The following is a 144179-nucleotide window of genomic DNA, read 5'->3' as shown; positions in this document are numbered from 1 at the left end:
TTGCGGTGTAAACGACGGCAGCCCTCTTAAACGCTGCTGTGAATGAGCACCGTATGTTTAGTTGGCCTGGAGCACTCATGACGACTGAGGAAGCATGGAAGTAGCACGTAACTGACAGTCAAGTCGAACACGTCTAATGGCATCTTCGGCTGGTCGTCTCTGAGCGCGCTCTCGCGAGCGGCGTTGTCTTCGGCTGGTTGAAAGAGGGTGCGCGCCCTGCATTCGGCTGGTTCTTCTCTATTACACTCCTCCATCTTCGAGCGCTCTGAGGCGCTTCGAGCCCTGTTGTCGGAGCAGTCGTCGAGATTGAAACATCATCGCAGCGCCGCGTCGCTGCTGTTGGCGACGGCCCACTGTAACCTAGGCCACTGCATACTGGCGTCTCGATGAACTCTCGTCCCGCCAGCGAGTCTGCTGGTTTTCCCGGCAGCGCCGGGAGCTTTGGATAGACGAGACATCAGACATTGGTAGTAGTCACGTGGTTTCGCATCTGCCATTTCCTCTTCCGAGAGCGAGTTGCACGTTCTGCTTGTGCGCTTGTTCTCTACCTCTGAGCTCAGGGAACGCCGGATCCGCCTGACTCTGCTTCGGGGGATGGAGGTGACCAGTCAAAGACACCACAAGAGCTACAGGGAAAAAGAAACACGGGAGCGGTGTCTGCTTTTCCATGAATTATCAATACTCCCTGCAAGCGCCGCCGTTCCGGGAGTGGCGCCACGAGTGGAACAGCGGCACTTCCATAAACTATCGACCCCCCCCCATAAGTGTTGTCATTGGTTGTGTGCGCTGTAAAACTCTGAAAAATGTTGAAAAACAAATGCGCGGGATAGTGAAAACTACGGGTAGAGCCACAGAGCAAACATAAAATTGTAACTACGTTGTAGCTCCCCTGATATCTCATTGGTCTCGCTTTTTTGGCGGTGCCATGTGTTGGTTTCGATTGTAAGTCGACCCCCAAAACTTCAGATTTTCAAATTTAATAAATATGGTTCGACTTACATTCATGTAAATACGGTATGTTGCTTAGTTCCCAAACACATATATCATGCCTTAGTTGATGACAGTAAGTGACTGCAGAATAAAGCACCTTGTTTGTATCTTGACTCATTTGTTTTACTTTGCGAAAGTTTGTAAAGTATTGTATCAGTAGTAAAGGGTGTCGTTCTTTGTGCCTTCTAAAGAAATTTGGCAGACTCGCCCATAGTTGATGTCTGCGGAATGCGAAATGTTCACAATTCGTAGAGAATGGCTGCATGTGTAACGCAAATGTTATGTCGCGAATGCTTACTTTGAGGGCATATGCTGCAGCGTTTATAATAAGTCAGGAAAATCTAATGGCAACGTAGAAAGCAAAGTTCCTGAGGCACATACAAAACGACATATACCCAGTGCACATACCCAGTCGCCCCTGTGGCACATAACATTAGTCTGCACCATCACAAGGATCGGTGTACCAAAACTACTAGATATATCCCCCCCCCCCCGGCACTTAAAAGAAGTTGCACTTGGAGAACAACGCTTCGCATTAGAACAGTTATGTAAGACACTGCGAAGTAACAAAAACTAAGAGCAGCGTCAGTTGTGAGGAGACTCCTGAAGGTCGAGAAACGTTTGCAAATGTGATCTTCAGGTCATACTGTAGTCTTTGCAGAGACCTCCCAATGCTTGCTGCGGTTGCCTCATGGCCGATGGTCTGAGGTCGTGGGTTTGGTCCCGCCTATGGTGGTCGCATTCAGATCGGGGTTGCAATGTAAGAACGCTCGTGCATTTAAGTTCAGGTGCACGTTAAAAAACGCCGGCTGGACAAAATTTATCCGCAGTTACCCACTAGGGCCTGCCTCTTGATAAATGAGATCGTAGTTCTGGCATGTAAAAGCCCAAAGTATTCTATTTATCGATATAAAATCAAGTCAGCGGACTACGCGAAATATCATGGAAACAACCTTTCTGCCCCTCCAGCAGTTAAAAGTTGGGAGTCTCGAGCGGGAGGACATCGAAGGTTACATTCGCGCAAGCGTACCCACCCACGTCTCAAGGATAGCGTGCAATTAAGTTCATTAATTACGTGTTTTATAATTTTAGCAGAAACAGTCTAAAGGACCCTAGCAGCAGTGCATGCACATGCTTTATGCTCATTGTGTATATATATTCAATACAGTTGGACAGAACATAGGAAAAGGACACGGCAAAGCACGGAATGCGTTAGCAGCTGGCCATAGGAAAATACTTTTGCTTGATGTGGTTCCTTTTTTTTCAATTCTTCCAAGTTTGGTGTAACTGAAAACCTTCAATGCAAGGTGTTTGGCAGGAGGCTTATGTGTTCTTTTTACGTATCATTGGGGTCAAAAGAGCAGTGGGGTACCAACTTTTTCTCGAGTTGGGGGGGGGGGGCAACCGCAAGCGACCTGCCTCCTCTCTCCGTATATATATATATATATATATATATATATATATATATATATTATAAGGAACCGTTTAAACAAGCTGAGCTTGAGCTACGACGAACAAGCTTGTGCGGCTGATGATGACAGTTAAGATGAGGAATTTGTACAAGGAATGATGATGTGTAGAGATGAAGAAGAGTCATTCATGGGTCGCTCTAACACTAATTCACCCCCGCGGTGGAAGAGGCCACCTGGTCGTGCGGCATTATGACGAAACGTGGCAAGTGTGCAGTTTTGTACATGCACTATTTCTGTACCATGGCAACATTGGTCGCAAGAAATTCTATGGGGTGAGACGCGGTAATTAACCGTAGATGTCTGCTCAATGACCGTGTAGGGTCCAATAAAACGACTGGCGAATTTTTCGCGTAAACTGGGAACGCGCACAGGAGTTTATAGAAGAACTTCGTCACCAGTGGAAAAAGTCACAACACGGTGAGTTGAGTCATAGCGATGCTTCCGCACATCCCGAGCGATGTCGGTGTTAATGCGGCTCGATGACGGCGGTCTTCGAGGCGAGATGAAAATTGTTCTGAGAAGGCCGTTGCTAGGGACACGGGGGCCGTAAGGAACGAGACGTCCAGGACAAAACTAGGTGAGCAGCCATAGACGAGGAAAAATGTAGAAAAGCTGGTGTTGTGTTGTACAGCCGTATTGTAAGCGAATCTCACAAATGGCACGATTGTATGCCAGTTGGTGCGGTCGGGGCTGATCTACATTGCAATCATATCCGATAGAGTACGATGAAAACGCTCTGTAAATGTTGGTCTGCGGGTGGTAACTCGAAGTGGTCTTGTGAACGGTGTTTGAGGCGCGCAGAACTTCGGTAAGAAGAGACAAGAGGATGGCTTTGCCGCGGTCGCTAAGGAGAACGTGCGGAGCTCTGTGAATTAAGTAAGGATGTTGCGTAGAAAGAAATCGGCGACTTCAGTGGCACTCCCAGATTGTAGTATACAGGCGGTTTCGGCATATGATGTCAGATGGTCTACGGCCGTAACAATCCAGCGATTGCCATTGGAGGTCTTGGGAAGAGGACCGTACAGGTCTATTCCGACGACCTCGAAAGGCGAAGCGGGACAAAGAATAGGTTGCTAAAGGCCAGGAGGAGGAGTCGTAGGTCTGCGGCGTTGACTAAGAGCGCATGATGCGGCGTACCTGGCTACGGCAGAAGAGAGGCCAGGCAAAGAGCACCGACTTCGTATTCCGTCGTATGTCTTGTGGTATCCGAGGTGACCTGCCGTCGGATCATCATGGAAGGCTTCAAGCACCCCACGTTACAGAGAACGTTTTATGATGGGTACTCATTTGTTGCCATCAACGTGATAAATATAGCGATGCAAAGCGCCATCGTGAAGCTTGAATTGTTGAAGTTGGCGTCAGAGTCGGGCGTTCGGAGGTGAAGCAGAGCATTGCATACGGTTGAGAATAGTTCGGCAGAATGGGTCGACACGTTCGTGGGAAATAAGGACAGATTGGTGATAAGGATTCAGCCTGTCGAGCGTTGAGACGGACAGAGATGATGAAGTAGGCTCGGGCTGTACATCAGTCCGATTAGGTGATGCTGAGTCATTATTGCTCCGCAAAGGGCAACGAGATAGAGCATCTGCATCTTGGTGACTGTTGCGAGACCTGTAGGTAACATCGAAGTCATACGGCTATAAACTGATCACCCAGTGACCAAGGCGACCTGATAGGTTCTTTAACGACCATAGCCAGCACAGTGCGTTATGGTCGGCGACGGCTGTAATGTGGCGGCCGTGGAGTTATGGCTGAAACTTTCGCACTGCCCAAACAACAGCAAGGCACTCTTGTTTGGTAATGGTGTAATTTTTCTCAGCAGTAGTCAGCGTCCGAATGGCGTAAGTGACACTCCTTCACGCAAGGTGGTGTTACGTTGCAGGAGAACAAACAGCACCGAGACCATGACTGCAGGCATCAGTGTGAATGATTGTAGCTGCACTTTGGTCAAAGTGGCACAGTACCGGGTCGGACGTCGGGGCCTGCTTGAGCATCAAAAGCACTTTCACAATCGACGGACCAAACGAAGGGTGCATTATTTGTGAGGAGTTGATGGAGTGGAGACGCAAGCGCAGCGAAGTTGGGTATGAAGCACTGGAAGTACGAAGCCAGTCCGAGAAAACTGCGCAGGTCTTTTGGGCGCAGAAGACGAGGAAACTCAAGGACGGTGGAAAGTATCTCAAGGTCTGGTCGAATGCCATCTTTGCTAAGTGCCCCAGAACTTTGTCTTTCCTGCGGAAGTACATTTTTTCGTGTTGAGCTGTAGGCCAGCGTTCGCGAGGCAGGTTAGCACTTGTTCAAGACACTGCAGGTGTTCTGGGAACGTGGTTGAAAACACTACGATGTCATTGAGATAGCCAAGACAGGTCTTCCATTTTAAACCGCGCAGGACATTATCTATATCATGCGTTCGAAGGTGGCCGGCACATTGCGGAGCCCAAAGGGCATCACATTAAACTCGTATACCCAATTTAGGGTGGAAAAAGTGGTTTTCTCCTTGTCGGACTCTGACACCGGTATTTGCCAGTAGCCGGATCTAAGATCAAGACTAGAAAAAATAATCGGCACCCTGTAAAAAATCTAGTGCATCGTCGATCCGTGGCAAAGGGTAAACATCCTTGCACGTGATTTTGTTCAGGGCACGGTAATCGACACAAAAACGCACTGAACCGTCTTTCTACTGCACTAGAACAACTGGAGAGGACCAGGGGCTCGAGGAAGGTCGTATTATATTCCGTCGAAGCATGCCCGATACGTTTTCCTCTATGATTTCGCGCTCCTTATGAGACGCATGATATGGCCGCCTGTGAACAATGTGGGAGCCGTCAGTGTGTATGCGATTAGTTGCTGCTGCCGTCATACTTAGGGCTAGCGAATTGCTGTCGAACAAGGAACGGTGTTTTTCTAATAGTGCAAGCAGATCGCGACTCTGGGCAGGAGTCAGGTCAGGGCTTATGGTTGCCGACAGCGGTGTGGAAGAGGCAGTGAGTGGTGAAGACTTTGACTCTGGTAGCACAATCGAAAAGGCAACAACTGCATTGGGCTGTGTATGAACAGCGCAAGTAACATTTGATCCACGGGGTAGCAGTCGAGGTTCGGTAATTTGGCTTAACGCGGTGAGGAATGCAGAGCCATGAGAGAAGCGAACAAGGACAGGAGTAATAAGAGTTCCTGTAGATCGCGTATGACCGTAGGGAAGCATAGGAACGTCGCCATCCTGAATGTCAGTGGAATTTACACTTATAATTTCTTCTCTTGATGGCCAAAGAACATAAATCGGAGGAGGTGACGAGGCGCATGCGTTCTTCATAATAAGGAAGAGAGTAGCAGGTGGCATGCAGGTGTACGAGTCGTTCACGACAAAAGATAACCGGACACCGAAGACAAGAAATCCCATCCAAAAATAACTTCGTGGGAACACTCGGGAAACACAGCAAAAACAATGTGATGACGTATTCCGTCAATGAATACTCGAACTGTACATTGCGCGATGGGACAAAGAGCGACATTGTTCGCTGCACGAAGAGACTGGCCGCAATAAGGCGTAGTCACTTTCCGGAGGCGGGAACAAAAGTCTGCCCGAATAATCGAAATGGCGGCACCTGTGCCAATGAGAGCTTCGACAGGCACACCTTCCTCCACCACTGACAACAGGTTCGACCGTCGCTCTGGAGGAATTGTAGGCTGTCCGGTGGATGCAGTTTCCTCTCCTAAAACTGCATCGCAGAGTTTTCCGAGTGAGCGTTGGAGACGTGAGAAGCAAGTCGGAGAGGTGATACGGAATGACGACGTGGAGAAGGCGACCTGCGGCGAGATTCTCGAGAATTCAGAGGCGCGTTGGTAGGGGACGGAGGAGAGGGGGATCGGTGAAATGAAGAGTGGTAGGAGGTTCTCGGTAGCCCGTTGCTGGACGGACGCCTGTTCGCTCTTCAGATGTATAACCACGTTGCTCATCCTGCTGACGCCGTCGACAGAACCGGGAAATATGCCCGCGGTTGCCACAGTAATAGCAAATAGGTTGAGCAAGAAGCGGAGCGGAGCGGTAAGGCTGTGCACGCACAGGTGGCGACAATGAAGCCAAAGGGCCATTGTGGTCCATTTGTAGAGGGGCCGCGGTGACCGGAGGGAGCGCCGCGACGTCGGCGTATGTTGGCACCTGTCGAGCCCATGCAGGGGCCGTCGGAGCACGTTAGACGCGACGCAGAGGCGATCTCTTGCTTACTGAAGTACTAAAGCGCGAAAACAGACGTCACAACAAGAGACACGGACGAGCGCTTGTCTATGTCTCTTCTTGTGACGTCTGTTTTGGCGCTTTAGTACTTTAGTAACATGCACCAACTAGCCCAACGAAAAGTTCTGCTTGGATCTCTTGCTTATCTCGCGTGAGCCGGTCGGAGAAGGGGCGACGCCAGGTTCTGGCGCACAATAAGAGCACCGCCCGTGAAGTTCCTCGCGAACGATATCACGTATCATCGTGCGCAATTCTACTGCTGAAGGCAAACGAAGGTATGTGTTATCCGTGCATAGCCGATGAGACTCAAGTTCCTTGAGGCACTGGGCAAGTGGCTATTACATCTTGGACGGTGGCAGGATCATGTGTGGCGAGTGCGCTGAAGGCGACGTTGTTTGTGCCTTTAATAATCCGCCGTACGCATTCGGTCTGGGACATGGTAGCGTTGGCACGTTTGCACAAAGCTAGGACATCCTCAATTTAGGATGTGTACGATTCCCCGGGGAACTGGACGCGCTCACCGAGCTTCTTCTTCGCGGCCTTAGTGCGGAAAGCGGAAGCGCCGAAAATCTGACGAAGTTTCTGCGTGAACGCTTCGCAGTCGGGGAGATCAGGCTGATCGTTCCAAAACCAGGTTTTCGCGGCATCGGTGAGGTAGAAGGGGACATTGTGCAACTTCTGTGAGTTATCCCACTTATTGAAGTCGCTTGCCAGGTTGTAGTTTTGGAGCCATTCCTCGACGTCATCTCCTCGCAGACCAGCGAAGTCTGGTGGGTCACACTGGCAGCGGCGCAGCGAAGGCGGGCCGGGGGGGGGGGGGGGGGGGGGGGCTTCAGCCCCTCCCCGAAATTTTTTCGTGCTGTCATGCGCCGCCGACCAAAACAACCCCCGGCGCCGGAAATCATGCTGGATTTTGTCCAGAATGACCTTTCCACGCTCGAAAAGACATTTCAGCGCGAACATTGCGAAATCGGGCGGGATTTCGCGGCAACGCTCATGCACCGGGAGTCACATATCGTAATGCAAGGAGCCCCATCTGAGCACAAACTTTCAAGGGCGTTTTGATGGCGAGCGGGCTCGTTGCGGCATCTCGCGGAGGCCGCAGAATCTATGGAGCGCAAGGATTTCAATTCTGAAACTTTATGGGTATGAAGTTCTCATGAAATTTTGATCCGAAATGTGCATTCACATTTCCAAAGTCGCGCTTTAGATTTTCTATTCTAGAACATTGTGGGTTTAATGTTGTTATAAACATTTCACGCCAAAGGTGCATCGACTTTTCTAAAGTCGTGCATCGCACCATACAACGAACAAGCTAAATCAACACACTATCAGTCAAGTTGACAAAACAAGCAGCGAGGTCCGATGAGACGAAGCATTGTGGTGTTTCATTTGTGTTGTCATGCAAGAGAAAAGAATATAAACATTTTTTTTTCACCAGCGTCAAAGCATCCATGTCAAGACACTAAAGCCAGCAAAGGTAATTACGTTCTTATTTATTTTTGTAGTTTGACTTTTATTCGCGAGGACACATTGATCCCCTTCAATTTTTTTTTTTTTTCTCGCTACCCGCGGGCTGCCAGAGCCAGCCAGAGCGGATGCGTTTTCCGCGTGTTGTGCCGACCACCGTGCGGCGCACTTCGACGCGCGTTCGTTTTTCTCTGGCCGAGTGGATTTTCGTCTGGCAGAGTTTTGGACGTTTTCTGGGTATAGCAGACGAGAAAAAGAAACAATGCATTGTCGCTCGCCGCCATCACTGCGGGGACTCGACCGATTGCAACGCGTTCACTTGAGCACAACCTCTCCGAAAAATTTTGTCTCGCCGGTGTAGGATACCGAGCAGTATGCGTATTGTTCACTGTGGACCAAGCGTCTCACGTTTTCTTCGATATTCCTTTGGTAGCCACATTAGGTGCCCAAAGTAGGCATACGGTTGTGGTCAACATGCTTTCATTTGCGTTTTTTCATTTCCGTGTCTCCGTCTCACAAAAGAAAAGACATTATGGCGGCGCAGTAAATTGCCGCACGTTGAAAGTTCGATTTTGTTACTTGTTCTTTTCCGGGAAGTAATGGGCCACGGGACGCTTCAGTAGGCGGATACTGTTATTATGTTATTGAGGTAGCAATTATATGGACACTCCAGGCGCATAGCTGCCATCGCCGTCGCCCTCATGTTCCGTATAACGTCAGAGGGCGATACCATTGTGACCACGCGCCGCGTGTTGTATGTGCGAGTGAAATCGGGGGGCGGGGGGGGGGGGGGGAGTGGAACGCGTGAGCCGATGATGGTGGCTCAGTCCTGCGTGCTCAAGGGAGAAAAGTGGGGTGGAAGCACGCCGCCTCCTATATATCGCGCACGATACATCGGGGGAGTGTAGAATGGGGTGGGGGGGGGGGAGGTGGGGGGCTGGGATCTGTGAATCTGTGGTTGCGGAGCATTTTATTTGATTTGTTTGACGCATTATATACAGTGACTTTTTCTAAGATACGTAGATTTATTGGAGACATACGTATATATAAATATCTCGTTGCGAGGCTTTGCGTATACGTACAGTGAACTTTGCTTCCAGTGACATTTTTTTGTCCTTTATCAAGCTGTATCTTCGCATTTGTTTATTCCATTGTTTCTTCGCATTTCTAATGTACGAGGGCGAGTCAAATGAAAGTGAGCCAACTCACCCCGCGCAATGATGGTTCGGTTCATTATGTGCGAAGCATGCGCGTGGCACAGAGACATCTCTCATCTACAAAAGTGACATGCAGGTGTGAGGATAAAGATTCTTTAATGCTCTCATACACTGAGTTGAACATGGTTGCGTGACATAATGGACACTCCAACAGTTGAACAGCTTGTTGTTGTGAGATTTTTGACAGCTGAAGATGTTTCCCAAAAATAAATTAGTCGCCGTATGGCTGCCGTGTACGTTGAACATTGCATTTCATTGGCCACTGTGAAGCGTTTAAGGAAATGGTTCAAAGAAGAACGTGAAAGTCGCAAAGACGATCCAAGACCGGGCCAAAGCCACCATGCAATCACCGCCAACACAACTGCAAAGGCTGATTAGACAAGAACGGAGGATAAGCATAGATGATTTGGCAGGGCGTGTGAACATCAGTCATGGTTCGGGTCACACCATAATTCACGAACATCTCGGTTATCGGCTCTTGTGTGCACAATGGAAGCCACGATTTTGAACCACCAGCAGAATACGGAGAGGTTCGGCGCTGCCTTGACTCGTCTAATCCGGTATCACAATGAGGGTGACGACTTGTCTGCAATTGTGACCGGGGACGAATCATGGTGCCGCTACTACGAGAGTGAAATACGACGGCAAAGCTTACAGTGGAAACATTTGAATACACCACCCCAAGGAAAGCAAAGGCCGTCATTTGTGCCGGAAAGCTGTTGACTTTTCTATCATCAGGGGCCATTATTGATCGAATTTTCTAAACCCGGAGAGACTATCAATCGTTTCCGATATTGTGACACCTCGTATGAGCTGCTTGTCGCAATCAAGAACAAACGACGTGGAAATTTTAGGAATGTGGGCATCTCGCTCCATGACCATGCCCGTCTCCACGTCGCTGATGTGCTTAATACAAAAGTGGCAAAGTTCAAGTGGGAGACGCTGCGACATCCGTCATACAGCTCGAACTTGTTTCCTTGCGACTTCCACATTTTGGGGCAATTGAAGAAACAGCCCAAGGGAACCAGATTCGTGTCGGACGATGACGTGAAAGAGTCACTTGCAGACTTTTTGAAGCAGCAACCAAAGGAATTTTATGAAACGGGGATCACGCGACTGTTAGTCAGTGGGACAAATGTCTAAATGCTCATGGAGACTACTTTTAAGTAAAGTACTCCGTTTGTCATATATTCGCATTGGCTCACTTTCATTTGACTCGCCCTCGTATATCTTGCAGGACTCCTGCTTTTTATATGTGGTCTCTGTTGCGACTATAATTTCGGTGCAATTACTCACAGTACACGACCGGTGAAGCTGCTCCTGCGCAATACATTGTAACAAGGGACAGCGTCATTAAGATTTTTCTCTGGTCGTTGCATATGCAAAAAAATGTAAACAAGGCTATTGAATGACAGAGAGAGAGAAATAGATGCAAATGAGAGAAAGGCAGGGAGGTTAACAAAGATTCATTAAAATATTTGTCCTCAACTTGTTCATTTCATGGCGTTTACATTTTTCATATCAACGGCATTGACTGCTTTGCTGGTTTCAAACTAATATAGTTCTAAAGTTCGTGTGATATTTTATTTACTTTTTAAATAGACAGAAAACATGGAAGCATTGATATCAGTTATTTCGGGCTCAGTTTTTGAGACATACGAGTATATTCTTTTATGAAAAAATACATATTTTGTCTGTCTTGACAGTGCGTAGCGTTCAAGAATTCGTTTGCAGCATCTTTGGCAATGGCAATGCAGTTATTGTTAATGTATTTGCTCCCTCGACAAATTCCATAAGGAGGAGGCCGAGCTGCAACGTGAGCCCCCCCCTCCGGACGAAATTTATGGATACGCCACTCGGTCACAGTGGCAGTTGTGGATGGCCACGACGGATGGCGAAGGCTGTGCTGGGGTGGCAGTAACGAACGTGCTCAGATTGTCTTGAGTAATCCTGGCAATAGGTGGTATGCGGCGACCTGAGCGGAGCTCCCGTGAGAAGGACCAGAGGTCGCGGAAAACGAAAAGCATCTTCCGCGATTTATAAGCAACCGTTTAATCCAGGCGAGCTCGAGCTACGACGAAGAACAAGCTGTGCGGCTGATGCTGATAATTACAGATGAGGAACTTGGACAAGTGATGATGATGTGTAGAGATGAAGAAGAGTCAGTCATGGGTCGGGCTCACAATATTGTTACGGTGGAAAAAGAGAACAAGGTCATCGACGGTGAAGACGACGAAGTGGCAACAGTCTCTCGAGATTCTCGGCTGCTGTATACGCCTTGTAAATACAGCGTGTAAATAGTTTTATACCCGTGACATTTTGGTGGAGGTGCGGGGTACAAGTCTTCGCCACGGAGCTCCGCAGCGGACGTCTCACCCAGCCTGGGACCGTGCTTTCAGTGGAAGGCACCGCATCTGCAGCTGCAATGCCAACTACGCATATCCAGTACGTTGCTCTACGTCAGCCGCAAGACCCCGGCAAGTTCACCGGCCTCGATGGCGTTGACGTACAAATTCTGAATGGTTGAAGATGTATGAGCGCATCAGCAAGGTGAGCAGGTGGGATCCGACCATAATGCTGGCCAATGTCGTGTTCTACCTCGACGGAACACCGCGAACGTGGTTTTACACATACGAGGAAGAGCTAACCAGCTGGGACTTGTTCAAAGAAAAGCTGTCCGACGTTTTTGGCAGTCCGACCGGTCGACAACTAGCCGCCAAACAACAACTCTCCACGCGTGCCCAAACTGCTACCGAGTCGTATGTCTCCTACATTCAGGACGTCCTAGACCTCTGTCGTAAAATCTACACGTCCATGCCAGAGGCGGACAAGGTTGGACACATTATCAAAGGCATCGCTTACGACGCATTCAACCTTCTGGTCTTCAGATACTTATCGACTGTCGACCCCATCATTATGGAATGCCGCCGTTTCGAGCAGGCGAAGAGTCGCCGTATATACCATCAGTTTAGACGGCTTCAAAACACTGCAGCGACCTCTTCCTGTACCGACCCCACCGACCAATCTAGCTCGCCACCACCAAGCGAAAACGTGACCCGAATTGTACGCCGCGTACTCGAAGCAGCGTTTCCTGCCTCGTCTCAACAGACATCTTGGAACAACACTGCTGAGACGATATCACTGATCCGGTCCGTGGTTCGCCAGGAAATCGCTAATATGGATCTTCCCATCGCCTGCTCCTTGAGTTGCCCTGACACCCACCCTGCTCTTATGCCTCGGTCCTATCGCAGTCCACCTCACAGTGTCCGTTATCCCTACACTACCAGGAATCCCTCGGACAGGCCTACGCCTACGACAAGCCGATCTGTTTCTGCTGCGGCGGAATGGGTCACGTTTCCTGTCACTGCCGGAGCCGTTGGCCGTCTCCTCCTCGGAACACCTTCCGGAATTCAAGTTCGTCCCGAAGTTCCTCACCCCTTCACTTTTACGACGCTTACGACGCCACTACCTCGACTCGCCGCTATGCTCACTCGCCCTCGCCTCAATGTCGCCAGCCACCTCCGGCCCAGGTCCACCGCTCGCCGTCGCCGACCTACCCAGGACCGTCCCAGCAGGAAAACTAGGCAATGCGGCACCTCGAGATGCTGCTGCAATGTCGGATTCGCCGCAAAATCCTCCGCTGTTTACGAGACATAACCTTATTGACGTCCAAGTTAATGGCACACTCGTCACAGCCCTCATAGATACCGGAGCACACCTATCGATTATGACCAGCTGCCTGCGCCGCCATTTAATAAAAATTATTACGCCTGCAAAGTTCTTACGAATCGCCGATGGTAGCACGGTGACCGTGCTCGGAATGTGTCCTGCACGTGTGAGCATTTCCGGCCGCCATATTGGCGTCTTTTTCACTGTGATTGACCAATGCTTCATGACCTCACCCTAGGCCTATATTTCCTCTCCGCCCATTCAGCGCTCATCGATTGTTCCTCGAGTACTGTGTGTCTTGACCTGCCTCTACTGAACGTTCTTCCAACACCACACGAAATTCTCCTAAGACCGACTGATTTTGTTCACGTTCCACCACAGGTCTTGACATACATCGAAATATGGCCTTCTACACCAGTTCCCGATGGTGATCACATCTCCGCTTCCATAATTGCCATCGTTCTCACCCGCAGCGTTACCATCCCGCACACAATACTGAGGGTCACTGACAATCGCGCGTACCTCCCTGTGGCGAATTTCGGGCTCGCTAAGCAAATTCAGCCTAAAGACATCACCCTGGCTACGATTAGTGCTTTAGAAGTTAGTTGCGTTGAGACTTTTGCCGTCGACCCTGGCTGTGAGCCTTTTCGGTCTGCCAAATGTACTGACAACTACATTAGGAAAATGATCGCCCCGAATCTCACTCCTGCGGAGACTGAACAGCTCTGCAGTCTATTGATTTCCTACAAGGATATATTCGACCTGAACAACCGATCCTTAGGCCAGACGTCACGTGTCAAACATTGTAGACATACAGACGATAATCCACCCATCCATCGGCGACCCTATCGAGTTTCAGCTTCGGAGCGTCACGTCATCAAAACGGAAGTAGACAAGATGCTAGCGAAAGACATCATAAAGCCATTGTGAAGTCTCTGGGCGTTGTTACGGTGGGCGTGCAACACCCCGGGCAAAAAGGATGCTCTACCACCATGCCTCATCGAAACGAAGGATGGATTCCTAATTTTCCATGGTTTTCTCGAGTGGATGACCGGTCTGGCAGGGCCCCAGAGTGCTTACAGGCCTCTTCGTGTGTGTGCATGCCTAAGCCGAAACGAAGAATAGATTCCTAATTCGCTCTGATTGTCTCGAGTCGATACCGGTCTGGCGGACGCCCCGCAGTGTTCACAGGCCCCTTTGTGTGTGTGCGTGAAAACCCTCTCCGCGAACCAGACAGTAGCCCGTGCTGCCGCCAGCGGAGGCACGCTTGTGAAGACGTCAACTGGGACAATGGATCAGCCGCTTATCCACAACCAAACGCCCTTTCCACGAACTGTCAAGCTCTAAAGGAGAACTTCCGCGAACCAACGTCGCCTAGAAGAAAGGATAAGCGCCTACGATCCCGGACCTGCTGGTTGCCACCTGTGGAGGCGGGCTCATGAAAAGTCGCCCGGTGAGTGAGTGCCGCCGCCAAGCACCATGGAACTCAGTGAATATCACGTGGCGTTGACGTGAGCAAGAACCCGCGTACGACTTTAGTGGGCCTACTTAAAGGGCCCCGCAATGTACTTTTTCCAATTCATTCTCGTCTTCTTATCTTTCACCAACCATTGAATAAACCGTGCAAGTTTCTCACTAGAAGACGTTTCGTGCCTGCCTGATTGGCATGGTCTACCAGACGCCTGCAGCCTGCCGACAACGCCACGCTGCCCAATAGTAACGCCGGTCGGGCTTCGAGAAACAGGCGTCGCAACAATTGATCGGCAGCGGTGAGGCACGCTACCCTGCAGAACGCAACTGGTTGGCAGCGATTGGGATACGCTACCCTGGAGACCCCAACTTTGGACGACATCTACGAGATCGTAGCCTCTTCGTCCTGGTGAGAACGTTCGGAAGGAAGGTGTTAAGATTCATGACTGCAGATGGTGAGTGCACGGCTTTTCTTCGCTAAGATATCACTTGGCTTTACGTATTTTGGGGGAAGTACAGAGCAGTGATCTTTCTTTAACTGTTGATGGAAGTTTTGAGTACGTCGAGGTTGTTATAGAGCGAAGAGTTAGCAGCACTAAGGGCAGCCATGAACTTGAAGGCACTAATGAAGTCGGAATTGTTGAGCTTGGTCAGAGATTTGGGCCTCCAAATTGTTAAATCAAAGAGAAAGCCGTAGATCATTGAGGCGATCGAAGCAATCGGGGCAGCCGACGATGAACTGAATGAATGCCTAGAGAGCACTGCGGAGAAGGAAGAAGAGCGTAAGCGCCTAGAGGAAATAGGAGAGCGCGACCGTGTTGCACGCGACACACTCGAAATAAAGCGCCTAGAGAATGAGTTGCTGAAAGCTCAAAATACTGAAAGACATAGCACAGAGGCACGTGAAAGCGAGCGCAGAATCACAGACTTGATGGCACCCTACGCAGTAGGAGGGGACATAGGTCTTTTTCTAGTACACTTTGAGCGCACGTGTGGGAAGGCAAAATTTGCGAGAAACACGTGGCCGCAACGCTTGCTTACGTTACTGCCACGTGAGGTAGCTAATATCATCGCCCGCATCGGGAAAGAAGAAGCAGGGGACTTCGATGAAGTCAAAGCGAATCTGCTTAAAAAGTATAGATTATCAGCGGAAGCATTCAGGCGAAAATTCAGGGAAGTCGAGAAGACCAAAAGCGAGTCATACTCGGATTTTGCATACACCTTGGAGCTAAACCTGAAGGAATGGCTCAGAGAAGAAGGTGCACTCGGCGACGCCCAAAAGACAATGCAGTGCGTTGCTTTAGAAACGTTCTACCGCCGGCTGCCAATAAACATTAAGTATTGAGTTCAGGATAGACCATGCGTAGACACTATCACGAGAGCGGCAAATTTCGCTGAGGAGGACGTAACTCGCCGGGCGTTCGAAGGCAACGAAGCTCCTAAGAAGGAGGTGACTAAATACAGACCCGACAAGCCAGAGCGATGGTCAAAGTCGAATCAGTATAAATCAAAGGAAAGGACACATTCAGTGAAAAGTAGTCACCAGAACAGCAAGAAAAGTTAGGAGTCACCTGAACAGAGGGCAAAAAGGCAAAAGAAAAAAAGCTTTCGAAGCCAAGAAACCAATAGTCTGCTACAACTGCCAGCAAACGGGGCATATCTCCCTGGGATGCAGAAATCCCAAACTAGTTTTGATGTCACTAAGTAGTAACATAGAAAATCTGAACTTGCTAGAACCATACATTCGAGACCTCGTGGTAAACGGCAAACCGTGTACAGTGCTTCGCGACTCGGCAGGCCCAATGGACGTAGTGCATCCGTCGTACGTAGAGGAAGGCCAGTTCACGGGAGAATGTGCTTGGATAAGGCAAGCCGTAGAGGCTTCCAGTGTTAGTCTCCCTGTGGCAGAATCGTATCGAAGGCCCTTTGAGTACTGGACACTGAAGCCGCCGTCTCGACACATCTCCCGCCGCGGTATCCGTATTTGTTTTCTAACAAATCCGAGGATTTGCTGCGACGCAGGACAATAGGGTTTAGTGAAGGAATAGTGGAAGCCCTAACTCGTTCCAAGGCAAAGGAGCTCGCGGCCAAGGTAATGTACGAATGTGCAATGGTGGGGGAAACGGGTTTGACGGAGGATTCGTCAACCAGCACCAAACAGGACAGCCCTATGGGGGATAATGCGGAAAGTACACCAACTATAATGAAGAGGTCAGGAAAGCACCGGAACCTTAATTGTCTCGAGAGGCAGAATGCAGAAGACAGTTATTAAATATAAGCCCTGCCACATTGATTTCTGAGCAGTAAATGCGCAAGGCCCAGAGTAATGCTAAGCATTACTATGACAGGACAGGTCAAACGCAACGCTTTGAAGTTGGGGAAAAGGTAATGATTCTGAAACCTTCATTGAAAAACAAACTACAGGTTCAGTGGGAAGGACCGGCTGACATAATTCAGAAATTATCTCAAACAAACTACGTAATCACGGTACCGGGGAAACGAAGGACACCACAAGTGTACCACAGCAATCTACTTAAACCCTACCGGCAGAGGGCGGCCATTGTGAACATGTCCCTTAACCAACCTGAGGAGATGCTTGTCGACTTTCTGGAGTTAACATCAATAACGGGGTAAAAGACATTCACGAGATCATTGACGAGTTAGTAGAGCAGGCGGAGTTGAATCCCAATCAAACGACCGAACTGAGGGAGCTCGTGTTTGAATTTAAAGACATATTTTCAGACACACCGGGCAGGACCTCTGCGATCGTTCACGATATCGAGTTAACCTCATCGGACCCAGTTCGCTCGAAAGCTTATCGCGTTTCGCCTCGCCAACGTCAAGTCATGTCCGCTGAAATAAACAAGTTGTTAGAGCTAGGTGTAATTGAGGCAGGAGAGAGTGATTATTCCTCGCCTCTTATCTTGGTTGAGGTCCCAGGAAAGGAGCCGCGACGTGTATCGACTACCGCAGGCTCAACTTAATCACGAAGGACCAGACCTACCCAATACCGCATATCGAGAAAAGGCTTGAGAAAGTGAGCAGTGCTAATTTCATCTCTACGCTCGATTTAGTCAGAGGGGAGCGGCAGGTTCCGTTGACCAAGAGGGCAAGCCGGCTTGGGGCGTTTATTTCCCCGATGGGAACCTTTCAGCCGAAAGTCCTCGGCTTTGGATTGAAGAATGCTCCCTATTGTTTCTCTAGCCTTATGGACCAGGTGCTACGAGGAATGGAGGACTTTGCTCTTCCGTATTTTGATGACATAGGAATTTTTTCTTTGTCATGGGCGCACCATATGCAACACCTGCGAACCGTGTTGTGTTGTTACGAGAGGGCAACTTAACTGTCAAGGCTCCAAAATGCCAATTAGGGAGCGCGTAGGTAGCTTATCCAGGTCATGTAATAGGGCAAGGCCATCGCCGGCCTTCCGAAGTTAAACTGACCGCAATAGACAACTTCCCGCAACCATGCAGCAAGCGGGACATCAGGTCATTCCTTGGCTTGGCAGATTATTACCAAAGATATATCCCGCGTTATTCCGAGATTGCAAGTTCTTTAACAGATGCGCTCAGAAAAACAGAACCACAAACAGTAAAGTGGGATGACGCAAAAGAAAAGGCTTTTAGTATGCTGCAGAAAGCACTAACGAGTCAACCAGTGTTGAACGCGCCCGACTACTCCAAGCCATTCATTCTTCAGTGTGATGCCAGCGACAGGGATATGGGGGTGGTGCTTTGTCAAAAGAGAGATGACGAAAACAAACACCCCGTACTGTACGCCAGTAGGAAGCTTTCAGTTCGTGAGAAAGCATACAGTGCACCAGAAAAAGAATGAGCCTGCGTTGTATGGGCAGTGGAGAAGCTAGCTTGCTATATCGCTGGTTCAAGGTTTACCACAGAGACTGACCATTGTCCCCTCGCATGGCTGCAGTCCATGTCTACGAAAAACGGCCGTCTTATGCGCTGGAGCTTGGCTCTTCAACAGTACACCTTCGATATTCGCTACAAGAAGGGTAAGCTTAACGGCAATGCCAACGGTCTGAGTCGTTACCCCTAGAGTAACGAAAGCCTCATGCTCACTCGGGTTTCCATGGGATTTTTACGTTGATATCTTGTTTCATGCGTTTCTTTTTTTTTATCGCGAAGTTGTAGTTGATTGTTAGCTGATTTTAGTAACCACATCTTAACGCTTTCAAGAAATGAGCGCTTTTAGTGTTTAGGGTGGAGGACGCGCGAAAGGAATGGGAAAGTAGTAGCGGGTTTTCTTTTTTTTTTTTGTAAAGCCTGGTGTATCTTGGGGAAGGAGGGCCTTGTGCTCGCCGCTTTGTGGTTGTGGGCCTGGCACTGTTCTGGAGTGATTGCTTGCCAAAACAGGAGACGAAAAGTTGCGAGACCTGTTTGCAAGCCCAGTTTCACCGGACCGGACCAGGGAGAAAAGACACAAGAGCGCCACGAAGACTGATGAACGGCTCCCAGGAATCCACCAGCTACGAACCAACGGTTCGTCACCCTTGAGGGAAATTCTGCTACTGAAACGCCGATCCCTTGCCCCGTGGCTGCTGGCCCCTACGCGTTGGGATCTTCCTCCCTCACCGGAGATGCTATTACGGTTGGCGTGTAACATCCCAGGCAAAAAGGATGCTCTACCGCCATATCATACCTCATCGAAACGAAGGATGGATTCATAATTTGCCATGGTTGTCTCGAGTAGATGACTGGTCTGGCAGGGCCCCGCAGTGCTTACAGAACAGGCCCGTTCGTGTGTGCATGCGTAAGCGAAACGAAGAATGGATTCCTAATTCGCTATGGTTGTCTCGAGTGGATGCCGGTCTGGCGGACGCCCCATAGTGTTCACAGTCAGTGTTCACAGACTAAATTAAGAATTTGGGACTTATCACACAAACGAGCTAAATAATTTGGTGTAGTTATTGTGCTGTATTTCTGAGCAACCTATTAAAACTATAATTATTGTATTTTACGAGCCAAAACCGCCATCTGATTATGACACATGCCATAGTGAGTAACTCCAGATTAATTTGGACAACCTGGCGTTCTTTAACGTGCACCTAAATCTAAGTACACGGGTGCTTTTGCATTTCACTCGCAATGAAATCCGGTTTTGTTTATGGCTAGTTTTGTGGAAGTTCCAGACAGGGTCCCCCTTATGCATTTACAGTGGATGTTGTTTAAACGGAACCTCAAGGGACCAGGGAAATTGGTTGCGTCTATCGGGAGTTCCATTTACTGAGCAGAGAGCCAACCAACCATGAGGATGGTGTTCTGCTTAAGCAGCAATTTCGCTTAAGCGATTTCCGTTTATCGAGGTTCCAGTGTAGTTAATAATAGTGGATGAGTTGCGTTCTGCATGGACACTTTAGCATGGCTACCGTGTTTAGTTGAATATTGGGCGAGCAGCATCATTTCATTGTACCCAGTGCAAAATATAAAGTAGGCAATGTAAAATGTTGCAAATGCAGCCAAGAATAAGTACCTCCCCTGATCATATCCAACAGCAGCAACTTTCGACGAAATTAGTCATCCTTTCTCATGTTCAAGTGTCTTGTTTTCAGAAATGAAGTCCTCGTTCTCATATTGGCGTCCCATCGTGTCGTCCCCAGAGCTGAGGTGATTTGAGATTGTACTAAATTGCGCTTCAAATAGCATATCGCTCTTTTTAAAAAGCACATGACTCGCAGTCACCATCTAGATCTAAAATTCGAGCTGCAAAGCAGTAGCACACATTCTGAGGTAAAAGCCTATCTTTTTGAATCGGCATGCATACTCGGAACACTACTATACAATTGCAGGCAGGACTGGTAGTGTAGCAACCAGGACAAATTTAACGGACATAAAGGAGCAAAATTGTGTGAGCTTCGAATTATTATTCTTTCTGAGGAACCATGATTTCCAATTAGAACATGGGAATCAAGATAAAGTAATTGGAAAGCAAACCTGCACTTCATTCAAGTAAATAGAATACCGTTCATGCTACCTTCCAGGGTGCACACTATATTCCCTTTCTTCCAATGTGAATTTGTACCTTGCCATGGGTTGCCAAATGTATTGGTGTATTGTTGGTCGAGGGTGGTCGAACGGATGCAGGTCTCAGGCTAGAGCATATGTTTTGACTAGGACACCTGCGAAGTTGAACGAGAAATGTCTCAGGCTGGAGCCATTTGGTTCCCTTGTAAAGATGTTGGCTCCAGCTTGAGACGTCCTCTGTTGGACAACTCTTGATGACTAATGTCGCCATCTTTCCATTTACCCTCGTCTTATTCAGCCTATTGCTGCGTACAGAAGCTGCACTTTCTTTAAAAAATAATAATTAGCTCAAGGGCTTTGTGCATGGCTGTGTCTCAAAGTGCAAAAATTTGTTTTCAATGAATGACAGTTTGTACCTTTCTTGAGAATTGATTCAGGCAAGGCACCAGTGTTGATGTTTCTTCCCTTGTCCACAACAACAGGTTTAGTTTCAGTATAGTAGTAGGAAGACTGGTTCCTATGGTTTGAGTGGGTGCATTTATCTTAGGGCATCAAGTTTTTTTTTCAGCTGTCTGCACTGGTGCTTTCTTAGGAGTGGCATGAAGTTGGCATGAAGTTGTGCATCCGGAAACTCGTGAACAATGACCCTTTAGTTGGCACATTGCAAAGAAGGGATCGGTTTTAATGTCCTTCATTTTCTGTTGGCATACTTTTGCTGTCAGTAATTTCTTCTCAGCTTGCTGAATTATCTTGAGGCCGCACGCTGACGCTACTGATGTCTTCAAATGCAGACATTTCATGATAAGGCTCCTTTGCAAATGAGGTTGAAGAAAAGGTGGCGCTCACACGTGGCTATTCTAGATGTGAGTGAAACGAACCGGCGAATCTTGGTTACACCTTGTGTTTAGTCGCGTAGGAAGTAATTGTTTGACGAAAATTCGGCTTGTCTCTAACGTGATAATAATCACTTATTTAGTCAGTGACCACAATTTCACGTCATGTTACCTGACCAAATAAATTTCCGTCGAACCCTTGACAACACCTTCTACCGAACCTATTGACAGAATACTGCAACCGAGACTTACTGGTTCATCTCACTCGCATCCAGGATAGAAATTTCTAATTGCCACCTTTCCTTCAAACAGACTTGCAAAGCAAATAATCTTAATCCAAAAAGTCTGCAATTCAAGGCATCGGTAGTGTCAGCATGGTGCCTCAAGATAATTCGGCTAGCTGGGAAGAAATTACTGCCAGCAAGAGCTCATTGCTGACGGAAAATCATGAGCTTGGACACTCGAGAATTCTTTGCAATAAGCAAACAATAGCAGATAACTATTTTTGTCTTCTCGGACACACAGCTAAATGCCAACTTCATGGCCACACTAACGGACCATCTGTGCAGACAGTCTCAAGAAAACTTCATGTATTAAAACCAAAAGAGCCCTTTGAAACAACAAAGTTATCTTCAGGTTGTCTTCCAAGCCCACTAAACATGCAGCTGGCATTCTGCACAAAGGAATCCCCCAGGGATCGGTCATTTCACCAACGCTATTTAACATAGCAATGATCGGCCTTGCGAAACAACTCAAAGAGATCGAGGGCATACACCATGCCATGTACGCCGACGACATAACCATTTGGACCAACACGGGATCACTTAAAGAAAAAGAAGAAAGACTACAAGAGGCTGCGACCTGCGTAGAGAACTACGTGAGGGCAAGAGGGTTAGCCTGCTCCACCGAGAAATCTGAGCTGCTCAGAGTCTGGAGAGGGAAACAGAATCGCACGGTCCCGACTAGCGACGAGCTCAAGCTTGGCGTCTACCTCGAGGGAAAACTAATACCGGAGAAAACGCTCATAAGAATTTTGGGAATGTGGATACAGTCGAATCAACGCTGCTCACACATTCTCGCTCTACTCAAGACATCAGCTCTACAAGTCGCTCGCATGATAACGCGCATCTCCCACAGACGCTCAGGCATGCGAGAGGAAGACACGCTAAAGCTGGTTAGGAGTCTGGTGATCAGCCGGGTTACCTACAGTCGCCCGTACTACAACCCAATCAAGAGCGAGGTTCAGCAGATAGACGCGATCATACGCAAGGCATACAAAACCGCGCTCCACCTACCACAATGCACATCCACGGAGAAGCTCTTGGCACTAGGACTTCATAACACTTTCGAAGAACTCGGAGAGGCACAACATGTTGCTCAGCTGCGCAGACTACAACATACTCCGTCTGGCAGGGAGCTTCTGCAGAAGTTGGGATGCCGTGAACAGATGCAAGAAACCCAAAGAACCGCGACTATCTCGGACAAACTACGAAACACAGTCAAGGTGGCTCCCATTCCCAAGAACGTGGACCTCAACCTACACGAAGAACGAAGGAAGGCGAGAGCCGAATACATCCAAAAGTCACTAGCTTCCCAGGCAACAACGGTATACGTGGACGCAGCCACATACACCAGAAGGGCGAGACAGACCAACCCCAACGCAGTAGCCGTGGTGATAAACTCGGATATGCGAGAAATCGTCAGCGCATCTCTACGGGACTGCACGGTAGCCGAGGCTGAAGAAGCGGCCGTCGCTCTAGCGGCAGCGGAGGGCTATCGGACTAGGCGGTCCTTAACAATACTATCCGACTCCCAAACAGCATGCCGAAACTACATGTTCGGCAGAATAGGTCACAGAGCGCTCCGCATACTCCGCTCTGAAGATCCCCACGCACAAAACCCAGAAAAAGAACAGCCAATTAGACACACGATAATGTGGACGCCGGGTCACACGGACGTGGAAGGCAACCGTGAGGTCGACAGGGTAGCTCGAGGATACACTGCATACCGAGCACCCTCCGCCAATGACCTCGAGGAAACCGAGTCAGTCCCCAGAGAATACTCGGCTATCCTGAACCACTATAAGGGCAGCAGAAAGCGGTACCCCTCACCGCATAGCTCTCTCACTAGAGAGGACTCCGTAGCTTGGAGGCTGCTACAGACGGGTGCATATCCGAACTTAAACACTCTCAGTAAAATACAACCCACACAGTACACTGACAAATGCCCGTGGTGCCAGGAAACACCCACGCTCTACCATATAACGTGGGCCTGCCAGAAAACAAATGCGGCACCAATAATACCAAACCCGAGTGCGGAGCAATGGGAAGGAATGCTCTCCAGCGACCGTCAGGACGTCCAACTAGGGCTGATCCGACGGGCCCAGCTGGCAGCGGCATCCAACGGAGCCCTGTACTAGGGGCAGACGGCCATTGCCAAGAAAATGGAAGACACCATCTGACTCCGCGAAATTCATAAAATATTCTAGAGCTCAATAAACGTTTTTCCTCCTCCTCCTCTGCGCAAAGGAATAAACTTCAACAGTATGGCAATTCGCCCAACGCTGACGAGATTGACCTGCACCATGGAACTTGCCAACAGTAAGCTCTTTCTGAAGCAAGACCATGAACATAACCTGCCAGAACAGGAGCTCTGTTGGCTTGACTTTGGTCACTGACCCTATATCCATTCTTGAGAAATAGGACGCATTAACAATTGCAAACTCAGTTACAGTTTCTATCTGCATGGTTTTGTGGACAACGACAGATACAACACATATGACAGATCATTGATAATGCGTCCAGCACTTTCTGTTTATCTTGCATTAAAAAAGCTATTTCGAGGCGCGACATTTAAGTGTACTGAGCACGTGCACTGTACACATAATTTAGTTTAAAAAAAAGTAGGCAGAATGGGCCACACAAAGCATAATGACAATAATTTTGGCATAAATAGGTATTTGCCCAAACAATCTGACAATTTCTTATTTTAGAAAGTATAAAATTTTGTTAAATGTAGCAGGTGCCACATGATTCTATATAAGCATTTGTCCTTATGCATATACTATTCGCCCTAAGTAAATTAAAATCTGGGCTTTGATGTGCCGAAACCACAACATGATTATGAGGTATGCTTTAGTGGGAGTCGCCAGATTCTGAACACTCGAGGTTCCTTGGTGTGCGCTCAATGCACCTTATGTCTTTTGCATTTTGCCACCGACGAAATGCGGGTATTGTGGCTGGGGTTTTATCTTGCGCCATGTAGCTTAGCAGTGAAATGTCAAAGCCACTAGCCACCATGGTTTTTTCGTTGCTGGCAGAAGGTTAGTTTCTAAATAATTTAGTCGGCTCGCTAAGTATGGACAGCTGGACTAGTTGGTTGTGATTGGCATTATGAAACATCGTTCCAGTGCACAAGTGAGCACGGACGAGAAGAGACGGACAACACAAACGCCGAGCTTCAACTAAATTTTATTCACGGAAAACTAGCTGGCTCGACCTGTTTGTGCTGCTTTGTGAAATTACAGTTCAGGCTTGTTACTTCTGTTGCTTCAGCACTAGTAATTATTGCGGATCAAACAGTGTGTTTTTCTTTTTTACTCTGATAACACTTGTTTCAGTGGCCTGTTAAAGTGACAGGTTATTCTACCACAGTAATGTATTTTCCTTTACAAGTCATAAGCATTGCAGGAAACCACGTTTTAGTAATAAACTTTGTTGAGTATCCCATGTGTTCTGAACGCTGGAGCATTCTTACCTGTGTGAATGTAGACTAAACTGCGTTTCCCTGTGCGTTATCTTATCGCATAGGTGGAAAGAAATAGTTTGCTTTTCTTTAATCTTTCAGGTGCTCTGCAAGCTCTCACTCAAGAAACGCATTCCAATGGTCATCTGTCAGCCGACTGGATGTATCAAAGTACCATTAGAAGGTCCAATAAGCAACGCTTGTGAGATGTATCACATGCTGTTGCTTTAATTCAGACGACATCACTATTAATCGAAGCATGAATGGTTGTGCAAAAGAACTTGCGTAAGGTATACCATTTTATTTACAAGCGTTTACTTCACCCGACTTTTTTTCACCATACAATCACGCTTTACTGTAGAATTAAGAACAAGCCATTACAGCAAGAGAACACTGCAGTAAGGTCCGCACAAGGAACCATGCATGTAATACACTTACAAGAATTGCATTTGCATGATTATAGTAAATATGAAAAGGAAGTGCCAATATTTTTAGGGTTCATATTCCTGCAGGTCGTACAAACGTGTTCATCTGGTATGCACTCAGCTCGTACAAACTTGTTCATGATGTACGAGAATCTCGTTCAGTGGCAAGAACGCTATCTTGTACACACGTGTAGTACGAGAACTTGTTCAGTCTACGAGAAATCGTACAGTCTGTGAAGCAATAATAGCGCACAACATTTATCACATTTTTTCAATAGCGCACACACGTGTTTACAGGTAATCGAGTTTCTATAAAAAAAATAAAGAGGCGGTTCTTCTTCGCCGAGCCCAGACCGGCCAGCTTCTGTCACCAGCAAGGCTACACCTCATCAACCCGCACTCATACCCGAGCCCAAAGTGCCCGGCATGCCCGGCCAGAGGTACGGCCGAACATCTTCTGTGGAGCTGCTCTGCCTTTGACACGGTCCGAGAAAGGACACTACGCTCCCTGGGCGGGAACCGAACTGGCACCCTGCAGCAGTGACTAGACCCGCCATCGCACATCGGGCTCAAGGACTCAGTCCAGCTTTGGAGTGTTTTTTTGGACTTTTTCAGGGACAAGGAAGGGCCTCGCCGCCTCTTTGCAGTGCCGAGCTCGGGACCACTCCACCTGGAGGAAGAAGAGAGCACCGGTCCCCCTCCCCCATAGAGCACCCCTTTTCTGCCGCAAGGCTTGGCCTATTAAACGCAGAAATAAAGACGTATTAAAAAAAAGAAATAAAGAAGCGTAAACACATATTGTCTAATACAGTTTGGTCGTCTCTGACATGACTTCGGATACGTGCCTTGAATTACTTTATGGAATAATCTCGGCCAGCACAACCTCACATATAGAATATTACTAATAACACCAACCATGGCCTCGGCCTCACCACGTGAAACAGCTCAGTACCTCCTCTGATTGCAAAACAAACGTGGTATGTATAAGACAGGCGATCATTAGAATATGAGTACAGAGTATGAAATCGGCATAGAATCTTCAGCAATATATAACCTATGCAATAAAATCGATGCTGTTTTGAATCTCACAGTAAGAATAATTCAATCTGACCATTCATTCATCACCATTGGTGCTAAACAATATCACGCTGAGTTTCGGTCTATACATTTGCAACGTAGGTCGCCCAACTGTGCACCTTGCATGTACTCCAACTATTCTGTTGCTAGAATATACTTTGCTGTCTTCAATAGCACCTCAATGTCCTTCCTTACAAGTTTCCTTGCATTGAATCGGTATGTCGATTGGAGCAGAGGAAGAGCACGCACAGAGCCTCTACAAGACATCACTGCCGAAACAGTGGCTGACGGATTTGTTGCTACGTGGGTCTCGCGGTACGGTTGCCCTCGCCGCATTACTATGGACGGAGGCGGACAATTCCTACGCTCGCCTTTTTCTACCCTGGCGAGTCTGCTCGGCACGCGCCTTCATAACACCACGGCTTACCACCCACAGAGCAACGGCATGGTCGAGCGTGTCCACCGACAACTGAAGGTGTCATTGAACGCCACGATTGACAGATAGCAGTGGGTGTAGATGCTACCCGCAGCCCTAGATGCTACTCGCAGCCCTAGTACTACAAGGGCTGCGAACAACAATCAAGGATGACCTCGGAATCAGCGTCGGTGAGATGCCCTATGGGTCAGCAATCCGCGTTCCAGGCCAGTTTTTCGGCACCCAGCAGGGCACTGCACCAGCGGCCGCGCAGCACTTGCAGAGGATACATTCCTGGCTAGACCAGCTTCGACCTAGACGCGCACGTATCGCCCTCGGGCAGCCTGTGTTTAGTTTCCTTACAATGGACGGAACTACGCACGTCTTTCTGCGGCGTGACCCTATCAAGCCGCCTTTGGCTCCTTCCTATTAAGACACATCTCGTGTGGTTTTGCGTTCAGAGAAAACGTTGAAGATTGACGTACGCGCCAAAGAAGAGAGTGTCGTGCGACCGCGTGAAAATAGCCTATCTTGAACATTACCACTTCATTCCTTCCGCCACTTAAGGGGGGGGGGGGGGGGGGGTGGAGCGCTTGCAGCAACCGTCCGTCACTTCGTTGTCCCCGCCGTGAGGGTGATTGCCCCCTGCTCTTTCTCAGAAGGAAAGTGGCGATCCATCTGGGGCGCCACGTTTGCTGCTTGGAAAGCCTGCTTTTATTTTTGAATAAAGGCAGTGGACTCTTCGTTGTGAAGCCGACAAAACGCGTATGGGTTGTCTCCGCCAAAGCGAGCTCCCAACACATGCATGTCTCTCGGATCCGCACTCCACAAAACTATGATTTTGTAAGCTGCCACGCGCTCCAACCGGCTTTTTTTTCAGTGGCACGAGCATCGAGTGACACTTTGTTTCTTACGCAGGACTTCTGATTCACCTCCTGATCGGACCGGGGCCGAAATTGAATATAAATAAGAGAAATAGAAAGAAATAGTACACCACAATATTCATGGGTTTCATTGAAGCTAGATATCAAAGCGTAAGTTTAGTAACAAGTTGATATACTGAAGTGTCTGGATTAATTTAAAGTAATTAGAAATCACTCATTACCACGCGCCAAAGCAAATAATGGTAGATATTAGAGACCCGCCACGTGAGCACGACTTTGGTGAAATTCCTGGAAACGCGGAGGTAGAAAGCGGAAGTAATGACGTCACACACAAGGTGTCATGAAATTTAACTGGCTAATTAATGGAAAACAGTTGCCTAGCATAGACTGAACATCTGCGTAGAGGTGTGGATGCGAGGTCACTTCCTCTCTCGCTTCTCCTCTCCTGGCCCTCACCTGCTCGCTCGCTCGAAACAGCTGCGCGCGCGCTCGGTACATGGTTTGACGTAAGCACCGGACAGGGCGCGTAACGTGTGCTGCGTGAGCCGCTCGCTAGGAGGCTACGCCCCACAAGGTGGCGCGCACTACGCTTCTTCTTGACCCTCCCTCGCCCGTCGCCGGCAAATCGTGCCAGGGGAAAGACGATCGCTCACTTAACCCAAAGAACACCAATGCGAGGTGCGAGTGCCACTGAGAGGCACCTAATTCAAAGAATAGGGTCACCTACCATTTCCTTTTCATTCTGTACTTGCGTGTGACATATGTAAACGAATGCCGGCGCAGATGTTTCGGCAGCGCAAGGATGTTGCGCCATCCTTTGGCTTAACCTTTACTTGCTTTATTGCTCCCGATATCGGTAAAGAAAAATAGCAAGGCTAACGTTTGGCCGGGGCACTGCCTACCGGACGGGTCTGTGCACGAACACGGTCGGCATCGCGTCAAGCCGCAGCCTCAGCTTTTTTCACTGGTATCCGAAACTCGGCGAGGAGGCTCAAATCTTCGTTGTAGCTGTGTGGCGTGAAGTGTTCCGAAAACGGAACAAAATCGTCAGATGAGCGCCAGTCCTTCCTGCCTACATTCACCTCCCAAGCCTTACGCTTGACGGGCTCCTTGGGAAACCTGAAGAATGAGACGGAGCACTCCTTGCTCCATTAGCTCTGGCACCCCACAGCGCTACATAGGCGTCGCGGTGGCGTTGTTTCAGCCGCTGCAAGTTGAATTATTCCAGTGGCAAGCAAAGCAGAAGTTTCCTGCATGCGCGCACAGCTGAAACATGGTTTCTTTGCCGGAATGTACTGCTCGCTCGGCAAGCATTCAACGTGTGGTGTCGCTGCTCGCAAATGTGGCAGTGTTGTTTGACTGTTGTGCCGTTCGTGTGTAGCATAAAACTTTCATTTACAGCTTACGTGCTGGCTCAAATGCGCTAAAATATTGCCAACGTCTTCTTGAACGCACATGGATTATCTTACACAAAACAGATTGTGATAGAAAATTGCGTGTCATGCCCCCTTCAATGTCCAACTGATCTGTACGAAAAAAACCTTTCCTGTATCGCTGCAGGCGTGGTATTACTTTAGTCAATCAACAAGCTGACAGGCAGGCTGCCTTGGACCGCCACCGCATACTTGCGAAATTACAGATGGATTCCACGGGCTATCACGGGCTGCACGCTATGGTTCATCTTTTTTAGAGCGCTAGCATCGGAATATAGCTGGTAAGGACCGGGAAAATCTTTCTTCACATGTCTTCAGCGCTACGTCTGCTTTCGCGGCCTTAATGAAAACGCAATATTGTAATTTGCAAGATGACTACCCGGCACGAATTTGAAAACACGTGACCTATCAACAGCCAATCAGGGAATGAACATGGCGGAAAATGGCGGCCGCGCAGCCTCCATACGTGTGGCGAATACAGTTTATGGAAAATTAATTACCTTACGCGTTTTGACAATGGGAGCGCCGCCGCTGCAATCTCGGAGGCCACGGCTATTTTGCTTGTACGCCGCTAGATAGTGCAGCGTGTCCAGAAAGAAGTGCTAAGAAGCCCGGCTGCAGTGTTGCCAGGTTTGGCTATATATAGCCAAATTGGGCTACAGAAAAAAATCTTTGGCGTCGACTTGAGCGCGTTGGCTACGTGGCTATATTTGGGCTACTGAAAATCTGCGACTTGGCTTTGTTTGGGCTACAAGTGGCGCATTAATCCACTCTCCAGTGGTGACTCTCATCGAGTAGAAACAAATCTCCAAGGCTATGTTTTAACAGGCTGAGCCGGCAGCGCGACTGTGCGCGTATGCGCGAAATAACGCCCCCCTCCCCCCCTCCTCAGTGCATCGTTCTCTGAGCCGATGACTTTTAATCTTGACGCGCGCTTAAATTTACACCGCGCTTCACCATGCTGACATTTACGCCAGCAACGTCGTCTCATTTTCGTCTTATCCCGACACCCGATCACCGGGCGTCAGGATGAGCCTGGGAGTGGAGGGTGTTTCATAGTACACTGTACCAACATGGCTATGCTCAGAAAGGAGAGAAATGGAGTCGCGCGATCGTGGCGCCTGCATGACAGAAGGGCAACACGGGTAGATGACGTGCGCCAGTGTGTCCATGGCGAAGGCGTCTGGTTGAAGTATCACGCTGCGCATAGCTTTGGACCTACTCCGCGTTTCTCACTGTAAGCTTTATTGCAACTTTCCTTTGCGTGCGAGATGAACTTTAACGCAATGCGGCGTCGACGCCGTTGTATGTGTGAGAAATATGATCCCGAACCATGTAGGCCCTTCGCCTGGCGCATATGCGTGACTGAAATAATTGAATTTCTCAAAGTAAAACGCGCCAGAGAATTCGTAAAGTACGACTTACATTCAACCTGCAGACATGGTAGCGTTCAATTGTAATTTGAATATACGAGAAAACATATGTTTGTTACGCGGAACCTCGAACACAAACCCTTTTTGCAGCTGCCGTTCGACGTCTTATTAGGAGATCATGGTTTGGGCTTCGTGGTGCAGTGCTAAGCGGAAGAGGGGACACAGGAAAAAACGAGGACAAGTGGTTACTGCTAAGTAGGAGCAGCGCGCCCCGCTCGGTCCCCCGCCTCCGCGGCAGTGGCGGCGCCTGCCGTGAGGGTGGAATAAAAAAAAAGAACCAGAAAGTTCGCCTTCGTGCATATCGGTCGCCTCCAGCGTCTACAGGTAAACATGGTTACATAAGCTGCAGTTGCCGGGAAGCGTGGGAAGCAGTCGGGGATCTTTGAATGCTATCGCGTTCCACTCTTAAAGGTAGAAAATTAAAGGGACTGAGAACCAGTTTTCAGGGTACCTATTCTTTAATGCAATGGAAAGCTTACCGGTCAGCGTGTCTAATCAAGAAGTGGTAACGCGGGAAACGCTATGGAACATTTTTTATCATAATTTTTTATCTGCAGTGAGGATGTAGTCGTTCACTGAAAGCTTGCTGAAAGCGGCGATAGGGCAGCGCGGTAGCGATTATACGCCGGCATTAGCGGGAGGCAGACGAAAAGTGCGGCCACAACTGTGACAAAGTATTTTGTCTAGCAATTCAACGTTCCTGCGATTCATGTTTTCCGACGTGTTAAGTATTTCTGGGGTAATATCTACGTGTTTTCATTGTTTCCTGTTCAACTGCTTTGGTATTTAACTCTTTCCCTACCTTGGGGAAAATAGGTATATATTGTAGGTTACGCCAGATTTTTCATCTGAAGGCAATGCTGCATTAAATATCTTACGTAGTGCATACACAAAGAGCAGAATGAGTGCACTTTTCACGCATAATAGTTTTATTAACGAGATGTATGTCATAAAAAAGACATTGCCAGAATCAAGATTGTGGGATAAAATTGAACGAAGTTTTTAAGGGCACGCTTGCTTCTACAAAGAAAAATATGTAAAGAAATTATGAGATATACAAGATGTATTACAGTCTAATGAGCACTATCTCCGAAAAAAATACAAAAAAAATTCATTGAACAGGTATCCCACTACAAATGTAACAGCAATCACTACAGCAGGACGTGCCGGCCTGCGGCCGCGCATGTTCGGGGCTAGTTTGCATCGTCGCCGCTGTCAGAGTCGAAGTCCGACGAATCGGCAGCATCCTGAGACTCGCTGCTGCTCGATCCATCGAGAAAATCAGCCGCAGACCCACGGGAATCGCGACATCTGCGATCTTTCGAAGCGCACGCACTGCTTCCGGAGGCGGCCATCTTTATTTTCTACTTTGACGATCGCGGAACTTCTAAGCGCATTCAAAAATTACCACCTGGCGTCAAAAAATCTAACTGCTCAGAAAACAAAAATGTGGGTCTCCTCCTTCACGTGCAAAGGCGCAGTGTGTCCGTGAGCGGTGCGTAAGGTCTCTAAAGCGGCGGTTTAAACAATACACAGGAGGCGGCCATTTTTCCTTTCTACTTTGACGATCGCGACCCATCAAAGCGCGTTCAAAAATAACCTCCTGGTTGGAAAAAAGCGAACTGCTTACAAAACAACAATATAGGTTGCCTTGTTAGCGTACAATAGCGCAGTGTGTCCGTGAGCGGCGCGGAAGGTCTCGAAAGCGGCATTTCAAACAATAGTTATCGAGATAACCATGTGCAATGGGCGCGGTAGGGAAAGAGTCAAAACAGTAAAAGGGAAACCAATCGGATTGAAAACGAAACGATGGTTTTACACGTGACACGCAGTTCAGCGTGTCGCCGTAGCCATGCGTGCGCTTTTGATTTACGAAGCATAGAATGAATCGCAAGTGTCTAATACTGTGGCAACTGCAATTTTAAGCAATAATTGTGTTGTAGTTAATAACAGCCGACTTACTTACAGTAATCTGTAATTTGCCAATTCAAAATTATAATCCCAACTTCAATTGCGAACAGTGTGCCTGGTTCTATCACTATAAATTATGATCATTTCATTTCCATCAACGTCTTACAACACATTCTGGCCAGTTGTCAGTCGCTTTAAGCGTCGTCCAAGTTTTTTGCTCGTGCTTACATTTGATATTCATTTCCGCAGGTTCTCCTCCAGCAGCGATTCGTTGGAACTTGAGTTTCCGGGGCCAACAAAAAAGTGTCTGTGTGTAAGCATGATGTCGATGTGGTAGATGTCAAGGGTCAACCATCACAGCGTCACGGACGTTTTCTTATGACGGGTTGTGCGAAAAGGGAGCAACGCAGTCGAATGTGAAAATGTCATCATCATCATCATCAGCCTGATTACGCCCACTGCAGGGCAAAGGCCTCTCCCATACTTCTCCAACTACCCCGGTCATGTACTAATTGTGGCCATGTTGACCCTCCAAACTTCCTAATCTCATCTGCCCACCTAACTTTCTTTCGCCCCCTGCTACGCTTCCCTTCCCTCGGAATCCAGTCCGTAACCCTTAATGACCATCGGTTATCTTCCCTCCTCATTACATGTCCTGCCCATGCCCATTTCTTTTTCTTGATTTCAACTAAGATGTCATTAACGCGCGTTTGTTCCCTCACCCAATCTGCTCTTTTCTTATCCCTTAACGTTACACCTATCATTTTTCTTTCCATAGCTCGTTGCGTCGTCCTCAATTTAAGTAGAACCCTTTTCGTAAGCCTCCAGGTTTCTGCCCCGTACGTGAGTACTGGTAAGACACAGCTGTTATACACTTTTCTCTTGAGGGATAATGGCAACCTGCTGTTCATGATCTGCGAATGCCTGCCAAACGCACCCCAGCCCATTCTTATTCTTCTGATTATTTCACTCTCATGATCTGGATCAGCAGTCACTACCTGTCCTAAGTAGATGTATTCTCTTACCACTTCCAGTGCCTCGCTACCTATCGTAAACTGCTGTTCCCTTCCGAGACTGTTAAACATTACTTTAGTTTTCTGCAGATTCATTTTTAGTCCCACCCTTCTGCTCTGCCTCTCCAGATCAGTGAGCATGCATTGCAGTTGGTCCCCTGAGTTACTAAGCAAGGCAATATCATCAGCGAAGCGCAAGTTACTAAGGTATTCTCCATTTACTCTTATCCCCAATTCTTCCCAATCCAGGTCTCTGAATACCTCCTGTAAACACGCTGTGAATAGCATTGGAGAGATCGTATCTCCCTGCCTGACGCCTTTCTTTATTGGGATTTTGTTGCTTTCTTTATGGAGGAGTACAGTGGCTGTGGAGCCGCTATAGATATCTTTCAGTATTTTTACATACGGCTCGTCTACACCCTGATTCCGCAATGCCTCCATGACTGCTGAGGTTTCGACTGAATCAAACGCTTTCTCGTAATCAATGAAAGCTATATATAATGGTTGGTTATATTCCGCACATTTCTCTATCACCTGATTGATAGTGTGAATATGATCTATTGTTGAGTAGCCTTTACGGAATCCTGCCGTACGTATATACAATGTACGTATATACAAATTAAAATGGCTGTATTGGCTACAAATTTGTTTTGCTCTTTATTGTGCTTGGCTACATTTGGGCTACTGTTTCTCTAGCTTTGGGCTACGCCGCTTTGTCCGACCTGGCAACACTGCCCAGCTGCTGCACACGGCTCATAGAGGATTTGTTTCAGCGGTGGTAATAACGGCGTGCCGCTGCGTTTCCTGAATGACAACTGGGATAATTGGACAATCGTCTTGAAATGGGTTCTTTTTCCAAGTGGAGACAAAGAAACTTGCCTTAGAGACAGATGCAGGAAGAGACGAGTCCATCGTCCCTAAGTCGTTCCGAGAGCCTTTACAATGTGTCACGTGACCACGGAGAACACTGTGACTGTGCAGTTAGGATGTCAGGTCACTCTAGATGCCAAGTGCGTGCAAGTGAACTTATGTGATGTGGCAGTCTGAAGCATACAGGCTGCCTCCTGTCCTTTTAATTATTAGCTTAATTATAGCAGTTATAACATCTGAATTCCGCAATGCAGGGCCTTTGTAGCTTGAAGCACGGACTTCAGAAATGTGCTTACCCACAGCTGAATGAAACCAACAGCATATGGTTAGGCGTCATGTGGTCCTCCGTAGAGCATGTTTTATATTCTGCTTTTATTTAACTAAGATCAATGAGGCAAAATGATTAATATTTACTTTATTGCGAAGTGTATTGCGTTACGTTGTAGAGGGCATTCGAAAACAACCGATCCAATGTTTTGTGGCAACGTACCTGCTGCGTGGTGATTTCTTCGGCTTTCCAAGAAGGCCCGAGAAATATGAAATGAAACCACGTGACTGCGCTCGTGCGCTATGGTATTACAGCGCTCTGAAGCGCACATCGAGCGAAAGAGCTGTGTGCGTAGACCGCGGCGAAGTGAGCGGCCTCACAGTGCGTCAGTATCTTTGGCGGTGGCACATGGAACAGAAGCGCCGTCGTCCCCGATAAGCGATAAGCTCGACGCGCGGTTGGGAGCGCTGCAACAGGCTGTCGCATGAGCGCAGTGACGCGGTTTTATTTCATATCTCGCGGGCTTTTATTAAACGCCGGAAAAAAGAATCGTCACATAGAACGTACGTTGCCACAGAAAATTGCATCGGTCATTTCTGAACCCCCTCCACGACAAAACGAAACGCACTTGACCCTAAAGTGAATATTAAAGATTTTCAGTGATTGATCTCAGTTAATTAAACAATTAAGCGGCATATATAGAATGCCGCATAACGCCAAAGAATATGTCGTTTGTTTCGCCCAGCTGCGGGTAACCCCTTCTTTTGTAAACCTTCGTTCAAGTTACGTGAAACACCGTGTGCATACAACATGCCACACGAACGCGTAGGCAACACACTGAAGTAAGAAAAGAAATTGAGAAAACCTTCGAAGACGATGCAAAAGTAAGCTATTAGCCGAAAGCGAACTTACAGGTTCGGGGCCACGTTTTGGGAGCACATCGGAGGCGTTCTTCTTTGACACGGCGCCAAGCTATTCCTTCTAGTAAAGGTATGACACTCTTCAAAGCGAACATTTACTCGCCGTGCTAACTTAGCGGCAAGAGCGTTGCGCTACTACAGTACGAGGTCGAGGGCTCAATTCCCGGCCACGGCGACTGCATTTCGTTCGGGGCAAAATGCAAAAATGCTCTCGTACCGTACGCTGGGTGCATGTTAAATAACCTCCAGGTGGTCAAACTTTACCCTGAATCAACCCACAACGGTGTGCAACAGGCGCAGATGGTGGTTTTTCACACGTAAAACCCAAAAATTTAGTTTTGAAGGCGCATATTTCTAGCAGTGAGGATATTACCGCGAAACTGTTATTGGGAGTCGTTTCTGTGCGGCAGTGGAAGCCGGTGTTGGGTGGCGTGCTCGGCATCCAATGTCATTTCCATTACGACATCGTCGCAACCTGCGTCAGTGTCTCCAATATTTGGATTGAAGCGTAATTCTTGATGATTATAAAATATCGGTTACCTTTACTATAACTAAACCGAATTTACGGATTCTTTGGGGCTTTATCTTAGCATGAAATTCGTAATTTTTAAATGCGAAACATTTTTTGGCGAACATTTGCCACCTTTCAAGTATCTATCTAGCCGCCTATGACTTGCTGCCCTCGTGGTCGTTTCCTTAACATGGTAGGTACCAAAACTGAGATATCATGACAAGAGTATCTGAAGAATATAAATTATTGTCATAACATGAATATTATGCCATGTGTGTCATGTAGGTCATGAAACAGCCACTTACTTCTTGGTGCTCTCATGGTCGTTCCGTGAATTAGTGTGCACCAAAATCGGCATAGCAGGACAATCGTGTATAACGAACATAAATGATGGGTGATGACATGAATGTGATGATATGCCTGTCATGTAGGTCATGAAACAATCGCGAACGTCTTGGTGCTGTCATGGTCGTTTCGTTAACTTAGTATGCTCCCCGCACACTGCTTCGTATAAGACCGATTCCCACAGGGCGTGGGATCTGCCCGTTTTTGTGTCTCACGTCCAGTTTAACCGGCTCTCCTTTAGAGGTCTCCTGGGAGAGGCCCCAAGTGACCAACGTTTGGTTGGTATCGAGTGTGGGCATTTTAGCTGATATGATTTTTTTTGGTGGGGGCAGCAGATTAAGCCCTTCAGTGTGCGTGTTCCAACGGGAGTGCCGGACTGGTGTCTCATGGCGTTTGTCTCGGCGTCCACGGGCCTGCCGCGATACTCGTGTGGTGTTAACCCAGCGAGAGTCAGCCCGTTATCGCCTGCCCTGCCGAGGGACCTGCTAAAGTGGCGTCGATTCTGTTTATTCCAGCGCCACGAAGGAGCGCTCTTTTCTATTCAAGATGTTTGAGCACTCCTTTACGCAGCTTCGCTGTCGTTTGTATACAAGCCTAACTGTGAAACAATCAACTTTAAATTTTGCAAAAACCAGCAGAGGTGACACAGGGGGAGAATAGCACGCACTCTTCTTTAATGTTTGTTCTGAGCGCACACATGTTGTGGTATACATATTGAAGTTTATTAACGATGATTTACCTTCCGACGGAGCCCACAAGCGCGAGCAAACTTGCAACAGCAGGGGGCGACAACAAACACGGAGCGCCTAGACCAGTGACTGTATCAGTTACTTTTCTTTTGACAATCTGGCGTGCTTTGGGAACTGATATGAATAAATTTGCCTGAAACAACTACCACTGATACATATGGTGTATTGAGCTGCCGCAAAGACGGCGGCGCACGTACTACGACAGGCTCTCTTTTGACCGTTTTAGTTACAAAGCTTCGTCGGCCCATTTTTCGGGACCTCTTCTTTCGTAAACTTTCATGCAGCGTTCGCTAAACCGTATAACAACACTAAAAAAGAACCGACTCCAGATCACTTCGGTTGTTTTCTTTTTACACTTTTACTTTGATTTATCTACAATTTTTAAATTTCTTTAAATATTCTCATAATTCCTCCTACGCTTTTCTTGTCATTGTATGTTGTCTTTTTGTGTTTGTAACTCCTGAAGGTAAGATACATAAGATGGAGCAGCCTGAAATTAATTTTTTATTGGTTCTTTATTAACCTAACCACTTAGTCCAGTCACATTTAGGTCACATGTATTATTGAAGATTTGCTGAAATGGTTTGTCTGCACACGTGTCGTTGTAGAACGTCTCGCAATTAGGCGGCATTCCAGTGGTTATAGTATCATTTGTTAGGAGAACCATACAAAGATGCCCTGTAAAACGAAGAGCAGAATCGCTGTGGTAAGTGACGCTTCAAGAACACAGCGGCGAGTGTTCCTCAAAAGCAAGCAGGCTTAGAAAAAAAATTGCTGCAGTAGAAGCTCCCACAGCTTTTTAACATCAAAAGTGAAGCCAGTGCTCGGCCATATTTCCCCTCTGAAATACAGCTTTACCGGCGAGAGTCCGCTCACAGCTTAACTGATTTTGCTATGTTAGTGTAAACGCTAAGCTAACTGTAAGAACACAGCTGGTTGTGCCGGAAGAACGCATTGCCCTAATATGAAAGCTGATGGAGTGATCTTTCATAAAATTAGCCAAGGTGTTTAGGCGTCACCCTGAAACTAGCGACACAGTGGCAATTGTCAATCGGTATCTATACGGCAAGATTAGTCATCTTAATATCACGGGCAGGGCGAGGAAAGCGCTCCTTTTACCATACAAAAGCTAATGTTTCATCTTGCTGCTTCTAAGATTGAGGGCCCGGTACCCCTTTAGGGGCATCATTAGCAATGTAGGTTTTTTAAAGCGTCGTTGCTCAAAAGATATGCATATACACATGCCATCAAATCGCCTGGTCTATAGTTGCCTATCCTATCTTGTGCTCTCTATACTTGTCCCCGCATTCTCTTCCCTTGGGCGCTTCCTTACTGACAACTCCTAAATCAAACAGCGCTTGCTTGACAACTGAAAGACTGAGACAACACGCATGATGACTGAAAATTGTTTCATTAAAGATTATATATCCACACGAACAAAGGCGCACGTGCATGCCAGATTTGCGAGGCGCGTCAGGCAATCATCCACATGCGTTTGTATATGCATATGCAGGATCTTCAAAATTAATCTTTTTAGTTTTCGTAAAGTTAGGCACTGTTAGGCACGCGAAGACCACCTGTGCAAGTAAGCTATGTAGCCAGGGGGACACAAAGTGAGATGATACTTATCGTTGTCAGCAGCCGAACTAACTAAAGTATAATAATAAACTTTTTGTTGACTGCACGAAGTGGGTATGTTTGTATCGAAAAAGTTAGAGGAAGTCGTGCTTCTACACAGTATCAGTTGGAAGAATTCTTCTAGAGCATCAGTGCTCCGAGATATCCGGCTGCAACTTTTAATTGCCGTTCGATGATTACGCATGCAAGAGAGGATAGGCGCAACGCTCCTCCCTGATGTGACGCGGCTCTTGCGTGCGGCGTTTAATCTGACAACGGGCCGGAGGCATAGGCGCAGAGGATAACCGTCCCTTTTCGCCTCTCAGCCGGCGAAATAAAAAATCAAAGAACCCGGAACCGCGGTCGTAACACGCCACCGCGCAGCTTGTAACGATGGCGGTAGAAGCCATGCCGAGATAATGGCGCGAGTGCAGAAGCCGGAGGGCAGTGCGCGGGCGTAATGGTGGCTAGACGAGCGGCCATGGTGATTGTCTGGGCTACACAAATAAAGTGAGTGCTGATCTCCAAGAATTGCAATTTTTCTTTAAATCAAGAGCAACAACTGAACAGCCCACCGCGCTGCGATATCTTGACTTTGCCAGCCGAGAGTGGAAGGGGAACAGTTATTATCTTTGCCTATATTAATATAAATCATGGGGTTTTACGTGCCAAAACCACTTTCTGATTATGAGGCACGCCGTAGTGGAGGACTCCGGAAATTTCGACCACCTGGTGCTCTTTAACCTGCACCTAAATCTAAGTACCACGGTTGTTTTCGCATTTCGCCCCCATCGGAATGCGGCCGCCGTGGCCGGGATTCGATCCAGCGACCTCGTGCTCAGGAACCTAACGCCACTGAGCAACCACGGCGGGTATCTTTGCCTATATGCATCCGCCCTGCTGTCAGACTAAATGTCGCACGCAACAGCCGCATCACTTCGGGGAGGAGCTTTGCGCCGATCGTATCTCTCTTGCATGCGTAATCATGAGAACGAGAATTAAAATTCGGAGTCGGATATCTCAGAGCACCGACACGCTAGAATAATTCTTCCAACTGATACTGTGTAGAAACGTGACAGCCTCTAACTTTTCGGTACAAACATACCCACTTGCTGCTGTCAACAAAAAGTTAATTATTATGTTTTAGTTAATTGGGCTGCTGACGGCAGCAATTATCATCAAACTTTGTGTCCTCCTGGCCACATAACTCATTTGCACAGGTGTTCTTCGCGTCCCTCCCTGTGCCTAACTCTAATGAAACCTTAAAACAATTTTGAACGCGGTCGGTATAATATTTTCAACGCAACAGAACGTTCAGTTTTCAGGCAGCGCCTGTATTGTCTGAGTATTCGTCTTTCGTCCTTTTCCGGTATATGTGGATAGTGGTTGAGCGCACCGACATATAGAAGCTATGGATCTAAAAGAATATTACGTTAGCGCTCTATTTGCAGCGTAGGCTGTTACGGGATCATTCCAATAGCAGTTTCGGTAGGCGATGGTGTCCGACGCCTCAGCCGATGTCCGATGTCCATAGCAACTATAGCCGGGAATAATAATAATCAAAAAAGTTCCTGCGGGGACCAAACCATTGACCACTGCGGCAGAGTCAGCCACTCTACCACTGAGCCACTCCAGCTTTCCTTTTTCTTTCTTTATTACGTGAGAGCAGAATTTGCAGCAAAACAAAAGTACCAAAGCGCTACAGAAATTTCAGGTGACTGAAAAGTCATTCAAAAGTCAGGCAAACACGTTCTACCGTCAATGATGGCATGTAGTCCGGCGCTATTTCTTCCACAGCGTACGCACTACGAATATAAAAAGATTCCTGAAAAGCGACCGAATGCTTCGCGGTAGGTTAGCCTGTCCGTCGCACATTCTACTCCGCAAAAGGCTATGTAAGCCGAGCAATGTGAACATGTCATATGGTGGGTCATAGAGATCATTAAAAGCTAGGAAACGAATTGTGTATGGCGTGACATCTAAATCTTTCTTGAGTGTTCTTTGGAGAATGCCCGAGAAGAACACGGCTTCCCTACAATCCGCAAAACAGTGATCAATCGTTTCAGCATGTGGACACAAACCACAGTGTACTGACGACGGCATGACAGAGTCCCTTTTTTCCAACCAGGTTTTGACAGGAACAGTTGCCGAATGTAACCTAAAGAAAAAAAAGTTTGATCCCTGGAGGAATAGTCACTCGATGGACAGGCGTCTAGGTAATAACATTCCAAGCAAGGCGCACGATAATGGGGAACAGGAAGCAATATGTCTATGAGGGCAGCAGAAATTTGTTTGCGGGAGGCGGTGAAAATATAATCCATAGATAGCCTTCTCTGTGATGACATAAAAGTGTATTCACGGCCCTTGTCATAACGCAATGGTTTTGTTGAGCTTCTGGTGTGGCAGTAATCTTTGAGAACAGTTCAGGGTTTTGGCTCGTTCTATGTGTATCATGCCAACTCACTTGGCAGGCATTCAGTTGAAGAAAGACTTCACGTACTTAAGTTTACCCCTCGCTCAATGATGTAATAGTAACTCTCACTGGTCAGAGGAAGTTGCAGAAGTAGATCTGAAGGTTAACAACTGGCAGGGGAGGCAGTTGTCTATATTTAGCCAAGCCAAAGCTTGCAGTGTGTTCTAGCAGCTCTGCTTATGTATGTCCTGCAGCTATTACACTTTTGTGGCTTAGGTTTCAAGCTTTATATCATGTGACTAACGCTGTTGCGCAGAGCAACGAAGGAACAGGACTTAAGCAAGAAAATAACACACAACACCTGAACGCGAACTATCAACTCTCTTGACCGTTCGCGCTCCTGTGTCGTGTGTTGTTTTCTCGGTTAAGTACCTTCCCTTCGTCGCTCTGCGCAACAGTGTTGTCGAACCAACTAGCCCACTGCACAATTTCCCGCAATTTCCATAGTGTGTTTGCTACGTATGTATGGAGCTCCCGTGTTGAGACCATGCGGCGTAATAACCTTTCTTTTTCTCTGTAACCTGGGTGTCTTCCTCTAGATCACGTTCTTGTAAGGCAGCTCGTTCCGTGATTGTTCTTCTTTCTTCAGATGTACAATTAGTTCCTAAAAGAAATGGTAGAACTTCAATTAATCAATTACATTCCAGAAAGAGCTGTGTCGTCATCTATCAGATATACATCAATGCCTCATTGGGGCTTTTGAAGGAGTTTGTTGAAGGCATTCACTTTCCAAAGGCTCGCTTTATTATGATCCGCGCTAGCGCTTGCTAGCATGCAGCGGAAAAATGCCCTATAAGCGCGTCCTAGCGCGCGAGTACACACGCAATGTGACATGCGCGCCGCGTAGCATCGATACGTGTACATTTCGCAGTGGAGTTGCATATTACACCAGGTAGAACGACATGCAGCAGGTGCGCAGCAAGCGGTACAAGGCAGCTATAGAAGGGTTGTGGAAAAAAAATAAGGATATGTATCTTGGCTGCCTTCCCTGATTCGGATAGCAACAGTGAGCTCTCGGGGTTTTGGCTAAGTGTTGGGTGGATTTAATCCAGTTTTGTAGGTGCCAAGAAGTGTTTTGAGAGAAATTGATATTGTCTGATATGAATATAGTGCCACAAATGCCTAAAAATTCTTCAGGGGACGGCCCGGGGTGATCTCCGCGTTGGCCGGCCTCCCTACCACCTCATCAAATGCCTCTTGAAGCTTTCTTTCGTAGTGGGGTGTGCAGCATTCCTGTGGCGCTGGTGCCTTTGCATGGAGGAGCTATCCTGCTCAACAACCCAAAGGCAGTGCCGGCGGTACTTCAGGTGGCCACAAATCACTATTTGCACATCACTGATGTACGACAATATGGCAGAGGTGGGCTTGTTTGCCGTTCACCAGACCAGCCGTGCGCATATGTCCTACTTTGTGCTCATCATTTGCATCGATGCAAATGAGTACCTTCATCCCTCCGCATCTTGGCTGCACTAAAGGAATAGTACGTGGTATGGGTTCCCATGTAAGTCTGGCAGAGACTCTAGAAAAGTCTCCGCGGCTGGGGTAATCGCTTTTTACCAATTCAAAAAATTATGCACAAAACACGTGTCCCCACTGAGTCAGTAATTTCCCCGTTTGCAGGTAGATCTTGCTCTATTGAAATAAAAATCTGGCCTCTAATCTTTAGAGTGGACCCACTTGCCTCGCGTCCTTTACAATGTCGCAATTGTTGGCGCTATGGTCATAGCATTGGTGATTGGAAATCCAGCCTACGCTGTTGCGCCTGCGGCGGGAGCCACTCCACTAGTGACTGCTTGGCCGAATCAGACTTGTGCTGCCTCTGCGGTGGAGCCTACAACACTGATTGCTCAAACTGTCCTGCTAGAACTCAAGAAGCCCAAATACTGGAAGGTATGAACAAAAGCACAGGCTGCCATTGGAATTTGAACCCGGCAACGTTTAACGCTAGAACGTTATCTAGTGAGGCGAGTCTAGCAGTGCTATTGGAGGAACTAGAGGGCAGTAAATGGGATATATTAGGGCTCAGTGAAGTTAGGAGGCCAAAAGAAGTATATACAGTGCTAAAAAACGGGCACGTCCTGTGCTACCGGGGCTTAGCGGAGGGACGAGAACTAGGAGTCGGATTCCTGATTAATAAGAATATAGCTGGTAACATACAGGCATCCTATAACGTTAACGAGAGGGTGGCAGGTCTTGTTGAGAAACTTAAGAGGTACAAAATGAAGGTTGTACAGGTCTACGCCCATACATCCAGTCACGATGACCAGGAAGTCGAAAGCTTCTATGAAGACGTGGAATCGGCGATGGGTAGAGTGAAAACAAAATACACTATACTGATGGGCGACTTCAATGCCAAGGTAGGCAAGGAGGAGGCTGGAGACAAGGCAGTGGGCGAATATGGCATAGACACTAGGAATAGCAGGGGAGAGTTATTAGTAGAGTTCGCGGAACAGAATAATATGCGGATAATAATTACCTTTTTCCGCAAACGGGATAGCCCAAAGTGTACATGGAGGAGCCCGAACGGCGAGACTAGAAATGAAATAGACTTCATACTCTGCGCTAACCCTTGCATCATACAAGATGTGGACGTGCTCAGCAAGGTGCGCTGCATGCAGTGACCATAGGATGGTAAGAACTCGAATTAGCCTAGACCTGAGGAGAGAACGGAAGAAACTGGTACATAAGAAGCCGATCAATCAGTTAGCGGTAAGAGGGAAAATAGAGGAATTCCAGATCAAGATACAAAACAAGAATTCGGCTTTAACTCAGGAAGAGGACCTTAGTGTTGAAGCAATGAAGGACAACCTTATGGGCATCATTAAGAAGTGTGCAATAGAAGTCGGTGGTAACTCCGTTAGACAGAATACCAGTAAGCTATCGCAGGAGACGAAATATCTGATGAAGAAACGCCACTGTATGAAAGCCTTTAACCCTACAGCTAGAATAGAACTGGCAGAACTTTCGAAGTTAATCAACAAGCGTAAGACAGCTGACTTAAGGAAGCACAATATGGATAAAATTTAGCACGCTCTCAGAAAGGGAGGAAGCCAAAAAGCAGTGAAAAAGAAACTAGGAATAGCCAATAATCAGATCTATGCGCTAAGAGACGAAGCCGTCAATATCATTACTAATATGGATAAGATAGTTCAAGTGGCTGAGCAGTTCTATACATATTTATACAGTACCAGTGGCCCCCGCGACGATAATGTACGAGAGAATAGTCTAGAGGAATTTGACATCCTACAAGTAACGCCGCAAGAAGTAAAGCAAGCCTTGGGAGCTATGCAAAGGGGCAAGGCAGCTGGCGACGATCAGGTAACAGCAGATTTGTTGAAGGATGGTGGGCAGATTGTTCTAGGAGAACTGGCCACGCTAAGGAAGTATAATATGGATAGAATTGAACATGCTCTCAGGAACGGAGGAAGCTTAAAAGCAGTGAAGAAGAAACTAGGAATTGGCAAGAATCAGATGTATGTGTTAAGAGACAAAGCCGGCAATATTATTACCAATATGGATGAGATAGTTCAAGTGGCTGAGGAGTTCTATAGAGATTTATACAGTATCAGTGGCACCCACGACGATAATGGAAGAGAGAATAGTCTAGAGGAATTCGAAATCGCACAAGTAACGCCGGAAGAAGTAAAGAAAGCCTTGGGAGCTATGCGAAGGGGGAAAGCAGCTGGGGAGGATCAGGTAACAGCAGATTTGTTGAAGGATGGTGGACAGATTGTTCTAGAGAAACTGGCCACCCTGTATACGCAATGCCTCATGACTTCGAGCGTACCGGAATCTTGGAAGAACGCTAACATAATCCTAATCCATTAGAAAGGGGACGGCAAAGACTCGGAAAATTATATACCGATGAGCTTACTATCAGTTTCCTACAAACTATTTACTAAGGTAATCGCAAATAGAATCAGGAACACATTAGACTTCCGTCAAGCAAAGGACCAGGCAGGATTCCGTAAAGGCTACTCAACAATAGACCATATTCACACTATCAATCAGGTGATAGAGAAATGTGCGGAATATAACCAACCCTTATATATAGCTTTCATAGATAACGAAAAAGCGTTTGATTCAGTCGAAACCTCAGCAGTCACGGAGGCATTACGGAATCAGGATGTAGACGAGCCGTATGTAAAAATACTGAAAGATATCTATAGCGGCTCCACAGCCACCATAGTCCTCCATAAAAAAGCAACAAAATCCCAATAAAGAAAGGCGTCAGGCTAGGAGATACGATCTCTCCAATGCTACTCACAGCGTGTTTACAGGAGGTATTCAGAGACCTGGATTGGGAAGAATTGGGGATAAAAGTTATTGGAGAATGCCTTAGTAACTTGCGATTCGCTGATGATATTGCCTTGCTTAGTAACTCATGGGACCAATTACAATGCATGCTCACTCACCTGGAGAGGCAAAGCAGGAGAGTGGGTCTAAAAATTAATATGCAGAAAACTAAAGTAATGTTTAACAGACTCGGAAGAGAACATCAATTTACAATAGGTAGCGAGGCACTGGAAGTGGTAAGGGAATACATCTACTTGGGCAGGTAGTGACGGGGGATCCGGATCATGAGAGGGAAATAATCAGAATAAGAATGGGCTGGGGTGCGTTTGGCGGGCATTCTCAGATCATGAACAGCAGGTTGCCATTATCCCTCAAGAGAAAAGTGTATAATAGCTGTGTCTTACCAGTACTTACCTACGGGGCAGAAACCTGGAGGCTTACGACAAGGGTTCTACTTAAATTGAGGACGACGCAACGGGCTATGGAAAGAAGAATTATGGGTGTAATGTTAAGGGATAAGAAAAGAGGAGATTGGGTGAGGGAACAAACGCGAGTTAATGACATCTTAGTTGAAATCAAGAAAAAGAAATGGGCATGGGCAGGACAGGTAATGAGGAGGGAAGATAACCGATGGTCATGAAGGGTTGCGGACTGGATTCCAAGGGAAGGGAAGCGTAGCAAGGGGCGGCAGAAAGTTAGGTGGGCGGATGAGATTAAGAAGTTTGCAGGGACGACATGGCCACAATTAGTACATGACCAGGGTAGTTAGAGAAGTATGGGAGAGGCCTTTGCCCTGTAGTGGGCATAATCAGGCTGATGATGATGATGATGATGAATGTAAATGTGTACCTTGGTAAACGAACTTCGGCCAAAAGCACTGGCCAATAAAAGCGTGCGTTAGCGCTGAACGGCCCATGCAATTACGCTGCGTGCGTCGACGAACTAACCTTGCCCGTGGCAGTATGCGCAATTTCGAGATGGCTTAATTACTCGCTCGGAAGTGTAAAAAGCTGATGCCTTACCAAATTATGAATGTTTTTCGGATGTTATGGATGAAGGAAGCCACAACATCTCAAAAGATATTGAAAAAAATTAAAGTTGATGCAAATTGTATATGCAAAATAACTCAGCTGTGAAACAAATTAACGACTCCGCGTGGTAAACCTACTCAGACAGTAACAAGCTGTAATGACTTCACAATGATGACGCAAATTTTTCAGCGAAAGTCGAACAGCGGTACAATATCCAGCAACTTAGAGCGTTCCTGGCGTTGAGCTGTGCCATTTTTAACACATTTTCTGAGCAACCACAATATTGACAATTTCGTCGGCCGAGAGAAAGCAAGCTGTCAAAGAAGCATTTTCATTAAGCCTGTTATAAAAACATTCCGATAAAATACACCGTGATATAAAGCCGTTACAAACAAGGCGATGTGAAACTGTCATGCTTCAAAAATCAGCAAAAACTCTGCATGAACTAGCAGCGGTTCAACATTCCCGAAGCCACGTAAGAACAGATACAAAAACATCAACAGCGTCACAGCTGGTGCGACGACTTCACGGGCCGCATAAAACCAACAAAATCAGTGCTTGCAAGCATCAGCACCTTTAACACGCAACACGATGCGCTAGTGCAGTCCTGAACCCTACCTGGAGCAATACGACAAAGAAGTAGCAAACGATAGATGCGTACAGCGGCATTCGAAACACAAGCGAAATTCCTTCAAACCCCATGCTGCCCTGTGTTCAAAGGGAACCAAAATACAGGGTGTTTCAGCGAACACTTTAAAAAATCTTTATTGGTTGCCTGTGGAAGACATCACAATTCTAGTTCATCAGCTGGTCTACTCGAAGCGGCGGAGAATACTTGCACCAAAATTGAGATTGAAAATCGAATAAATAATAAAAGTTCGCTAATTAAGTTTTGACTAATTACCTTATGGCCAATACTGCAATTTACAAATTCTAGCCGTGGAGTTCGCAAGGCGGATCCACTTGGAACGAATTTTAAAGATGGCACCAGTTTCGAGATATAAATTCCCGAACTTTGCGGAGAAATGCAGTGGCGTTCCAGTTGATTTGTTAACAGAACATCGTTTCATGCACTGAAGCACAAAAGAAAATTATAATATGGGTTACAAGATGAGTAGCTAAGATCAGTAGCTAGAAAGTTAGTTGGTGAAACCGTCATAATTACTCCATTTTGCATTTCTATGTTTTTTGCAAGTTGTGTCCGCCGCTTCGAGTAGACCGGCTCATAAACTAAAATTGAGCTATATGTCACAGGCAACCTTTAAAATATTTTGAGAACGTTCGCTGAAGCACCCTGCATATTTGTACGCCGAGACCAACTTTCTCGATTACCCGTGCCGACATAGCGGATTGTAACCAACACCGGCATGACAAAAAGAAAGCGTGAAATCCAAAAGCTTCCCGCCCAAAATGCGACGATTTATTGCTTGTGTCGCTACCACTCACGAGGCCTTGTGGGTAAGGAGCCGAACCATGTCACCGGCGAGGTTTCGTTGGTATTTGAGGACTTCACCAAACAACCATTGATCTTCAACATGCTTTCAAACTTCGGCCACTACACACATGCGACGCGTGTTGCTTATTTGACACCGAAAACGTGAATCAAATAGGGACGCTCCAGCAGCGACGCAGAAAACTAGGCCCTTCCCGGAGTACGCTTAGCAAGGCCGCCACCAAGTGACGCGTTTATCGGCGGGCTCGATGGCGGCGCAACCCACCGCACCGTTTCAAAGCGGTCGCTCACAGCATCCATCCATTCATCCATGCGTCTACGCGTGTGTCCTGGCTTTATAAACAAAGAAAAAGGAAAGATTCTGCTTACGATTGGCTATGCCTGTTATTGCAAGAATCAGGCAATCTTGGTAATCTGAATATAATAATGTGTAATTCATGTCTGGGAGGGCTTCCGGAACACCTGAAAGAAGCATAGTATATTAATGGATCATATATAGTTTAACACATAGCGTAATAAAAGACAGCGTAAGAGAGAGGGAGGGAGAGAGAGAGAGAACGTTTATTGTTAATGACGTGGTGTGGCTTCCTCGTACGGTAGAGCCCTCATTTCAGGGCCCCATTGACGCGCGCCACTCCGCGTGCCCGATGGATCAGCCATCGCTGCTTCTGCTGGTCTAGGTTGGTCAGCGCAGTCTGCCAGCAGGAAGGTAAAGGAATACGGGAGTAGCCCGGTAGGTGTGGGCATTGCCAGGTACAGTATTATTCTTTGGGCTTTGCTCCTTAGTAGGCAGAGTATGAGGGATATTGTGTGCTGTGGAAGATGTGAAGGTAAAATTGACACGGGAATAAGTTTGTAGCTGTTGGCACGCGGTGTCATCTCGGATAAGGGAATGGTTTGGTGGGGGGGGGGGGGGGGGGGAGTGTCTCTTGCTATCGGTATAATGTTGTAGAGTTTCAAAGTACTTCAGTGGTTCTGTTGGTGCGTTGTCTGGGTTGGACCGACTGAAACAGAACGGATGTGGTTGCGTATGTTATACGCCTAACATGTGGGAAAACATCCTCTTGTCTAATTTTATGTCAGTATGCTTAGGCATGTAAAGAAATAAGTGTCTACGTCAGGTCCTACCAAGAAACACTGTAGTTACGTAGAATACCACTTTCAAAGAAGTTTGCTAATTAGTTTTAGAACATTGCAACTATCTTTTATTTATTTTGTTTAAGCTTTATTTGTTGGTGCACATTAAGCACGATTACTAATAGTATAATATTTAAACTTTCGTTGTATTCTTAGGAGATATTACTGTAAGACTAAAGTAAGCAAGGGGGCACAGAGGTCATCGTGTTAGTAGCTGAAAAAATTCCATTTGCGCGTTTCCAAAAGTAAACTGAGGATGTTCTTCAGCTTTTGAACATCAACAGCAAAAGAGTATCCTATACACCATCTCCGATGCGCGTTACAAATGTGGACCTTCAAGCACAGTGTGCTTTAATATTCCGCTTGCTCCAACCGCTTCTTGTGCGTAGCTTGCTTTAGCCGCCTACGGAGGCCAAAGCTCATGTGTAAATTAGGAGCTCTAAACTCAATTTCTCAAACTCAACTTTGTAATTGTACATGAACTTTGGCCTTCGGAAGACTCTAAATTACCTTCCCTGGCATTTGAGGTGTTTGTGTTTTTCTACCGATATGCACCACGTTCAGTAATTATATTTCGAGGTGTAATTATTTCTTGATATGGGAAGAAAAGTTTGCAATGTGTGACCCGCATCCACAACCTGTTATTCACGCAAAGGCGCTTAGCTTCGAAGTTTCATCTGCATGTAGTGCGCTGATGAAACAACCTTAAAGGCACCAAACTTCATCCCTGAGCACATGGGGGTTGGCCCCTTCCGCGAGTACCGTGCGTAGCATTACCGTGTTTGGGGAAAGGAGGATCCTGGGGGTTCAACCGATGACAGGTGTGCAGATGTTTAAGGCCTCGCCAGCGGAGGCAACAGACCTCTCTGGCCTCTTCTTCACACAGGCGGCACCTCCGGACTGACCCGCCCGGGGGAAATCGGCCGTCCCCTTTTCCTGTCACCTTCATTGATCTTTTCACTTTCCTGCCTTCTTTCTGGCATTCCTGTCACCTTCTCTTTTCCATCACTTCCGTTCCCATTACTTGGTGGCCTGGGTTAACTGTGCGTTCTCTACCCTACATTGGGATGCACCCCATTAGGTTACAGCGGGTGCGTACAGCTGGCGCTTGCAAGCTTCTTTTTTCTTAAGTCCTGTAGCGTCCCCTTGTTGAGATAGATGATGGGTGGCTGCCACAACTGACGAACACAGACCGAATTTTATCTCTACGCATTTCTCTCTATTGATACCCGATTGTTCTCTGAAAATAGGGCACACCGATGCCGACTTAAACATTTTCTGTACAGAGCAAGGAAACGTTTCCGCCTTTCCATCTCTCAAAAGCGATGGGTCACGAAAATCAGTAAGAAAGTTACCCCCGTTCCTAGTTGCGAAATGTCTAGCAGATACTCTAGGGATGGGCAATAAAGTCACGAAAATGGTAAGTGGCGATCTACTTATTGAGGTCCGAGATACCATCCGGCATGAAAAACCATCCAACTTGAAAATTTTGTGAACGTCGCCATCGCTGTGACTACCCAACGTTCGATTAGAACTGTTCTAGGAGTGGTATCAAAGGATGACTTGCTTGAACGATGCTGAGCCATAGAGTGCTGGAAAGACCAGGAGGTCCTCAACGTTCAGAGAATTAAGATTAAACAAGAGAACAAGGAAACACAGACCAAGTACAGAGTATGTAGATCTAGCATTCTGCACGGAATGCTCGCAACAAGCTGCACGAAGATCTGAATACGCCCATATATTCCCAACCTTGGACGATGTTTTAATTGCTGGAGATATGGTCACGGTTCAAAAACATGCCGAGATGAGCTCAATTATCCCAAGTGCTGGTCGAATGACCTCTCTTCCGAAAGCTTCAAAAATGCACGTCATTGTGTGAACTGCGATGGCAGGCATGCCACGTACTCGCGCCCCTGCCCGTCTCGGCAAAAAAGGACATCATTGCATTGAAAGTGAAAGGTAACATTTTATTCGAGAAAACACGAAAACGCATGTCATTCCCGAAAGGCACAAGATACTCTGATGCGGCGCGTAAAGGGGCAGCACCACTGCAGCCTCAGGCACCCCTTCGGCCGACGCAGAATGAGCCGGCGGTTGTACCACCTGTGCCTTTGGCGGCAGTGGATAATCTACTGCGCCAACAGGGCCCATCAAACTCTCAGCTGTCGGGTCCGGGAGCCTCTTCACGCGTGGCGAGGTCTCAAGCAAGGTCACGAAGTTTACACAAGCAGCATCCCGCGCATTTTTCGAGGTAAGGGGCACTACACAATGCTCCTCGACGTTGACAGCGTCGAAGGAGCAACGCGGATCACTTGACCGCTCAATAAAAGAAGAGGCTCGGGTTACAGCTCCTAGAAAAGATTCACAAAGCTATAATTACCTTGTACGCAGATAACCTTATTTCTTTCGAAAATGGTTAACCTAATAATCCAGTGGAATATCAGAGGGCGTATGAATAATTTAGATGAGATTAAAGAGCTCCTATACGAACTTCAACCAGGGCTGTTCGGCATACAAGTAACAGATCTGAAATCCTCCTCAACAAAAGTTCTGAACCAATATCCCATTTTACAAGAAGACCGCAAGGATGACCTCGCCGCATCTAGTGGTGTGACAGTCATAACACAGAAGTCAGTTGCTTGCCCCGAAACCTACGCCCACAAAAAAAGTTAGAGGCAGTAGCTATTCAAGTTATACTGTTTGATGGGCTTGTGACCGTCTGCTTTCTTTATGTCCCACCTGGATTTCTTCTGGAGTCTACGGAGATTGAGAAGCTAATAGATCAGTTCCCCGGTTGGAGCAATACACATTAACAAGAGACCTAAATGCCATAACGCTCTTTGGAGAGATCCGCGCTGCGACGCAAGAGGCCCTGTGATTAAAAACTATTTTTTTTATCTGGTGCGGTTCTCTTCACGAAGAAAGATCCCACCTTCTGTGCTACCACACATAACATATATTCTTCTATAGATTTAACCATAGCCTCCGCAGTTATGATGCCGTATTTAGTTTGGAGGCTGATCACAAATGCATGCGGAAGTGATCATTTTCAAATAGTATTGAACCTCCCGAAACATGTAGAATATATTCCGCATAAGCCCAGACGGCAACTCCACACAGCCGACTAGAACAGTTTTCGAGAATGTACACGTTTGAAGCGAGATGACATCGTAACCTTGAGCAGGGATGACGCAGTGGCGTACTCGACAGCTTTTCTTATTGATGCTGCTTCAAAGTCCATCCTGTAAACAAATGGATCGTATCACAAGCGACGCGTCCCTTGGTGGAATGAGGGATGCAGGAAGGTGCGTAAAGTCCAAACGAAAGATTGGGATCTTATGCGAGAGGCTCGAATTGTAGAAAACTTTATTAGCTTCAAGCGCATTTAGTCGCAGGGAAGAAGAACATGCAGACAGGCGAAAAGGGAAACCTGGGAGAAGTACTTCAAAGGAAGGAACTCATATACAGATGACAAGAAAGCTTGCGACAAGCTGACGAAGATAAAAGAAAGGCAGACACACTCGATACCGTTTGTGCATAACCAAGGGAAGATCAAGTGAATTCTCTTGGGGCCCAACTCTGAACTTATATATGGTTCTGCACATTACTCACAAACATTCTTAATACACAAAGAGCCAATAAAAAGAAAACCACTCGATCGCAAATGTAGGCCCACTGAGGGGCACATCTGTTTCAGCATGGCTGGATTGTGCGCTGCACTGATCTCCTGCAATCAGTCTGCACCAGGACCTGATCGCATCTCATATGAAATGATCAACCACATAGATACACAAACTCCTCCTATTGTTTAGTGCAATATGGAGAGCAGGGTACATTCTGTCTTCTTGGAAGGAAGCCATTATAATTCCTATCCTTAAGGAGGGAAAAGAACCATCCTTAGCCAGTAGATACGCACCGATAGTACTGACAAGCTCTTCAGAAAGATGACAAAGCGGCGCATAATTTACAAGTTAGAAACCAACAAATTATTACACCTTTACCAGTGCGGTTTCGGGGAAGATAGGTTAACAGCAGATCACCTTCTCCTCATAGAGCCCAATATAAGAGATGCGTTTATACACAATTTTTCTTGACAGTATCTTTAGAGTTGGGAAAAGCCTACGACACTGCCTGGCGATATGTAATTTTACCGTATCTCTCTTCAATGCGAATCAGCAGAAACATGTTAAGCATAATCCACGGCTATCTCTAAACGCACCGCCCGTGTGAGAGTTGGCGCTGCTATGTCTAGACCGTTCATCCAGAAGACCGGCGTTTCTCAAGGTGAGGTGCTTAGCTGCAGGCTATTCATTGTGACAATGAATTCATTGCGCTCATTAATACCGCGTACAATCTTTTACTCAATTTATGTAGACGACGTCCAAATCGGTGTTAAGTCTTGTAACCTTGCAATTTGCGAGCGACAAGTCCAGGTCAGTCTAAACAAGCTTCCTAGCTCGGCGGACGAAAATTTATTTAGTGTAAATGCTACAAAGAATACGTGCGTTCTTTTCTCGAAGAGGGGCTTGGTTCCACAGCCAAGCATAGAGTTTAATAAAGAACGTCTGCTTGTGAAGAGCGGGCACAAATTATTGAGTGCAATACCATGCTCGAGGATAACTTTTATACCCCACATAAAATACATAAAAGAAATATGCCTAAGAATGATGAACCTACTAAAAGTTCTGTCACACAACTTGGGGTACTGAGAAGTGCCTTAGAATCTTACACGAGAGCCTCGTATGTACACCTTCAGAATACGGCTCCGGTGATGCATAGCGCTGGTCCTTGTTTCTTCTCGACTTGTCCTTGTGTCTCCGCGCAAACTTTTACAGTGTGCATATAATATCAGTCAGCTACGCCAAGTGCCTTGAAAATGCTGGACCCTGTTCGTCATTTAGGCATTCACCTCGTTACCGGTGCCTTCAGGGCAAGTCCGAAGCCAAGCCTCTACGTGGTGTAATCAGTGTTCTCAGCATCTGCAGAGATCCTATTGCAGTTTTCCATATTTTGTAAAAGCACATTCAAACTGTGCACATCTTTCATATACCACCATAAACGATACATCATGTGCAATACATTGCCAGAACGGACTTGCCGCGAGACAACCTTCTTCAATGCGTGCAAGGAAGCTCAGCAATGTTGCCGTCCCACTCTTCGATCATAATTTAATTGGTACAGCGAAGCTATTACCTCCGTGGTACTGACAGGTCATAGAATGTAACACATCCTTTGTAGACGGTACAAAATACGTTCCAGAAGCACGTATTCAAATGCATTTCTTTGAAACAACAATGAAAATACTCCTGCCCAGAATTTTACACTAACACATCAAAGCCTCATATTGGTATGTCTTAAGCACCCGTTCGCATATCGTTTTTAGAGTCGGATGTATTGCACCCGGAAACAAGTATTTTTGCTGCAGAGACTTACGCAGTAATATCAGCTGTGCAGCACATTAAGAATAGAAAGCTACAAAAAGCCGTTATATTTACAGATTCCTTAAGCGTCATAAGATCCCTAATGACATACCATAAAAGAAGGAATTCTACATTTATTAAGCAATATCCAATGATATATGTCTGGCCAATACGTAATCATAAGCTGGGTGTCTTGACACAGAAATATTGAGGGTAACACACTTTCCGACTAAATTTCTCCCTCCATAAAAACAAGACCGAGCAATTTTACCATAGCGGCTCCTGCCACAGACTTGACTCACTTCTTACTGAAGAAACTAAGGAACTATTGGCAATAAACGAAGGCACCGAACCCAGAAGTAAACAATTAAGCAAAGTTTGGGAAATTAGCCGTCGATAACTATAACACGGCACTCACTCCTAACGGTTGATCGGCGATGCATCTCCGACTGTGATAGATGTGGCGAGACGATGTCGGCCCTTCACATATTGTTAGCGTCGGGAATTAGAAGCCAAAGTAAAAAAGTATTCCTCATCATACAGACAGCACATCACCCTTCACCCTGCAATGTTTCTCGGAGTAGAACCGTTTTTTTTGACAGTAAGGTGGTTATAAGATTTTTACAAGAAGTTGGTAAATCGTTAATTATCAGACAAATGCATTCGTGGTATACCGTCTTGCTTTTATGGTAATAGCGCCTATGTGTAGTCCTTGTCATTATTTTAATACTGCTATATATATTACGCAAGTTAAAGCGACTGCTTTAGGCCCTTTTACCGCCATGCTACATACACCGTTCGCAGTTCATTTCTGCATTCCGTAAACGGCTCATTGAAAACTCACCACTATGTGTATGGCGGTCTCAACCAGATTTTAGACTGATGTATTCCCCATGTTTTGGCCCTTCAGATTTACGCACAGTTTCGCGAAAGGATAAGTTTTTAAGGTACAACACTGTGACATAAACAACAACAATAAATGATAAGATAAATAGCTACAGATAAACTTCTAGGTTATATTTTCGCTCTCGCGAAATAGGTGTGATGGGCTAACCGCTCTAACTATGCGTATGAAATGATAAAGAAAATGCGTTGTCTGTTCGTAGCTCGCATTATTTACGGTTGATCTAAAATGACACAGCTAGAAAAAGAATGGAAGTTTTATATGCAAGACGAAGCAACCATTGCTATATTAAATTAGTACACAGCTATGTAAAGTAAGGGCAGTAATTTATCGGTCTTATAAACATGTACACATTAACTTATAACTGAATTAACAAGCATAGTTTGACGCACGCAAGTAAACATGAACACATTGGGCTCGATGACCTGGCAGACTCGCTGTTATTGACCATTTTCGCGAAGCAGTTTGTTCTAGAAAAACAAGATAGTGCTTTTGGCGGCAAGCCGCACATCGCCTCTGCGACAGCGCACGAATAAGAAACCATTATCGCTTCCACATTCCTTCTGTGCGATCAGCTGTCGGAAATGCAACCGAGTTTTCGCTAACGCACTGTGCTCCAATCATGTCGGATTGGATCATGTGGATTGAAGACGTGTCCAAAATTTGGCTGCAAAAATAGAGACTGGCATATTAAGGAATGGAATGAATTTTTGTATCCAAGTTAATGGGCCGTTGCTGCAGCTGTCCGTACGCGTTACCGGCAAATCGGAATGTATGGCTTCCTTCGAGGATACAGAAATTCGCTCATCCGCTAGCGTTGTATCGCTAGCTGGCAAAAAGGTGGTTCAGACCGGAACGTCGGCCAGAGTGAATACCGCTCGTTATGCAACGACAAATGTAGTAGCGCCGTTTCCCGTCATACTACGTTTTGCGCACAGTATGTACATACATCTACCGCAACTGGCACTAAATCTTACTCCCGCTCGGTCCCCTACATGTCAATATGCGATTGGGCCCACACTTGAATATATGCATGCCATATACGCACAATAAATGACGGACTGTAACGATAACGCATGAATGGTCGAGGCTGAATGTTTCGTGACAGTCTACAAGAGTAAGCGAGTTACTAGCGATTATACATGTTTGCTACAAGGTCCTACAATGTACAAAATGGCTACGTTTCATGCCTTGCGCGCAGCAAGAACAAATCTACTGGAACTGAGCACACCCGCGAGCGATTAGCAGAAATAATGAGTTAGTGACCACACCAAAGAAATTCGCTAAGTCAGAAATGTGACTAGCCGCTGCTTCAATATACTTCCAAAAATAAATGATGAAGAGCAAAACACACTAATCTTGATAATTCATACGCAGAAAGTTTGGATAGCTTGGAATACATATTTAGCCTCACTTTTAAAACGAGCACCAAATACGATGCTCACGCCGTTTGTACATAGGTTAATCAGCTTACAAAGCGCTTTTTTATGTTCTCAGAAGCTGTGGCCAACGCTTCATGTCGTCCACCCAGTCACCGTCTGTGATATCTCTCGAAACAGAGGTTTGCTGAGCCACAACTGCGTTATATACACCCATTGTAAACGCGGAGGGAACGGAAGCACTTGAGGCTACCAATGGACGCATCACCACGTGATCAAACATGGCAGCGCCCACGCGAACGCCGCGAAAGGGGTCAACTGCACTCGAATGAGGAAGTGCGGCAGCAGCAACGAGCCAATTGACATTCCTGCGGCCTCTCGCCATAAACCGAACTAAACAGTGAGAACACAGCGCAAAAAAGCAATCAGCACTTCGCGCACTCTGTATTCATCGCAGATTGCTTACAAGTTAGATTACAGTGAAGGCGCCAAATAAAACAACGGATGAAGGAAGGAGACACGAGACAACCACGTGGTTGTCTCGTGTCTTCTTCCTTTGTCTGTTGTTTTATCTGGCGCCTTCATTGTAATCGTGCATAACCAACTCGCCCACCAGCACGTGCTCAGTTACAAGTTAGAGTCCACGCGGCCGCACCGTACGCAGCCGCAGCCGGAGTAGAACGCCCCTCACTGTGCCTTGCGCGTGATAAAAAGAGGCGTGTTCCCTCTACGCTTTCCTCTCTCGCACGCACCAGATTGAGCCACTATAGGCGGCTCACCTTCGTACGCTTTCACTCGCACATACACTCTTAAAAAGTTTCTTTAGCCAATCTCTTTAGCCAGTGTTGCAATGCGTAGCCTGAGTGTTCTATGATGTTTGTTGGATAACCATCGTTTTTGCAGGCTGGCTGGGGCCTCCCACATGTGAAGGACGTGGCCATCTGCGATGTCGGTGTCAGGGGTGTCTGGGATTTGGAAGTAGCTTATGGCACGTCCTGCGAGAAGCTTTGAGTCCATGTGTCAAGATGGTGCGGGGAGTTATACTGCGAATATGTCGAAATTTATCCCAGTTTACAATTCCTATGGGAAGTCGAGCTGATCGAGCCAGTGAGTTGAGCTGACTTCTTGTATCTGAGACACAGTGATCACTCCCGAAAGAGTTGTTTGTTAGTCCAGCAACTGTGTGCTATGTTCTTAGTGAAGCAGAGGTCTGGACTGGTGTTAAGTTGGACACTGTTGCCTGTTCTAGTTGGGTGATTTAGATCATTGATGAGGGCATGTCCTCAACTTGGATGAATGTCCAAGGCGCGGTGCCCTTTCTGCACTTCTTGTAGCCCCAACTCGTGTGGTTGGCGTTGAAGTCACCGACGACAAGAAGGGGGTGTCGGCAACTAATGGAAAGAACATTTCGAAGGGCTTGCAAAGAGAGTGGCTGCGGGTCCGTTGCGCGGGCTGTGTATATTGAGAACAAATAGAGTGCCACCCTTGCGAGGTCTCAGGAGAAGCTCAACAAGATTGCTGTGTATATCGTTCACTTCCAAGGAGTGTTCCGTAGCCATCAGGTTACGATGGACGAGTATGGCAAACCGTGGGGGTGTCGTCTCTACCGCTTCATGCGTGGTGTAGTTACAGAGTTTCGTCTTATATTGTGTTTCATGTAAGGCGATTACGGAGGGTGTGTCGGGATCGGAAGGGTTTGCAGGTGGAGTTGTGTGCTGCTACATTTCGCAGGCAAACTCCAAGAATTCCACTGCTACAGATGTATGTCGTTACGGTGCGCCGCCATGTTGGGCTGGTCGGTTGTTCGGGTGACGTCACTCCTGTCATTTTAGGGGGTAGAAGCCCACTAATCTGAGTCTGAATTTGAGCCGCAGTGACCTCTCGTGCACCCTGGCACTGCTCGAGCGCTGTCATCCAGTTGACGACCTTTGCCATCCAAGCTGAGTTGTCTTTTTGCATTGAGACGAGGCCAGCCTGCATGGTTTGTACTGCTGCATTTAAGGCAGTCAGCGGCTCGGTGACCGTAGGGGTGGCAATGTCAGGCTCTGCTTGTGCCTTGCGCATAGCGAGGGGGGGGGGGGGGGGAGGGTGTTGCGAGCAGGTGACACCGTGCGCAACAAAGAGGTAGAAGGAGGGCGTAGGGGTGGCCTGTTAATGTGTGCTATCTGTTTGAATGGGGTATGCAGGGGAGCTACGCTGTTGCGGGGGAAGTTTTTGGAGAATTACTTGAAATTGTTGGAGTTCCGCGATCTCGAGGCTTTGTTGATGGCGCTGTGCTCTGAGCTTCGCTTTTGCACTAGCGAGCGAGGGTGATCGCGGTTTCTAGCTCACCTGTTGTTCGGTGGGCTCGGTCCTCTGGCCAGGTACCGCTGGAGAGAAAGAGGACCGACTTCTGTTACGAACCTTTCTTGATGTGGATCTGGAACAGACAGCGCACCCGGAACCGAGCGCGCTGTCGGGAACTGGATCGGAGCCGGCTGCGGGTGACGGCACGCTAGAGCTCGGTGGTGGTGTGCTGTCTTGTTAGGTGGCCGTCTTGCCGGCGGCCAGCGGGTTGGAGTGTGGGTTTACAGCTCGCTCGAAGCGCACTTTAACAAATAATAGTGTGGAAGATAAGCTAGAGTTAACGATATCGGGGATAGAAAGAATTCATCGACTCGGTAGTCGGAAGGCGGATAGCAATGGCAACGATCGGTCAGTTATTCTCAAATTGCAAGACTGCCACGATAAAGTAATGATTCTAAAGAACAGCCCTAAACTGAAAGGATCTAGTGAATCAGTCAGCGAAGATTTTTCACTAAGTGCCCGGGATGTGAGGAAAAAGTGGTCGCCTTTTCGCTTGGGTCAATCGTAGCGATGAGATCATAGCACTGTCACCAAAAAAGAAAAACGAGGAAACGAACACAGAACCATGGACCACCCTATCGCGGCGGCAGTTACTTTGATAAATCTGAATGCGCGCAGTATTATGAGCAAATCTGAAGAGCTTCAGGCTATGTTGCTAGCACTTAAACCCGATATTGTCACCATAGCTGAGACATGGTTGCACACGCACATCTCCGACGACAAAATTGTTTTACCCGGATATCTGAGTGTGCGGAGGGACAGAAGGTCAAAGGGATAGGGGGCGTTGAAATGATCAAAACAGACATATCTTACGTTGTAATGCCCGTTGTTCCGGAAGTTGAAGCTGTACAGCGTAAAATTTATCTCCGAGAAAGTCTTGTACACGTGGGCACTGTCTATAGACCACCGAGCGCTGAAGTCACGTATCTTGATCCTTTGTACAATTACATGCGGAAGCACATGTCTGAAGGCAAAATTATCTTGGCTGGCGACTTCAACCTTCCTCATGTGCACTGGAGCTCTCTGAATCCCGGAAAGGTGGAAATTAATCGCATTCTCAATTTTATGTTCACGTTTATTCTTACACAACTTGCTCTAACGCCTAGTTGTATTCAGGGAGGCTCCAGCTCTGTTCTAGATTTAGTTTTTGTCGCTGATATTTTCGAGACAACTGATACCCATGTAGAAGATTTACACGTTATGTCACACCATAAACTAGTCCTGTGTGCTTTGCCTATAGCACGTATTACTCGGAAGAGGGGCCCTGTGAAATATACATTTGTTTTAAATAGGGCAGATGATGCTGCTATCATGACGTATCTTACCCATGGATACCATGACTTCTGTAATTTTTGTACTGACGAACAGTCACACATTGACGATGTCTCGCTGAAATTTCGGGCACATATTATGTACTGCAGTAACTGTTTCGTTCAGAAAATAGCAAAGGTAACGAGAAAATACAATTCGTGGATTACTCGCGAAATAATTCGCTTAAAGCGTAGAATCAAGAGGCCAAGGAAAACTAAAACAATCATGCATGAACTCTCATTATTGCTCGCGCTTAAATTCTCTCACAACTTTAGTAAAAGATGAAATTCGTGGCGCTAGAGAGCACTTTAGTAGCACCACATTAAAACAATTCTGCAAGGACTCCCCTTATAAATTTTGGCGTTACATTCACTCTCAAAACAGCACCCGCTTAACATCCGCTGTGGAAAATAAAGGCACAGCAAATGCTTTTAATAACTACTTTCAGTCGGTGTTTACGCGTGATGTAGATGTTCCAGCATACCCATACTGATTTACTTCTGGTATTGAACAGAGAAAACTAGCTGGCTCTCCAACTATTTCTGAAACTGGTATATTTTCCATGTTATGAAATATGGACGTGATAAAATGCAGCTGCCCTGATGGAATTCCGAACGAATTCTTGAAACGGTATGCAGAACCTATCAGGAAGCACTTGCATCTGATATACCCAAATTCAATACGTGAAGGTAGCCTCCGAGCACAGTGGAAAATTGCTAAAATGTTCCAGTCCATTCATTGGGAGCAGTTTCATCGCTCGCAAACTAATGGCCTATTTATTGTGCTTGTACTTGTTCTAAAATGCTTGAGCGTATTATCGTAAATTTCATTACAGAATATGTATAGTCTAATCATAACCTTTATCCAAATTAGCATGGCTCCGTAGTGGGTTACCCGCTGTTACTCAACTAACAGAAATAACTCATGACCTTGCCCAAGCCCTTAACAACCAGTCTCAAATTGATATACTCTTTCTGGACTTATCAAACGCCTTTGACCGGGTCTCTCCTGCGAAAAAAATTTTCAAGCTTACTAACATACTCGGAGATGGGCCGGTGACTTGCTGGGTAAGTGTTTATTTTCCAACAGAAGGCAGTTTGTGCGTCTTGGAGACCATTCTTCTGATCCTGTTCCAGTTGTTTCCTGTGTACCTCAGGGCATTGTTCTGGCGCCCCTTCTTATTTTACACTTCATAAATGATATCCCGAAACAAGTTAAAGCTAAAATCTGACTGTTTGCAGATGAATACGTGCTTTACCTAGAAATCCGGAACATTGATGACTAAATTAAACTCAGTAACGCATTAAATAAAGTTGGGCAGTGGTGCAAGCATTGGCAGATGTCAATCAGTTTAGATCAAACGGTTTCAATATTTGTTATAAAGAAAAAAGAAAAAAGAAAATTAGATTACTCTTATTCCATTAACGATGCCATCATGCCAAGTGTTTCTGAGAATCCTTATTTAGGACTCACCATTTCTTCCGACTTGACGTGGACTACGCATATCCAAGAGGTAACCAGGAAGGCAATGCAGAAACTGTTCTTTCTCAACAGAGTCTTGCGTCATTCGGCATATGAAACTAAGCAACTTGCGTTCGTCACACTTATTCGACCCATCTTACAATATGCGAATATAGTTTGGTTTCCACTCACGAAAAAAACATCCGCACACTCGAAATTATTCATAGGAAAGCTGTCCCTTCTCTTTATAACCGTTACAAGCGTACCGATTCACCAACTGAGCTCTGACAATGTGCAGGCCTTCAAACCCTGGGAAGCCGAGCGAAACTACAACGTTTGAAGTTTTTTGTATATGCTAATCCACAACTCATTTAAGCTAAACTACTACGACTTTATAAACTTTAAAACCACTCGCCAGACTCGACAGATGCACCCAAATAGACTACAAGAGCTTTCTCGAAAACATAACGCGCTCTTGTTCTACTTTCCGCAAGCTGTACAAGTATGGAAGGGACTGAGCCCGTGCGTCACTGAGCAGACGACGTTTCCCAAACTTAGTGAGCTTCCCGAGAAGGCAGTCCTCTCTATTACTTGTTGATATTTTTTCGGTCTGTGTATTTGTTCCCAACTACTCTGTATATTTTTTTCTGGCTCAAAAAAAAGGAAAGCCAGGATTGCAAATGTACACATATGTGTCAAATTTGTTCACCCACTCCTGTAATAACCGCCATGGGACTGAGAGTAGGTTGAAATAAACAAATAATAAATAAATAAAGGTAACTAGGATAGGCTTGGTTCGACCTAGTGGGCGAGCGTCAACAATGGTGAACGACTTGGTTTGGTTCACAGCCGAGAGGTCATAAAAGATTTCTTTCGGCTGATCGTATATCACATTGTTGAAGATACGTCAGATGGCGTCGTGCGGCGCAGAGATGTAAGCACGGAGAGGGAATTGCTCGTCGTGGTATACAGGACTTGAGTTTGCACATAGCGTAGTGTGCGATTCTCCGCTGGCATGCTGATTGTGAACGAACTGTAATGCGAGTTGATTCTGAGGCGATCGTACAGCCGCACCTCGTTCTAGTCGACACGTACCATGTTGCAGACGAGCGCGAGTAGCATTCCGCCCTTGCGCTGTCGGAGGTCGAGGCTACCACCCGGATGGACAATGATGTTCAGGTCCCTTGGCGGGCAGTTTATATGGCGGAGTATGCCGTCGAAGCTTCGGAGTAGATTGCTTGCCTTGTTTGGGCTAAGCCTACGTGGCCAGGTCGGCTGGTTGTTGAGTGGGCGCGTCGGAGGTGGTCGCCGACAGCGTAGCGTGGACACTTGGGTAGGCCATATTCTGGGCATTAATGGGCCTATTCCACCGGGGATTGTTTGCGAACTGTTCCGGTGAGATATCTTCGCCTTCGAAGAAGTATATCATCCTGCTAGACGGCTCCATGGAGGCGGGAGAGGTCTTGGAAACGCCGGTAATCTGAGGCCCAACGGCGGCGCCTAGGCGTTGCTCGGAAACGCTTGGTCTACGTTAAGCCTAGAGTGGCCGCACCCGGCTCGAGAACAAAAGTCGCTCCGGGGATTTGAAAAACAGCAGAACATTGCTGAAAAGTGGTGAAAACAGGTGTCGAACGCCTTCACTGACCGTTCTTGGGCGGGATCAGGTCATCCCGCGTCGAAATTGCGCCTTCACAGGCCAGAAATCACGGAGCCTAGGTGAGGTGTGCCCACTCGTTCGCCGGCTACTCGGCATTCCCGGCGGAGGTGAAGCAGGCGTTAAGCACTACCCATACGTGGGCAGATCCCGAAGATAATGCAATGCCGGGCTGACTCGCGGTGGTGGTGAAGCAGACGTTAAGCACTTCCCATACGTGGGCCGATTCTAAAATAGTCCAATGCCGGGCCGACCCTAGGCGCAGGTGAAGCAGACGTTAAGGGGCAGACATACACAGCTTATCCTTTTTCACTCAGCGAAGGGGCACTGAGTTATTTTCACTACTGCTCTAGGACAACACATGTAACCGGCAAGTGGAGTTTTCAGGAGAGTACTTGGGATTATAGTAAATCTGGAGATGCAGGATCTTCAGGGCACCCGAGAGGCATGGGGGGATGCCACCTTAAGCCTGGTTGGTACGGAAGTTCGGGCCACCGAAACAGAAGCGGGTTGGCGGGATGTGCGGCCGATGCGGCTGATCGCATGATCCCCTTGCACGTGAAAGCGTCGGCTAGCCCCAAGCTCACAAACATGTCCTAGTTCTTGCCAAGGTGTCTCCATCGCCCCTTAGATGTACTGGAGAAGCCGCCAATGCGTATTGAATAATGACAGGTTGCAACAACCTGTGAAACAAAGCACTCCAAGAACTCCCATCATGGCCATCCGCCAACTAACGGCAGCAAGTTGACTGCTGCCGCACCCCGCGGCTTCTGTAATATCAATAAGAACTTTGCCATCCTTTCTATTGCTTTCATTCGTTCTCCTTCGGGCCAATCTGCGAATTTGTTATATGATGCCCCTGAACCATGCCCAGATCGAAGTAACCTTAGAAAAGTGACGACCGCGTTGTGCCGAGCAAGGAAACAGTCGGTATGCTGCAAAACGCAGCGACGAAGGAGAGCGGAAACAAAGCTAATTTATTACTTGGATGATCACTTTCATTGATTTCTGCATATCCGTATTTTTAACTAGTTTTGAATGAAGAGCTCGTGCGTTCAGTATATTGGTCGTTGGTACCATCCCCTGGAAAATTAATTCTTTTGAGCCAATACATCGACTCAACTCGTGCGGTAGAGTTAGCTAGCCCAAGACAATCCCGTTAAATCTCGGAAGCACCCTGAGCACTACCAAATTTTTTTAGAGAGCTGTGGCGAACAGTAATGAACTAGAAAGAGAAACAAGAAACATACATTGGTTTGTGTGGACTGAGACGCTGTCTGGTACGACCTGTGGTTGCCCTTTTCCGCCATCGTCTGTATAAAGGCTCGAATAGAAACGTCCGTGGTATTGGAAGGAACCACTGAAATGAAGGAAAACAGAATATAAGATATCAAGTAAGCAATCATGAATAGTGGACGGAAGGGTGGGTCATCCAAACTTATGTAGGATTTAAAAACAGGACACTGGAGAAGATAAAGTAGTTATCTTACAGGTGACGCATTAATATGAATACGAACATCGGGAATTCGGCAATAGAAGTAGATGAAAGTTTGTTGAACTTATATTTCTTTTTTAGACTCCTTTTCTTGAAAATATGTTTTCATTTTTTTATTTGAATGCTGAGTATGACATCATGTTTCATGAATATACCTTTTGCTGTCGCCTATGGATTGGGAGGGCATTTGTGTATGCAAGGTAGTTTTACGTAATTATGACGTGACATCTCACGGCGTTGGGAAGCCATCGCGCACCGTAGCTACAAATGTCGTCGTTTTGAACATACAAGAAACAATACTCTGTATGAATCAACCATCACTTCTAAAATTCTAAGTTTCGGAAAGCTTGTCTCGAGTGATTTAAACGCGCCGCTGCCTTATGTAATGAGAGTGGATTCATTGCCTGTTTCATATGTGCGCATTATTTGCCTGTTTCATATGTGCGTCTGTTTCATTTCAGCATTATTTTCATCATCTCTTTTTTTCTTATGTGATATGGAAACCTCTAGTTTACTTCCCAGTCATACCTCCCGTCTCACATTAGTGCTTCATATTATTCGTTCAAAACTGGGGTGAGCAATATTAACAAAATTAACCTACAAAAGTTCTAAATAAAGCTGGCCTAATAACTCATGACACAGCCTGGAGGCGCGTTGGAACAGCCGCCGTTGGCGTGAAGGCATCTTCATGGGGCTCCATTTCGACGGCGCAGAGGCTTAACGGTCTCCAGAGATGCCCGGAGTGCAGTCTAAATAAATAAACAGACGAGATTTAGCGGTAAATGCGAAAGAAATGTGTTAGCATTACGCTGCACCGCTTCGAAGTCCCGGATCCATGAAATATACCGCGTTCACTACATTGCAAAGTGTTAAGGAGCTCGGTCGACACACTTCCTGCCTCTTTGAGGAGAGAAGTGCAACTCGCGGTGGTCCGGAGCAGACCACCGTCAGTTGCGCAAATTATATATATATATATGTATTGTCACGTAGTAGTGACTGGAAGAACACAGTCGCAATACTGTGAATGACGAAACTAACTTTTGTTGGCCGAACCTGTGCCCACAACAACAGGCTACACTTAAAGCGCAACGAAGGCGGCGAACACAGTCAACGATCGTCGAAAATCTGATCTGCCGGTCATGGGCGTCGGGTTTTATGCATGAGCGATCAAAGGTTTTACAATAATCCCTGGTGCCCGCGTGTCTTCTAGAAAGTTTTACACAATTCGCGTCGGAGATTACTCAAGCTGCTGTGGCAACAGGCAGCAGATAAAACCATCAATAGCATTCGAGAAACTTCCGATACATGTGGGCGCATCACGCACTGAGTGATCATATTAAAGCGAAAGCTTTACTGGCCGCAAATTTGCGATTTTGCCGTGACCGTGCTCCGAGGAGGCACATGACGTCACACCGCGTTCCTACACCCCGTTCCTACACCACGTTCCTCGTCACACCGCGTTCCTCGTTGTTGCGCTCGCCTCCGCTCGCTTCGTCAGCTGCATCGCATGTCTGATAACATGCCGGAGGATTGAAAAGGAGAGCTCGCGTGCGCCCCAACCACAGTTGAGGCGGCAGTATGGACGGCGACAATTCTGATAAGCAGGAGGAGGCAAGGAATCGACATCGGAACGAGATGAAGAGGAAACGAATCGCCCAGGAAACAGACGAACAGCGCGCCGAAAGACTGGCTAAACGCCGTAATATAGCTAGACAACCAGACGAACCTGGACTTGCAATCAAGATTAACCAAGGCTAACCATGCAATGCCTTAGCTTTCGCTACGTATATCCTGGCATATCCGAGCTAAGCCACTGCCAATTTTGTGTTAGACGGTCAAAAGCGGTCACCCGAAAAAGATAAACAAGTACACGTGTCAACGCCCCTCTCTCAAGAAGCATCGTCGCAATGCTACACACAGGACAGCGAAAAACAAAAGGACACCTATTGAACAAAAGTAACAAAACAACAAACAAGCAAAGTCCAAACACAGTCCAAAATAATTATTATACTTAGGTATACAATCATCGTTAAACCAGGTATGACGGCTATGCCTAGGTCGGTAGCTAGACATGACTGTGATTAGGCTTGGGTCGACATGCATCGTTCGATGGTGAGACACGTGTTGCGCAACAGGGAAAGCGCAAGTGCTAGACATGGAAAGAGACGCCGCGAACATGCGCAGCGTCGAAGCAGAAATGGACAGGGAGCGAACGCGGTCGCTACATTGATCTCGGCGGTGCGACGCCTGCTGCATTGCGGACCCTCTCCAGTGAGGCAACTCGCCGGGCGGTATAAGCGGTGTGGTCAGACGCTACTTGGTGACGACGGCTCAAAGCCTCCCGCTCCCGCAAAACGCTCAGAGAAGACGACCCTGGTTCGGTCTCATCCATCGCTAAGCTCGCACTGACTAGGCGAGCGCGACGCTCCGCTATCTAGACACCATAGCTCCGCTTAGCCAGGCATAGAGTTTCTTGCTATAACACCTAGAGGGAAATCTGGCGCCACCGTCTATGGGAGTTTCCTAAGGGGCGCTGTGCCGTCATGGGAATGATGGTATATGTGTATAAGAGGCTTGTGCTGGCTGGCATTGTAAGAGGCTTCGTCTAAAACGTGGATATGGCTAAGCAAATAACGCGCTCTGAAAGTAAAATCTTCATAAAATGTTTCCATTCGCGCACATTACATCTTTACTCACCTACAATGCATGACCAAGCGAATAAAAGCAAGAACAGGCGTCAAACTGTTCCGAAGCCAGCATGAATCTTGTCTGTCCTCCAACTTTACCGGCCTGCTGATACTTTTTACGTTTACTATAATTGTACGTGCAATAACAAGTTCTTATAGGTAAAAAATACATGCTTTTGTGTAATAATAAAGCTAATACAGCTTTTTACGTGCTGTTTTGGTAGAAAATTAATCATAGTGACAGACGGAACGGTACTTGCCTGGCTCTCTGAAATCGACGCCAGTCCGAAGTCACCGTATACCGGCATTCCCATGCATACCACAGCGCCGCAGCGCCAGATTTCCCTCTAGGTAGTGTAGTGAGAAACTCTATGTAGCCAGGCGAGCGACGAGTCACGTGGTCAGGCGGCGACCCAGCTGCAGAGAGCGCATGCGCCAAGCCGGCGACGGTGGCGGCGAGTCATGATATGCGTTGCCAAAGCTACGGTGTAGCTGCAGTCAAATGAAGGTCAAATTGCTGGCGACGGCGAAACTCGGCTCGACAAAGTTAGTAAAGCTTTCGCTTTAAAAAGAAAGTCAAAATTTCATCTATGCGAAGTCCCAAAGTTCGTTAGCGCTGGTAGAAAGGCTTAAGTGGCACAACATGCGCCGTGGCTGCTTAGTGGCTATGGTGTTAGGCGGCTGCCACGGTATCGAATCCCGGCCAAGGCGGCCGCATTCCAATGGGGGCGAAATGCGAAAACACTCGTGTAATTAGATTTAGGTGCACGTTAAAAAACCCCAGGTGGTCGAAATTTCCGGAGTCCTCGACTACGGCGTGCCTCATAATAGGAAAGTGGTTTTGCCACGTAAAACCCCCTAATTTAATTTTAAGTAGCACAACACGGACTATTTGAGGTGGTGAGCAGCGCCGCAGTGATAGCGAAATGCCGTCTTGCACGACCTCCTAGTCGAGTGCGCGAATGCGGCTGATGATCTTGTACGGTCCGAAATAGCGGCGTAAAAACTTCACACTAAGTCCTTGTCGGTGTACCGTGGTCCAAACCCAAACACAGTCGCAAAATTTTACTGTGTACGTGCGCCCTTCAAATGGTGATGTGGGAATTACATGCAGGAAGAGGGGTGATGTGCTCTGCGCTTTCTGCGAAGGGCTACAGTGCGTGCACAGGCGTCATTACGTTTTTAAGCAAGCGACAAAGTTTTCCGTCAATGACAGAAACGGCGGCTCCTTTGTCCACTAGTGCAAGTGCAACAATTGCGTCTACGCATATTTCGATAACGTTCGTCTTCAAAGAGCGAGGCCTTGTAATGTTCGACACGAACGCAGTTCTTGCCTCCGGAACTGCGGTGACTAGTTTTCCCGCTGTTCAGTGGAAGTGAATGGAGTCGTCAAGATGGTGAGTGGCGATCATGGGCAGAAACATTGGCGCTGTGGGGAGAAGTCGGATGTGATTCAGGAGGCGACGAGGAGAACGGAACTGGAGGGGTCTAGTAGGTGTGCCGGTTGGTGAGCTTGCGGAAGTCACGAGCGACGTCTGCAGAAGCGTGCCACATAGCCGGGGATGCCACAACAGAAACGTATTGCGCGATTGTCTGGTGTGCACCAAGGTCCAGTGGTGGCTGATAACCTGGTGAGAAACGCGGTAGGAAGTCGACGTGGTGGTACAGTGGGCATTGATGACGAAAGCGTCGGTGGCAGGGTCCGCGATACAGGCACTAGTGGCGGTGGACGCGCGTACGGTACAGCTTCAGATACTAGCTCTTGTGTCAATTGTCGCAAGCTTAGAGTCAGCGAAGGTCTAGGGCTTCAAATGGTAGTAAGTAGAGACAGCTGCCGAGTTAGCTTGGCATGATGGACTCCTTCATCTCGCAGAGCAGGAGTCGTTGTTGGAAACAGCGTATAAGCTCGATATCGAAGCATCCTGGTTCGAAGAACGCTGGGTGAGGGAGCGTTGTCTGCGCAGTTCATCATAACTCTAACAAAGGTCAACAGCTTCGTCGATGGTCTGGGGGGTTTTAAAGCGCAGCTGTTAGACGCCTGTTCCTGCGAAGAGCGTTGGCGCCGGCCTCGGCGTAACAGAGCGAACGAGCACAACAGTGGCTGATGAAATAGCGAACTCGGAGCGGCAGATGAAAAAGGACGCGAGCCGCGAACGGCCAACACCAATGTTAGCGCTCCTTCTGCGAGAAAGTGTTCATGAGGACACGCCCGGCCACTTGATGCATGCTCGTAAGTGAACTCAGCCGGACCGCTAGTTTCATATTATCGTCTGCTTGCGTACGCTCTTGCTTGTTTGGTTTGCATGGTTTTTTCTCGTTCGCGCTTCTTTCGGTTGTCATGGTTTGTGGCTGTTGTGTAACCTGATTGTATGCGCGACGCCAAATGTGTAGTAGTTTCTGGAAGTGAAGCATAAGCAGCGATTACTTTGAGCCTTCAACATGTCATGCATAAAAGCCGGTGCGCTTGACCCACAGATCGGATTTTCGACGATTGCCTACTCTGCTACATGTCTCTCTCAAATTATTTGCCTGATTATACTGTGAAATGAAAACTCGTACAGAGATGCACTTAAATTTCGCAGTAGTGTGTGTCGTAATCGTCGGAGAATTTCTGATAGCAGAATTCTAAAGACGTCGTCTTCGATGCCCTTCAAGATATGACGGTCCATATCGGATTTGGTCATTGCTGTACTTGCTCGCTTACAAAGGTCGACGACGTCTTCTGCATAGTTGGTGAAGTTCTGGCTGGCCGGTTGGGAATGGTCGCGCAAGTGCTCTTCGGCATGAAGCTTTCGCACCATGGGGCGACCAAAAACTTACGTGAAGCTCGTCTTGAAATCAGACGAGGTGCGTAAGGTCAGATTCCCGGTTGCGGAACCACACGTTCATGACGTCCGCGAGGTAGAAGACTATATTGCTGGATTTATGAATGTCGCCCCATTTGCTGTGGGTGCTTACGCGTTCGTAGGATGAGAGCCAATCTTAGGAATTGTTATCCTCCGTGCCGCTGAAAACAGCTGGATTCTGTTGACGCAGCCTGCCGAAACATGAAAGTGCGGGCAAGGCCGGCCTTAGAGGCCGGCCTGCGTCGTCAGGCACGATGGGAGGCAATTTTTGATACCGGGGTTCCAGGGTTGGGGAAAGCCTCACAATCTCCACAAACTTTGTGACGTGGTGTAATTACAAGGCCAGAAGGATAAACATACAGGCGTGTTCATCGAACGTCAGGCATAGAGCACGCGATCTGTGTCCTCGCGCGAGGCGCTGACAATGCGCCTGTCTTCTTCAGTACAGTATATTTATATTTGTTTATTGACTGATTTACTTATTTATTTATTTATCTATTTATTTCAAAGTACTTTACAGGCCGTTACGGTACTACACCCGTAATTACGGTTGCAGTAAGGGGGGCGTCGTTGAACAAATGACAACAGAAATCCGATACATGAGAACTAAAAATGTTTACAATGATAACCGTGCTTGCAAAACAGTGTTACAAATAAAAACGCTAAAGCAATACAAAGAGTTGTCAGGAAAGGAATGAAAAGTACAGTTCACGGTAACATAAAAAGCGCCGTATCACTCGCGCAATATAACGCATATAGCGTGAGCACATAAAACAACCAAAATTGAAACAACATATTAAGCAAAAAAAAAAAAGAACTGATAGAGACATGGCACATATAAGGGGGGGACACGTATTTTATGATGGCGTATGTACGGATGAATATATTTGTTATGATGAAAACTGCGAGTTCAGTAGTTGTCTGAATTTATCATTGCTCATTTGCGCGACAGTGCTGTTAGGAAGCGAATTCTATAACCGAATTGCTCGTGGTAGAGCCGAGAAGTTAAATGCGTTAGTGCTCCCACTAATGCTAGTGAGGCTTAGATCATTACAATGTCATCGTGGTATGCAAGACGCGCGGTATATATATATAAGGGAAAAAGCATGTGCTTATAAGGGAAAAACATGTGCTTATTATATAAGATAAAGCATATATATATATGCTTTATCTTATATAGTAAGCACATGTTTTTCCCTTATGCTGTCCTTGGTGTTGCTTCTCTGCTTATTATATGTCTACTAAAGATCGGGCCCTCGGTGTCGGTTTCCTTTCTTTTTCTTTATTTATATATATATATATATATATATATATATATATATATATGTATATGAGAACGAATTGCAACTGACGGCAGCTCGAAGCAGACCACCACCGTAATTTGCACTTTCACACACACACACACACACACACAAACATACATACATACATACATACATACATACACACACACATATATATATATATATATATATATATATATATATATATATATATATATATATATATATATATATATATATATATATATATATATATATATATATATATATATGCGTGTGTGTGTGTGTGTGAGTGCAAATTACGGTGGTGGTCTGCTTCGAGCTGCCGTCAATTGCAATTCGCTCCTCGAAGAGGCAAGACGTGTGGTGAGTATGCTTTGGAGCAACATTTTGCATTGTGGCGAACGCGGTATTGGTAACGGATCGGGGACCCCAAGGAGGTGCAATGTAATGGTCACGCATTTGTCTCGATTATATTGCCTAATCACCAGTGAATTTACATTTGACGAATTCTTAACCGACTGAAAACTCAAGTCAAGTAAAACCGCCTTTTATTTTTTACATATATTCCAGATATCTAGGTTGCATGCAGAAAGCTCGAAGACTCGGCTTGACGTGGCTTGTGCGCTGTAAGGTACAGTTATGACTATTCAAATTTTGCCTTTATACTAAGAGGATCAGTACCGCTACATTTACATTACTAAAGAAAAGGATTTTGGGCTTACATAGCCAGTCTAAACACCTAGTACTATCACAAGGCATGCTTTTCAAAAGCAGCGTCAAATGCATTAACAAAGTATTCACATGGGACAAATGTTTCTTTAGGATGCAATCAACGATATTTCTAGCAGTCCAACTATACATCGTTTTCAAAGGCTCATCATTGATAATTCATTTTGGAAATTATTTTTGACATGGGTGTAAAAAAAAAAAAACGTCACGTATTCCGGAAGCATGCATAATTGATGGGCATTTGAATTATCATAGCGCTTACCTTTTGTTGTCCTTTATGAAGTTACTCGAGTAATTCATTGTCTCATTATTGAGGTCATATACTTTCAAGAAAATACACGTTCTTGTTGCGCTATGATTGCTATAAAAGTTGAAGCCAAATAACCAGAATATGTTGGTCATGTTGAATGCCTGAAATACAATTGAGATATCTGTTAGTGCCCAACCCCTAGGGCAGCGCTGTTGGTATCTTTTTTTTCAATTAAAAAGAACAGACGACGTCATAATTACAAAGTGGAGCACGTGAGGCCTCATCCCTGGCCTAGGCCAGCACTTCAGATCAAGGATAAGGCGTCACATGAAAAGAACTATTACAAGCAATGTGGACGCGAACAAACCACGCTCATAACATTCTTCGAAAGGATGGACAGTTGGGCGACTTGGCACCATAACATATCCTTGATTTTCAGCGCGAAGTGACAAAGACGAAGACGAGAAGAATTCTTCGTCTCTGTTACTTCGCGCAAAAAAGCAAAGGCATGTGGACTTACACGTGCCGCTACGCTGACACATTAGTTATTTTCCCAGAAACATTGCATAAGCTTTTGCGATGTGTAAAAGAAATTTTGGGTTATTCCAAAAAGTTGCATGAAAAGCTGTCTCGCTCGGGTGCCAGTATTTTGGAAAAGCGCTGCCGTGAGAAACCGGTATGCTGTCTAAATGGACACTCATCCACGAATGTTTACGTAGCTATTTGGCACTGTGCAGACGAATTATATGCGCGCTCAAAAGTGCAAAGAGCGAGCGGCAGCTGTAGAAATTAGCAGTAACACTCCTAACAGTGTCCGCGGTCACCATTGTCTATTTCTGAATTTTTATATATTATGAATATCATAAAGCGAAATCAATGTTCCAGCACTCAATGATGTACTTGTCAACGGTAACAACACTTTTTCTCTTCTAGGGAGGCGCCAGTTGAATCGGCGGAGTGAAAGCGCATCTCGGCTCATCATTCCAAGCAACAACGCAAGGAAGCACCCGCTACAACGCAGCCAGTTGCTGCTCAGCAAGCGAATGAGGCAGCCGCTGGTGACTCATCTACTACACCCAAGCATGTCAACACGTGCGCTATGCTGGCAGAGGACAGACGAAGTAACAGGGATGCGTCACTTCCGAAGAGCCGTGCGACTAACAGATTGGAATCCAGCGGGGACAGCCAGAAGACCAGTACCGCAAGAAAAGCACGTCACCGCAAAACATCGAAACACTCAGGAAAGTGCCGACGATAACGGTCCACAAGGCCTGGTGGGGGTTCGGAGAGAGCCTGACCGTTGCCCTCTAGGGCCAACCACATAGATCATTAGGTCCAAATAGTGAATAGTTACCATGGCCCTGTCCCAGCAACTTCTCTTCGCCACTTTGAATGTACGAGATATTAGGTATTTGCAGAAACAGGCGCAGCTTTGCCGGCTTTTGTGAAGGAAGCTCCTAGACTTCATCGCCGTCTAGGAGACGAAGCTTGAGAGTGATGTCGAGACAGAAAGGGCTTTGCGACATTTTCTGTCTGAGTGTAATTTCTACGTTTCATGCCTTCTTGGTTTATGCGCGGGCTGTATCCTGTTTCTGAAAAAGAGCTTACTTTTTTCAGGATTTAGTTACCATGTGAACACTGAAGATCGAAATATATATTGTGATATTGTGGTGCAGAGTGCGCCATGCCAAATACTCAACGTCTACGCATTTAATGACGCTGCAAAACAAATTCTTTTATTTGATACTGGGTCTAGTCTAAAGGAGTGTCATCGTTGCATTGTGTTATTGGGAGATTTCCTTCGTGCATGTGATCCGAGTGATCGAAGCGGCATGAACTCTCAGCGGTATGGGACTGGTGAAGTCTTTTCTAGCGTAATAGAAAATGCAGGGCTCATTGATATAGGAGTGTGAGGACAAGGATCTCGCTCTTATACACAAATTCAAGGTTGCTCATACGCACGCCTTGATCGGATTTATGTTTCATCACTCCTCTTCTGAGGACTGTCTTGTATTACCATCCCAGTTTCGTTCTTTGATCATTGTATGGTTATTGCAAAGATTGGTGAGAAATCTGTAACTGATTACCGACCACAGTGGGCACTCTGGAAACATAATTCTGAGCTCCTAAAACATCAGGAATTTATTAATTGCGTGCACATAGCCCTAACAACTTTTCTTTCTACTGACTTGTCTTTATTTGCTGACTGGGAACTCGTTAAACAAGAGCAGTAGCTTTAAAAAATTGGATCGGGGAAAGAATTTTATAGAAAGAAATGAAGGAAAAATGCTTTTTAATAGCCTATATAGCAGTTATGAGATGGAATGCGAAATGCCAGGCACTTACATTGTTGACACAGAAAATCTTAAATTGGAGTTACAAAAGTATGATGCACTGCGTTACAAAGGTGCACGAAGTCGATCTCGAAACAGGCGTGCTCTGCAATCTGAGCAGCCAACACGTCAAGCTTTACTTGACGAGCGACGTCAAGCTATTTGCAAAGTAATTGCAAAGGTAGTCATGAAAGGTAGTCTTGAAACAAAGGTAGTCTTGAAAGGTAGCCTTGAAACAAGGGTAGTCTTGAAAGGTAGCCTTGAAACAAATAAGAATGAAATAATTTCGGAGTTCGAAACCTACTACACTGTGTTGTTCAGTGCCCCTCCCGATGATGATGATGCAAAAGACTTAGAGTTTTGTGTGTCTTGTAAAACCTTTCCAGGATGATGACTGTGCATTCGTCAGTGCTGGACTTACGATCCAAGAAAGTGAGCTAGCCATTGATCAACTGGCTTTGTCGAAAACACCTGGCCCTGATAGACATTCAAGTGAATCTTACAAAGCTTTCAAATCAATTATCTCTCGCATATTATTAGACATCTTGTTACAAGTTTAGAGGTGGACGCCCTTCCGCAATCTTTTCGCCAAACGCACACAGTTTTAATTCCCAAAAGTTCAGGTAACGAGAAACTGCGTTCTATTGAAAGCTATCGACCAATCACATTGTCAACGTGAATTATAAAATTTGTACAAAAGCTTTATTTATTAGATTACAATTCACGATGGCAATTCTCATTGCTTTCCATCAGACGTGTGGAATTAGGGGCCGATCCATTCAAGCCAACATAAATACCACCCGCACACTTCTTCAATATTGTTACGGTTCCACTGAGCAGCTCGAAATGCTCCAGGCAGGCCTTGCTAAAGCTCTTGGTCGTGCCAGTCACTCCTATTTATTTTCTCTTATGGAGCACGCTAATGTTGGCTCCGTTGTGCCTAAAAGCCATTAGGCTTACTACTCGTTAAGTTATTAATGACCATCTCTCCGAACCCGTTTCCATTGGTTCTTTAGTAAAACAAGGATGCCCGATGTCCGCACTACTTACTATCCACCCTTTACTTGGAACCGCTATGCTTAAGCGTAATTCAATCGAGTTATACCCATGGCTTCAATATCCTGCGTAATGAAGTAAATGAAAAGCTTAGGTTTACGGTTTGGCTCATGGTGCTATACACCAGAACAGTTTGCAGGCGTTAAGTGGACTGATGTCTCGCCAAAGTACCTTGGCGTGCCGCTAGACCCATGTAAATTAAGCGCACACTATTGGAAAGAACGGGCTTCGGCCCTGCAAAGTTACGCCCAGACATTCGTTCCACACCAACTTTTTATTTTTGGGAAAGCCGAAGTCTGCAATAAGTTCTTGACAACAAAACTTTACTATGTATTGCAGGTTATTCATTGTGCCATGCTCTACATGCAACGCTTTCACCGGATCTTAGCAGCCTTCGTATGGTCTTCAACTTTTGAGCCCATGAGGCGAGACAATATTTTTAAGTCCTGTTAGTGAAGGGGGGCTCGGCTTAGTACATCTTTATGTGAGGAAAATAATGTCTCGTTTCTTCTTTTCTCGCGATACATTGCATCCAATAATTCGGTCATTCCTGCAAGTCGCATTTGTTAATGCGTTACCTGATTTAGTTGTTTCTTCCAGTTTTTCTTTGCGTTCATGCATGGGGTGGTTCATGCAAGAAGTTTACTTGGCGGTTCGTTTCCTGACAGTTCGGTTATCCATTGAATACTTGTGCTCTGTGCCGCGTAAAAACGTTATACAAAGATTTACTATCCATTTACTGGCCAGGCCACGATGTGCTAAAGTGAGTTCGTAAGATTTATATGTCCCCTAGCTCCAAAACATTCTCTTGTAAACTTCATAGTGAAACCATACCGGTAAGAACATGGCTAAATAAAAAGGGTATCTTTGTCTCTTCTGTTAAATGTTGCCTTTGTGACCTGCCACAGACAACTGAACACTACTTTATTAGCTGCACCCACAGCGTGCTATGTTGTGATGTCCTTCAACGGACTTAACAAAAAAAAAAGGCTTAAAACGAGATTAACGCTGATACTGTGCGATACCTGCTGCCGAACTCTAATTATCGTGCAGCATTTGATATGTTTTTTTTCTTCATGAGAATGCACACTTCGTGAAAAATGCCAATGATGGACCGAAACGCCGAAACTGTTATACCTGCAAGGTATATTTCATCCAAATGACACTACACCAAAACATGCTTATGATGCACTCGATATACAACCGGACTGGTGCCTCATTTTGGTGAGGTGCCTATTCTTACCACCCTTCTACTGTGAAACCAACGTTTCCACCCAGAGTATGAACGCTGCCTTTTCTGTGTGTGACTTTCATTGTGCCCTCCATTCTCTGACTATGCACAACTGGTGAATGTCGTCTGGGATGCTACTGTAATAAATACCATGAAAGAAAAAAAAAGCTCGGCCTGATGGAGTGTGAAGATACTGGGTTCAGGATCGTTAGGTCGTAAGTTTGATTCCCCAGCGGAAAGGTTTTTCTTAATTTTTATTTTTTTATTTTTTTGCACTAACAAATTTACACATCCCTAAAGAGGTTTCTGTCAATATTTATTTTAATATTGATCAAGAACTACAGGACGTCACGCTACAGACAACACATGTGAGACAACAGAATGTCCCAAAATACGACAGGCTGAAATTTCCTGCTGTGCTTTTCAACTGGGCTCGCTCGCTGCTCGCGAGACGTCCGCCAGCGCGTAGCACGACACACTCAGGAAGCGCATGCATCCATTTGCAGTGTCGCATAGAAACACATCTGTTCATAGGGTAAGGTCTGCATAACGGCTTGGAGTAGGATTGTTCCCATGATGGCCCGGGTAGAGAAGAGAAGTTACACTATTACCAAGCTAAAAAAAATATGCAGATTCACTTTTATCGCTTTTGGCCTCCAGGGATGTCCAGCTATTGCGCTCTGGTGATAGTACTTGTCGAGGAACTTAGAAAGCTTCCGTGGATCCACGCCGTGAAACACTGAGCCACCTGTTTATTCGTCCGTGTCAGAGGTCTAGCGCAAGAGTTTCTACTGGAGACTTCAAAGAAAATGGTGCACGAGAAACGCATCACGGTGTTTGTACAGCCGTTCTTGTATTCCATGGTGCAGTCGTAGCTCTGCTGTGTCAGAGCCAATCGTGTGAGTCTGTCAGGTGAATTTTCGAGGCCTTTAAACCAAGGTAAACTCTGTTGAGCAGTTTGTATCACAAAAGACGAGTGGCATATAAATGCGCGTCAAACGTTTTCAGTGCAAACACTATAGTCTTCCCTCATTCGCGGTTGCAGGATAATTGAACCAGTGAGAGAAAGAACAGGTTACGGAAAGAACCAGTAAAGAGTATAGCTTGCAAATGTCACTGGCCGCAGAACAACTGCGTATTCCTCTAAGAATACTGGTCCGAGGTATCACAGGTCAGTATTCACTGCGGTCAGAGATCAGAACAAAAGGACTGTAAAGAGGTGGCAGGTGAAGCAAGGCGTTACCGCCATTTGCCTTTTCGAGCGCATCCAAAGTTCCTTGCTTATCAATGTCCAATCGGCATTTTTTACTTTTCTGCCGCAGATGACTCAACGGCTGGGATATGTCCACACCGTGTGGAATTAACAGTCGGTAAAAAGCAGCCACAACTGGAAACCACTTCAAATATTTTTGGTGTTTTGAGGCGAGGAATAAGTGATCATACGCAACTTTTCTGTATTCGGCTTCCGCGTGCTGTGGTCCCCAAGTAATTTCAGGAGGTTGATTTCCTTAGCGGCAAGATGAATTTTTTTCTGTGTGAACCGAAATGCCTGGGTCACACACGCGCTGCAAAACGGTGTTTAATCCGCCAAGTTGCTCTTCAAGCGTACGGTTAAACAAAGGTATATCATATAGATATAGCTGAGAACATACAGAAACTTTGCATCCCACAGCACTAATCAATCGTTTGCTGATAATAGCTCCGGCTATTCCAGACCAAAAGGCAGGTGAAGAAACTCGGAATCTACGGCAAGAAACGAATGCAGTTTTTGGCTCGTCACATTAGTGGGTAGCGCCGCACGTTGACAAGTGTTGAAAAAAAAGAACTGGCATTACACAGGGGTTACGTTATGCTGGAAACTGCGGGTAGCGGATGACAATGTTTCACGGTGACGTCGTTGAGTTCACGGTAGCGAACTCAAAGGCGTAGCCTGCTGTCCTTCTTTGGCGCTCAAGAAACCGGAAGAGCCCATAGACGTTAAAACGGTCGCACTATTCAGGTGTCGATCATCTCATCCAGTGGTCCAGCAGGGCTCGATTGTTCGCGCTGAGCGGCGGCGGGTTACATCACCAAGGACGCGCAACGCTGGTATAGATGCGGTGTAGTGGAATGTCCGTCTTTGCAGGCGAAGCCGTCAATATCTAGGATAATGGTTTCAGAACACCCTCTAGTTCTGCTGACAAGAAGTTCCTTGAAAGTTGTTTAGGTCCTTCCTCACGGCGTCGGGAAGGGTGGCGTGCAAGACTGCCACAGTGCGGGGTGTGGCGGCTGTAGGTATCTTGTGCTGCGCGAAATGAGCACTTTCGGACACGACAGCAAGGCGGAGACGCCTTGCAAGGAAGTCAATAATCTTACGTCCTCAAAAGAAGACAGAAAAGACATCTCGGTCAGGCAGAATGAGAAGACAAGCTGGGTAGCCATACAAAACGTTGCCTCTTTGTTCTGTCACTATAGCACACACAGCCGTCATCTTCGGTTACATGACTTGAAAGAATTTAGAGGCCGTTAGACGCCTAGCGTAGTACCTTACCGCAGCACGGCCTTTTTGCGCTTGCACTCATTATAAACAAGCCAGCGATAGCGATGTGCAGGAACCAGTGTGAAAAAAAGCGGGATCACTAAATCCTTTTGCGGGTAATTATCGGTTCTACCGTCAGAAGGGGTCTTGAGTGCTTTCCTGTTCGATATCAGGTGCGCTTATTTGGAAGTAGCGCTACCGTCATCCATAACCTGCCTCGCATCTCTCGAGTGATGCGCGGAGGTCAATTGGCTCGCGGCTACTGCTGCGATTCCTAACTCCAGCATTTTCACAGACAGTTCCGTTGTCATCGAGCGATGTGGGTTCATGTTTATCTGTGCGCGCGCTACACCATTCTGGTTAATTTAGTTAAAACACGTTGACGGGCTACTTGGTTTGAATGCATAATAGAATGTGTAAGAGCGATTGAACAAGGACGTAGAAAGAAGCGGACACACAAATACAGCCCTGTGTCCGCGTGTTTGTTTCTATGTCCTCTTCAGTCACGTTTACGCATTTTATCATTCTTAATTTAGTAAGTAAGAGAATGTTTCCAAGTTTATACGGCCGATGAGACTACTATCCTTACTTCGTACAGCTATCTACTAATTTGCTATCGCAATCGTTACTTCGCTTTTCCGGCGGAACTGCGGATTTCTTATTTGATACTTCGCTCATTTGTTTACTGCAATGTTAGGTTGGTCAAGCATGTTTATAAGTTATTTTTCTTGTTTTTCGTTATCTAAGGCTTTGTGCTTAGATATAAGTAGGTAACGAATAATTGTATTTTTTTGCACAAGTGGGGTCACTTTGTATTACGCCTTGTTAGTACAAGCTGATGGTTGGTACTAGGAGGAACTCACGTGTGCATTGTTCTGATTGAGAGTGCTCTTACGTGTTCGAAGAAACGCGGTTTGAGACAGTACGCGATGCGAGCTGACCAGCTTTTATCTGTAGGATGTGTGTGCTAAGGTCGCGGCTAGACTACATACAGCAAGCAGGAGAAGGATGATCTTGCTAAGCGGGTTGCAAAGCTAGAAAAAGAGCTCAAGAGCGAATAGAAGCAAAGAAAGGAAGTCGAAGAAAAGCTAGCCAAGATATAAATTAAGCTGAGGGCCACCATCTCGCGAAGAAATGGTGAATGCTTCGACGCGAGCACTGCGAACGGCGCTACCTCTCGTATGAGAACAGCTACGCAAGCCGAAACCACCATGCCGGAAAGGAGTGGCGGAAATGTCCGTGGTGATAAGGAAGAGGCCACCACGGACGTGGGAGAAAGCAACAAAGCAAAGGGCAAGGATAAGACAGGAGGGAATGGCATCGCGGCCTCTAGTGCAGCTTTTGTCGACAAGGAGGAGGAGAAGCGTCCAGTTGTTTGTTGGGGATAGCAACATGCGCAAAGGAGACCTGGCGATAACAGAGAAGGGGGGGGGGGGGGTGCAGGCGAACGAGTCCAGGTTAGCGCAGTTCCGGGAAAACCGATGAGGATTGTGGTAGCGAAAGCCAAGGAATGCATGTGGGACAAAATGGAGGAGGTGCACCTAGCGGTGATAATGGGCGGAGTGATTGACGTACTGCAAGGAAAAGGGGCAGTGATCGTGCAGCAAACAGCCAAAGGGTCATCGACCTGCGAAATGTTTCAAAGGAAGTAGATATCGCTGTGTGCATGATGCGAGAGTTTGAAAAACAGTGTTAAGCCTTTAAAAGGGCGGTGCTTGCATTAAACAGAAAAATTTGAATGCTAGCTAAAGCAATGAACTTTACGGTCATAGGCATCAACCGAGAAGTGCACTGAGTAAGCCGCGAAGGCTCTTTTCTGCGTGAAGGCGTAAATTTTAGCGAAAGTGCAGAAAAACCGGTTGGACGTTCATTTGCGATGGGGTCTGTAGCTTTTTTAGATGGGAAGGCTACTGAAGAATATTAAATAGAATACATAATGTGTGAGGTACAGAGCTTAACCTAAGTTGGTTCATCCTAGAGAAGCAAGGAGAGCGCGATAAGCAGGATCGCATCGAGACGCACAACCACTGTGGTACAAAAAATCGTCAAGTGTCGTACGCTAGGGTCATCGTAGCCCCTCACTAGCAACATGCGCTGCGCTCTGAAAGCGGGACACTTCGATATCAGGTACTGGTGTCTCGCAGGAAGCGCAAGCCGTACACGATGGAGTGGCCACACGTCGAAGTCTGTATAAACGTTCACACAGCCAATCCTTAGCTCGAGTAGTTGAGCTTAAGCGCGGTGAGGCAAGCCACGACCGCGAGCGCGGGGCACCTCACTTGATGAAATTTTGTTCACAGAATCAGTAATGCTACACACAACTTGTCAATTAATCTAACTGCGTTATTATCTGCTAAGAGCAGCGCGGAAATTCGTAAGGATGGCAATCTTCGGTGCGGGTTGAATTCATCTTGCACGTGTTTCATTGTAAGATTAATTGTTGCTAGCTCCACACTTGTTGACGAAAATTGATTGGGTATATGAAATATGCGTCGTACTTGAGTCGAAGGGTAGAAAGAAGCTGCAGATGCGCCTTGGCCGTCGCTGTGTCGATAACCATCTGTGAAGGATTGCATATAATCTGAAGATCCTTCCTACATGCGTGACTGAGCTAATTGTAATATTGGTGAAACAGGCCTTGATACCGCTTGTTCATCTCTGGGCGTCATCAGAGCCCTTAGGGTCTGGCCGACGCACAGAATTCCGCATAAGTCACCTAGCGCGAATGTCGAACAATAGTTCAGCTGTCCTTACTTCCATCTTCCTACTGCGCAATTTTGATGTCTAGATGCATTGAAAGGCGAAGTTTCTTTAAACAATTTATTGGCATTCCAATATTTATAAATTTTTCTTCAGTTCTGCGGACTATTGACTATTCCCTTTAAATTATGAACGTACCTGCGTATTTTATTGGTCTGTCGTACCATACAGACTGATTTTTCAACACTGCTTTCGAAAATTAAAGATAATTTACCTGTCGGATGTCCGTGCAATTGACGAGCGAACCAAGGAGTGTATCTTCAGGTCGGTCACTTTGCGTATGAACGATAACCACATTGGTCAGGTGGAAAACAAAGAGCAAATAAAGCGTAGTTCGAGCAACGTCGCGCATTCTGCCCGCCCTGTAGTTATTTCGATTAGGCTTTGAAGGTAGTTATTCACGATACGTGCTGTGAGCGAGGACTGTTCCCGGTGGTAATGCAGCCCGCGCTAATATACCTCCAGGCTCAGGCCTTATTAACCTTTTTGCATTTTCTGATCTCTCTCTAAAGGCCATTTATCTCCGTCGCAGTGAGAGTGGCAGACAGCTCGTATTCTTCTTCTTCATGGATGGGAACCTTGTCCTTTCGCTTTCAGTGGTCCAAAAGAGCACATGCAAATGCACGCCAGCATGTTTATTCTTTCTGAACGATCAACTTTCGTGCCTTTGTTCCACATCAAATCCGTTAGAAGCGCTCGAAAACGTCTTATGCTAGTTTTCACGGTTTTCTACCAAAGTAGACCACTGCTGAAGCGTATATTTTGAGCACGTGTGGGGGAATGCTATGGTAAATATGAAAGCTTGTGTATTGAACAGAGGTTACATTAAAATTGCTAACACCTGGTTGTCGGCCCGTTTAGAGGCGTTATACGAAACGCTTATAACTTTTCTCCAGTTTCGTTAAGTGACCCAAAACAACGGAGATGTCATAATGTTATGAAATAAGGGACAAATTGTGGGTAACATCGACGAAAAGGTAAAGGTGTGGATGTTTATTATGTCTTTTGAAAATATTTATTGAACGTGTGCGTTACTCATCGTTTGATGCAGCACACAAAACATGCAGCTGATTTTAGCCGGCTTTGTCGGTAAAATAGGCGAGTGTTTGTTTCGCTGAAGCAGGAAGTGTATCCTGATTGACGAGCAATGAATTTTTTTATAAATTCTTTCTGGACAAGTTGTTGCATACTTTATTTGATAAATATAACAGCTCTACGACATGCTACCACAAAGGAACAAGGACGAGATAAAAGCGCTGTGTCTTGTCCTTGTTTCTTTGTGGGTGCATGTGTTAGCGCTGTTATATTTGTCAAATCGAGCGATGAATGTTTGATCTGTGTAGGTTAACTGCAGCTGCCACAGAAAGTTATTTACTCAAGCGTTTCAGAGTGCCATAGTGCCGTTATTTGCAATGGTTCCCCGAATTCTAAAATAGTGTACAAATCATCAAGTTCAAATTTAGTGCAGATGGAGGGCTGAGAGACGCTATGTGTAATGTGGGACGATTGTTTTACCTTACTGGCTAAATGACGAGCACCGCAAATAATTACTAAGCTCTTGTTTTTCCTTTCTTCCATGCATGGTGCGAGGGTCGTAGCTAGGTACTTTTTGTTTTCGTAGCGCAGCGTGTCGACAGCCCCAGCCAACTACGCAGGAGCTCGACGCAGCAGGTCAACGGCCCGAGTCAAATATGTAGCAGGTCAACGGCACGAGCCAGCTACGCAGCTGCAGCGGAAGAAGTAGGAGGATCTAATCTCTTACAGGTGAGCTTAGCGGAGGGCGCCACTATCGCGAATCGAGTCTGCTATCAATAGAAACCTTGGAGCCAGTAGCTTCGCCAGAACTTTCGTACCAGCCTAAGCAACGACCCAGCTCCGCCTGGGAGTCGCATTTCAATATTGTCTATGCGCGATTGCAGCGCCCGGATCATTTGATTGAGTTGAGCTATTGCACTGCTCAACTGTTCGGTTCGCGCGGTTTGCTGACCTATTGCCACGTTCAGTTGCGTCGTTTTCTGCTCTTGTTAGGCCCCTATCGCGTCTGCCTTGCCTTCGAGTCTGACGACTCGCTCGCGGAGTTTCTGCTCGCGCTTCTGCAATTCGGTCTCGGCCTGTTCGGTGTCTAGCGTCTTGTGTTTAGTGGGTGTGGATTACGCGTCCTGCGCCTCCATGACTTCTTCCGCGCTCTCGACCGTTCGAGCAGCCGCGTCGGCGGCGACGGCCTCGGTCAGACGAGGTGGTGGAGAGGGCGTTGTCGGCACTGCCCCCTTTAACGTGACAATTTCTTAACTTTGCATTATCCTGCTGTAGTTTTTCAATAACGGATTTGAATTGACCCAGGCGCTGCTGTGACAGGCTTTCTGTTTCGAAGTTGCTACTGTGAGCGCTTCTGCTGCGTCTAGCTGCTCCGGGCAGGAGCATAACCAGTGCTGAAGCCCCAGTTGCTTATAGAGCTTCAGAACCCCCCCCCCCCCCCCCCCCCCCCCCTCGAAATTTTTTCGTCCTCGCATGCGCCGCCGACTAAAACAACCTCCTGCGCCGGAAATCATGCTGTAATTTGTCTAGAATTTCCTTTTCACGCTCCAAAAGCCATTTCAGCGCGAACATTGCGAAATCGGGCTGCATATCGCGGCAACGCCCATGCACCGGGACTCCCATGACGCAGAGTCCCATCCGAGCCGAAAGTTTGGAGGATGTTTTGATGACGAGCGGGCTCGTCGCTGCAGCTCGCAAAGGCGTGGAATCTACGGAGAGCATGGATTTCAATTGTAACAATTTATGGGTATAAAGATCTCATAACGTTGTGATGCGAAAGGTGCATTGACATTTACAAAGTCGTGCTTTAGATTTTTAGTCCTGGAATTTTGTGGCTTTTTGGTGATTAACATTTGACGTCAAAGGTGCATTGACTTTTCTAAAGACGTACATCGGGCCATACAGCGAGACAAGCCAAATGAACACACTATCTCGCAAGTTGACAAAGTACGGAGTGAGGACCGATGAGAAGAAGCGTTGCGGTGGTTTATCCTTGCCGTGACGTCACAGCAAATAATACCAACATCTTTTTTTAACTTGCGCCAAAGCATCCATGTCAAGACACCAAAGCTACAAAATGTAACTGTGTTCTTATTTATTTTTCCGATTTGACTTTTATTAGCGAGGTCACATTGAGCCTCTTTTTTTTTGTTCTCGCTAACCGCGGGCGGCCGCAGGCATCCAAAGACCAATCGTTTTTCTCTTGTTGCCCCGACCACCCCATGGCGCACTTTGATGCGCGTTCGTTTTTCTTTGGCCGAGTGGATTTCCGCTTGGCAGAGTTTTGGAACCTTTCTGCGTAGCAGAGAGAGAGGGGGATTAAAGAAGGCAGGGATGTCAACCAGTCAGAGTCTGGTTGGTTACCTTACGGTGGGGGAAGGAAGAAGGGGAAGAGAGAGAAGGGAGAGTGGGAGGGTATAGAGAGCTGCACAGACAGTCATCGAGTCAAAGCCACTCGCGCAAACCAGACGTTCTGAGAAAGCACAAAAGTACTGCCTTCTGAGCCGATGATCCGTGGGGACGGTGCTCAGGTACTGTCTGTTCACTCATAGGACGATCGACTAATTTCCTCAATGTGTCGGACAAAGATTGTCTGTGTGCTTGAAATTGAGGACAGTGGCACAATAAGTTGTCAGTGTTCTCCTCGCATCCACAAACACCACATGTAGCCCTATCAAGCATTCCAATTAGTGCTGAGCAAGCTTTCGTGAAGGCAACTCCCAGTCACAACCCAGAGAGAAGAGATGCTTCGCGTCGGTGCTGCCCGGCTGGAGGTCTGAGTTGCAGTGAAGAGTCCATGACCACGGTCTGTGCAGTCTTTTGCGCCTTGTATGTGCGGTATTCCACTCTCTTAAGGAGCGTGTGCCTGCTAGAATGCGAAGTTGTCTTGCAGCTTCGGTCCTTGAGAGAGGAGGGGGGAAGCAGCGGTCTTCTTTGTTTGACGTCTTAACGCGCAGCTAGACGAAGACTTCAGCGTAGCAGAGGTGAGGGCAGTACTGCACAAGCTCAACAAAAAATGGTGTCAGACGCGGACGGTATAACCAATAAAACACTCCGTAACATGGAGGACGAGTCGCTAGAACGGCTGACGGATGGCAGGAACGGGTGCTAGAAAGCGGGCGGGATACCGAGCTCTAGTAAAATGGCGCACGTAATTATGATCCCCGAAGGGAGTAAACGGGTACAGATCGACAATCTTCGACCAACATCTCTGATGTCTTACATCGGGAAGGCCATAGAACACGCGGTTCTTGCTCGCATTAGCAACTACTTCAAGGACCGAGACATGCTACCACAAACGATGCTGGAGTTCCATTGCGGCCTTTCCACGCAGGACGTCATGATTAAACACAAACTCCAAATCGTAGAAACTTCTTTCCGACCCACCAAAGCGATACTTGGGCTCGACCTCAAAAAGGCGTTCGACAACTTTAAACACGCCGCGATACTTGAAAGCATACGAGCACTGGGAGTGGTCAAGTGAACGTACGACTAGGTATGGGATTTCCTTACTGGTCATCGGGTCCGCATAGCGATCGTCGGACTGGAATCGCAAGACGCAGACGTAGGTCGCACGGGTACGCCGCATACGCCGCAGGGCTGTCATCTCGCCCGTGCTTTTTATCCTCGCGCTTCACGGGTAACCCCGGAAACTAGCAGAGATAGAAGGCCTCCACCAAAGCTGACATCACGCTCTGGGTTGCCGAGCGAAATGATGGCCACGTAGAGCAAACGTTGCAGGCGGCTGTCGACGCGGTGCAGGAGTATCTGCGCGGCCAAATGCTCTTCGGCCAAATCGGAGCTCCTGCTTTACAGACCCACTTGGAGGGGCCGCAAACCCAAGAACGCCGATTGCGCAGCCGAGCGCACAGGCCGAGAGGTTAGAGTGGCCACATCAGATGGCACCGTCATCGCTCAAGTTCACAAGATTAAGGTACTGGGCTTGTACCTGTCGGCGAACGGCCACAACGGCGAAACCGGGCGCATACAAGAGCGTGCGGTCGATGAAGCGATCCTGTTGCTCAAACACATAACATATAGATATAGTGGAATGAAGGAAAGCAGTATAATTAGCCTCGTACAGGCGTTCGTAACTAACCACATAAAGTACGTCACCTAATATTTAATACGTAATATGTAATAGTGGTATGTAAGCCCGTTTCTTGTACGTGCAATAACAAAGAATAAACAATACTGTAGCCTCTTACTTCGGCAGGCGACCGAACGAACCAAGGTAGAGCGCCTCATCCACAAGGCGTACAAACGTGCAATCGGGTTACCGATCAATATTACCACGGATAAATTTCTCGAACTGGGTTTACACATAACCCTAGAAGACATAATCGAAGCGCACAATGTCGCGCAGTACGAGCGTTTGGCAAAGACCAGAACCTGATGTCACATCCTGGAGACGCTGGGCATCAGCTACAACACGCAGCACGGCGAAAAGGTCGTTATACCCACATCAATACGCGAGCGCACCGTCGTTTCGCTGTGGCCAAGAACATGCACCCGACACATCACGTCAGCCGGCGTAACAGGTGCGCGCGAGACCTGGCAAGAAAATACGGCAGCAGCAAAGAAACGGTTTACGTAGACGCGGCCCGTTACGAGTGGCGACGCGGTTGCGGGGTCGCAATCACGGACCACAGCGGAACTTGCGTCGCGAGCGCGACGACGTGCACAGAAGAGACGGAGGCGGCAGAAGGAGCGGCGATAGCCCTCGCGGTAGCCATCACGGATAGCGAGTTGATAACAAGCGACTCGCAGGCAGCCATACGCAACTACGCAAGCGGCCTGATCTGCCATGAAGCAGCCCGCATTCTCTAAATTCACGACGGCAATATTTGCCGCAGTAACGGCAGTTTCCTCGTATGGACTCCCGCCGACACGGACCCTGCGTACCCGGGCAACCAGACGGCCCACGCCGCGATCGAGGACTTGCTTGCTGAGCCGCGGCGCCCACAGGCAATCCCGACGTCTCGCCCACCGCTAAAGCGATGCGGGACTGGACCCCGGGAGGGGGGGGGGGGGGATCGCATGACCACCTTCAGAGACATCACGCAACACTACAGATTGAACTGATGTAAGTACCTACCACCGCACGCCAAACTAAACAAGAAACAGGCCGTTGCCTGGAGGCAATTGCAGACACACACGTATCCAAACCCGGTGATTATTCGCCACTCCTATCCCGACCTTTATTCCTACGACGAATGAAATTGTGCAGAGCCAGAGCGACGCCCCAGCACACGCTGTGGAAATTCACCGGTAGCGAGCAGCAGGAGTCCCCGACGAACAGGGTAGACGCGGCACTCTTGAACCGTGGGGCGCGTTGGGAGGCGGCCCTGCTCAGTCACGACCTCGCCGATCAACTGTGGGCCGTCCGGCACGCCGAGGAAATCGCCCGTGTCCAAGGACTCGAGGCTGTCACATTGGATGGGGTGCTACCCATCTCGCTCAAATCGCTGGAAACATCGAGTAAAGTTGTCACTCAATCAAACACAACGATGGCTGAGCGCAAAGTCGTCCATCGTCGAAATCTGTGTATGGATGTAGGCATCGGTTCATCAGACTTAAATGCCTGTACAGTTTAAATACATATATATATATATATATATATATATATATATATATATATATATATATATATATCCTTGGTGTCACACAGGCCTCGGTACCCGCCGTGGTTGCTCAGTGGCTATGGTGTTGGGCTGCTGAGCACGAGGTGGCGGGATCGAATCCCGGCCTCGGCGGCCGCATTTCGATGGGGGCGCAATGCGAAAACCCCCGTGTACTTAGATTTAGGTGCACGTTAAAGAACCCCAGGTGGTCAAAATTTCCGGAGTCCTCCACTACGGCGTGCCTCATAATCAGAAAGTGGTTTTGGCACGTAAAACCCCATAATTTAACACAGGCCTCGGTCTTGGTTTCCTTTCTTCCGGCATATATATATATGTATGTATATATTGCAATGGGGAATGTGAATGTAGCGCCGTGCGCACTACGACCGCTGTGGCGCGAGACCCAAGTTCGATGCCAAGAGCTAGGACTGGTCCTTAAGAGCTACTTGTGAGCCCTCGGAGGAGCTTCAATAAACCCCCTTTCACTTGGTGGAGGTGCTGGGTAAGCCTGAAAACTGGAACTTCAAAGCCGGAGGCTACCCCCTGCTGCGACCATGCCTGACGAAACCAACCAAGGATATACACCACAGCCTCCAGCAGTCATCGTTTCTGGCGTCTTGCACCAGCGAGATCCGGCCATATTTAGCGGCACCCGATGATCATGACGATGAGGATCGGTTGTCATCGTACTAATGGGTGAGCCAGCACAAGTGGGGCGACGCCGCCAAGTTGCACAGTGGGCTGTTTCACTTAACCGGTGTCAGAAACCTCTGGTTTCGAAGCCTTGAATACGATTTCACAACATGGAGCGCATTCAAGACAAGTTTCGCAGAAGTGTTCGGGCGCTCCCCTGTGTGCAAGCTTCGTGCTGAACAACGCTTACGGGGGCGTGCGCAACGTCACGGTGAAACTTTCACGCGTTACATCGAAGATGTCAGTAACCTGCGTAAGCGCGTGAATCCATCAATTGCAGAGAGGACAACATAAAACACATTATGAAATTAATTGATGAAGACGCCTTTCAACTGTTAGCGATATATCCGCGTACCCTGAAGTTATGAATTTGTGCCCAAGTTTTGAGGAGCTACGGAAACAACGCATCTTAGCTCGGCGCCCACCATTGACGGAAGATTGAGCAGTGGTTATTGGCGACAACTAGGCAAGTTTGCCGACGCAGATAAAAGAATTTGTGTGAGAGGAAGTGGCGCGACAGCTCTCCATTTTGCCTACCACGGAGAAGGCTTCTCACAATTTGGCTCCAGTGATCCGAGAGATGATTCAAAAGCAAGCGACGAAATCTCTTCCACCTCCATGCCTCCGTGTCAGCCGGCTCCCGTGACCGCGTCTCTGACCTTTGCTGAAGCCGTTGTACGGGCGCTTCGCTGGAGGTGTGCTCTACTCCGCCTTTGCCTCACCAACCGGCAACTCCCATTTTCAGTGCACAGCAGCAAGGCACAAATCCTTGGCGCGTTGCCAACAATCGCCCAATATGCTACGCCTCCGGTACCTCGGGACATGTAGCGCGCTTCTGCCACCAGCGCTTCGGCTTCCTACCATTCCGTACGCCTCGGCGATTGGCGATGTCACGTGGGCGCACCCCAAACTGTGGACGCGGCGTATTGACGGTGAAACCTCTCAGTCCGAAGTATGGTATGGGTATCGGTGGTACATATGGCCGGCTTCTCCGCAGTGATTTTAGAGCGGGCGGTGGTCGGGAGATCGCCAAATGTCCGTCTTCCTCGCGTAGCTGCGCCGGGCGACGGGTGAGTGTGCTTGCGGCGGTGGTGGTGGACAAAGGAATTGCGGCGTTAAAGGGCCTTGGCGTGTTCGCGGTGAAGAATGATGACGGCGTGTGCCGGCGGTGTAGGTCATCGCTTCCGGCTGGGGCTGCGGAAGTTGTGGTTGCACCCCAGGAACGCCAAGCGATCGCTGAACCTCTTTTTTCACGATGTCGGTGAAGGAAGCCACTTGAGGCTGGGACGAAGGCAAGACCTTGCGTAGTTCTTCGTGCACAATGTCACTGATGGTTTCTTAAGCTCATCAGAACCCAGTCCTTGGATGGCGCACTGCGGCGTGAGCACTTGTAGGTTATACTGCCGAGTGGGCATTTCCAGATTTTTCTCATCATCGACGCCTCTGTACAAAACTCAGCTACGGTCTTCGGCGGGGTGCGAATCAGTCCGGCAAAAAGTTCTTGCTTGACGCCCCGGATTAGGAAGCGGACCGTTTTCTCCTCCGTTATTTCCGGGTCGGCGTGCCGGAAAAGACAGGTCACCTCCTCTGTGAAGGTCGCTATGGTCTCATTGGGAAGCTGTACACGGGTTTCTAGTAAAGCTTGGGTGCGGTCTTTACGCACGACGCTTGTGAATGTTTGCAGGAAGCCGCTTCAGAACAGGTCCCACGTAATTAAGGTGGTTTCTCGATTCTCGAACCACGTCCTGGCGGCGTCTTCCAATGCGAAATAGAGATGTCGCAGCTTGTCATCGCTGTTCCAGCTGTTAAACGTAGCGACCCTCTGACACGTCTCGAGCCAGCTTTCTGGGTCCTCGAATGTGGAACCGCGGAATGTCGGTGGCTCCCTGGGCTGCTGCAGAACTACTCGGGACGCTGCGGCTGCCATTGGGGCTGTCTTGGCCACGATCCTCTTGGTCGTCTCTGGTAGAAATCCGTGTTCCGGAGGCAGCTGCTGTAGCCGGCGGCTTGCTCTATGTTCCGGGACGACATTGGTGTTGTCTTTGCGGTCCGGGCTTGGATAACGGCTGCTCGGGGGCGTCCCGTACATGAACGTAAAGCAGCCCCACCAGATCTCACTTAGTAGTTACGGTGAAGAAGGCAGCAAAAGTTTGATTAACGTAACTCGCGTTTTCTTGGGATGCCGTCCTGGGATGCCGTCCTGCCGTACGTAACTATCGCTTACAATACGGCGGGGCAAGAAACAACACAGATCACGCCGTTCCGTTCAAGCTGGTTTACGGCAAAAACCCGATCACGACTCTAAACGCCATGCTGCCGAGCGTCACCGATGATGAGAATCGTCACGTCGCCACCTATCTCCAGCGCGCCGAAGACGGCCGACAGTCCGTCAAGGCATCTTAGCTCGGCGCTCACCATTGACGGAGGATTCGCTATAGCAGCAGTGAATATTGGCGACAACCAGACAAGTTTGCCGACGCCGATAAAAGAATTTGTGTGAGAGGGAGTGCCGCGACAGCTCTACATTTTGCCTACCACGGAGAAGGCTTCTCAATATTTTGCACCAGTGATCCGACAGATGATTCGGATGCAAGAGACGAAATCTCTTCCACCTCCAAGCCTCCGTGTCAGCCGGCTCCCGTGACGGCGTCTCTGACGTTTGCTCAAGCCATTGTACGTGCGAACAAAGAAAAACTGTGCAAAAAAGAACTGCGCCCGTGTCGTGTGGTTCTTTCCTTGTCTTGTTCTTTTTTGCGCAGTTTTCCTTTGTTCTCATAATGTCATACCAACTAGCCCCTCACCGTACGCTTCTAGATTGTACGTGCGCCTCGCCTGCAGGTGTTTTCTCTTCCGCTTGCAGGTCAAGAACCAGCAAAGGAGTGACAGCCGACACTACAACCTTCGACAACGCTACGTCGAGTACGAGTCCGGCGACAGCGTTTGGGTTTGGACCCCAACACGCCAACGAGGACTTAGTGAGAAGCTTTTACGCCTTTATCACACAGCGCAGGACGCGCTTGCATGTATCGAAAGTTTCTCGAAAGTTATTGATGGTCGTATCCGCTGTCTGTTGTCACCGAACCTTGTGTAATCTCATTTCATCGCTCGACGCGAATGATGTAGAACTTTCTGGAAGGCGCGCGGGTCCCAGCGATTACTCTGGAACGTTCGATGACTGATGTAAAAAGCCGACGAGCATGACTCGCTGATCCGATTTCGACGATCGCCGAGTGTGTTCGCCGTTATCGTTTTTTTAGTATAGCCTGCTTTTGAGGGCACAAGTTCGCCCAAGAAATCGCTGCTTTCGTTAATCACAGTTTTGCTGCCTTCTTCAGTGTGACTACTACGTCACCACTACGGCGTACCAGCCACAGACTAATGGTCTAACGGAGCGATTCCACCGTGCTCTCAGTGACATGCTCAAAATGTATGTTGCGTCTGATCATTCCAATTGGGATGACTTGCTCCCTTTGTGAATTACGCGTGTAATACTGCCACTCAGGCTACCACATGCTTCGCACCATTCTTCTTATTTACGCACGTGAACCACCCTCTACCCTCGACACGGTAATACAATATCATCCCGAAGCCTCTGAATTCACCCCTCTTTCCGAAGCCGCTCGCCATGCTAGAGTGCCGTAAATTGGCTCGCTCATTCACGTCATATAGCCAAGGCATCCAAAACGATCGCCTTGACCACGGTCAGCCCACACAGTGCTTCGCCGTGGGCTCGCACGTCTGGCTTCGGCTGACCTTCCAATTCCAGGCCTTAGGCCAAAGCTTGCTCTGGAATATCATGGTCCATACCGGATCGTCGAGGGTACATCACCTCTGAACTATGTGGTCGAACCGGTGACGCCATCATCGGACAAGCGCCGCCGTGACCGCGAGATGGTTCACGTAAGCCGTCTGAAGCGGTGCCACGACGCCCTCATCGTGTCATCACCTCAGGTCACCAGGATGGCTCCCCTTCGCCACGGGGCAATTGTAAGGGGGAGTATGTATGTAGTGCGCTCTGTGCACTGCGAGCGGATTGCTCGCGGCAGGGGGCCGTGGAGTACTGACGTGCCTCACATGGGCTCCTGCGTCCTGCGCTCATCTCTACAGAAAGGCCGCTCACCCCTTTCATTTTGCACCGTTAGAATCGGCACGATTCAAGGAACCAGCGGATACCACCTACATTAAATGTGAGTGCGTTTTGGTCAAGATTTCGAGCTTCATCTTCGCCGACCGCCCCGCGCCTTGCTACGCCTAACGCCCCTCGAGACGACGGCGGTCCGCCGGGGAGAACACCTGTCGCACGTGCAGCAGGCACACGGCGCGTGGAAGGAGTCCGACAGCGCTCGATGCCGCACGAGCAACAAGCGTTGCACGTGCACTGTGAGCTGAAGCCGACGCATCCAACACCCGAGGGTCGTTTCGCGGAAGATATGATAGGCTGCGTGTCGCTCTGAAGTCTCGGGCAAAGATGGTTTTCGCTTCGCCCGGAGAGCGCCCGCCACGCGTTCGCCACCGTCGCCATGCCAGTTTGAGCCTGGTGACACTCGGCCCTGCATCCCTCGACGAACTCCGGGCAAGGGAGGACCTGGAACTTCGTGCCACTCGTATGCTGGGCCAGTGGCTCAGTCAACGGGCCGCCACGCTCGATCTCCCTGTGGATCCCGCCCTGCCTACTACCGCTTCGAAGCCTCTCCAGGACGGGCACCCAGTACAAGAGCCCCATGCTTCGGTCCCGCTCCCCCCCTCCGACGACGAGGACATGGATATGTCCAGCTCCCGGAAACGCGCCCGCGAGACGGAGAGCGAGGACGAGGAGCCAACCGGGCGACGTAAGCAGCCGTCGAGCTCTCCCCCCAGCCCGGAGCAGCACACGGCAGCCAGCTGCCACGTGCAGCAACTGGACCACGGCAGCGCCATTTCCCCACAATCGGGCGAAACAGCTGCCACCTCCTCTCCGCCTGCCGCCCAAGACGGAGGCCCTCCAGGAAGGGCGAGCACCACCTCTCGACATCCCGCTGTTACGTTTCGCCTACAACGCGCGGTAATGCCGGCGCGGATGCAACGGACGCCGGGGCTTTGTTCAAAACGGCGGACATTTTGGCCCGTTCGACGCCGCCGCAACGCCTACCCGCCAAGCGTGTCCAGGCGTGTTTCAGTGCCACGTGTCTTCGTGTGTGCGTGTGTGTGTGTGTGCCCTCGCTTGTCAAAGCGCGGCAGCCGGGGAGCGGAGTTCCCCGAATGAGGAGCCTGGAGGTCTCTCGGCTCAACCGTTCGCGCCGTCGTGTATGAGGGTTGGCGATGCGTCACTACACTCGGTTCAGCAGGTCTCTCGGCTCGACCGTGCGCGCCGTCGTGGGCTCATGCTCCGCCGTCCCGTGACCTTCATCCCGTGACCTTCATCCCGTGACCTTCCCTTTTGGACCGCGACGCCGAGAGTATAAGAGCAGCTGCCCCCGGACGCCAGAGAGAGGCTCCGATTTGTACTGTTGAGTTACGTGCTCTCCCGTCTCTCCACTTCGGTCGAACTGACCGGCCGCTCTTTTGCTATGTTAGAATAAACAAGTTGTTCTGTTACCAGTCTTCTCATGCTTTGCCGGGACCTTCGGATGCTTCCAGTGCCCCAGGCCGCCAGGCCAACGCTACCCTTGGGGCTTGCGACCCATTGGCAATAACGGGCGTCAGCACCGAGACCCCAACAACTCGTGCCAGCGGTGCGATTCCAACATCTGGTTGCCAGCGGTGAGATCGCGACAACGGAGGCCAGCAGCGAAGAGATGCGGTTGACTGTATGCTGAGCAGCACAACGACCATCCGGGAGCAGCGCAACGAGCCCTGTGTGATGACTGGTTGCCTGCAGCGGAACGACTGCGCTGAAGTCTTGGCTGCGAGGTTTGGTGAGTGCGGGACTTTCTTCTTCTGAGTTTTGCCAGGCTTTTGTTAGTGTCAGAAACAGAGCTGGTAATTGTGGTTGTCGTTGCTGCCGGGTTAGTTTGCGGCAAGACAATAGTAGGCAGTAGAGAAAGCAGCATTCAGAGCAGCCATGGATTTGAAGTCGTTGCGCAAACCGAAATTGCTGGAGCTTGCGAGAGAGTTGGGTCTGGATGTCTCAGACAAACTCAGAAAACCAGAACTGCTAAGGGCTATTCTTGAGTTAGAAGCTGAGGATGACGAGCTGTCGGAATGCCTTGAGACCATTGAGGAGAGGGAGACGGCAAAAAGACAGGAGCGCGAACTTAAAGAGCAAAAAGAGAAACAGGAGCGCGAACTTAAAGAACAGAAAGAGAAAGATGAGCGCGAACGTAAAGAACAGATAGAACGAGAGCAACAAGAGAAAGAAAGATAGCGCGACCGTCAACACGCTTTGAAAATGAAGCGTCTCGAGTTAGAGATGGAACGCGCTCGTAATGGAAGTCAGGCACACGGTGCAGGAGAACGAGTATTGTTCAAAATGACTGACCTGATGCGGCCGTTTAAGCTTGGAGAGGACATTGGTTTGTTCCTGGTTAACTTTGAGCGAACGTGCGAGAAGCAGGGGTTCTCTCGGGAAACGTGGCCACAGCGCTTGCTCACTTTGCTACCCGGCGAGGCGGCCGACGTAGTCGCTCGCTTGGAGAGAGAGGAGGCAGAGGATTTCGACAAAGTGAAATCGAGTCTGCTAAAAAAGTACAGGCTGTCAGCGGAGGCGTTCCGTCGGAAGTTTCGGGAAAACGAGAAAGGCAGAAGTGAGTCATATACAGAGTTTGCGTATAGGCTTATGTCAAACATGCAGGAGTGGCTCAAAGAAGAGAAAGCGTTTGGTGACCACGAGAAAGTTCTGCAGTGTTTCGGGCTAGAACAGTTTTATAGTCGGTTACCTGAGAACGTGCGGTACTGGGTCTTGGATAGGCCAGACGTTAGTACGGTGGCTCGAGCCGCTGAGTTAGCCGAGGAGTTTGTGACGCGTCGGGCTCGCGGAGCTAAGGACGGTCAAAAGGGTGAATTTGGCTCCAAGTTTGAGAGGCCGAAGTTCACACCCATGAGAGCAAAGGGGGATACACGTAGTGCGGATGCGAGTGAAAGCAGTCCGACCGAACGTAAGGAGACGGCGGCAACCGAAGCCGAACGCAGAAAGCGGTTCGAGACGAGGCAAGCGCGCGTTTGTTATACGTGCCAGAAGCCGGGTCACTTTTCGGCGCAGTGTCCAGAAACAAAAACACAAGTCGTGTTTTTGTCTATATGCAGCACTGACGAGAACATGAAGCTTCTCGAGCCTTACATGCGAGACCTCCTCGTGAACGGGAAAGAGTGCCGAGTGCTTCGCGATTCCGCAGCTACAATGGATGTAGTTCACCCCTCTTACGTAGAACCCGATATGTTCACAGGCGAGTGCGCATGGATCAAGCAAGCAGTGGAAGCTCATAGCGTGTGTCTGCCGGTAGCAAAAGTGCTTATTGAAGGACCTTTCGGAGCACTTGAGACGGAGGCCGCAGTGTCATCTATGCTGCCCCCCCAGTACCCGTACTTATTTTCGAACAGGTCCGATCACCTCCTGCGCGAGAAGGGGCTTTTGTTTGGTGAGGCTAGCGTTCAGGCCTTAACCAGATCGAAGGTTCGGGAGCTCGCTGCAAAGGCGGTAGTTGCGGGGCCGACGTTGTTGAATGATGAGAAAGGGTCAGAGGCGCAGCAAGCTGGTATTCAGAGCACGCCCGAACGGGATAAAATTGAGCCTGTAGCGTTAAAGGCACCAGATACTGGAGAGGAAAATCCCGACACGGGAAAGTTAGAAGAGCTGTCTCCAGATTTGCTCATCGCGCCTACGTCAGACGGACTTAACAGGTTGCTAAAAGTCAGCCGGTCGGCTTTGATAGCCGAGCAAAAGAAGGATGGCAGCCTAGAAAACATACGCTGCATTATCAAGGAAGGTATCGCCAAGAAAAATGCTCGCTTTGTGGAAAGAGGTGGGGTCCTGTACCGGAAGTATCTAGACCGCAGGGGAGTGGAGTTCGATCAGCTGATCGTGCCTCAATGCTATCGTCAGGATCTGTTGCGCTTGTCGCATGGGGGTTCGTGGTCCGGACACCTAGGAGTTAAGAAAACTAAGGACCGTCTCTTGCAGGAGTACTATTGGCCAGGGTGTTTTCGGGACCCAGACCACTTTGTGAAGACATGCGACACCTGTCAGCGGGTGTGCAAGCCAGGGGACAAATCGAGGGCGCCGTTGAAGTTGGTACCTATCATTACGGAGCCTTTTAGACGGCTCGTTATTGATACAGTGGGACCTCTGCCGGTAACAGCCACGGGGTACCGACACATTTTGACTGTGATCTGCCCAGCGACAAAGTTCCCTGAAGCAGTGCCGCTTAAAGAACTCAGCTCAGTTGAGATAGTCAATGCACTACTGTCCATATTTGCGCGAGTTGGTTTTCCTGCAGAAATCCAGTCAGATCAGGGTACAGTGTTTACTAGCGCTTTGACGACAGCCTTTCTCGAAAGGTGCGGGGTAAGGCTGTTACACAGCTCAGTGCACCACCCCCAGTCGAATTCCGTTGAGAAGCTCCACTCCGTCATGAAGCGCGTGTTGAGAGCATTGTGTTTTGAACATCAAACTGACTGGGAGCTGTGTCTGCCTGGAGTGATGTTTGCATTAAGGACCGCGCCGCATGCGGCTACGGGGTTTTCGCCAGCTGAGCTGGTGTACGGTCGCTCGCTGCGATCTCCGCTTCGCATGCTTCGAGAATCATGGGAAGGCAGGGGCGACGACCCAGTCGTGGTAGAGTACGTGCTTAAGCTCCTCGAACGCTTAAGAAGGGCACAGGAGTTGTCAGGTGAAGCAATGGCAGAGGCCCAGCAGAGGGCCAAGGTTTATTATGATCGGACAGCCAGGGCCCGTCGTTTTGAGGTGGGCGATGAGGTCATGATATTGCGCACATCGCTAAAGAACAAACTCGACGTGCAGTGGGAGGGCCCAGCACGGATTGTTCAAAAACTGTCGGACGTTAACTACGTGGTGAGTCTGCCAGGAAAGCGGAAAGCACAGCAAGTTTACCACTGTAATCTGCTCAAACCCTATAAGCAACGGGAAGCAGTGGTGTGCATGATGGTAAACGTGCCCGAAGAGCTTCCGGTCGAGCTTCCGGGACTAGGCTCAGTGACGAACAGGAAAGACACCGATCAAGTCATTAGTGACTTAATAAGTAAAGCATCGCTGTCGCCTGAGCAGAAAACAGAACTACACCAGCTCTTACAAGAGTTTCAAGGTCTGTTCTCTGAGAGGCCTGGTAGGACTTCTGTCCTTACTCATGACATAGAACTTACCTCCCCAGAGCCAGTACGATCCAAGGCGTACCGGGTGTCACCCCGCCAGAGCGATATTATGGAGGCTGAGGTAAAGAAAATGCTACAGCTCGGTGTTATTGAGGCGGGTGAGAGTGATTATACCTCCCCTTTGATTTTAGTTGAGGTACCGGGCAAGGAACCTCGTCCTTGCGTCGACTACCGCAGGCTTAATTCCATCACTAAGGATCAAATTTATCCGATCCCTAACATCGAGGAGCGCCTTGAGAGAGTGAGTAGCGCTCAGTTTATTTCCACCCTAGATCTTGTCAGGGGTTATTGGCAGGTTCCACTTACAGAAGAGGCTAGTAGGTATGCGGCGTTCATTTCACCAATGGGGACATTCCGTCCTAAAGTTTTGAGTTTTGGTTTGAAGAACGCGCCATACTGCTTTTCAAGCCTCATGGATAAAGTGTTGCGGGGACAGCAAGAATTCGCTTTACCGTATCTAGACGACGTAGCGATATTCTCCGCATCCTGGCCTGAACATATGGCGCACTTGCGGGCAGTGCTAACGCGCCTGCGCGATGCGGGCTTGACAGTCAAGGCTCCCAAGTGCCAGTTAGCACAGGCCGAGGTTGTCTACCTCGGACACGTGATTGGTCGGGGTCGTCGCCGCCCCTCTGAAATAAAGGTGGCCGCTGTGCGAGACTTCCCGCAACCGCGCACGAAGACCGATATTCGGTCGTTCTTAGGTGTCGCCGGCTACTATCAGAGGTACATCCCCAGGTACTCTGATATCGCGTCTCCCTTGACGGATGCTCTAAGAAAGACAGAGCCGCAAACAGTCGTCTGGGATGAGACGAAGGAAAGAGCTTTTAGCGCCCTAAAGAGCGCCCTAACAAGCCAGCCTGTGCTACGATCGGCCGACTACACAAAAGGGTTCGTTGTTCAGTGTGATGCTAGTGAGTGAGGCATGGGCGTTGTACTGTGCCAACGGGAAAATGGAGAAGTAGAACACCCCGTCCTGTATGCTAGTCGTAAGCTGACCAGTCGTGAGCAGGCGTATAGCGCCACCGAGAAAGAGTGTGCGTGTATCGTGTGGGCCGTTCAGAAATTGTCATGTTACCTAGCTGGCTCGAGGTTTATCATTGAAACGGATCACTGCCCTCTCCAATGGCTGCAGACCATCTCTCCCAAAAATGGCCGCCTCCTGCGCTGGAGCCTCGCTTTGCAACAATATTCCTTTGAGGTGCGTTACAAAAAGGGGAGTCTCAACGGTAACGCCGATGGCTTAAGTCGAAGCCCCTAACGTGGGAATCAGCCTCAAAATTGCTTGTTACTGATGTTTTTCTTCCTGAGGCAGGATTTTTTTTTAACTTATTGCTTTTGTGTAGTGTTTCAAAGTGATGATGTGCTTTTTAGTGCAATTTTTCCGATTTGTGGACGCGTTCTGAGTGCTGCTAAACTACTGTAAGGAACTAGGCAGCAGTATAAAAGGGGAAAGAGCCTGGCAGGGCTTAGTGAGGGTTGTGCCGTGCTTGCTGACTGAGCGGTTGACTTTCAGGCGTGGTTCTAACGCTTGCCGGAAACGAGAACAAAAATGTCAACTCTCCCGAAGTCACTTTGCAGTGTCCTGTGTGCACCTGAACGTGAGAACGAGGGCTTCTCTGTGCGCTGCGCTCAAGAAACGCCAAAGGACGCCCGACTTCGGTTATGAGCATCATCGAGCGACATCCCTCCGGACAGCGGATGCAGTCCCCTGACCATCGGGATCTCCTTCCCCCGGCGGGGCGGTCTGTTACGTTTCGCCTACAACGCGCGGTAATGCCGGCGCGGATGCAACGGACGCCGGGGCTTTGTTCAAAACGGCGGACATTTTGGCCCGTTCGACGCCGCCGCAACGCCTACCCGCCAAGCGTGTCCAGGCGTGTTTCAGTGCCACGTGTCTTCGTGTGTGCGTGTGTGTGTGTGTGCCCTCGCTTGTCAAAGCGCGGCAGCCGGGGAGCGGAGTTCCCCGAATGAGGAGCCTGGAGGTCTCTCGGCTCAACCGTTCGCGCCGTCGTGTGTGAGGGTTGGCGATGCGTCACTACACTCGGTTCAGCAGGTCTCTCGGCTCGACCGTGCGCGCCGTCGTGGGCTCATGCTCCGCCGTCCCGTGACCTTCATCCCGTGACCTTCATCCCGTGACCTTCCCTTTTGGACCGCGACGCCGAGAGTATAAGAGCAGCTGCCCCCGGACGCCAGAGAGAGGCTCCGATTTGTACTGTTGAGTTACGTGCTCTCCCGTCTCTCCACTTCGGTCGAACTGACCGGCCGCTCTTTTGCTATGTTAGAATAAACAAGTTGTTCTGTTACCAGTCTTCTCATGCTTTGCCGGGACCTTCGGATGCTTCCAGTGCCCCAGGCCGCCAGGCCAACGCTACCCTTGGGGCTTGCGACCCATTGGCAATAACGGGCGTCAGCACCGAGACCCCAACAACTCGTGCCAGCGGTGCGATTCCAACACCGCCGAGTCTACAGCCGCCGCTTCCGCGGCCCCTCAGAGCAAGGGCGCGCCCGGAACCATCCTCAACGCGCCGTCTGCTCCTGATGGCGGCGCGTCCACTGCAGCGTCTGCTAGCGAACCAGCTACAAACGAAAGCGCTGCCGACGAGATGGAGCTGACGGACGCAACACGCACTGTTTCGTCACATCAGGGCCCTGATCACCCCGCGGCGCGGTTCCTGAAGGACCCACCATGCCAGCCTGCTTCGCGGCCGAAGCCAAAGGGGCAGAAGAAGAAGCAGAAGAGGAAGGAGCCTGCCCATGTTTCCCGTTCGTCTCCCGGGGCAACGGACGACTCGCGGCGCCCACCCGCTACCCTGGTCACCCCCAGTGTGCCTACAGCCGCAGTACAGAGAGTGACACCATCCGCCCGCGAGTCCACCACGTACGACTTCACGCTGGTGCAATCAAAGAGGGACCGGCGCCGTGCACGAGCCCTGGAGACTGCTGCACTCCCGGTTGACCCCGCGGTCGTCGGTACGGTGCTCTTCCGTCCCTCGGCGCCCGGCGGAACCTTCCGAGGAGCACCGTGCCTCTCACTCGCTGCAACCCTCTCTTCGCGGCCCGGTGTTGCAGTGGTTCGCGTTAACCACAAGCGCAACATCGTGGCCGCCGATACTACCACCCGGGAGTGCCTGGAGGAGCTGCTGGCAGTCACTGAGCTGCACGGAATTCCAGTGACTGCCCGACTGCCAGCCGAGCGCGGCAAGAGCACCGGCTTCCTGCACGGGGTGGTCGGGTTACCCGCGGACACAGACCTGCTGGGAGCCATCGAGTCGAGCGTTCCCGTGCTGTCGGCAACGAGGGAGGAGAGCACCATCACGATCCGGTTCGCGGGACCGGTCCCCCCTGAACACGTGCGCCTTTTCAAGCTCGGGTTCAGGGTGAGACCTGCCAGGCCCCGTCCAGTGCAATGTCGGCAGTGCGGCCGCTTCGGGCACGTGCTGGAGTCCTGCAGATGGCCGGCCGACTGCATCTCCTGCGGCAAAAGCCACGCGGAGGGCGCCTCCTGCGAGAAAGTCCGCTGCAGGAACTGCGGGGGCCCCCATAGGGCCGACACTCCCGCCTGCCCCAAATGGCAGGAAGAACGGGAGGTGGCCACCATCATGGCTTCCTCCACCTCGGCATTGTCGAGGCGTGCTGTCAGGGCAGCAGTCCGGGAGGAGAAGCAGCCACAGAAGTCCTCATCTTCGGCGCGGTCCTATGCGAGCGTGCTGAAGGGCCCCAGTCCTGCACCTAGGCATCCGGTACCAGCCCCGCGTGCCTCTCAACGCCAGCAGACACAGGATACTGCTGCTCCACCCGCCCAAACTACTATGGATCAGCTGGTAGAAAACCTGCTGCTCACCATGCAAGCAGTCAGCACCTTGCTGCCAGCTGACCATCCGCTCCGGGCCATCTGCCTGCAGGCAGTGGCATATCAACAGCAACACAATCACCATGGCTAGTCGCACAGCAAAGCGTCGGCCGCGCATCCTGCAGTGGAACGTGCGCTCGCTGCGCCGACGACACGCCGAACTTTCCGAACACCTACTTCTGCACGAGTACGACGTGCTCGCGTTGCAAGAGACATACACGCGCGTCGGGGAGTGCAACTTTCCGGGATTTGTGGGATACCACAGTGCGACCACCTGCGAGTTACGGACTTGCGCCAACGTGCAGTGCTGTGATCCGCTCCATCCACCCGGTCGCTCCCGCGCGTCTATTTACGTCCGTGCGCGTCTTGCCCAAGCCGTCGTTCGTGTGGCCGACATTGTACCCACCTCCGTAGAGTGTGTGGCTGTGACTGTGCGCGTTGGGGGGGCCGACACTTGTGTCGCCAGCGTGTACGTGCAACCCGTACGACGGTGGGATACGACCTTCATCGAGAGCCTCACCGCGCGCATCGGTGGTGACTGTGTCGTGTGCGGTGACTTCAACTCCCACCACACGGCGTGGGGCAGCGCCCACAGTGATCCGAACGGCAGGGACCTGCTGAGTTCCATCCATGCTTCGGGCCTGCTAATCATCAACACCGGAAGTCCCACTTTTGTGCGTCGGAGGGTACACGGGAGTGCGATAGACTTGTCGCTCGCGAGTGAGCGATGCCACTACGAGTGGGTTCGCAGCCCTGACACGCAGGGGTCGGATCACTATCCGATCTCTCTCGACCCGCTCGGCCTGAACCGCACGCGGACATGTACGTACCGCGTCACGGACTGGTCCCATTTTCGGTCCCTCTGTGCCATACCCCCTCCGGCGAATACAAACTTTTTTACGCATCTTACGAGGTGTTTGGATGCCGCTACAAAATCGTGCGCGGTGCCTGCTGGAACGCCGGTCCCCGATATCAAGCTTCTCAATCTGCGCGCTGTCCGTCGTCGCGCCGAACGCCGTGCCATCAAGAGCGACAAGGTGGAGCATTGGACTTTATACAACCGCCTGGACGCTGCGTGTCGCCGTCACGCCAGGCAGCACCGCAATCAGAGCTGGCAAAGTCTCTGCGTGTCATTGGAGGATACTCGCGACAAGTCGCGCCCTTGGCGCATTCTCGCTTCCCTCCTCCGTCCCAAGGTCCCTCGCCATCCTGCACTCTCCATCGCGGTGGCTACGGGCTTGAGCACAGAGCAACTGGCCGAACTCTTCGCCGATGCCTTCGCTCCACCGCCACCGTCTGTGCGCCCCGTCAGTGCACCCTGCAAACTACCGCCGCACAACAAGGCTGAACTCCTCGCTCCCCTGCGCTACTTTCCTACGAGGGCAATCTTGGAGCACGTAGAGGTGCTTTGCTCGGCCGAGTTTACCCTCAGTGAGTTGCGCATTGTTTTGAACACGCGTAAACGACGCTCAGCGCCTGGTGCCGACGGACTAACTCATCAGGTCCTCAGGAACGTCGATGCAGCGCAGCTCCCTTCCCTACTCGAGGCCTTCAATGGCGTCTGGCGCAGTGGCATTATTCCTGCTGACTGGAAAGAGGCGATCGTCGTCCCTATTCTCAAGCGCGGCAAAGCTGCCACGAGCGTCAGCTCCTATCGCCCAGTGTCGCTTACTTCGGTAGCCGGCAAAACTCTGGAGGCCATGGCTTTGCGCCGCCTTGCGTGGATTGCCTCCGCCCTCGACGCTTTCGCCCCTGAATAGAGTGGTTTCCGGCGACTGCGCTCAGCAGCTGACTCGCTCGCGGACGTCGTGGCTACGCTAGAGCACGCAGCAAGTCGCCAAGAAGCCGGATATCTCGTGCTGCTCGATGTCCAACGCGCATTTGATGGTCTCCCTCACACCACCATCATTCAAGCCCTCCGTGAGCTACGTGTCACCGGCCGCCTCTTTGACTACATCACGGCCTTTCTCAGTGACCGCACGCTCAGAGTGCGAGTTCGCGACACGCTCAGTGCCCCTCGCAGCGTGACCTCCGGGGTTCCCCAGGGCAGCGTGATCAGCCCATTTCTTTTTAACTTGGCTCTGGCAAGACTACCTGACTACATCCCCAAGATGACAGCCCACGAAGTCCGCGTGGCGATCTACGCCGATGACATTGCACTGTTCGCGTGCGGGCCCACGGCCCTCGGCTTCCAAGTGCGAGAATCCCTGCAGTCGGCGATCAACGCCGTCGATGAATATCTCGCCAGCATAGGGCTCCAGCTCTCGGCGTCAAAAACTGAGGCGTTGTTAGTACACCCCCGTGCTCGTGCGCGCTTCGAACTGCCTTGTCTCACGCTGCGCGGAAGCCCCCTCCCGTGGCAGAGAAAAGTGCGCTATCTCGGACTTGACATCGACTGCCGGGTCAACTTTAACGCCGCCGTCTCCCAGCTCTGCAAGAATTCTAAGAAGGTGGCTGGCGCCGCACGCTCCCTGCTCGCCCGTGGTCGTGGTTGTACACCGCAACTTGCGCTTCGAGTTTACAACTCCGTCGCAACAACGCGAGCACTCTATGCGCTTCCCCTCACGAACGCCAGAGCCACCAACTGGAACGCCATCGACATGGAGCACCGCACCGTAATTCGTCAACTTTACGGGCTTCCTCGCAACTCGCAAGTAGGAGCAACTCTCGCCGAAGCGGGAGACTGGCCGCCCTCACTTCGCGCACGGAAGCAAGCGATGAACCACATCGAGCGCCTTCAACGTTCGCCACAGGGACAACGCCTCGTTTGTCGCCTCCACACCCTCGAGGGCTCGGGCATGGGCCAGCGTGCCACCGACTTCAGCGCACTCGTCGCGTCGACGCCGCAACTTCTACCTCTGCCGGTATCGCCGCACGCCTCCGCGCTACTCGATGTAAACACCACGGTGCCAGGCGTCAAGTCCAAGCGTCTAACAGCTGTTTGTGCTATGCAGCAGGAAACGGCCGCACTGCTACACGAGCGCCTAGGGGGCCGGCTGCTCGTTTACACCGACGGCTCCGTGGCGAGTGATGGTTCTGGTGCTGCAGCGTGCACGGCGCCGGATATTTGCGCTACACGGCAGTGCCGCCTTCGTGTTGTGTGGTCGTCGACGGTGGCCGAGCTTGCGGCGATCGACCTAGCCGCTGATCTCCTGCTTCAACAGCGCAGTGTTGTTTCTGCCGCGATCCTTTCGGACTCGCGCGCGGCACTGTGTATGCTGGCGAAGGATTACCTTGGACCTCCGTTGGTGCAGCGCGTCGGCTCAAAGCTCCGCCATCTCGTCAGCCAGGGCTGCGATTTGGCGTTGCAATGGGTTCCAGCGCACATCGGCCTGCTAGGGAACGAAGCCGCGGACGCTCTCGCAAAGCAGGCTCACTCGCTGCGCTTCCCCCTCGCTACCTCGGTCAGCGGCTTCGACGTGGCCAAAGCAACCATTCTGCGAACGCTCCGTGCGCAGCATCCGGACCAGCGCGTCGCCGCGGGTGCGTCACTTCGACTACTCCCCCGCGTGGGCTTCTCCCGGGCGGACCGCTCTTTCCTGCTTCGCCTGCGCGTCGGCTGCTACAGGACGGCTGCTAGAACGCACAGGCTGCAGGGAATTGGCGACCCCGCGTGCAGCAACTGCGCCGATTTAGAGACGCTCGACCACTTGCTACTTCGCTGCCCTGCCTTCGATGTGGAGCGCACGGACTTGTGTACAGTCTATCGGCGACTGGGACTGACTTACGATACGGCGACCGCGCTGCTATTCCCTGCAGCCCACTCGTCCATCGTGAAGCGCGCTCTTTCGGCACTGCTAGACTACTGCAATGCGACGCACTTGAGAGCGCGGCTCTGAGCCCCGCACTCACATTTTTTTTTTCCCCTTGCCACGTTCGACCTGTCTTTCTCTCCTTCATCTTTTTCTTCCCATTCCCCCTTCCCCGTGCAGTGCTGTTGAGGTGTCCTCCTGTGAGAGACAGTTACGGCGCTGCACTCGTCTCTTCCTTTTCCTTTCCTAAAATCACTTCACACACACACACTGCGAGCGCTGCGGCGTGAGACCCGAGCTCCCAAGAGCTAGGGCTGGTCCTTAAGAATTACTTGCGATCGCTCGGACGAGCTTCACTACACCTCCTTTCAACACACACACACACACACACACACACACACACACACACACACACACGCACACACACACACACACACACACACACACACACACACACACACACATATATATATATATATATATATATATATATATATATATATATATATATATATATATATATATAGGAAAGTGCGAATTACGGGGCTCTGCGCCTAACAGCCGTCAGTTGCTACTCGTATCTTGAACAGGCAAGACGTGTGGGGAGTAAGCTCTGCAGGAACACATTGAAGTGTGGTGAACGCGGTATTGGTAACGGATCCGGCATCCCAAAGAAGCGCGGTGCAATGCTCACGCATTTTTCTCGAATTTACCACTTTAGAGGCAACTTTAGCTCGGTTGCTCCTATTTAAATACATGTAAAAGAAGAATTGGTTTTTCTCGGCGACCACTGCACTAAATTTGACGAGGTTTGTTGCATTTAAAATAAAAACTATTTACTGTTGGTTGCGGATTTCTCATTTAGGTCATTTTTTATTGAAAATTGACAAAAATCACAAATTTCCAGAAAACGAAGCTATCAAGTTTAGAAAGCTGAAACTCAACAAAGAAAAATTATATCACAATTATGTAAATTGCATGCAACAGTGCATCTAAAGCGGACAGAATTGATAAGTTACACATGAATGTAAAAAAATTACTAATATGAAATCACAGTTTTGCACAATCCTTGTACATGACGTCACGACTTCACGTAAGATATAAATCGACACATAGAATTTGTCCGCTTTGAATGTTCGAACAGATGCCGATCACAGAATGACGATATTGTTTTTGATGCAGAGCTATTAATTGGCAAACTTCGTATTTCTATTTTTTCCCAAGTTTCAAACTTGTCAAAATATTTTTGACAAAATCGAAACCCTAGAATTCTAGTCACTACAATTGAACTTTATCCTTCAATACCAACAAAGTTCATTGAAATCGGTCCAGGGGTTAACTCAGAAAAGTGCTTGAGCGTTTTACATGTATTTGAATAGGCCGCGTCGGAGTAGGGCCCAAGCTAAAGCTTCCTTTTAAACACCGCTGAATTTACAATTGACAAATTCTTAACTAACTAAAAACTCAAATTACATAAAACCAGCATTTATTTTTCACATCGAGAAACACATGCCTAGGTTGCAGGCTAAAACATCAAAACTCGGCTTAACCTGGCTTGTACCATGTATGCTAAAGTTTTAAATATTCACATTTTGCCTATGTATTGAGAAAATCAGTAGCACTACATTTACTTTATGGAAAACAAGTATTTTGGGATTAGCCAGTCAAAACACCTAGTACAATGACTAGTTATTCTTTTCTACGGCAACGTTGATGCATTACCACAGTTTTCACATGGGACAATTTTTTTCTTTATCTAAGATGCATCTCTCTACGATATTTCGAGCAGCCCAACTTTATGGCGTTTTCAAGTGTTCATCAATGATACTTCACTTCTGGAATTAGTTTTGGTATGGGAGTAACAAAGTCAGGTATTCCGGAAGGATGCATAGTTGACGAGCATTAGAGTAATGACTTATTATTGCGCTTACGTTTTGCCGTCATTTATGAAGTTACTCGAGTAATTCGTTATCTCAGAATTGAGGTGCGCGGAGTACAACACACTCGGGAAGCACATACATTTATTTCCAGTTACGCATAAAAACAGATCTCTCCCTAGGGTAATCTGTATAAGAGTTCGAAGTAGGATTGTGCCGATCATGGCCCTGGTAGAGCAGATAGGTCGTAGTATTACCAAGCTCGAAAAAATAACACACATCCATTTCTACCGCTTTTGGTCTCCAGGAACGACCAGCAATTGTTCTCTGGTGATAGTACCTGACGAGGAACTTAGGCAGCTTCCATGGTACCACGACATGAAACAGTGAGCCATCTGCTTAATGAACCGCGTGAGGGGTGTACCGAAACAACAAGCGTTCCTCTTCGAGAGTGCAGCAGCCTGTTTGAGCGTTTTGTCTGCTGGCCTCCCTTATGCCAGCTTCGCGGGTACCTTACGGCATAAACCATCGCCTTGTTATGCTACAAGAAGTTACTATTTAGTGATTAGTGTGCCCCAGCGTGAAAAGATGTACACGTGTACAGTTGTAAGCGGCACACTTTTCTCAGGTCCTACAAGAGACTTCAAAAAATGTGCTGCACAAGAAAAACGTCGACGGTGTTTGTGCAGCCGTTCTTATATTTAATGGTTCAGTCATACCTCTGCAGCGTTAGGGCCAATAGCGAGAGTCTTTCAGATGGACTTTCGAGGCTTTTAAACCGAGGTAAACCCTGGTGATCAGATTCTATCACAAAATAGACTTCTATATACATACGCGTTAAACATTTTCTGTACCAACCGTAATTCGCGGTTACAAAAAAATTGAACTAGTGAGAGAAATAACAAGTTACAGAAAGAAGCAGTGAGTTTAGCTTACAAATGCCACGAGACGCAGAGCACCTGCGCATTCCTCTAAGAGTACTGCTCTGAGCCATCAAAGGTCAGTATCCACTGGCGTCAGAGATCAGAACAGAAGGGATGTACAGACCAGCCAGGCGAAGCAAGGGGTTTTGGTCATTTGCCTTTTGCAGAGCACCAAGAGGTCCTTGCTTCTCAGTGCCCCAGCGCACATTCTTCAGCTGTCTGCCGCAGGTGACTCAGTGGCTAAGATATGAATGTACAGTGTAGAATTACCAGTCGGTAAAAAGAAGCCACAGCTGAAAACCACTTAAAGCTTTTTCTGTGGTTTTGAGCCGTGCTGTGGAACACAACTAATTTCAGAAGGTTGATTTGGTTAGTGGCAAGCTGAATTTATTTCTTTGTGGGCCGAAATGCCTGTGTTACGCACGCGCTGAAAAACGGTGTGTAAATGACCAACTGGCTCTTCAAACATATGGTTAAACAAAGGTACATCATTCAGGTATAGCTGACAACATGCAGAAACTCTGCATCCCTTAGGACTAGTCCATCGTGTGCTGATATTAACCCGAGCTATTACAGGCCAAAAGGCAGGCGAAGAAACTCAGAATACAGTGCGAGAAACAAGGGTAGTTTTCGGCTTGCTACACTAGTGGGAAGCGCCGGGCGCAGGCAAGGGTAAAGAAACTGGCATTACCCAGTGTGTACATTATGCTGGAAAGTGCGGGTAGCGGATGACAATGTTTCAGTGTGGCTACTTTAGTTTACGATAGCCAACGCAAAGGCGTAGCGCGCCGTCCTTTTTCGCGCTAAAGAATCCTTATGGCCCACAGACTTTTAGACGGTCGCGCCATTCAGGCGTCGATCATTTGGTCCAGTGGTCCAGCAGGGCTCCATTGTGGGCGCTGAGTGGCCTTGGTTTACTGCACCAAAGACGCGCAACGCAGGCATTGACGCGGTGTACCAGAATGTCCGTCTTCGCAGGCGAATCTGTCAGCATCTAGGACGACGGTTCCAGAGCAGCCTCTAGTTCGGCTAGAGAGAAGTGCCTTGAAAGTTGTACTGAGTCTCCCTCGTGGTGTCGGGAAGGGTGGCCTGCAGGAGCGCCATAATGTCGGGTATGGTGGCTGCAGGTATATTGTCCTCTGCGAAACGTGTACTTTCGGACACTACAGGAAGACCGAAACGTCCTGCAGGGAAGTGCATGGCCCTACGTACTCAAATAGAAAAGGAAGATCTCGGCCAAGGGAGGAAGAAAAAGCCGGAGCGTGCGGACACATTCATTTCGGCTGCTGTTTCTACCAATGTTTTCGTGGCGAGTTTTCACGATTTCACGGGAATATTTGTGCACAACGGCTTCGAGATATTGCAAGGAGTCTGTGGACGCTTTCCTGGACACTGTGAGTGTTTATCTCTTCCTTCTACAGTGGTTTTACCATCGTCGCTTGGCCGCCGCCTCGCTAGCCCTAACGACGGGAGCCTCTAATCCGACGTGGCGAGCGCACGCAAGCGCGGCGCGCTTCCGTCGCGTTGCTCTCTGTTTCACGTCGTAGCCGCCGCCGTTTTGGCTGCAATTCTTGTGCTCAGATATGGAATACCAGGTGACCGGGGAGCACATTGCCCTGGAGGAAATCACCCCAGATCAAGGCTGGCAGACTGTCTCGCCGCGCCGCAGCCAAACGTGAGAGCGTTAACCCTACTCCGCCATATGGCGTGTTAAAACGCGCAAGAACTGAGACCCGCGGCAGTGCAAACGTTGAAAACAACCTAATCCGTGCGAGCAGAATGCCGCCATCGCCAAAAGATGATATCCGTATTATTATAAAGCCTCGCGGGGAACTTAACATAGCAAGGGTTGGCCCTGCGGTGGTTGCCGACGCCAATTCCGCCTAGGCCGGCCTCGGCCCGGCACAACAACACTCGGACACCCTATGCCCCCGCAACAAGCAGAGTGTCTTAGTGGCAAGCACTCCGCTCAGAGAAAATGCTAACCGCTACGTGCGAATAAAGCAAATTTGCATCGAAGGCATTACCCACGAGATCAGCGCCTACGAAGCGGTACCGCAGTCCACTAGCAAGGGTGTCATCCGCCGGGTCCCCGTGCAAGACGGGCCGACGGAAACCCGCTCGAAAATGGTCAATGACAGAAATCCATTGGCATTGGCCGCCAACTGTATTGGCAACACCACCGCACTAATCGTGGCATTCGACGGCCATCGATTGCCCAATTTCGGGCGCTACGGATCGGTTCTCATGCACTGCACGCTATACCGCAGGCAGATCGAGATATGTTACGCCTGCGGTCGGCTCGGCCACCGGGCGGACGTGTGCGCAAACCGCGGCAACGTTATCTGCCGAGGCTGTGGTGCCCCGAACCCCACACTCGGGAGCACCCCCTGTGCACCAAAATGTGAGCTATACGGCGGCCTCAATTAAATCCGCTCTGCAGGAGCCAGTAGAAACCGCCGAGTCCCACCTCGACCACACGGGCCTCAAGTGATCCTCCGCCAAATCGGAGCTGTTGCTGTACTGCCCAAAACGATAAGGCAAAAGGCCTAAGGAGTGGAAACCCCCGACTGAGCAGAACATCACCATCCACACCAGACACGGTCGCCCAATCGCGAGGGTCCACCCCATCCGAGTACTGGGAATGAAATCCCAGTACTTGGATGAATGGAATCAAATATCCAAATGATCCACAAGCTGACGACAAAGGCGGACAACGAGATACGACTCGTACGCAGAGTGGCCAACTGTCACCACGGCGTCAAAGAAGAGAATCTGCTACGTCTCATACACGCATTCGTCATATGTAACGTTACCTACGTTGCCGCAATGCACAAGTGGAAACAATCGGAGTGTGACAAGCTCAGTTCACTCATCCGAAAGGTAGTGAAGCGTGCCGCCGTGCTCCCGACCACCACGCCGACATACCGACTCCTCGAGCTCAGGGTCAAAATACGCTCGAAGAGATCGCTCAGGCTCAGGAGAGAGCGCAGATGATACGACTGACGATGACCAAGACCGGCTGTCACATCTTGCACGAGCTCGGCTACTTCCAACCGAACACCCAGGATCCAACTGAGTTTACGCCGGTTCCCTGCGAGCTCCGCAACCTGATCACGATCGCACCCATTCCGCGAAACGTACATCTGGAACACAATCGTGCAAGGCGCCTAGCCCGGCCCACCGCATTCCTCAAACGCATAAACAAGAAAGCGGACGACGTCGCTTTCGTTGACGCCGCCGCCTACCGATGCAACCGAGCCTTCGCCACGGTAGCGGTCTCGTCCTCGCAACGGACACTAAACGCCGCCACGGTACTCATACGTGAGCCCGAGGAGGCGGATCAAATCGCCATGGCCCATGATATGCTCGACGACAAGCCTAAAATAATATTAAACGCCTCAAGATCAGCCGTCAAAGCATTCGAGTGAGGAGTCGTCTATGACCAGGCATTACGCGTCCTCCGCGGCGCTGATCCGAGCACCCTCAAGCACCACACCGTCATCTGGTTTCCCGCCCACTGGGTCGGATCCCGGGCGCCCGGCCCAACCTCAACGAGACAGCCCACAACACTGCGTGCGCGCTTACCGACCGCGCCGTCACCCCCGGGCAACCGCATCTCGATGAGTTGAGGTTGAACAGGCACGCCCCAGTAACGTACAATGAAATCACTAAATACTTTCACTTGGGACAACGTCTTTTTCCACCCCCTCACCCCAAACTAAAAGGCCGCAGGCGCTGGCGCTACGCTTGTTACAAACACATGACTATCTCAACTCCGCCACGTTACACATCATCTAGCCGGGCATCTACCCCGACGATGCGTGCCCCTCGTGCAGGGTCACAGCGACACTGTGCACACGTGCTCTGACAGTGCAGAAACACTCCGCCCGACTCTACCTCCGACAAGTGGGAGAGGACCCTACGAAGCCCGCTCCTACAAGACCAGCAATGGGCCGTCCAGCAGGCTCGTGCAGCGGCCGCCAGGTACTCCCTGTCGGTCCCTGCGTGAGAGACGCCTACTGCCCGCTGACGCCGCGTCTGCAGGACCTTTATTAATAAATAATGCTAATAAATCTCTTAGCAGTTCGTCCAATCTAATCTCGGTCAAATAGAATGAGAAGACAAGCGGTAAACAAAAAACTACGTTGGCTCTTTGTTCTGCCGCTATAGCGCAAGCAGCCATCATTTCGGTCACATGGCTTGAAGCAATTTAGTTGCCGTGAAACTACTACCGTAGTTTGGGAGCGAGTATGGCCGCTTTGCGCTTTCACTCATTGATAAACCAACCCCAGTTAGCGATATGCAAGAACCAGTGTCAAGAAGAAAGAGAACAGTCATTCTAACTCCATTTTCGCTTATTCTACTGTCAGAACTGGTGTTGAGTGCTTTTCTGCCTGATCTCAGCTGCGCCTATTTGGAAGTAGCGCTGGCGCCGTCCATAACCTGCCTATCCTGTCTCCAGTGATGCCGAAGGGAATGGACATGTCGTGTGCAGGAGCCTTTTTCAGCGCAGCAAGAGCAGCGTCCAAACGCGAACAATTTTTATTTGATAATTCACTCATTTGTTTATTGAATTGTTAGGTCGGCCGAGGAATATTATAATTTATCATGCTTTTCATTTTCGAAACTGTTTGCTTAGATATAATAGGTAACAAATAATTGTATTTTTTCCATAGGTAGGGTTACCTTGAAGTGCGCCCCGTTAGTACAAGATGGCGGATGGTACTAGGAGGAACCCACGTGTGCGTTTTTCTGAATGAGAGGGCTCTTACGCGTTGAAAGAAACGCGGTTTGAGTCAGTACGCGGAGCGAGCGGAGCAGCTTTTATCTGTAGGATTTGTGTCTGCTAAGGTCACGGCTAGGCCACATATAGCAGGAGAAGGGTGAGCTAGCTAAGCTCGTTTGAAAGCTAGAAAAGGAACTGAAGTGCGAACAGAAGCAGAGAAAAATTGGAAAAAATTGGAGGGGATAGCATCGCAGCTTTGGGTCCAACTTTCGTCGAGTTGTCAATGTTGGTGATTCCAACATGCGCAAAGTAGAACCGGAGATAACAGAGAGGTGTAGGTGCAGGCGAACCAGTCCAGGTTAGCTCGCTTCCGGGAAAACCTATTAGGGAGGTGATAGCGAAAGCCAAGGAATGCATGCGGGACAGAATGGAACTATGCTGATAATGAACGAAGTGATTGGCATACTGCAGGGACGAGGGGCAAGGATCATGACGCAAATAGCCAGAGTGATCGACCTGCGGAATGTTTCAAAGGAAGTGCACGGTGCCAGAGCTTGAAAAGTAGAGGTATGCAGTTGAAAGGACAGCCTTTGCAGTAAACACGGAAATTTGTAGGGGAGCTAAAGCAATGAATTTTACGGCAATTGGCATTAACCGAGAGGTGCGCTGAGTAGGCCACGAAGGCTATTTTCTACGTGACGGGATACATTTTAGCGTAAATTGGGGAAAAAGGTTGGACGTCGATTTGCGGTGCGGTCTGTAGCTTGTGCGGGCGGGTCATAGGCAATTAGAAAGGAATATTAAGTGTCGACTCTAGCAACACATTAGTAAAGGGTAGAAGGAATTAGGAAAAGAAGCACAACGGATAAGAACAGAGAAAGTAAAATTCTTACATTAACGTCTAGACTGCTCGCAACCAGACAAAAGGGCTGGAAACTCAAACGCGGCTGAATGACGGAGATTAGTGTGTACGCCTTGAGTGAAATGTATCTACGAGATTTGAAGCAGCCGCGTGTTATTGTCAATTTTGTATGGGAAGGATGCAACACAACGACTTCGTCAAGGAATGAACTTGGTTAAAACGCGTTGGCCGGCTACTTGGTTAGAATCCATCATAGAATCTGTAAGCGCGACTGAACGAGGACGCAGAAAGAAACACATGCACAGAGACAGCGCTTCTTTCAACTAAAGGTTTTATTTTCGCATGCATCGATAAATATATACCGTACCAGCGGAAACAAACGTGATAGCGAAAAAGGAAATTCAGGGGGGCATTTCGATGAACCGAGTGCAAGGCATGGTAAAAACTTATACTGCAATGGTTAAAAAGATAAACCGAGGAATCGTATCTCCTTTTTAGATAGTGACACTGATGGCTTGCTCACGCACCTTTCCTCTAATTTTGCAATTTCGTAGGCCTCCACAATCTCTCTTGTCATCCTGCTATGAGCCCTATACAGAATCTAAGTACTTTCAAATATGGGATTGCAGGAACAATCTCGGCAGTGAATACCCAAATGACCGGAGACTACCCTAGCGACCTTATATCGATGTTCTTTTAATCTCTCATTGATGCATCTGCCGGTTTGACCAACATACTTTCTTCCGCATGAAAGCGGAATGACATAGACAACGTTATGAGTGCAGGTTACAAGTTGTGTGCGATGTTGAGTAGAACATGCGTGCCTTTTGTTATTCTCTGTATAAACCTGTTTGCATAGCTTCTGTAGACGCTCAGGAGCAGAGAAAATCACATCCACCCCGATTTCGCGGCTATTCTTCTGAGATTGTGAAGTGCAATGAATGTCTGGTACCACAGCAACTTTCTTTGCTATAGCATTGGTACTGCTTCCATTCGATGCGTTTTTACTCTTCCTGCTTAAGCTCTCCGCGACAGAGGTGAGCATACGCATCGGGTAACAAGAATCTGCCAGCCGCTTGGCCTGATCTCTGAAACTGGCTTCGACTTTGTGGTCACATGACTTCGTCAGAGAATTATTGAAACACGGTGTTACTACAGCGCGTTTAACAAGTTTTCAATCAGCGGAATGAAATTCTAGGACTGGCTTACCGCCTCTGTGGCTGATAACTCCAGCAGGCCTTTTGTGGGGAAAAGTACAATCCCAAGTCTAAAAACCATATGAAATTGCCTATGGGGACTTCATATGTCAACGACAAAGGGCACAGCACTTCAGTGAACGAGGTTACAGTTTTTGAAACCAGCGAGTCAAAATTGCCTGATTCGTTATTCAAGATGATCAGGAAATCTTCAACAAATCTAAACACTTTCACGACATCGGTGCTATTTTTCATCCAATTGTCAAGAACCAGGTCACGGTTAGTTCGATATAAGTTACTTAAGTAGGGAGCAATACATGACCGAATGCATATGCCATCTTGTTTGACAACGTTTCCCTTCCAAGTAGCGTAAGTCGAGTTAACATAAAAACGAAGTTCTAAAAATCTGTCACAAGTAAAACCAGCGCTGTCTCGGTGTATCTGTTTCTTTCTACGTCCTCGTTCAGTCGCCCTTATACACTATATCATGGGTCAAGGAAAAGCGGAGGAGTAGGCATGCTGAATAATGGAGGTCTGAAGTGACAAATGGAAATGAGACCTGTAAGAAACATTTATGCATTAGCGGCACATGGCAAAGTAGTGAGACGTGGCTGGGAGTAGCTTTCCTATGGACCGGTAGTGATAGCAGAGATAAAAATAAGGATTTCATTCGTGGCATCAAAAGCGCCATTAATGAGTTCAAAAAATCGGGCCAGGTGATATTTGTGGGAGATATGAACGTGCACGTGGATGATTTAGACGGATATAATCATCACAATGATTTTCTAGTGCTGGATCTCTGTGACAAACAGAACCTTAAAGCAGTTAGCAGGGAGAATAAGTGTCATGGACAGGTAACGTGGCACTACTGAAACAGGCAGTCATGTATAGACTACAACTTTTCCTCAGAAATGATCTACGAAGAAGTAAACGAAATGATAATTGACGAACATAGAAAAATAGCCTTGGTAGCGATCATAGACGTTTAACTCTTGTGTTTGAGAGAAATACTAGCGCCAAAGATGAACCAATGGCATCAGAATTTCCCGAAATAAACGAAGAGTATATAACAGAGATCGCAGAAAACGTAGAGAATAAAATGAAGAAAGCAGCAGTATGGGAATATAGGGAACTGGTAGACGTTATACAGCAAGAAGACAGACGCACCAAAAATTTCTTGGGTTAGAAAGAGGAAACCAGGTAAGCTGTGTAACAAGGAAATAACGCAAGCTATAGAAGAGCATAATCAACGCGTATAGGGATCATGGAGAAGCGACGAAGTTGCGATTACACGGACGAGAGGTGCTCCTTAGATGGAATAGGAAGAAAAGGAAAGGGTAGCGAGTGAGTGAGTGCAAGAGAAAATTAAAGGCGCTACTGACCACTGGGCGCATAACATTCGCAAAAGAGACGAAGGCAACCAAGTAACGTGTACAACCCCCTTTTTAAATATGGGACACAAAGACCCCAAAGGGATTGTAAATAAATTATGGGGTTTTACGTGCCAAAACCACTTTCTGATTATGAGGCACGCCGTAGTGGAGGACTCCGGAAATTTTGACCACCTGGGGTTCTTTAACGTGCACCTAAATCTAAGCGCACGGGTGTTTTCTCATTTCGCCCCCATCGAAATGCGGCCGCCGTGGCCGGGATTCGATCCCGCGACCTCGTGCTTAGCAGCCCAACACCATAGCCACCAAGCAACCACGGCGGGTCAAAGGGATTGTAGGCACTCATGTTTCGGTCTTGATATCTTACGTTGCATTCTGGTTTTCAACGTTAGTGGCTTCGTGGTGACGTAAATTCACTCTGTATATGAGAACTTCTTTCCTCAATAACATTTACAGTTGCCTGCAGTGCTGTCTGCTGTGTTTTTTTTGTCTGCGTTTTAGCTGCACTTTTCCATCATGAAGAACTATTTTATTTTCGACAGAGAAAAAAGGCAATAGCTGTCTATGAGAGTGCGGTTTAGGTTACTACTATTGTTATTATTATTTGTTTTGAAAACATATATACATTTCACAGAACAGAGAAAGCCAGGAGCAGGCTGGAAACTGCCACCGGAATGGGCACAACTCGTCAGAAATGATGAGACAGAAACGTGGGGATGGAAGATAGAAAGGAGAAGAGAACGCAAAAAAGAGAAATGACAAATGTATAAGAATAGAGTAGAACAAACAGTAGAGGTCACACACAGTAGGGAAAGTCACTGCAGGTCATGCTACTAAAGAATGTTAAACAGAAGACATACTTTCCGAATTACAAAGGTGAACCTAAGCTACTTCATTCTAGAAGGGTAAGGAAAGCGCGATGGGCATAATCGCGTCGATACGCAGAACCACTGTGGTACAAACATTCGTCGGGGGTCGTACGCCGCAGGCTAAGGAGATCATAGCCCTTCACTAGGAGCACGCGCTGCGCATTGAAAGAGCGACACTTCGATATCAGCTGCTGAAGTGTCTCCCAGCAAGCGCGAGCCGTAGATTATGGACTGGGCGTACCTCCATGTATGTATAAACGTTTGTACACGTTCAGACAGCAACCCTTAGCTTGAGTAGTTGCGCTCTAGGGCGATGAGGCAAGCCTCGACCGCGAACAGGGTGCCGGAACGACCATTTACGGCGCGCTTGTCCGGATGCTGCTTGAGTAGGTGTCGACGAATCAGCAGACGAGCTTGATCAAGCATGCACAAAATTCAAGCCAGCCGATCAGCCTCTTCATTTTCTGTGATACCTACGTGTGAAGGTAGCTATTGAGCAACGAGACATATTCCACTTGATGAAATTTTGTTTACAGATTGAGTAATGCTACGCACAATTGGACAAATAATGCGACTGCGTGGTAATCTGCTAAGGGCAACGCAGGAGTCCCCTGAAATAGGTCATTTTCGGTGCGCTTCTAACTCATCTTGCACGTATTTCAGTGCAAGATTAATTGTTGCTACCTGTACAGTTGTTGAAGAGACTTGATTGGGTATATGAAACATGCGTCGTACTTGAGTCAAATGCCAGAAAAACGCTGCAGAGGTGCCTTGGCCGTCTCTGTGTACCGAGCCCCCCCCCCCCCCATCTGTGAATACATGAATATAATCTGAAGATATTTCGAACATGTGGGACTGACCCAATTGGAATATAGCTGAAACAGGCCTTGGTACCACTAGTTCATCTCAGGTGGTCCGAGTTCGGTGAGATGGACAGTTTCACCAAACTGAGACCTTCCTGCATTTAGCCCTGAGAGTGTGCCACACGCACATAATTCTAAAAAGAGAACTCACCAAGCGCGAATGTCGAAAAATAGTTCAGCGGTCGTCACTCTCAGCTTCAAACTGCGGAATTTCGATGTCCAGAAGCACTAAAGGGCGAAGTTTCTCAAAATGATTTATTGGGATTCCTATAATTATATGTTTTGCTTCAAGTGTGCTGATGTGCTGACTATTGCCTTTTCTCTTCTTTAAATTATCAAAATTCCTATGTATTCTATTCGTCTACCGTACAATAGGTGTGGATTCGTTTTAACACTGCTTTTTGAACATGAAAGAAAATTTACTTTCGTATGTCTTCACACTCCATGCAATTGATGTGCGAATCAGTGCTTGTATCATCACCTTGATCACTTTAAGTGTGAACGATATCCACATTGATCAAATGGAAAACAAAGAACAAATAAAACGGAGTTCGAGCCGCGTCGCGCATTGTGCCCCCCCCCCCCCCCCCGTCTGGTGTTTCATGGTAATTATTCATGATAGGACACATGAACGGGCATTGTCCCAGGCGGCAATGCAGTCCTCGCTAGTGTCATGCCAAGCTGAAATGTAATTACCCTTTTTTCATTTTCTTACCTCTCCCTAAAGGTCATTTAACTACGTCGCAGCGAGGGTGGCAGACAGCTAGTAATCGTCTTCTAGTTGGATGCGAACCTTGTCCTTTCGCTTGCACTGGTCAAAAAGAGCACGTGGAAAAACATGCTAGGCTATGTGCTCTTCTGAACGAGCAACTTTAGCGCCTTTGTTTTACAGCGAATCTGTTAGAAGCGCTCGAAAAGATCTCATGCTAGTTTTCACGGTTTTCTAACGAAAGTAGACCACTCTTACATTTTGAGAACGCGTGGGGCAATACTACGGAAAATTTGAACGCTTGTGTGTTAGATAGGGCATAAATGAAAATTACTAACTGCTGGTTTTCGGCCGGTATAGAGGCGTCATAAGAAACGCTTATAAATTTTCCCTGGTTCCCTTAAAGAACCAAATACTGCAGAGATCTCATAATTTCACCAAATAAGTACCACATTGTCAGTAACATGTACGGGAAGTTTGAAGTGTTCACGGTTATGCGTTTTGAAAATAGTTATTTAAGACCGGCTTTTTATGCGATACGCAAGACGTAGCTGATTTTAGCCTGCTTTGCCGGTGAAATAGGCGAGGGAAATTGTTGTGGCTCTGATGGAGGAAGCCTGTAGGTTTTATTTTCGAAGAACTGCCTGCTTAAATAGGTACAGAAGCACTCGTCGTTGTGTTGCTCCTCTTCTTTGTCCCTGTTTGTTTGCGCAGAAAAAGTTTTTAAATAACTGATAACAGGACGCTCATTCTTCATTTTGCACCTGTAGTACCGTCATTTATGCCTCGTGGGTAAGTTTATGCGGTAGAGTTTCTGGTCATCCTGTTAGATTTATTTTCCTTGAATGTTCTTTTGTTTTTGTAGCAATAAACTGTTAAAAGGTGCTAGACTCCTCAACTTGCATTTCAACTTTTTGCTATTTACTCATACTTGTCTAGTGTTTAAAATGATGCGAATGATCCACGGTTACTGCCAATGTCTCACTTGTCAAATGTGCCGCTCCTGCGATGGCCGTCAACATCATTTAAATAAATAAATGAAATATATAAATAATTAGTGTTCTCGGATGACGCTCGCGTGCTTTCCCTCGCCCACAGAGCATGCTGGGCGCGGTGCGCGATAGGGTGTTATGTCATCTGGATATTATCTGGGACATCACGGTAACGATCAAAATTCGACTAGAGTGCCCACATAATTGCTATCGAAATAATTAACAAGAAAAAAGTTAATATAATGGATGTTGTTATGTACGTGGCGTAAACGTGGACAGGCAGTTAGTTCAAGACTGTGGGCCTGTGTAGCTAAAAAGGTACCCGTTGTAACTCAATAAGGAAAACGAAAATCAGCTCACACTACTGGAGTACCTGCGGAAGAGCCCTATCCCTTTAGCTTTGGCTTCATTGCCAAGAAAGGTTGTCCCGAAGTACACAGAGACCGAGCAAAGCAAGTTCTGCATATAGTGTTTCTGAAGCGTTTATTTGCACTCGAAATCGACAGGGTCGTGTTTTAATACTGTCTTGTGACTTCCCATCAACGCCAACTGGCTTTGCGTTTGCAAGCAAGTGTGTAATCCAGTTCTAAGCCTTCACTCGCAGCACGTTGCCACTCTTCCACTTCGGGTTTTGCGGGCGTAGTGTCCTCCGCGCTCCTCGGTGCTCAGCGCCGCAACTTGACGCTTCTCCACTTAGCGTTTATAAGCGGGCACACAGTAGTGATGCGACACGTGTGTGGTTTACAGTATATCCGTTAAATATGGGACAGAATACATTGGGCACTAATTGGGTTTGGTAATGATAGAGTGCGTGTACATGTCAACTTAGTTCCCACAGGCACCGACGGCAATGTTCCGATGTAGTGTAAACAATGTGGTTGCGGTTCCCTCCGAAGTAACGTTTAAGCAGTTGGCAAAGCCGAGGCGCAAAACGAAAATGAGGTTATGGAAGCATTTCATAGCCACGAAATTGGTCCTGACAAGTGTGCGAGCGTGTCATCTGTTTTCCTGACAAGCAAAGAGCTCTGGTTTCTGGAGGAAAATTGTCGCCCGTAGTTAGAATGGTTACCTCGAAGTGACTTGAAGTGCTTCCCGCATGCTCCGTGTGGCATTAGTGGACGCCATCTCTAAACGAAATTGGTAACCAGCGCCTTTCTTGCTTATTTCTATGTCTGTCCTTAGAATTTTTCTCTGGTTTTTCTTTGTTTGCTGGCGTGCCCTTACAAAATGGAATGAAAACTGCGCGACGATGATGACGGAAAACAGCGGTGGCACCTACAGTGGGACCATGACGGCATGATGACGAAGAAATGGGGACCACGGAAGGACAAGGAGTGCATGGCGATGACAGAATGATGACGGTGCGATGACAACTACGAAATTAGCAGAACTAAATGAAGACAGCGGCGTGTTTGTGTCGTAACTTAATTCGACGCTTTTACGTTCCTGCTCTGTGACTGCATTCAGCTTTTTTCGGCACATTTGGGGAGTTCAGTTTGCTTGCCGCCTCACCAGGGCACATCTAAAGGCGCATCTCACCTACTAGTACGTCTTGCCATTAAAGAAAGTCGAGCGAGTCAAAAATGATGCGGGGACACCTGCTACAGTGGTCGTCAATAGGCAACGTGTTATTTTGGGACATCAAACCCAAGAAATTGACAATAATGACGATTGGTGATCAGTACAAGATGGCAAGATGTTTTACTTGGCAAGACATCGTGAAAGATACGTTAGATAAGCTTACCATGGAATTTTTGGATTTAACGCGGCGATAAATCGAGTGGAAGAAGCGATGCCGATGCAGCGGCAGACTTAACTAGCTGTACTTTTCTGCGCAGCCGTATTCCTGCGATAGTGCTAAGGCGTTAGATATTGTAACATAGATTTTGGTAAAAATTCCCATCTATACGTCTTAGCTTGCACTTATATTGGCTTTATAATTTCAACTAATCTCGCAGTGTCCAGAAACCTAATGGAATATGACACAGCGACCAGGCACGTACTCTCCGTTACGCGTCGAAGAACATTTATAATTCAGCTGACTTTCCGTTCATGTGTATACTGAGATAAGTCTTGGGTAAGTCTTCATTTGATATGATAAGAAGAAATATGCACCATTTTCCTACATCCAATATTCAATTTGTTTGGCCTTAGTGGACGCCGTTTCTAAACAAAATTGTTAACCAGCGCCTTTCCTGCTTATTTCTACGTGTCTGCTCTGCGACTATAGCTCGAGGTCTACTCAAGTTTCACTATCCAAATGCATGCAAAACCCAGATATATATTTTTAGACATCCAGCAAGCTGGTATACAATTTTCTGGGGAAAGAACACTTTATTTAAAAACTGAAAGAGATGCAGTGAACATTGTTTGAACCGAAGCTACAAAGCTACTAGCCTGTGCAATCGACTATGCGCATAGGTTATGAGTGAGGGAGAAGACACAGGCAACGCTCAGATGCAACATATCTTCACATGTGAACATAATGTACCACTGAAAAACAAAGTAAACCAAATTTTAACGGCCAGGAGTTGGTACTCTCTCCATTTCAATGCACATTTTAAAACAACACAATATTAAGGAGAACAAGGAAAAAACAAGGGAAATGAGAAATGTGAAAAAAAGGAACAGCCGTGTAGCAGTAACAAGAAATTTCAACATTCTGTCTGGTTAGATAAGTAATACACTTTTCAACACAGTTTCAAATCTGGAGCAACCTTTATTTCTATTGGTAGCTCATTCTAAACTTTCGTGCAGGTAATTGAATTAACCATTATTGGATCTGGAGGACAATCCCACCGCTTTCCCCCAGTTATTAGATGTTGCCGTTGAGTGCGGGTGTTGGCCGACGTTGAAGAGGATTTTGAGATGAAAAGTGGAGGTTTATTTACATTATTTACAGAAAGAATAAAAATAAATTAACAGTAATAAAGTCATTGATGGCCCGCAGCAAGTCGGGCGCTGCGGCCTGTGGCAAGAAGCCAGAAAAAGATGAATGAATGAAGGAATGCTCCTCTCTGCTCCCTGTCTCTGGCTTTTAACTCCTTCGGTGTCTCGGGGTTACGTCATTTGCGGCCAATCGTGGAGCCCGCTCAGGTGTCGTCATTTTTGGCCAATGATAGGCGCCCGTGCAAGTGCAGTCACATTCGGCTAAGGGGGTCGCTCCAAGTGCTCCACTGTTCAAGGGATGACTTCCCACCGGTATTGCCTCCAGGTCTGCAACTGCCGTCCCAATCAGCAGATGATGTGGCTCCGAGGGCTTCACGGCGACTTACAGCCGGCGTTGCCTTGTTGTTGCATCCCCGTCTGAAAGAGCTCAGCTGGAGGAGAAGGGTTGTTTTCAAACGAGCTTTCAGATCTACAAAGCTGCTTTGCTCGTGACCAGGATAAACTACCTTGAGCCGTGCCAACCTCCCGTTGCACCTTCGGGAAGAGTCAAGCAGTAGGACAATAGCTCCACGTGCGGCGCACGAGGTAGGGTTCGCCACCTTGTCTAGACATGCGACGCCTCGGGTTGGGGTCTCCCACTTGTCTCATAGGTCCGGGAACGTGTTAGGCGCGCTTCTGCGCACCTTAATTGGGTGCGACAGTGATTCGATATGGTCTGGTGAATTCTAGTGATGCCAGAAAAAGGGTCCGTATCTAATACAATTCACCATACAAGTTGTTACATTTTGGTAGGTTGAAATCGAAATTAGAAGCTTCCCTAATGATACGGTTTGGGAAAAAAATTAAAAGTTACTTGATGGCTATGGAGAATTAGTTTGGATAATGTTGTTTATCGTGATGCAGATATTATGACTTCGCAGTGGCATAAATGACAAGACAACGAGCTATTCGGATAATGTTGCACTTGAGAAGCAGAATGAGTTTGAGTTAATGATGCGTAATGCCCGTTTTTGAAGACGCAGTAAAGGCGATAAGCATGTTACAAATGTAATTTCCGAAGATTCAATGCCATAGCTAATGTGAGAACACGGGGAACGCGGGAAATGGAAATTCAAGACGATGAGCGAAACCAGAATAAGGTTGAAGCAGGATCCAACGTTTCGACAAGTGGACTTGTCTTGAAGAAGACAAGTCCGCTTGTCGAACACCATAGCCACTAAGCAACCACGGCGGGTGTCAATCCAGGAAGACAGAGGTGACAGCTACATAATCATAATGTTCTGCAGTGTTATAAGCGAATTACCGGCAATTGTGTGTGCCGCATCATATGCGTACATCACAATTTCAGAAAAGTGCAGTGCCTGAGCGATATAATTTTCCTAAAGAGAAATTATTAAAGGGTCAAGGACGGATCCCTGGGGTACGCCGCGTGATATATTTCTAACTTTGGATAAAAATAATTAATTACCACATAATTAGTACGAAAGGTTATATACCTCGGAAAGGATGTCAGTACGTTATCAGTGACGCCATAGTCTTTTCATTGGCGCAGTAGTGCAGAGTGGCATTCTAGTAGTTGTAGTAGCAGTATACTGTGAAAGACTTAATATGGCCGTAGATGTTGCCTTGTATGAAGCCAAGCCATGTGGTTGTGAAAAAATATTATTATTTTGGGTGATAAATTGTTGTGCCCCTAGTTTTTCAAAACAGGTGTTAAAGACACTTAATGCCGATATAGGCCTATAGCTGCTCTGTTCGCTCTCACCTACAAATTTGCATATCGGAACAACTCTAGCAATTTTTAGTATATCTGGGTAGCAACTATCGCCGAGGGAATTATTAAATGGGTGGTATAGGTGTGCGCAAGGAGCATCTATATAATCCTTAAACACTCTTGTTTGATTGGAATCATTGCCGGCTGCTTTATTCACCGACATCGTACTGACAACAGATTTTATCTCATCGACACTAACAACTTGAAACTGGAATCTACTGCCGACCGCAAGCCGTAGAATACCGGTAGGTGTCAGCGATAGAAATTTTTGTGTTCAAGTTTAAACCAAAACTGATGAAAAAATTGTTAAAATCATTGGGCACCTGCGGGGAGGTGCTGCTAGGGGTTACTCGTTTTCTTAGTTTAATTCAATTCTATCCCTCCCAATCTTCCACTGTTGTGTTGTATCCCCTTGTTTCATGTGATAAGCCTAGTGAGGTATTCCTTCTTCGAGCTTTTCAGCATAACGACAAAGGTATTCCTGTATTCCTTAAACTGGGCATGATAGTATTTGTTCGCTCTGTCCTTCTTCCATTTATTGTAGTATGAATTCTTTCTGTTCAGTATGCTAAAAATGTATTGTGTCATCCACGGCCATATAGGTACTTCACAATTGTGCTTTGAGTGTGTGCGTGTACATACGGTTAATATATTTTGAATATGAGTAAAAAATTCTGAAACTCAATGTTTACGTGAACGTTTTGTAAGGCTGCAAAATCGGTACATTCAAGAAGTGATTTAGAGATCGCATAGCCTACGAGCACAAATCGATTCTGACGCCTTTGATACAGAGGTAACATACAAGCCCGCAGCAAGAACCGGAATAAAGGACAATGGTCCTCAATTACATCACAAACACCTGCACATAAAAAATGTCCTGATTGAACATTATTGGTCTAATAAAGACGCAGCTTGAATGGTCAGTCGCGTGGTAGTCGTGACGAAATTTATAAGGTTGAAAGACTGGGGAAGAAATACATAATCGCTGCAATCATTACCGTATAAATCGATAATAATATTACCACATATAACAATGGGACCATTTTGTATTGTGAGCGGAAGCAAAATGGCCTCAATTTCTGCAATAAATTCCCTTTTACATGAGCTGGAAGGCCGATAAACGATACCTATTAGAAGACCACAACTGAGCCGAACAAAAAGTGCCTCAACATCGCATCAATGGAATCCCAGCCCATTTGTGGTAAGCAATGCAACACAGCCTCCACGGGAAGAGCTACACCTAAGCAGGGAAACTACTCCGTATCCCAGTATATGCGCCGGTTCCCTTTCTTTTAGCCATATTTCCTTGACGCCCATACTGCCATACCGAAAAGAGTGCTGCGACAAATAAGCGAGGAGGTTAGGCCCGTCCACCATTGACTCTGCTCTCTATAGGGGCCGCATGACCTCAAAGGCCAAAACCACACAGGCGTGGTTCGCTGCAGGTTGGAGCAGATAGCATGACGCATGCCGCAATCCGTCACGTTCAGTACGCAAAAATGTTGCAGCTGGAACCAACATTAACACGGCCACCAAGCACTTGAACGCAAGGAAAACTGCGTGGAAACAGAGGAATACGTAGGTGAATACCTGCCCGGTTTCCTACAAAGCGAATCTCTGCCTTTCAGAGGAAAAGGTGAATGTTTGAAAAGGACATTATTTTAGGGCGTGTAATTCATTTACAAAACTTACCAAACATTCATGTCTTTCACAAAATCTTGAAGCAGCAAGTTTACAAAACCGCATAGAAAACAGGCAAGTTTGATTTAGGAATCAACGGCTTCCAATAAATTGTTACAATGTTTAGGATAATATTGCAACAGTCCTGTTCACAAGTTAGTAGCGAATTTCAGTGCGGCTTGTAATACACGTTGGTCCGCTTTAGATGTATCATTAGCTGTAGCTTACAGAACTGAGATATCATTTATTGTTTAGTTACAGCATCATAAACTTCATGTGCTTTTTTGCATTTACCGAGTTTCAAGAAGTGTTGAAAAAACAACATTTACGCAGGTCAGACCTCAGCATCCAGACGTGAGCAGTCGAGCAAGCCCGTGAGGCGGCGTTGAGGCTGGGCCTTGACGTTCCCCGGTGGGAGACCTCAGCCCGGCTCACGTTAGACATTGCCGGACGTACAATTAAATTGTATCCACCCATCCATTACGGCTTAAATAATATTATGCTTGCTACAGTCACTAGCTTTTAACTTTGTCGTTTAGGTGCGAGAAACGTTACCGAAATTGGTGCAGTTGTCGATTAGTTCGGCAGCAGTGCACTACGGAGCCACATGTAAATTTTGCCTCTGCTTTTGCAGCCCGAAACCGGACTCGACCTACGTGCTATCACCCCTTCTGACGTCTACAGTGCCGCGTGTGTCTGCACCACAACAGTGATCGGAGTCACGTGGGCGGAGCTACACTTCTGCGACTGCGCAAGGGGCGGACGAGCGCCAGACCACAGCATAAAACCGTCAATGGAGCGAGCACCTGTTACAGTTCGGCAGCAGTGCACTATGGAGCCACATGTAAATTTTGCCTCTGCTTCTGCAGGTGAGCGGAATATCCCTATTTATTCAATAAGTCATAGAATCTGTGCACTGCTGCCGAACCTATCAGCTTTCTTGTACTTGTTTGATTCTTGTTACTGGTGTTGTTAGAGTATTGACGTACACTTTTGCTGTGCAATTTCGAAAGAGGCTAAGGCCATTGAAGACTTGAGGCGGGAGCTCAGGGCAGACTTGTGGACCATAAAAGATAAGTTTCAAGAGGTCACTGAGCTCAAAACAGAAATACAGCAGGTTCTAAAACTAAACCAGGATCTTCGCGCTGAGAATGCCAAGCTATCATACAGAATTGAGGAACTGGAACAATATCAACGTTCGAATAACATTGAGATAAAGGGCATTCCACTTGAAGGCGAACCACTAGTCGTTGTGAAGCAAATTGGCGAGCTGATTAAGGAAGAAGTCTCAGAGGCTGATATCGACATCTGCCACCGAGTGCCTACTGCTCGACATGATGAAGCAAATATCATTGTTCGGTTTGTCCGCAGAACCAAGAGAAATGCCTTCCTTAGCAAAAAAAACACAGCGCATACGAAGCTGCCTCCACTACGCGCACTCTGCAAACATTGCAGATAGATAAGGCCCGCGCGGGCGTGCAATTTAGCCTCGACGCAGATTGCTTTCAAGACAAACGAGCGCCGGCACCGCGTCCCTACGGCGTCGCCAAAGGCATCTTACGGCGGCCGCCATTCGCGTGACCAACGCCGTGGACGACGCCGCGGTTGTCTCCGTTCCTTAACGCAGCGCCAGACGAGAAGGACGCAGAGGCACCCTAGCATCTGCCGGAAAAAGGCGCCCCTCCTAACTCGCCTGACCTCCCTGCCTCGCGCGCCACAGGAGAGGGCACGCGAGATTGAATTGCGTTTGCTGGCTCACTTTCACATGCTTTCACTAATACGGAACCTCATGGCAACAGCGACAGTGTTGCCGACGTTAGAAATGCGTCTGATGTGGCCAACAAAACAAGTGGCAAGTGCAAGTGATTAAACAAAATCACGTGCAAGGACGCATACCACCTGCCGCGCATGGACGAAGGCTTGGACTCGCTGCTGGCCGATCTGCGTTCGGACTACTGTCATATACCTATGCATGAGGACGATCAAGGAAAAAGAAGAAAACTTTCTCAACACCAGACAGCCTATAAGAGCTCATGAAATGCCACTCAGCCTCTGCGACGCTCCCCCAACATTTGAACAGCGTTCTGCGTGCCTTGAAGTGGGAGCCCTTGCTCATGCCCTCTGGACGATACTGCTGTTCTTTCATCGACCTTTTCACAACACCTACCATCTCTGTACGAAGTTCTCACGGGCTTTCCCTACGCTGACCAACAGCTGAACACTAAAGGTGCCATTCTGCCCGGAAGCTTTTCAAGGTCTTCGGTCACATTGTGAGCAAGGACAGCATTCATCCAAATCCCCACATGTTTTTAGCGTTTCTTCATTTCCATCGCCCCCAAAAGGCCAAAGCTTTATGCAGTGTCCTTGGCTTCGGTTCCTATTTTCACCGATTCATACGAGACTTCTCCTCAATAAAGACAACATTGCGCAACTTAGTCGATTGTGGTGTTTTCTGTTAGTGGACTCCCGAATGCGAATCGGCGTTTACCCATCTGAATAAATGCCTTCACATCTGAATGAGCGATTTGCCATTTTCTTGGAAGCGCACCCACACTCCTCTATACGGACGCTACTGGTCAATGCATCGGTGACATTCACCTACAGCGAGATTAGTCTTTACGTGAGAGGGTCGTCGCGTCCGCAAGGCGCGTACGGACAAACACGAGGAATAATTATAACATTACCCAGTAGGAGCGTCTAGCTGTCGCTTAGTCGGTACATAAGTTTGTACCTTATGATCCAGGCCGCCATTTTTAACACCAGAAGTAACCACCATGCCTTGTGTTGGCTTTCCACGCATAAGAAATTGTCTGGACGCCTTAGTCGCTGGATTCTCCGCCTGCAAAAGTATGACTTCAATATTATCCAAACGTATGGCATGCGCTAAGCCACTCATGTGAGTGGAGGTGGAGATTGCCTGCTTTTGAATGAAGTGGACTTCTGGGGCTGACGGCCCTAAGGCAGACTGGGTTGGCGGAATGGCGTTGTGTAGCTGGGGTGCTTTGAAGCGAACCGTGGAAACAGTCACCCAGTAAGTATAAGAGTGAAGTGCTTACGACTTTGAAAAGACCGTCCTTTCGCACTTGCAACGGACGCCGATAGCGTCGTGGAGGGTTAATACGTCGTGCGTTGTGGAGGGTTAAAGCACCTCCACCAGATGTCACGTGGGGGTGACGTTGAAGAACACAGTAGCAATACTGTGAAAGACAAAACTAACTTTTATTGGGCGAACCTGTGCCCACAAGACACGCTACACTTATAGCACAAGGTAGCGGCGAACACGGTCGGCGATCGTCGAAAATCTGATCGGCGGGTCAAGCGCGTCGGCTTTTATAGATCAGTCGTCGAATGTTCCAGATTAACCGCTAGGACCCGCGCGTCAATCACAAAGTTCTACACTATTCGCGTCACGCATACATGCAGTCAGATTACACAAGTTGCGGGGAAAGACAGTGGACGGAACCATCGATAACATTCCAGAAACTTCTTTTACATGCAGGCGCGTCTTGTGCTGTGCGATAACATTTGGTAGGCGGCGAAACGCTGTGGCCCGATAAAGATAAGTACACGTGTCAATATGTACGAGAATGAAGAAATTGTTCTTCGCGGCACCTTCAGGCGCGGATTTATGAGATTAGTTATCGTACGTTTAAAAGTAAAATTACGATCTTGTAACTGTCAGAACGTGCATACGATTTACGCATCTGTCAAACCATTTCAGAGAAGATAAGGCTATATCTGAATACAGCTGGTGGTTGCTATGCTTAACCTTTGCTGGATTATGCGTACTTGTCCCACGTCACTTCGCTTCCTAATAAAGTAAAAAAAATTAATTGCGGGGGTTCCATGGACCATGACCACCATCTGGCAATGAAGGAAGCCGCAGTGGAAAGGCTACTAAATAATTTTGACATCGTGAAGTTGTTTACCGTGAAGGAAGTGCGCTGCACCCGAGTGTTTTCGCATTCCACCTCCATCGGAATGCTGCCGCCGTGACCTTTCTGATAACGTGTCTAAAGGTACGGCGACATTTCAGCAAGCCAGCATCCCCTATCCTTTCTGACCACGGATCAAAAACAAAACAGTAATGAGGTTCTGGAATTTCCGTGCTGACAGTTGTTGCTTTTCCCGCGCTGCGTCATCTAGGCAAAGAAAGAAATGACAGCAACATCGGGCCCCGCTTGATATCGTAAATGTTGATCAAACATTTAGGCGCAGACAGCACATGCCACCGCGTCGGTACAATTATTGTGTTTTTTCGGCGTCCTTCATAGACTGTGAGCGTTCTTTTTAATGTAATACACTGATTAGCCCAACTACGTGTTTTACTAGAATAAATATTTCTTAGCATAATGGTAGTAGATCCAAATAAATTATTTTGTTCCACCTGACATGACCTCAAGCTGTTCTTGCCGGGCTTCCAATCTCCGCGGTTTGAAAGTGAAGAGAATTGTGTCATCATGAGCCGACTGGCCCAGCAAACGACACTATGAAAATGAGTTCCTTTATTTTTCCCCGCACTTTGCGGGGGCGTGCTTAATTCTACTTTGTTACGACTATATAATAACTGCGGCCGCTCAGTATATGCCAGAATTGATATCTCGGGTCACTGGATATGTACAAGTGGCCATGTGGAACCGATTATGTGAACATTCTTCGTAAATACACCCAGAATAGGTGTCTGCCACTCGGTAGGTAACCAAACAGACAAGCACAACAAGAGGCAAGAAGGCTGCAAGAGAAAATTGAAGCTCGCTATAGTCATGTAATGAAGTTGGCAACAGATAATTGAAGAAGCCCGCTGCAGAGAACTAAAGAAGTCGACAAGATTATCCTAGTGCCAATATCGAAGTAAAGCGATCAAGATAGGACCGGAGCTTCCATTGACGTCATCACAAAGTTTCACGTCATCAAATGACGAAGTTGGAGATATTTAATAATTATTCAGCCAAAGTTCAGTGATCAATTTATTGAAGCCGGCACAGGTGATCGACCTTTCCTGACCCAAGGTGTCTTTTTGCTAATTAACGAAAGCTTTCGATGGCGTTAGTCACCAGGCTCTTCTTGAAAAACTTAATCACTGCATCGTACAATATTAAGAAATTAACAACTTCGAAACTAGTTAACCTAGGAATACCTCAGGGAAGAATTGGACGCTGATTTTTATTTATTTTGTATATCAATCACGTTGCTAGTGTAGATGAGTAAGTGAAGGAGATCATTTACGCCGACGATACGAGCCTCTTCTTCTAAGGCCGCTTCACTGTTGAGCTGGCAAATAATTGCCTCACCAGCCTCCATTTATTCAGATGTGGTCTGCAGAGAACAGACTGAAACTGAATCTCAGTAAACAAAAGCAGGAATGCTTCATCTGCGTGACGAGGAACTCTTCATGTAAGGAGGAAAACAGGTTCCATTCTTCTATAATCTAGACATGTATTCTTCTGTAACTACTTGGTCTTATGCAAACATTGATCTCTTGGTATTTAAGAGGATGTTTTAGCTCGGGTCATCATCGCCATTATCATCATCAGCTTGGTTACGCGCACTGCAGGGCAAAGGCCTCTCCCATATTTCATCAGCTACCCTAGAGATGTGCTAATTATGGCCATGTTGTCCCTGCAAACTTTTTAATCTCATCTGCACACCTAACTTTCTGCCGCCCCCTGTTACGCTTCCCTTCGCTTGGAGTCCAGTCCGTAAACCTTAATGACCATCGGTTATTTTCCCTTCTTATTACATGACCTGCCCATGCCCATTTATTTTTCTTGAGTTCAACTAAGATGTCATTAGCTCGCGTTTGTTCCCTCACCCAATCCGCTCTCTTCTTATCCCCCTTAACGTTACACCCATCATTCTTCTTTCCATAGCTCCTAGCATCGTCCTCAATTTAAGTAGAACGCTTTTCGTAAGCCTCCAGGTCTACGAAAAGGGTGCTCCTATGTAAATACATGTAAAAGGAGAATTCCTTTTTCTCGGAAACCACAGCACCAAATTTGACGAGGTTTGTTTTGTTACATTTAAAAGAAAAACGTGAAATCTAGTGACTGTTGGTTTAGAATTTTCGATTTAGATCGTAAGCTTTTTAATAAAAATTGGCAAAAATCGGAAATTTTCAGAAAACGAAACTATCAAGTTTAAAACTCTGTAACTCACCAATGAAGAATGATGTCTGAAATATGTGCATTTAATGTAATAGTACATGTAAAGCGCACAAAATTGATATGTTAAATATAAATCTCAAAATAGCGACATGGAAATACAGCTTTTGCAGAACCCTTGTAAACAACGCAGCAAATTCACGCAAGCTGTAGAAGGATAAATATAATTCGTCCGCTTTGAATGATATATTCGATCACCGTTCACCGTTCAACGAACCGCGATATTTGTTCTTGATGGAGAGCTATGAATTTGTAAACTTCATGGTTATATTTTTTCAGACATCCGAATTTTGGAAAATTCTTGTAACAAAATTCAGGCCCTAAATATAAATTGCGCTTCCAACAGTCACTAGAATTTATTTTTCGCTCTCAAATGCAACAAATTTAATTAAGATCGTTCCACTGTTTATCTCAGAAAAACGTTTTTGCGTTTTACATGTATATGAATATGCGTCGTCGGAGTTGGGCCTGAGCCTAAAGCTTCCTATTAAGCTTCCACGTACTACTGGTTTCTTGCATTGGAATAGAAGAAATTCAATATCATAGTAATCCGATAGCACTCACTACGACCACCATTTTGGTAATGGCGCTGTTGCGAGGACGCTGTGTGTGTGAAGTTCTGCGAACGTCACCACGGGTCTATTCAGGACTACAAAATGGAACAATCTCGGGATCGTCTAGCGATGAAAAAACATTGAATTTACTGTGCTACCGTGAATCGACGATGCTACGCCAGCGGATAATCGCACACTTGGATATTCGTACTTAATGGGATTCACAAGAGGTCCACTGCTTTCAAAGTGAAACCCACGCCATCTCTTGGCGTAGAAGCCCTCTTTTATTGCTTGTGTTTTCAAGCCAACTTCCGCCGTCGGCGCCGACATGGGTGTCGCAGTTATGTTCCGTGGAAAGTAAAAGCGTGATAACATCACCGCCACGGGAATTATATAAAGGGTGTGAGTGAAGCCTACGAGGGTGAGCCGAGAAGGATGGCGGCTGGATCTCGCGCGCGCAAGGGAGGAAGGCGGGGTGGAATTGCGCCGTCTTCCATCGCGAGCAAGGCAGCAGAGGGGCGGCGGGCTACGGCGGGGAAGAAGCGCTGGGAATGCACGCAAAATTGCGGCCCAACTGGCCGGTCGGGTAACTTTGCGTGTATTGGCAGGCTTCTTTCACGCTCGGAAAAACACTTTACGTAGCACGTATTCAGCAACAAAAAGCTCCATAGGGAGTTTTGCCTGTTGCTCTTCATTTTCTTATTGACAATTTTCATCTTACTATAATATTTGAGAAGTTGATTTGCGCTTTAACACTAACTATAGTTAGTTAGATAAATGGGGTTTAATGGCGCAAAGGAAGCTAAGGCTATGCTGCGCCAACCACGAGGTGTTTTAAAATCCAGTTTATGAAGGAAAAGGATGTGTTAGTAATTTATATCTTATGTAAAAATCCAGTGTTGTCTAGAAATTTACGGACGTCACATAATGGGACTAGCGGATTATCACCTAAAATTAGAACACGGTGTAAAGGTATGTGTAGTTGATGTAATTTGTGCAAAATTGTTCGTCTGTGTGTTTCAGTCTGCGTATATGTGAGTAATATGTGCATAACGGTTAGTGGCTGTTGACATTTCTCGCATGTTGGTGTGTCTTCTTTCGTAGGTAAGTAATTGTGTGTGAGGTGTGTGTGTCCAATGCGTAGTCGGCATAAAACTACTTCGAAGAGCCGTTCCTGATGATAACATGTCTTCCCCTCACCAACTATGGGTTTCGTGAGATGTAGCTTGTTGCCGGCAAAACGGTCCCATTCGCGTTGCCATTTTACCGTTAAGGCTGTTCTAATCGCACGGATACTATCTTTATATGGGAGTGTTGTATTTGTAATGTCTTTGTACGCCGCCATCGATGCATATCTATCAGCTGCTTTTTTACCCTGTATCCCAACATGGCTTGAGACCCAGCAGAAACGAATTGACCTCCCGTACTCGTTAAAGGCCACCATGTTTAAAATGTCTCCAATCAGGGGTTCACACTGAAGTGTTAAATATAGAGCTTTCAGTGTGCCTAAAGAATCTATGTACCTGACTGCATTTTTGTGTTTATCAGCGATAATCTTTTTAACAACAACCTATATAACGAAAACTTTGGCCGTGAAAGCAGAAGCGTGTTGTGGCAATCTAATACTTTTTTCCCAATTTTCCGTTACGACCCCCACACCTACGTGTTCTTTCGTTTTAGAGCTATCAGTGTAGCATTCCATGTAATTTTGATATTGGTCCTGAAGGGCATGGAATTCTTGTATAATATGTTCGCGTGGGGTGTCTTTCTTCTTTAAATGTGTCAACGTCCAGTCACATAACGGTTCAAAATCGTACCACGGGGCCAACCGTTGTGGTTTCTTGGCAACCTGGAGGACTTCGTGGTGAATGTCATAATCCCGACAGTATGCTCATACCGCAGGACAACTGGTCTCATCATGTTCGGTTTATTTGTATAGTGTAAGCGGTGATGACTGTATTTGATAGTGTTGCGGTGATGACTGTATTCTGAGTACGTAGGAAAAAGTGAGTAATGCTCTGCGCTGCTGCAAGGAGGGTTCATTACACTCGACTTATAAACTTTTAATAGGTGTAGTTCTGTAGGCACCACTTGACAGTCGCAGTCGAAGGTTATGTACTCGATCAAGTCGTTGGATGTAGGACTGTCTGGCTGAGCCGTAAACAATGAAGCCGTAGTCTAAAAGGCTACGAACAAGAGACCGGTAAATACGTAAAAGACACGTTCGGTCGGAACCCCAGTGCTCATGATATAAAACTTTCAGGATATTCAATGCTTTATTTGCCTTAATCTTTAGTGTTTTAATGTGGGCTAGGAAGTTTAGTTTTTTTATCAAAGATTACTCGCAAGAATTTATATTCTTGTTTCACCGGCACTGCGACATCATTCAATTTTACATCCGGGTCTAAGTACAACCCTCGTATTTGCGAAAAAAGCACTGTAACAGTTTTCTGAGTAGAAAAGCGGAAGCCATTTTTCTCAGCCCACTCCATTAATTTATTTAGTGTTATCTGGAGCTGCCTTTCACACGTTCGTAAGTTTGAGGCACGGCAGGCTATTTGCAGATCATCGACGTATATGGAGTGCATAGCAGAGGTGGGAATAACTTTGTTGAGAGAGCTCATTTTTACTACAAAAAGTGTTCTGCTAAGTACGCAACCTTGTGGCACGCCGTTTTCTTGGATAAATGTGCGCCAGAGCACAGTGCCTAGACGGATTTGAAATGTTCTGTTGGACATAAAATCCGCGAGACAGTTTAGCATTTTGCCACGGATTCCTAACGTGGCGAGGTCACGTAAGATTCCAAATCTCCACGTGGTGTCGTTCGCTTTTTCCAGGTCGAAGAACACTGCCAGGCTGTGCTGTTTGTGTAAAAATGCTTCACGTCTTTCGTGTTCAAGTCGGACGAGGTGGTCTGTCGCTGAGCACACTTTTTTATAGCCGCACTGATGAAAATCAATGGAGTTCCGTATGTGAAGCGTGAAAGTTATTCTCGTATTTACGACACTTTCGTACGATTTCGCCAAACAGCTTGTCAGGGCAATGGGTCGGAAGCTGCTTGGGGATGTGGGGGATTTACCTGTTTTTAATAAAGGCACAACTATAGCGTTTTTCCAACTTATTGGCATGCTTCCAGATGCAAATACATTGTTAAAAATTTAAGGAGAGCATCTAGGGATGCTTGGGACAGGTGTACAAGCACGGAATAATGAATCCGGTCAGCACCCACTGCAGTTTTTTTGCCGGCAAAGAGGACCCTGTTAAGTTCTTGTGCCGTGAATGGAGCGTTGTATTCATCCCTTGACATACGAGCAGTTGGTAGCTTCTCCTTTTCTGCTGACAGTTTGTATTTTAAAAACGTGTTTGAATAATTAGCCGAGCTAGAGATGTTATAGAAATGTTCTCCAAGTATATTGACTTGTTCTTGTAGTGTTGTTTGAGTGCCTGAAGGTGTAAGTATGGGTATCGTGTGTGATGAGTAGTCCCCTTTAAACTTCCTGACTTGTGTCCACATCCTTTTGGATGTGACGGTGCTAATAATTGTAGATATATATTTCAGCCAAGACAATTTTTCCGCCTGTCTTCGAATGTATTGAGCTTTCGCTTTGGCTTGTTTGAAATTTAGAAAGTTGTTATGTGTTGGGGTATCTGCGTAAGATTCCTCAGGCCTTATTTTGCTGCTTTTGCTACGGTGCATTCATGTGTCCACCAAGAATTCAGCTTTCTCCTAACAATGACAGCAGATTGTGGAATGGCCTTTTCAGCTGCAGAAATAATACGGTTAGTAAACATTTCATTAATTTCGTCAATGCCTGAGTCTGTTAAAGTAAGCTCCTCCAGCCTGGCACTTTCTTTGAAAACAGACCAGTCTGCCATTTGTAGTCTTCAATGGCGCGGTTTCTGAGATATAATGTGCAGCGTTGAGGTGAGCTTGATTATAGCAGGTAGATGATCACTGCCATATGAAGTCTCCAGTACAAGTACCAGTCTCCAGTCTCCATTTAAAATCGGTAAAAATGTCGGGAGAGCTAAACGCTAAATCAATGCAGCCAAAAGTACGTGAGCTTGGTGAAAAATGAGTTGGTGCACATGAATTTAAACGACAGATGTTTGTCAAAATAAAATCTTCGAGAAGTTGTCCTCTATGGTCATTCTTATCGCTGCCCCAAAGAGTGCAGTGAACATTAAAGTCTGCGACTAAAACAAAAGGCTCCGGCAGCTCGCCAATTAAATTTTCCAAGTCTCGAGTTGTGAAATGGGTATGGGGAGGGATGTACAAAAACATATGGTGATAGTCTTCAAAGAAAGAACAGTGACAGCTACTGCCTCAAACGCAGTATTTAATAAAACGTTCCGTGTAGGGATGCCGCCTTGGACGACAATAGCGACACCTCCTGATAGACGGCTGGAGTGCTCGCGGTCCTTTCATAGGACAGGAAAACCTTTAAGAAAATGTGCATGTTTGCGTCCCAGGTTCGTTTCTTGAAGGCAGAATGCAAGTTGTGATAACCTTTTTATGATGTCTTGATGTCACCTAGATTGTGAATTAGGCCTCTGCAATTCCAGTGAATGATGAAAGCCATCCTATCGGAATCGAAAAAAAAATTACTTATGTGTGGGAGCTTACAAATTGTAGGTGACATGTATTTAAAAGCTGATTACTCCTATGAACGGCGATAACCATTCAGGTTACCTTTCCCTTTCTCAGCGTAGTCGTAATATGCTTCTCCTTGTGTAAGCGCACCATGGAGCGCGGGTCTTTTGGCGTCAATGACGCCGGCGTTTTCTGATCGACTTCCATTGCCTTTTCCGAGGCACTGGATGATCAAGAGCCATGCGCCAAGACGCGCGTCTCGGGCCGTGGGGTACGGTTCAACTTCGGCCCCTGTGGCAGTGTGTTCTGCCGGCCCGTCTTCGTTTCTGATGGAGCAGCACTGGGTGCAGCCACCAAGGGGGCGGTTGGGTTTTTAAAGGAGTACCGGACGTGGACCCTGTAGATTCCTGAGACCGGTGTGGCGCTGCCCCCTGCCACGTCACACTAGTATATCTTACTTGAGGTAAGTGCGCTAGTCTTTTCCTCGCTTCATAGAATGAAATATTTTCCTTTACAGTTATTGCAATTATTTCTTTTTTGGAAAAATTCAGAGAACAGTGCAACAAATAACCCACCTTATCAAAAGAGTAACGAGCAAAAGTCATGGACTCAAGGAAGAAGACTGCATGAAAATGATACAAGCGCTGCTCACGAGCATCGTCACGTACGGGACCCCATACGTTGACATGAAGAACAGTCAACGAGACAAAGTAAACGCCCTCATGAGAAAATCCTACAAAATTGCCTTGGGTCTGTCCCAAGCGAAACTACTCAAACTACACAGCGAAACTACTCAAAATGGGCGTCCACAACACGTGGGAAGAGCTCGTGGAAGGGCACGTCAACCAACTGGAGAGACCAAAACTGACAAAGATGGGAAGAGCCCTGCGGCAAGATCTGGGCTACCAAGTCGAGGATGAAAGGCGCTTACCTCAGCGTATCCCACACGAGATCAGAGACAAGCTACACATAAGTACCATTCCCAGAAACATGCATCCCGAGTACGACAAAGAAAGGAGACAGGCAAGAATACAGGCGCTCAAGCGCATACTCGAACGCACTAACAGCAAAGAAGAAAACGTGAGATATACGGATGCTGCGGCGTACAGTACCAACGACCAATTTGCAATCAGCGTGGTTGACGAGAAGGGCGAACAATGTACATCCACATCCATATGTGCCAAGGACGCGAGCACAGCGGAAGAGCTGGGCATAGCCCTGGCCATCGCAACGCGCAAGAAGGCCATGGTTACCGTGGTGGCGGACTCGCAAGAAGCATGCAGAAGTTATATGAACGGAAGGATTAGAAAGGCAGCACTTCAGGTCTTGAACAACACCAAGATAGAAGCAACACATATCCTCTGGACGCCGGGACACGAGTCTCTCGGGGGGAACCAGGCGGCGCACGCCGCGGCTCGAGATCATGCACGCCGAGCAATCTCTGACGCGCAGACAACACGCACCAACGACTGTGACAAGGATGATGAACGGATATCCCGGATATATTGGAGCACTATAAGAAGCAGAGGCGTCGCTACTCGCCCGCGCATAAGACGATGAGTAGGGACCAAGCGGTAACCTGGAGAAGACTACAGGCTGGAACCTACCCACACGGAACACTGCTGCACGCCATGTATCCGGGCACCTACGGGCGAGAGTGCAAGTTCTGTCCGCCGGACACGCCCAACACCTTGCGCCATATGGTGCTTGGGTGCAGGAATAATCGAGAAGCATTACCATCATCATCACCACCAGGCGATAACATGCAGAAAGGGGCGGATTCAGAAGAAAAATTAGAAGACCAGTGGGAGGCTCTGCTGGTGACGCAAGACCCTGATAGCCAGCTGCGGTTGGTGAACAGGGCTCGGACGGCGGCAGCGAGCCATGGATACCTGGACTGAGGAGGCTACCCACATTTGGGCTCAAGAAGCCTGGTCTCACAATAAAGTTTATTTCTCTCTCTCTCTTTTCCAGCAAGGGCAGCTCCGCGAGTAAGCTGGATGATCGCCCTTGCAACTGACACATTGTGCGGGAGCATTGGAGCTGTCAGATGGATGGTCGTTGGCAGTACACTTCGCTCGTGTTTCCTTTCCTCTGCATGATTGTGATGTATGTCAGAACCTCTGGCACTTGAAGCACCGCCTCGGATCGGAATGTATGGTTGGACATTGATTTTCAGGTAGCCTGCGTCGAGTGAGCGTGGCACAGTACTGGAACGAAATAAGTACTACATGTTTTGAGGGGATATGTTGGTCGTTTCGCCGAAGTGTTATCCTTTGTACCTTGATTACATTCTGTTCCTGGAATCCTTCAAGGAGCTCTTCGTCACTGAGGTTCAAGAAATCTTCTTCTGATATTACTCCTCTGCTGGTGTTGAGCGAGCGATGTGGGGAAATTGTGACAATAATGTCACCGATGCTTGTGAGTTCACTGGTTTTTTCGATTTGTTCTTTCTTTGTTAGTTCGAGGCGGAGGTCTCCGCATGCCATCTTTGATGCTTTGTAGCCTGATCCAATCGTGTTTGATAGGCATTTGGATACTAAGAAAGGCGATAGTTTTCTAATACTGGTGTTGCCTTCACTATGAAGGACCTTTGAACTTTGGGAAGGTGTCATGGTTTTGTTTCAATTCGAACTGAAATTTTGCTTCGGTGCGCCCTCGTTCTTGAGGGCGATCTTGGAGGGGGGGGAGCGTTTACCATTAAACACTGGGAAATTCAGCGACGATGGTAGCCACCCACCACCGAGCCCAACTAGGGGACGCTACTAGGTTGGGGATGATACCTGCAGACGCCAGCCATGCATCGCCGCTATAACCTAATATATATATGCCCAAGACTAGATATATTACACACGTTAACCTTTGCCGCCAGGAAATACAGAAGTAATAAGAAGTGAAGGGAAGAAAGGAAAGATGGAAAAGTGGGAGAGAAAGACGAATATTGGAGAGGAGGACAGGAAAAGGTGACTGCCAATTTCCTCCAGGTGGGTCAGTCTGGAGGTGCCGTCTATGTGAAGCCGAGGCCGAAGAGGTGTCTTGCCTCCGCCGGGGGGCCTTAAAGGTCCAAACACCCAGCATCGGCTCAACCCCCAGGATCCCCCTTTCCCCAGACACGGCTAAGCCGCGCACGGCTACACGCGGGAGGGTCCAACCCTCGTGTGCTCGGGTACGTGGTGTCGCAACACACCGAATGCCTGCTGACGCATACGCCCCTGCGGGGCACTAACTATAGTTAGCCGGAATGCAAAATCAATGACCAAGCTGGGGCAAAGAACATTAACTTGGTTGTGTCCAGCTACGTGCCATATGCAGGTGTTGAACTTTGGGCGCATCATAGTTGGCACACCCTGTTTATGCAAGCTGCTCAGTTGAGATGAGCAGCTGGGAACGGCATTACATGCGGATTGGAAATATTAGATGAGCATAGCCAATTTTGCATGGAAATACGACTCGAAAATCATTTCATTTTATTTAGGCCCTTAGAAGAGAGCGGAAGGACACTGATACTTTCCTTTTTGATACAAGGATATGGGATTATGAGGCACCAGTGGCGTATGAGTTCTCACCACTTTAACATGCACCTTAATATAAGCACACGAGTGCTTTTCCATTTCCTCCCCTTGGAATCCAGCGGCCTACATTGAACCGCTGATCTCATATATAAATGTTCAATGCAATAGCCAATATTCGCTCTAATTTAGCTACCCCGCTCGCTTTTGTTTTTCTTTATTGAGCATTGACTCGCAAAAAAAAATGTGACGTGGTTTACAGGCCAAAGATTCGTATAAAGAATAATTAAATAAAACTGTTTTCGGCCGCTGACGTTCGACTCAAAAAAGGCCCTGTAGCAAGTACGCCGCATTGTTTTACTCGACAAAGGCGCACACTTAGGTGAAATGCTGCGCTGCATTTTTTCCCCTATTAGTATAATTCCCGTAAATTTGAGAACAGCGCTACACGACGCTGAATGAGGCCAAATATGTATTACAGGAAGTTATTTTTAAGACGTAGATATATGTATAGTGTCGCGAGGTGAAAAAGAAAAAAAGAACAGGACGCAGGACCAGCATGCGAGAAACAAAAACCAGCACTGTATTCAGGCACCAGAAGAGCCGACTAGGCAGCTTCGTCGCCATTGAAAGGGAGCGTGTTCGCTGCTCTTCGCCCTCAATTGGTTTTCTTCTGTTTGTTTGCGAGCCTCTAGGCGTGAAAGTATGTTTTAGGAACACCATTTGAGCGGCCTGATCGCAAACAGCTGCGCACGAAGCAGTACGAATGACCCCGCTGAGCACAATCGCCAGCACTTTACAACGGCGCGACCTTGATGCCGCGAAATCCATTTATGGCCCGTTAATAATATTTTCACGTAGTAGTGAGAGTGAATAATACAGGTGTAAAACTGTGAATGGCGAAACTGGCTTTTTATTGGCGACTTTGTGCCCAAAAAAGTTACACTCAAAGCACAGCAATAGGGGCTAACACAGTCGGTGATCGTCGAAATCCGATCTGCCGGTCAAGCACGTCGGCTTTTGTATACGAGTCATTGAAGGTTTAAGAGTAATCGGCGGTATCCGCATGCCTTCCAGTAAGTTCTATACAATTCGCGTCGCACATGAAATCAGATTACACAAGCTTCGGTGACAAGAGAACGATTGATAACATTCGAGAAATTTCCGATACATGTGGGCGCATCCTGCGCTGAGCGATAAGATTTGTTAGGCGGTGAAAAGCACTCACCCGTACAAGATAAAATGTCCACATGTCAATGCTCCCTTTCGAAAAGCATAGTCCCGATGCTACAAACCTAACAGGACAGCGAAACACAAAATTATATTTATCAAAAGAACGAACT

At 47.8% G+C, this 144179-nt stretch overlaps 2 long non-coding RNA genes across 4 annotated transcripts in view; one reads left to right on the top strand and one right to left on the bottom strand.

The window, feature by feature from the left end:
* The window catches only part of LOC126544083 (uncharacterized), a 14988-nt gene extending 13885 nt beyond the window's left edge, over window positions 1-1103 (top strand). Inside the window, exon 2 of the long non-coding RNA XR_011890570.1 lies at window positions 1-1103. This exon is cut by the window's left edge and continues 1987 nt beyond it. This is a non-coding gene — a long non-coding RNA (uncharacterized lncRNA).
* Window positions 1104-37812: 36709 nt separating this feature from the next.
* LOC129380691 (uncharacterized) lies at window positions 37813-83454 on the bottom strand. 3 transcript variants are annotated; one of them, XR_011890568.1, is made up of 7 exons: window positions 83219-83454; window positions 73119-73267; window positions 65064-65173; window positions 60201-60410; window positions 48571-48663; window positions 41924-42025; window positions 37813-38009 (listed from the first exon to the last, which is right to left on the bottom strand). It is a non-coding gene; the product is annotated as an uncharacterized lncRNA (long non-coding RNA). The 3 variants fall into 3 exon arrangements; XR_011890567.1 differs by lacking the exon at window positions 60201-60410; XR_011890569.1 differs by lacking the exons at window positions 60201-60410; window positions 83219-83454 and adding an exon at window positions 77074-77179.
* Window positions 83455-144179: the final 60725 nt, after the last annotated feature.

This window comes from Dermacentor andersoni, chromosome 10, assembly GCF_023375885.2.
Source record: "Dermacentor andersoni chromosome 10, qqDerAnde1_hic_scaffold, whole genome shotgun sequence".
Classification (NCBI taxonomy): domain Eukaryota; kingdom Metazoa; phylum Arthropoda; class Arachnida; order Ixodida; family Ixodidae; genus Dermacentor; species Dermacentor andersoni.
Note: the sequence above shows the minus strand (reverse complement) of the source record. Positions and strands in the feature narration are given on the sequence as shown.